This window comes from Apodemus sylvaticus, chromosome 1 (assembly GCF_947179515.1).
Source record: "Apodemus sylvaticus chromosome 1, mApoSyl1.1, whole genome shotgun sequence".
In the NCBI taxonomy this organism is placed as follows: Eukaryota; Metazoa; Chordata; class Mammalia; order Rodentia; family Muridae; genus Apodemus; species Apodemus sylvaticus.
In genome coordinates this window covers 110,997,160-111,141,338 of record NC_067472.1, presented here as the reverse complement: position 1 = coordinate 111,141,338, position 144,179 = coordinate 110,997,160, and positions in this window count along the sequence as shown.

The following is a 144,179-nucleotide window of genomic DNA, read 5'->3' as shown; positions in this document are numbered from 1 at the left end:
GAAATGATCTTTTTTCTTTGAGTTTGTTTATGTAGTGGATTGCATTGATGGATTTTCTTATATTGAACCACCCCTGCATCCCTGTTATAAAGCCTAATTGATCCTGGTGGATGATCGTTTTGATGTGTTCTTGGGTTCGGTGGGCAAGAATTTATTTTAGTATTTTTGCATCGATATTCTTAAGGGAAATTGGCCTGAAATTCTCTTTCTTAGTTGGATCTTTGTGTGCTTTTGGTATCAGGGTAATAGTGGCTTCGTAGAAGGAGTTGGGTAGTGTTCCTTCTGTTTCTATTATTGTGTTAGGTGCAATGTGTGCTTTGAGCTTTAGTAGTTTCTTTTATGAATGACGGTGCCCTTGCATTTGGAGCATAGATGTTCAGGATTGAGAGTTCTTCTTGTTGGATTTTTCCTTTGACCAGCAAGAAGTCACCTTCCATGTCTCTTTTGATGACTTTAGGTTGAAAGTCAATTTTATCTGATAGTAGAACGGCAACTCCAGCTTGTTTCCTGGGACCATTTGCTTGTAGAATTATCTTCCTTTTACTCTAAGGTAGTTTTTGTCTTTGACACTGAGGTGTGTTTCCTGTATACAGCAAAATGTAGGGTCCTGTTTAAGTAACCAGTCTGTTAGTTTATGTCTTTTTATTGGGAAATTGAGTCCATTGATGTTAAGAGATATTAAGGAGTAGTGGTTATTGCTTCCTATCATTTTGATTTTAATTTTATACATGTGTCGTTATCTTCTTTTGGATTTGATGAAAGAAGCTTAATAGCCTGCTTTTTCCAGGGTATAGTTTCCCTTGTTGTAATGGTGTTTTCCCCCTATTATCCTTTGTAGGGCTGGGTTTGTGGAAAGATATTGTGTAAATTTGGTTTTGTCATGGATTATTTTGGTTTCTCCATCTATAATAATTCAGAGTTCGCTGGGTATAGTAGTCTCGGCTGGCATTTGTGTTCTCTTAGAGTCTGCATGAGTTCTGCCCAGGATCTTCTAGCTTTCATGGTCTCTGGTGAGAAGTCTGGTGTAATTCTGATAGGTCTTCCTTTATATGTTACTTGCCCTTTTCTTTCTTTGTTTAGTACATTTGGGGTTTTGATTATTATGTGACAGGAGGTATTATTTCTGTTCTGGTCCAGTCTGTTTGGAATTCTGTAGGCTTCTTGTGTATTCAAGGGCATCTCTCTCTTTAGGTTAGGGAAGTTTTCTTCCATAATTTTATTGAAGATATTTGCTGGCCTTTTAAGTTGTAAATCTTCACTCTCATCAATGCCTATAATCCTTAGATTTGGCTTTCTCATTGTGTCCTGGATTTCCTGGATGTTTTGGGTTACAAGCTTTTTGCATTTTTCATTTTCTTTAACTGTTGAGTCCATGGTTTCTATGGTATCTTCGGCATCTGAGATTCTTTCTTCTATCTCTTGTATTCTGTTTTTGATATTTGCATCTATGGTCCCTGATTCCTTCCCAAGGTTTTCTATCTTCAAAGTTGTCTCCCTTTGTGCTTTCTTGGTTGTTTCTACTTCTGTTTTTAGATCCTGGAAGTTTTTGCTCAGTTCCGTCATTTGCTTGTTTGTGTTTTCCTCTAATTCTTTAAGAGATTTTTGTGTTTCCTCTTTCATGACTTCTGCCTGTTGATCAATTTTCTCCTGCATTTTTTAAGTGATTTTTGCATTTCCTCCTTATTGGCTACTAACTTCTGACCCATATTCTCCTGAATTTTTTTCAATGATTTTTGTGTTTCCCTTGTAAGGGCTTCTAGCTTTTGATCATTTTTCTCCTGAATTTCTTTAAGAGATTTATTTATGTCCTTCATGTGTTCCTCTATCAGCATCCTTACCAGTGCTTTTAAATTCAACTCTTGTTTTTCTGGTGTGTTGGCGTATCCAGGACTTGCTATTGTTGAAGAATTGGCTTCAGATGCTGCCATAATGCCTTGGTTTCTGTTAGTAACGCTCCTACGTTTGCCTTTACCCATCTAGTTCTACCTGATGTTAGATGGTCTTATTGTCACTGACTGGTGCTTCAACCTATTGTGGATCTTTAAGGTTATTTCTGCAACACTGGGTGACTGGGTTTCCTCTGGCACAGATTACTGATATGCTGCCTTTCTCTTTTATGCCTTTGGAGCCCTGCTCAGTCTTGCCTCAAGTAATGTTATTCTTAGGTTGTAAAGGACAACCAGGTGTTCTTTGACTGCTCTGTTATGGAGCAAAGATGGTGTGGTGGGGGTCACTCCCTCTGTTGATTCTCACATAGGACACAGGTCCTGCCAAGGACCAGCTTGCAGATGAACTGCCTATGTGCTCAGTTCCTGAGTGCAGGCAGACCTCTGGAGATTTGCACCCCCAGAGATCTAAAGCTCGGGGTGATCCATACCTAGTGAAGCTTTTTGGTCCTGGCAGGGAGCGACTATGGCCGAGGGGAATCTCTTCCTCTGCTGCTCTCTGGGCAGGACACAGGTCTCATGCCCAGCGGGCTGGCAGACAAACCACTTATGTGCTCAGTTCTTTGGTGCAAGCAGACCCCTGGCAGTTTGCACCACCAGAGATCTAAAGCTCAGGGTGATACAGAACCTAATGACCCTTTTCTGTCCTGGCAGGCAGCAATAAATAAATTTTCTATATCCACATTAAAGATTGTTCTGCACTTGTAGGATATGTTAGCTTTGTAACATTAAACATTAGTGGCAATGTTTTCTCTTCATTGTATGCTTCTTACAAATATGGGTGTTAACTTGTTTTATGCATGGGGTTAAAGAGATGGCTAAGAGGGTAAGAAGCCACCATTGAGAGAACTTCAGCTCGTTACAATCAATCATTCCAGACAGCTCACAACTACATATAACTATAGATCCAAGCCATACATTTCATCAACTTCCACCTTCTGGACTGTGTGAGTACCCACCCTCATATACATAAACACACACACACACACACACACACACACAAACACAGGGAGAGTGAGAGAGAGAGCATTTAAAATAAATTGCTAGAAATAAATACTCCTTTTTAAAATAGATATAATTTGTTTTATTTTCCTTTTTTATTGCCTATATTCTTTGTTTACATTCCAAATGATTTCCCCTTTCCCAGTTCTCCCCTCCCCATATGCCCCATAAGCCTTCTTCTCTCCACCCAATCTACAATCACCTCCCTCCTTTTTCTCTGTTCTGGTACTCCCCTACAATGCTAGATCAAGCCTTTCCAGGATCAGGGCCCTCTCCTTACCTCTTCATAGGAGTCATTTGTTATGCTAATTGTGCCTTGGGTATTCAGAGCTGAGCAGTCTTTAAACAACAAAAACCTGGCGTTATTAAACAAGTTTTCATTAGTTATTCTTTATTTTTGCCAATTAAATTCAAATGAAAGTCACATGATTAGCACCTGATCTCCTAGGACATAATAGATAGGTATAGTTCTATTAATAACAATAAGCGCAATGTGAGGTAAGACCTCAGCATAGGGGAGAGTTCTTAAGAAGAGAAGACACTACATATTATTGCCTTTGATTATAGTTCAAGAGCTCCCAAAATTGCAGTATCTCTGTAAAATCTGTATAATTACCTCTTAGATTATTGTTTACATATTTTAATTTTTGTCAAGTTATTGCCATAGTTACCGCTTAAATAAATAACTTCACCTAATAAACTTTTCTAAGACCGCATTGTAGGCTCTGGTGCCTTCCCCTGTGATAACATGGAAAAAGATTAGTATATTTGTCACAGTTTGAATGATGATGCAACAGCATGTTCAATAGGGGTGATGTGGAAACTGCTGTGGTTTTATGAAGTTGTGAGATCAGAAAAACCAAATTATTTCAAAGCTACTCTAGTGTGATCACAAACTATAAATATCTCCTTTCTTCTTCACCCCAATCTTTTGAATAGACAATGATATTTTCACTAATGTATTTTGTGTGTGATGTATTTGCTCCTCCACATGTCAGTCTTGAAAGTACAAAAAAAGAGATCAGCAGATTTCTGAGATTTTTGTGTGTCTGTCAATTTTTACACTATGCTTCCTTTTATAGCCCCAAAGCCTGAGAATATGAGGACCCATCTGCTTCAACCACTGTGTTTTCTCCTTGAGTATCACCAAAAAAAAAAAAAAAAAAAAAGCACAGATTTCATTCTGACATTTTAGGTCATTCCTTCCTGCCTAGCATGTCTGTATGCCTCTCTGTAGACGTGACGGTATTCTCACCTATTATCTGCCTATATGCTCTTTTCTACCAGGATGCTTTGTCAACTCGGTTCAGTTTATCTCAAATTCCTTCTACCAACCCTACCCTGGTTTTTCCCCCTCTAAGAAAATCATACTGAGACTTTTCAAGGGGGCAGACATGATAATTTCTATGGAAAGTCTCCCCTAATTCTACCCCAAGTTAGTTCATTTTTTCTTAATTTTTTTCTTAGTTTTTGGTCATATGAAAAAGAATCAGACTTATTTATTTTCTTTAAATTATCTAAGTGAACATTAGAATGTAAATAGATCTGGATTTAATTATTTATGGATTTAACTATTTTATCATGAAACATTTCTCCTCATTGATAAGAGTGAGATAGCCATTTATTCAGGTATCTGCTTGCATAAAATGCATATGATGGTGATTTTTGATTGCCTGCAAAATGGATGGATGAAGAAAACCTTAGAGACTAGATGAGTTATACCTTCAGGAATATCTCTGAGGGCGTTTCCGATGGGAGAAGACTTAACGGATGGGAAGAGACCCATTGTTAATGTGGGCAGTGCCATTCTGTAGAATGGAACCTAAACTAAAATAATATGGGACAGAAATCAAAAACTGTAAGGGCCAGATGTATGAAGGATTTCCATCTCTCTGCTTCTTATTCTACTGGTAGGTTGCTCCCTTTTAGTTAAACAACTACTATTATAGAAGCTCTAAAGTCATTGAAAACTGACTTAGGCCATCACTTTCTCTCACTGTTTAATGTTTTTCTTATTCTTAAAACCAAGAGAGTTACCTGTATTGAAAGAAAATATTTTTTTCAGATTGAGGTTTCTTTTTTAACTTAGTGTTATTCAGTAGATAAACTAATAAAGTAGTTGTCATACTCTCCTGCTATCCTGGATTTCCTGTTAGGCTTTATCTACCAAAATGGTCTAAAATCACCCCCAAACTGAGCCAAAATGGATCTCTTGTCTCTTAGCCATGTCAAGTGGCTACTCAAAGCAGTAACAATAGTAAGCATATATTTATACATGTATATTATACATTATATATTTATATATTTTATATTTTAGTTATGTGTTATATAAAATATGTAAGTAAAGTATACATATTTACTATATTTATATTTATATAAACAGTAAATAAATATATACTTATAGGAAAGTAAATATACATAACATACATATGTATGTATATGTATATGTGTATACACACACACACACACACACACACACATATATATATACATATATACAAGAGATATATGTATATCCACGTATATGTATGCAGGAGAGTCATAATTAGCAACAGGAAGACTTTGAATGGGAAAATAAACCTGAAAATGTACCAGAATTATAAGTTCTTTCTAATACTGGAAGACTGGCTTACCCCAATACACGGAGGTGAGGTATCATGACCATCTCTGATTTCATCCACAGCTTGAAAAATGGTTTTCTACTACTTGAGACACTCATAGATCCTACTGAATAACAGAACTGATGATCGAGTATAAAGCTGTAAAAATGTGAAGTGTTCAAAAGATGTTGTTCCCTGTTAGTTAAACAGCTACTATTATAGCAGCACTAAAGTCATTGAAAACCAACTGAGGGCATCACTCTCTCTCTCACTGTTTAGTGCTTTTCTTATTCGTATAACTGAACATAGTTACAACACAGGTATTTCTTTTTTCAGATTGAATTTTCTTTTTTAACTTAGTGTTATGTAGTAGATACGATAATGGGTTTTAAAATTAGAACAAAGTCAAATACCTTTTTGTTCTCATAACATCTTCATGACTTCAGAGATTATATTAAAACCTTTAGAACTTCTCTTATCTCATTAAAATAAAAATAATAATTTCTATACCATATCAAACTATGGCAATTATATAACTCAAAATACACAGTTGAAATCATTTTGGGAAACCATGACATTATATTTTTCTTTCAATATTACTGATACATTTCATTTTTTTATCTGCTCACTCATCAACTAAAACAGAAAGTTTTCATTTTGATGACACTACATTTTTCCCGGATTTTTTTCTTTCTTGAAATTAATTTAATTTTTATTTATCCTTTGAAATAATATACACAAATTCAGTATGTCAGATTATATCTGCCTTTCCTTGAGTAGGTAATCACAGTTGTTTTAATGTCATGTATGCAATAGACATTTCATGTCAATAGAACATTATTTCTCTGCTCACCTCCCTATTGCCCCATATTACTGCCTCTTATATCTTCCCACCCCCTTTTACAGAGTGTTCTCTGAACCTCATAGCATAAGGTTAATGTAAATACCCCATCATCTGTAGTTAAGCACTTACATTTGCTTATTCTCAGAAATTCTAAGAAAAATTTGTCTTTTCATGAACCATTCATTATCCACCGCTATAATAAACTTCTCTGGCTAAGGTAAGGGACTGCATGAACCTGTGGATATAAACATAAATACTTAGAAGATGATTAAATGACAGGAAAGTTAACAAACCAATAAGTTTTCCCTATGAATTTATTAGCTATAGACTTGACTCTACTTACAGTACCAAATATGAAGTCCTTCCTGTGGACCAGACCTCTAATCCAAACAAGAGATCACAATTGGTTATTCCCATAAACATCCTTGCCTGTTGCATCAATGGTCATATTTTTCCTAGTAGATCCATTTTGTTGTATGCAGATTTCAGCACTGGAAAAGACAAATTGATGTCGTCTCTTACTCTCACTAAACACTCCAAATAGCATCTTTCAGAAATAAAGAATTCTAGACAGCTGGGAGGAAACTTCCTTGTCAGAACCAACGTATGTAGTACCATTACAAAATGTGTGCTGTCTTTAACAATAGCTTCTTGCCATCTCATTATAGTAGTTAACCAAAGGCAATGATAAGAACCTCATTGACAAATTATTTGTAGGGAAGTAACCCATGCCTAGCATACCTTCTCGGAGCACCACTTTTCACTAATGTGATGTACTTCTGTTGAAATTTATATATATATATATATATATAAATATATAAGATCTTGTAAAGAATGATATTCATAAGGCTACTTATAAGCTTTGGTTAACCCACCCCATATTCATCTCCACATCATATTCCTGTTCCCACCATCTCTTAAACCTCCACAACCAAAGATTCTCTCCTGTTCTATTATGTCGCATATATTTACTATCCTATCTTACTCTCTATTTTTAAATCACAACAGGCCCATTTTATTATTTTTGAGCTTTCCCTGGTCCCTCAGTTCCCTATCCCCCCACTCAACTACTGGCCAACAGTGGTCCCCAACTATACTTTCATTTCAGCTGGATCCTACCTTGCTAAATTACTGCTTTTCTGACAAGGGCCTGTTTCTAGATTCTAACTACCATATTACTACACATTAAATGGTCTGATATAGGCTTAGTCCAAAATATTGATACTCACAATATGAGTGTTCTAGGAAAGAAGAGGATAGAACATTCAATATGAATGTCAAACAATGTGTTTTTGCCTCTGTTTTTTTCTTTTGTTGTTGTTGTTCTATAAAAAAGAATCCATGGTATCAGAAACCTATTCCTCCCAGGAATTCACTAACTTCTCTGTTGACTCTGGTTCCCTCTTTTCCACACACATTCTGAGACAAACAGTAAAATAATTTTTGTCAGATATCTCGGCATTCATCAGCCAAGAGAAGTGGACATAATATAGAGATCATAGTTACTCTCCTAGGTGATTTAGTCACATTTTCCATCTTCCTGGTCATCTCTACAGTTTTCTATTTCTCCTCTATTTCTGCAATGAACTGTTATTCATCTGTATTGTATCAGACTTGTCACAGTATATTTCATAGTAAGGCCTTTGTGTTTATATCTAATCTCCTTTACTGGGTTCAGAATTCAATAAAACATTGACAGCAATTCCATTCAAGTTTTGTTTCTGGTGTTGTATTGCATGGATTCAAATATGAAAAAGTGATTTGGTAAGTGTAGAACTGAACTGAAAATAAATAAATTGATTGTATTGACCCTTCAACATCAGGAGAAATGTGAAGAAAAAGCATACTGTATGGAAATACATGGATTTTTATTTAGTCACAAAGGAATGCACAAGTGACTGCAACTACTGAACTCTTCTCCTTTACATAAAATGAGGAATTAACCACTGTTTTGTGGATATGTTCTGAAAATTATGACAAGGGCCATATACATAGATTTTAGCTCATGTGTTATGCTTTAATGGAAATGAGTGATAGTTCCAATAACCCTGGCCCTTACTATTATTTGAGAACATGTACACTAAGAACCACAATCTTGCTTACAGTGATGCCAAAATATTTTTTTAGATTTATTTATTTGATTTTATGTGAAGGAATGTTTCTGCATGTAGGTATGTGTGCCAAATAAGTGACTGCTGACCAGAGAGGTCAGAAGACTGTGCTGAGTCCTCTGGAGCTGAAATTACAGATGACTGCAATCCACTTTTTGGGTATTGTGAACCAAGGCCATGTGCCCTGCAAGAGCAGCAATTCCCTTATCATCGAGACATCTCTTTAGCTCACCAGAGACTTCTTTATTAGTAGATTGTGAGCAAAGTGGTGAGAAATGCTGACAAAACAAAGAAGCACCTAACTATAATCTGTGTTGAGTGTTCACTGGAGGAGGCTCAAGAATCTTGCGAAATTCCCCAATCACACTGGAAGGACAGGAAGCCAGGTATAAATTATAGCCGAGGCTGTTAATTAATTTTGCTCTAGCTAGTTGCTTTTGATAAAAAACAGAGGACAAGGTATGGAACATTTGACAAGAAGAACATGAAGGTTAAGAACATATGTTGGGTTCAGATGCCAGTTTGCCTGACAGGTGGCGGCCTTAGAGAAAGCACTGAAATGTGCAGTGGTAACCAGAACAGGAGACAGCATTCGTAGAAAACAGAAAAGGTGCCTAAGGCACCAGGTCTATTTGGCTCTATTCTGTGAAACTGATATTCTTCTTCCTCCCAAATGTCACAGGAAAACAAAGAAACTAGATTTCATTAACAGATATCAATCAGCCACCACTAATATGGAACTAATATATCTGAACAGAGACTCAAATAGGTTTATATTTTATTTTAATGGAGAATATTGTGTGAAAAATAATAAAAGTCAGTTACTAGGGTGACATAGAAATCTTATATTGGTAACTAACATACCTTAATATTCAGATAGAGCATTAAAATGATTCCTATTCTTATATCCCTTATGGTAAAAAAAAAGAAAGATTAATGAATAACTAAAATTTGAGAACAGCCATTCTTCACAGAAGAAAAACCAAATTAAAAACTCTCATTTTGATACAGTGTCTTAGGGCCTTTGTTAAATTTTGCGAGTTAATTCAGTTTTTCCCCTAAAAAATTTTAAACTGTAGTTTACAGAATAGAAACCTAAATAAGACACTTCTGATTTTGCTCCAGAAACAAGATGACAGGAATACAATTTGGTTTAAATCCATACATTGAACTACAGATGTACCATAAACAAAAATTTCTGCTAAACATGCTGCCAGGTAAAACAGAAGTCATCCTGTGAAAATTGGACTTAAGATAAACAATAAATAATTATCTTTATCATACCATAATATAGTTAGTATAGGTTTACACTACAGTATTTGTTCACCTGAAATCTAAATTCAAATTCATTCCTTGTTATTTTCTAATCTTTTATCAGCTAGCCATAGATTGAAATAAAAAGAATTTCATTTTTCCAAGAGTAGAGTGGTAGAATCCACAATTATTGAAATCATGTTGTTTATTTGATGTTCATTTTATCATTTTACATTCTTAACATATATGGCAGAGATAATACAGTGTCATGAATTGTTTCCTTTTTCATTACATTCTTATAGAAAAGGGAATTTTTATACTAAGAAAGTGTTTGTATCTAGGAATGGATTTAGAACACACCTCCTGAGTGCTTTACACTAAATGAGATAATGTACACAGTCTCATACTAGAGCTTTGCATCTAGCAAGTTCTCAGCAAAATGTAATATAGGAAGTGTTAGAGCAATTATATTAGTAATGCATATTAATGTTTTTATTAATGGAGCCACTTATGTAGTTGTTACTGAATTAACAAAGTGATAAAAAGTTAATCCACAAAATAAAAATCCTGAAATAGCCAGAAACTAATATATCTGAAGACCTGTGATGAGCAGTTTGTTAAGGAAAAGTTGGGCTTGAATTTGGCCTCACTCACTCAGAACTTTCTACTGCATAGCATCATAGATTAAACAAATGTCAATACAATGCTTAAATTCATGTATCAACTTGATTCATTCACCTGTGGCTCAGAGTCTGATTCTGCATTAGTAACAAATGTGCATCTGAGGATCTTCTGTATAGGAGCACACTGAGGATCCTACATGAATGAGGCATCAATGATTCCATTGATGGTCTGAATACAGCAAATGAGAGAAGAAATTTGAATTAATTCTGTTTGCATGAACTGAGTCTTCAAAATATATGACAATGTCTTATAAGTCAAATATACATGTATCTCTCTGTTCTGTCACCTCTGTTTCCATAGATAAGTTGGATTAATATACTTGGTATAATCTGAAATTCCAACCTCTCTGAAAATTTAAGTATTGTCTTCAGAATTTCACAAAAAGAGCTAAAGTCAGCATTTGTTTTCACAACAAATACTTGTGTTTCAATTGGTCAATGTGTAATAAAATTTTAGTTAACAAATGAACTGAATAATTCAGTTTTTTAAAAGAAACCTAAATGCTTGTTAGCTATTTCAGTAAGTGTTCAGTAGGCTGAGATATCAGATAAAGTTGTAAATTAAAAGCTCACCACAGTCAGAATGGCTATGATCAAAAAATCAGAAAAAGAAGGCTGGGAAAGATGAAGAGAAAAAGGAACCACTATTTGCTTTGTGGGTGGAGGTGCAAATAAATACAGAAGTTGGGAAAATTAGGTCAGAGGTTTCTCAAAAACAAACAAACAAAAATAAAACACACACATATGCAGATGCACACACACACATACACACACACACACAAAACAAATGTACATGGCTCAGTTATTTTATCCTAGGGCATATACTCAGAGAACTCCTTACCCAACATAAAAATATTTGTATTGCCATGTTTATTGATATTTCATTCGCCTTAACAAAGAGAACTAACATATTTGCCTAGCAACTGATGAAAGAATAATAAAAATTTTTATACATACACAATACACACACACTATATATATATATATATATATATATATATATATATATATAATGCACATGAGTTGTGGAAAAGAATATAAAGTTAATTGTTTTCTTTTTAATTAATCATTTTATTCATTTACATTTCAAATGACATCCCCGTTCCCAGTTACCCCATCCTACCCCCCCTTTGCCTCTATGAGGATGCTCCTCCATCCATCACCCACTTGCACCTCATCATTCCCACATCCCGCTACACTGAGAAGTCAAGCCTCCACAGGACTAAGGGGCTCCCCTTCCATTAATGTCAGATAAAACTATCCTCTGCTACATATGAAGCCATGGGTCCCTTCATTATACTTTTTAGTCTCTGGGAGCTCTAGGGAGTCCTAAGGTTAGTTGATATGGTTCTTCCTTACGTACTTGCAATTCCCTTCAGCTCCATCAGTGTTTCTGAATGAATTTTTGTTTTTGTGCTAGAATAGTATATTAACCCCTATTCCATAGGAAAATATAAAATCCAATGTGATACTTCACACTTTCTAATTGGAATAGCTATTATACCAAAAGAGCAGCTCATTGAGGTACAGTCTTTTGGTACAGTTAATTTCTCTGGTAAATTTTATATATTTTATGTGCATTGATGTTTTGCTTGCATGTTTGTGTGAGGGATATCAGATCTTCTGGCATTGGTGTTATAGACAGTTGTGACCTACCATGTGATTGCTAGAAATTTAAATCTGAGTTCTCTGGAAGAGCAGCCAGTGCTCTTAAGCACTGAGTCATCTTTACAGCTCCTAATATTAAATTTAAAAACAAACAAAGAAAAAACCCACAAATCCAAATATTCCTGAAACAATTCTGGCAGTATTTTGTTAAAATTAAGACAATTCACTTATTTAAAATAATATCTTTGGATAACTGTCTGTGGAATATCAGCATATTTAGAAAAATAACTGATTCAACAGGACAAAAATAATATTTTTTATCATTGGTGGATCCTATATTTTACATGCACACAAAAATTATGTATGTATGTCAATGAGAGAGAGGGAGCAGGAGAAGGACAGGAAATGGGAGAAATGTTACATGAAAAGGATGATTTCTGAGCTGCCTCAAGAAATGGGGGAAGATTATATTAGTACAAATCCCAAAGGAAAAACCTGTAGGCTTCCAGCTTTATATAACTTGAGGAGTTAGTTATACAATATGTTAGTCATACAATCATGGAGCTCAGACATAGGAGAACAACATTGGCTCATATTTCCAATAAATTAATCCCTCGTAATATTCTGAGTGCTCTGGTATCTATTGTAATTTTTATGAATATTTGGTTTTATAAATTTGAGTCTACCCTTTCATTTTATAATTTTTATTTATTCTTCCAAACTTTCATGTTTTATTTTGATCATATTCCTCCGTCTCCCAATTCTACCTAGATCCTCTCCTATGTACTATGCACCCAATATCAAGTTCCTTCTCTCTCTTAAATAAGCAACAACAAAATGCTACCCAATTTGTGTTGGCTGAACCCCCCTGGGAATTTAAACTTACCCAGAGAGTAGTTTATATACCCAAGGAAGCACCACTGAAGAAAGATCTCTTTGTGCTGCTATCAATTGCAAACAGGTTTTTGGCTAGGACTCAAAACTTTGAAACCATACCAGTATAGGTGTTAAGTGCAGGGGAACTCTTACAGAGCTTGTAAAGTGACTCAACTGGCCTAGAATGATATGTGACTGCAGATAGGATTGACCATGTAGGAGAGTATGGGTAGGTGTCTGGAAAACTCCTTAAGAAAATTTTCATACAGAAACTTTGTAATTTTATGAGGTCCCATTTGTCAATTCTTGCTCTTAGAGCATACGCTATTGGTGTTCTGTTCAGAAACTTTCTCCCTGTACCGATGTCCTCAAGGGTCTTCCCCAATTTCTTTTCTATTAGCTTCAGAGTGTCTGGCTTTATGTGGAGGTCCTTGATCCATTTGGATTTGAGCTTAGTACAAGGAGACAAGGATGGATCAATTCGCATTCTTCTGCATGCTGACCTCCAGTTGAACCAGCACCATTTGTTGAAAAGGCTATCTTTTTTCCATTGGATGTTTTCAGCCTCTTTGTCGAGGATCAAGTGGCCATAGGTGTGTGGGTTCATTTCTTGATCTTCAATCCTGTTCCATTGATCCTCCTGCCTGTCACTGTACCAATACCATGCAGTTTTTAACACTATTGCTCTGTAGTATTGCTTGAGGTCAGGGATACTGATTCCCCCAGATTTTCTTTTGTTGCTGAGAATAGTTTTAGCTATCCTGGGTTTTTTGTTGTTCCAGATGAATTTGATAATTGCTCTTTCTAACTCTGTGAAGAATTGAGTTGGGATTTTGATGGGTATTGCATTGAATCTGTATAGTGCTTTAGGCAAAATGGCCATTTTAACTATATTGATTCTACCGATCCAGGAGCATGGGAGGTTTTCCCATTTTTTGAGGTCTTCTTCCATTTCCTTCTTCAGAGTCTTGAAGTTCTTGTCATACAGATCTTTCACATGTTTGGTAAGAGTCACCCCAAGATACTTTATACTGTTTGTGGCTATTGTGAAGGGGGTCATTTCCCTAATTTCTTTCTCAGCCTGCTTATCCTTTGAGTATAGGAAGGCCACTGATTTGCTTGAGTTGATTTTATAACCTGCCACTTTGCTGAAGTTGTTTATCAGCTGTAGGAACTCTCTAGTGGAGTTCTTTGGGTCACTTAGTTTCTGTAAGGCAAAGGACACCATCAAGAGGACAAATCGGCAACCAACAAATTTGGAAAAGATCTTCACCAATCCTACATCAGATAGAGGGCTAATATCCAATATATATAAAGAACTCAAGAAGTTAGACTCCAGAAAACCAAACAACCCTATTAAAAAATGGGGTACAGAGTTAAACAAAGAATTCTCACCTGAAGAACTTCGGATGGCGGAGAAACATCTTAAAAAATGCTCAACTTCATTAGTCATTAGGGAAATGCAAATCAAAACAACCCTAAGATTTCATCTTACACCAGTCAGAATGGCTAAGATTAAAAATTCAGGAGACAGCAGGTGTTGGAGAGGGTGTGGAGAAAGAGGAACACTCCTCCACTGCTGGTGGGGTTGCAAATTGGTACAACCACTCTGGAAATCAGTCTGGCGGTTCCTCCGAAAACTGGGTACCTTACTTCCAGAAGATCCTGCTATACCACTCCTGGGCATATACCCAGAAGACTCCCCACCATGTAATAAGGATACATGTTCTACTATGTTCATAGCAGCCCTATTTGTAATTGCCAGATGCTGGAAAGAACCCAGGTATCCCTCAACAGAAGAGTGGATGCAAAAAATGTGGTATATCTACACAATGGAGTACTATTCAGCCATTAGAAACAATGAATTTATGAAATTCTTAGGCAAATGGATGGAGCTAGAGAATATCATACTAAGTGAGATAACCCAGACTCAAAAGGTGAATCATGGTATGCACTCACTAATAAGTGGATATTAACCTAGAAAACTGGAATACCCAAAACATAATCCACACATCAAATGAGGTACAAGAAGAAAGGAGGAGTGGCCCCTGGTTCTGGAAAGACTCAGTGAAACAGTATTCAGCAAAACCAGAACGGGGAAGTGGGATGGGGTGGGTGGGAGGACAGGGGAAGAGGAGGGGGTTTGCGGGACTTTCGGGGAGTGGGGGGGCTAGAAAAGGGGAAATCATTTGAAATGTAAATAAATTATATCGAATAAAAAAATATTTCAAAAAAAAATAAATAAAAAAAATTATCATTAGAAAAAAAAAAAAGAAAAAGAAAATTTTCATATAGAATTTTAGACTTAGAAATGTGTATAACTTCCATGAGCTAGAGAGGTACCTTACAGGGCTAATAAAAATGATAAGAACCTAAATAGAAAAGAAACGGCCAAATGATATCCCTATGAAATAAATTCAAAACAATCTATATTGTGCAAACAATGACTGCTTTACATATGTCTTTGCTAACTGGATTTAATCTTAATTGAATACAAACACTGATTTTTTTTTTTTTTGGTAACAATGTGATTTTGCAGTCACAGAGTGGGCATATCAGTGCTTTTTGTCACCTATATGTTGGAGTAACTGCTTGATATCAATGGTAGTCCCTTAATGGACATTATACTTTGAGGCTGTAGAGATTGCTCAGTGGTTAGCACTACTTGCTGTTCTTTCAGAGAACCTGGGTTCTGTTTCCATCACCCACACAACAGCTTGTAACTCCAGTTCTAGCACATCCAATGTTGCCTTCTGGCCTCTAAATGTACCATGCATACATGTGCAGCATGGACATACATGCAAGCAACACACTCATACACAAAAATTTAAAAAACAAAAATTACACATTTTAAAGTTATTAATTAAAAAATATATCAGGGTGGAAGGGAATTTTTAAAAAAGTAGCAATTACCAATATGATTTATAAAACTAGACAGAAAAAGTCTGTAAAAAGCTAGATTTGTAATGTTCAGAATACCCAAGTAAGTTCCACTTTAAAGATTTTATTTAATCCTCACAACAACCCTGGCAGAAAGCCCTAATGCTTATAACTACATTACAGAACAAGGAAAGCAAATCTTATTTTGCCTAAGTAACTTGGTCAAAGTCTCATAGCTGGCTTATAAAGTAGTCTTGCTTGAATGGAAGATGGACAGAATGAGGTACAACTATGGCTAGAGACCATGTCTATACATTTACCTGCAATTATCCTATATACACTTTTGTTGGTCATAGACAATTCAGTTGAGTGAGGTTTTTTTTTAGAAGAAATCTATTTCTTAGAATGATATAAAATGTTGAAACTCAGTCATTGTGGAAAAAAAGATAAGAAAAAAAGAAAAGGCAAAACATTTCTTAGTTAACAAGAGATCTAAGAGATCTATATCTCTACCTGCACATATGTGTCAGAATGTGATTGGCTGCTGTGCCCAAGAAGATAACTTTGTATTGTTAAAGTCCACTCAATCTTAAGCACTCACATTTGTATGTTTCACTCTCAGCAATTACACTGAAAAACAGGGTGAGAAGTGCAGCTAAACCCTTTCTGATCTTCCTCCTGAACTCAGTTCTATGAATAGAATTGTCTTTTCCCTAAGCTTTAATCAGTGTCTCACTGAGTAAGTACTGATAATCAGATTTTTAATACTTTAACCCATTATATTTAATTGAGCTCTTTAAGTTACAGGAATAAATAGAAACGGATGAACCTTTAAAGCCTGCAGCACTAAATGTTATTTACCTAACTCACTTCAATGAATCGATATCGTAACTCTTAAAAAAAAAAAGACTTCAATTAAATGTATGGTGGTGGATCATTTCTCGCTGACAATAATTATATGGGAGCATTTGAATCTCATCAGAAGCTCTAATTTGAAGTAATAAACCTTCTCACTAATCTTACACCTAAAGTCAACGGCCCTGCTCTAATGTTGATGGTAATGTAGAGCCTAAAATAACAGGGTGAAGGAAAGCATTGCTCTAAATTACTTCTGTGCATGAGTGTAACCCAGACATATGAGAGAAATACTGTTTTCAGAGTTATGAAAAAGAATTTCTTTCAGTCTCAAATATTGGAAGATATCACTAAAGGCATCAGGCCAACTTTGAACCATGGAGTGGAATTTGAGCTACATTAAATGGCAGAGGTTAAACAGGTCAGGAATGATGGCATTATAGGAAACTGCAAAGGCAAGCCAACAATATGGATCATGTTGAAGGGACTTGTGCTAGCTCTAACATGACAAATATGGTTCTAATATGCATTATCCTTTTCTCCCATTCCCTCTCCTTTGCTTAAAACTCTTTGATTGCATTCCTGATGGTAGCCCTCAAGATCTCTTCCCTTATTTGTTCACTTCCTCTAAGGCTGAGGAGTAAGGTCAAGCTATCAAAGTATTGAAGTCCAACAATCAAAAGCCCCTTTTGATCACCTAAATAGCATGCTCAAATCCTACCACGAGGGTTCCTTCTATACCTTTATAAACCACTGCGCCTATAAGCCATGTCTGTCTCCTCTCTGTCCAGAAACACTTTGTCCTCCTCTCCAGGACAAATATCTGACCCCATCTTCCATGTTACCTTCCCTCTACTCTCTTGTTCTCTACTGTCTTTGTCTTTGATTCCCTGCCCTTTGATCTTTTGTGGCAAATACATTGTTATACAGAGCACTTGGCCTTGGGGTGTCCTGAGCCAATACTGACCTTATACACATGACAATGGGAAGGAGTTCCACCTTATTTAAATATGTGAAGGAAAAAGGATTAAAGAGAAACCGAATACTCTGTATTTATGAAAGCTGCCTGAGATATTTCAAAGATTATCTTGCAGAGCTGAAATGCCTTGGCTATTTCCCCATTTAGTTATAAGAATAATTAAATGTAGGCCAAGTGGAGAATTCCATGACTAGATCTTTGCTTTATACAGAGTCAGTGCTACAATAAGTGGTACTGCAAGCTTCTAAGTTGTTCAAAATTAGGTTACCCTTTTGTTCTATTGACAGTGTCCTTTGCTTTATGGAAGCTTTTCGATTTCAAAGGATCCCATTTATCAATTGTTGGTCTTAGAGCCTGAGCCAGTGGTGTCCTGTTCAGGAATGAGACCATGAAGATAAATCACCATGAAAACCAAGAAGAACAACAAACAAACAAACAATTGCTGATAGACTTTAATGTGACAAGATTTTTCTAAGGTAGAAGCAACCTATGTGTCTCCTTGCCCAAAGTAAGAAGCACATGACAGGTCAAACGATAGATACCACTGATATCCAATTTTGTGAGAATTTGATGAGTCATTGAGTTTGATTGCTGTTACTTACAGAAATATGGGCATGGGACAGCTCACAGGTACAGAAACTATTCAATAAGAGTTGTAACACAAAGGCCTACCTCAGTATGTATGACAGCTCACAATACCTGAGAACCAGAAGCACATGCCAGAGGTGCGGGAATGTTAACAGACTGAAGGGTTTGTTTTTTTTCCAAGCATCTCAGTAAGTCTAAAACACTTCCTAGTAGCTTATTTGTTCACTACCGCGAAGCATCTGTTCTGGTCTTAGAGTCTCCTTTGAGATCACCCCTCAGCTGGTTTTTATTATGTATATAGTCTTGGTAGTATGAGGGGTCTAGAGAATCTGGTCAGTTTCAGAAACTTCCTGAAGCAACTTGAGTTGTTAACCAAATAGTTAAAGGAACTTCCTTAATGGATAGACTGTTTCTATCTGGGAAGAAACTGTTATACAACAGAGCTGTATTAAGAGAAGTAAATTATAAAGCAGTCTGAACTGGGATGTCAGCAGCCCAGGCCTGGGCTTTGTCCTATTTAGGTTTGTTTCTTTATTATCTTCTTTTTTCTTTTTTTTTTTTTAAATGTGTATTTGTTTTCTAAGAATAGAGAAGAAGAAAAAAAAACATGAATTTGGGTGAGCAGGGAGGTGGGGATAACATAAGAAGAGTTCAAAACCTTGGGAACCATAATCAGAATATTTTGTATGAAAGATACCTGTTTTCAATAGAAAAAAGAAGATATATGTGAGTATTGGGATGGTTAGGATATCATTTCAGATATTGATAGTGAATTCAGATTTTTTTTCAGGGTGAATGGCAATGAACTCTGGGAGTGCAAAAGCAGTGTCTTTGAACCATGACATAGATGCAGACTTACAGAATGGACCTGGCTTAAGTTTGTTTCTTTATGTCTCTTGTTTAAGGGTATTGAGATTTGTGCATGAGATAAAGAGAAAAGAAGAACAAATGTGATCTAGCCTGGTTATTAAGTATGTTTTATAGGTTAAGCATTTGTACTGACACATTGATGTCAACTACCCTATTTAATGTTGTCAGTATCCATTGGAGGTTAGCAAGTTATACTGTAGTGATGATCAGAGATGTTAAATTGTTCTCCCAGTATTACATAATTGAGATTCAATGGAGCCATCATTGGTGTTAGATCAAGAATCATTTTATTTTCTTTTTATGCAGCTCAACAAGTTTATGTGTTTTTGTGCTTTATGAGGGCTATTGAAATAAAAAAAAACCCTACTCTCCTCAATATTTACAGTGATGAGAAACAAAGAATGTTAACTGGGAAAGGCTGTGATTTCAATATATGAAGATGAATGATTGACTCGACAGATTCAGACTGAAAATGGGATCAAAACATATCTCTGAAAGTTGATGTTTTCTAAAACGCATCTTTCTGAAAATATCACTTTCAGCTCTGTCATCCCAGAGTCAGAACTTGAAATTCTTGCCCATTTTCCTTCACATTCAATTTCAGAAGTTCTTGGAGGCCTCCCCTACTTGCCCTCCCTTGGCTCTTGCATGCCTCTGTGACTGGGCCTTTGTAAGACTCTATCCTGAAGTCCAAAATGCTGCCACACTTCATACAAGTCTGGCCAGTTCCGCCCATGCCATCCGTCTTGGATTCTCATATCTTCTGAGACCCTCCCTGATACTTTTAGGCAAATGCAAACCAATGCCCGATGAATTCATGTTAAGAATGCTCCCGTGATGGAGTGCTTATGATTTTAATCTCACACACAGAATCCAGAAGGCAGAAAGCAGGCATTGTATCTTTGTATCACAGTTCAGGGCATGTGCGGAGCTCTCTGTGTGGTAATGACTGGGCATGCTGATAAAGGTGCATATCTTTTTAATATCTTTGAAAGTGCAAATCTTTGCTGGGTAGCATTGTGGGAATGTTTTCCATGTGTCAGGAGCACATTTGTTTTGCATTTAGCCCATTACCATAATAATAGCTCTCCATTTGCAGCTTATGCATTTGAAAATAAATTGCCTTGCCTAGAAAATAGCAGAAAAAAATACTATTAAGTGACCATAATTGTTATTGCTTTAATATTCACCTGTATATTATGAAATCTGAAAAGAAAAATATTCTCTTAAAGAATTGAAATACTTAGTCTATTATTTAGTATGCTTTCTGGTGGAATGATATTTTTATAGGAAATATTTTTCTATTCTACTAAACTCTTTTTTTATTTAATGAGAATCTGAATATATCCTAAGGTGGGCTTTATAATGTAGCAAGACAAGCCAAATGCCAAAAATTATCTCAGCTCTGGAGCTAAACCACAAAAAGACTGAATGACAGTTTTGGGGACAAGGATTGGATGTGGCTATATTTCTTGCTTGCCCAAATAAATTCATAAAAATGGTCCTAAATGTCAAGAATTTTTCCTTTTCTGCAAAATCTTGACTAATCCATATTCTACCTAGTCATTAAGACACACTAATTTTGTGCACATTCTTCCATAATCTCTCCTACAAATCTTGCATTTTACCATCTATCTCCTTTTACTGCTATTACTGTGGGTCCATAGTTTATACTGACTGATGAGCCTCTCAGAGTCAGGGACAGAGTCTAATCCATCCTGCATCCTTCAATGCCTGGTACATCGCCAATTCCACGGAAGTTCTACATGAGTTGTAAAAGATAGATCCCAACTGCAGTTCTAATGACTGGAATTAACTGAACAGTCATAAAGGTTTGACCTTAAACTAGGTTGTAGGTTTGAAAAAGCTGAAAAATATAAATGTATATTCCTAGGGAATGAGGACCATACAATATTCAGAACTATGCTGTCATTACAAAATATTGTAGAAAAAAAGAAATTTAACTATATGAAATCTAAAATTATCATCACTGCTGCACAAGAATTTTTTTCTTCTCATTTACTGAAACTCCTACATCTGTGTTTTAACAGTTAGGTGGATTGTACTCTCCTCATACAAACCTGCAGAGATAGGAATCTCCATGTTTCATAACTTCTTCTTAGTATTTACATATGAAAATATTAAAAGTACTTTTCCCATTCAAAAATTTTTGACAGTTTCATATATATATATATATAATAAATGATTTTTAGTTATGCTCATCAATCTGTCTCATCTCTCATCCCCTTCATTCCACCCACTCTCTCATGGGCACACTTCTCAAAAAGTTCCCTGATTTCTATGCTTTTGGCACATGTGTGCTTGTGTGTATTACTGTGTGTGCGTGCACCTGTGCATGTGTGCATGTTTGTTTGTGTGTGTGTTATGTGTGTGTGTGTCCCACTGAGTTTAGTTCAAAAGTTACCTGAATATGATTTGGAAGTTATTCTATGGGGAAAGGGACAGGGTAACTTCCCTGTGGTTATGCCATTAAAGAAATGGCACTTCAGCTCCAAGGTTCTAGTTTCCTTTGTGTGGATGCTATGAAATTTTGTGATCCAAATCAACTTAGTGGATTGAAGGTTTGCTTTAGCTTAGAATTCCAAGTATTAGTCAGTCATCAAGGAGATTCAAGGCAGGACCTAGAATAAATGCTGAAGGTAGACCTGCTTGCTAATTATAATCAAACATGGCCTCAACTATATTTTACACAGCTCAGGACCATCTGCCATGAAAATGCTGCTATCCAGAATGGGCTAGGGACTCCTACTTAAGTTCACAACCAAGATTGGTTTACAGAGACATGCTTACAGGCCAATCGTATCTCAGCAGAACCTCAGTCTTATCTAGACTCTCTTCTTAGATGACTCTGCATTATGTTGAATTGAAAGTTAAAGCTAATTAGAATACCCAAGATGTATTAACTGCTGAGAACTCTGGAATGGGTAGGGGAGAGGCCTCATGGGCCTGTCCCTTATCTATAATGAAGTGTTGAGAGTACTAATTTGTATATGTCTTATCAGATAACTGCAGCCACAGGAAGTCCATGAGAACAGTAGTTACATTACATACAGAAGGCATCTTTTTTCGGACTAGTCCTTGGTTCCTTTAATACTACCCACCATATTCACTGAGACATGAATCATGTGTGGTATCTATGTTAATTATTTCTTATATGATGGAGACTTTGCCTATAGAAGAAAAAAAGTTTGGAGGTATTGTATTCACACTGGTAAAAAGGCATTATGACAAAAAAGTAAACTTAGATTGCATAGAGATTTTAAACCACTGAATAAAGATGGAAGTATTGACTTCTACTTTGATGGCAATAAGAAGATATTGAACTATTTTAAGCAGAAACATAAATGACCTTGTGTTTTATAATAAAAACTACAATAGAAGAAACTCAAGTGAAGAAGAAGAAACACCAGAGTTGTTTTTGTTGCTGTTACTATTGTTAATAGTAACAGGATAAGGTTTTTAACAGCCTTGATATATAGGCTGCTCATCGTCAAATTTTCCCAAATGTTACACTAAAACTGGTTGGAAGTCTGAACACCATTTAACAGTAAGGCTACCAGGCACACACCATTGCAGTAGGGTTCAGTTTTACTATATCTCTATGGTGTTTCTCTGTCAAATCTATAGATAATATCTAACTATAAAAAATAGCAGAAATACTCAAATTAAAAAAAAACACCTGTAAAATAACAGTATGGTGTAAAACATGGAAATCATCAAAACAAGAGGGAACAAATATAAAATATTTTCAATGCTAAGTAGAATTAAGGAAATATAGCAACTACATATTATGTGATTTCCTTGCCATATTTTTGGCACTGAAAAAGATCATTAGATAGAAATATAAGAAATATGGTATATAATATAGAGAGCACCATTAATTTAATGTAGATATCTTGGTTCATTCACTGTACTAAATGTACCATTCTAATGTAGTGGAACCTGAAAATAGGGTATATGTGAATTTCTGTATTTTTATTTCAACATTTCTATAAATCTGAAACTATTGTAAAATGACTTTTAACTTTTACAGGAGTCTTTAATCTGGGGTTTCCTTTGTGTTAATGTCTTTTTTAGTGGGATAATAGTTAAGATGGATTCAGATACATCTCAATGATTCAATTACTTTTCAGAATCCCATGTCTAAAAACAGATATGTTCTCAGGTACTAGTAGTTGAAAGGTAAAACTGTAAATTTAGGAGATCAAAGTTTACCCTCAATTTTTCCTCTGAATGATTATTTTCTAATGGTGTCTTGAGGCTCTCCTGGAGTGACCAGTGATAGAAATATCCATACTCATCAGCTATTGCCATATATTGCTATGCTTGAGTATACAATCTGCCTGTGTTCCAATATTTCCAAATAGCCTAGTGACAGTTGAAAATTATTGTGTCAGGCAAAAACCTGGTGGTCTAGTCATAAGTGGCAGCCCGTTTGCTATGAATTTTCCACTGTAGAGTGCTGCAGTGCATTTAGGATTCTCAAAAAGTATACAGTATCTCCAGCTCCCCTCTTCATAATGATGCCCATCATGTAGTATTGCAATGGTCTACTTATGTGTATGTTTTCCCAATTCAGCCTGAAATTTAAATAGAACTGTGTCATAATAATTATGGAATTCTTGGTATAAAGATGAGCACCTAATAGGTGCAGTGCCGAACAGGTTATAGGTACTTGCTCACTTCTCCAACAAGCTCACATTGATAACTGACTCATAGCTCGACATCAATGAAGAAGAAAAGGGCTGTTGTATTTACCCAGACTCAGGTGTATTAAACTCAGTTAAAACACCCAATAACGTAGAATAGGAGTTTTGGTTTTGGTTTCCTGTTACTGGCAATCCAACCCCTGAATTTATACCTTTTAGGCAAACTAGTCCCTAGTGAGGTAAATCCCAAGCCCTATATTTTTCCTTTTTAACATTCCTATTTTCTTACAGAGTTATAGTGTCAGTACTGTCATCAAGTTTGAGTGATGAAGTGGACCATTCTAGGAAATTAGGACCTTAATATTGATTAGCTATTGAAGTTCAAAGCTAATCTTTGAAAATTCCAATCTCTCCATTCAACTAAGGTAGCTTTTGAGTTTGGTATTCTGTATCACATAGCAAATTTAGATAGTATTGTGAAATGAAGTTCATGAGCTATTTCATCTGTATCTTCTGGCCGAGGGCCTGAATGCTAAACACTAAACTGCACAGCAATTCTTATAATAGACTATTGCCTCAGCAGGAGCACAAAGGCTTTGTTATTTTTTTAAATTGAAGTCATTTCACAAGTTTAGTTCAGTCATTTCTTTCATGCCTGAGTGATTTATAATAACTCTTTTTGGTATTCCCAAAATGGGAGCAATAAAAGAAAAATAAAGAATCTTTCTGGGCCTATCTTCTAGAACAATCCACTTTGAGAATATACTAAAAGGAATTAGGTTACAGTCATATATTTTACTCTATATTGTTAATAAAGCACATTTTTTAGATTTATAAAGATAGAAGAATGTAAACTAAGTTCAAAGCTCACTTTCTTCAGATCCCATGGGTCTGGCTCCGTGTTTTTCAGACATTAGATATTCAGTTTATAGAGTCTAGATTACTGTTGTGAACCAGTAAGATACCTGCCTTGCATTTTCCAGTTTTCATAATATGCAAAACAATTTGAAGTCAGCCAGAGTATAAGTTAGGATGGGATAACAAGAGTTCAAAGCTAAAATCAGAGATATTCTGGAAATCATTTTCTGATTCAGCTAAGGTGGTTTCTAACTATTCTGTGCTGTATCTCATAACAAATTTAGATAGCATTTTGATATGAAGTTCATGAGCTGCAGAGATACTCAGGGGTTAAGTGCATGTGTCGGTACTACATGCATGCAATGCTCTTAAGATACATGTAGGCAAGAAAGAAAACCACTCATACACATAAGGACAAAAATATTTAAAGTGTTTAAATTTCTTAGCTCAATTAGCAAAGTGTTTATGAACTTAAGACATGGATTTAAATTATTCAGAAATATGCTTTTTTTAAAAAAATAGTAGGTCAGATATGATGGCATGTCCTTACAGTCAATGCACAGAGGAGACAGTTTCAGGCATGTACCAGGCTATTTAGAAGGTTCCAAGCCAGTGAGAGAACTTGTTTCATAAATTAAGGCAGACAACACCTAAGGAGCAATAACAGCTGAGGTTGTTCATTGGCCTTCATATCCTTTCATGGGACACACACACACACACACACACACACACACACATACACACTCGTGCACAGCCTGCAAGGGACAGAGACAGAATGAACTAGGAATCTGGCAATCCTCTTTTCCCCACTTTATCCTGATCTCACACTTCTATCCAATTAGTTGACTATGGATCAAGCCACTCTTGAGGTCTGTCCACCTGATGGTCCATGAGGGCAGTGGGAGCATGGATGATGAGCAATGGTTCAGAAGCCCTGTAGTATGTACAGTGAATGGCAATACTTGGACCAGATATCAGGAGGCAGATCAAATTATGTCAGGCTTATAAAGTACAGGGAACTGAGAGTAGGAACAAGCAGGATGTGTAAAAGTCATTGGCTGAGGGCTTAGGGTACCCAAATGCCCCCTTAGCATAGAAAACATTTCAGGAATCTTGAGAAAGGTTTTTTTCTTGTTTATTTGTTTATTTCGAGACAGGGTTTTTCTGCATAGCCCTGGATGTCCTGGAACTCGCTCTGTAGACAAGGCTGGCCTAGAACTCAGAAATCCACCTGCCTCTGTCTCTTGAGTACTAGGATTAAAGGTGTGCACCACCACTGTCTGGCTTCGGGATAGATTCTTATCAAGAGTAAAAAAAAAATGATACTGTAATCTGACTAAGGCTATGAGACATTGCTCAGGTAGAGGCACATGGGAATGCTTAACATTCCCCAAAATCAAAGAAGGAAAAGTCCCTTAAATGAAGGGAATGTCCCATATCATGCTGAGTCCAGAGGCTATCTGATCATGGTGGACTTTGATTTAAATTAGCAGGGTATTCCCACAGTTCATATTTTAAATTATTTCTCATTGTGTTACAAAGAAGATTTTTATATTGTTCATAACTTATTTATTTCAATTGTAGGAAATATATATGAGAAAAAGGGGAAAAAACAATACCCTTTACCCAGCTTTATCTACTATTATTATTTCATAATATTTATATATTTTCTGTGTTCTTTTTTAGATAGTTAAGGATAAATTATAACAAATCAAAGAGGTTCAAACCTAATAACATCAATGCATATTTTCTAAGAGCAGAATTTTTTCCTAACATAAGTATAAAACAACTAGCAATTTCAATAAAATTAATACATTGACAATATTTAAAATTATTTACTATACAGACTTTATTTCAATTTTCTCAAATAACTCAAATGCTGAAGGCCATGCTGTAGGAACAGCAAATGGCTTTAGATCTCCTGGAATGTCGCCCACAGCTTACCATAGTCACATGGCTGTGCCTCAGATTGGCAAGGCCCTGAGGACTATGTGTCCTGAAGACTTTATGCTGTTAAAGTCTGCCCTGCTTGCTGCACTCACATCCCTCTGAATCTAAGAATTTTATGAAAACTGTAAGGGGATCTCCATTCCATCTCTGGGCAGTATCTCTGGCACTCAAAATCATACTGTTTGATCTCTTTCATGCATTACTGCTGAATCAGATCAATGATTCGATCATCACCCTAGGACAGAATGTAGAAATGTATAGGGCAAAACCAGAACAGGGAAGTGGGAAGGGTTGGGTGGGAAAACAGGGGGAGGGAAGTGGGCTGATGGGACTTTTGGGGAGTGGGGGTCCAGAAAAGGGGAAATCATTTGAAATGTAGATAAAAAATATATCAAAAAAAGAAATGTACATTGTAGATAATGAAAACTTTCATCTCCATTAGAAAACTTTCAGAAAAATAAAATTGTTAGTTAAACTAGATTGAGGCATTTTTACTACTGTCTCTGATGTATAAAATCTTAGGAAACAATATGAAGTTCAGAAAGGCACACTCATTAGTCAAGCTAGGGACCTTTTATGGTCAGGAAGCAAGAACAATGGCAGGACTGGCTGACATGACTCTCACTGATGCTAGACTGGTGATGATTGATCTCTTACACCCCTTTTACACTCATCTTTCTGATATGATTTATTAAGTATTTGCTCATGAGTAGATATGCATTTTGAGAATTTAAGGTAGATATGACTGATTTTTCTATAAATGTTTTATGTGTTAGTCAAGTTCAGTAGCACAATTGCTACTTCCTTTCTTTGTAGACAGAGAATTGATGGAATGATCTCTATAGATTTTTCTCAATAGTATACAACACATCAGAATGGAATAGATTTAACATCCTTGAAAATTCATGTCTCATTTAGGTAGCCCCCACCCATCATTGGTGTGTGATGCTGTTTTTGAAACACTATTCCTTATGTGAGGTTCAATCTTGTATAGTAAATTAAAGGGACCTCCTCTTCCCTACACATAGACCTTTATGTATCTCGATATCTCTAGCTCTGCAGATATGAACGTGTTATCAGAAACTTCCACTTATTTCTTTCAGATTTGACTATTTTCTTAGTCAGGCAGGGTTTTAGTGCTGTGAACAGACACCATGACCAATGCAAGTTTTATAAAAGACAACATTTAATTGGGGATGGCTTACAGGTTCAGAGGTTCAGTTCATTGTCAAGGCAGAAGATTCATGACAGCATCCAGGCAGGCATGGTGTAGGAGGAGCTGAGGGCTCTACATCTTTATCCAATGGAAGCCAGGGACAGACTGGTCATGCTCAGGCATCTAGGAGTAATATCTCTAAGCCCATCCCCAGTGACACACTTCCTCCAACAAGGCTACTTCTTTTAATAATGCCACTCCCTGGGACAAGCATGTACAAACCATCACATCTATGTTTGATTTCGATGGGCAGTTACTCTGTGTAGGGTGAAGAGAATCTTGTCCTTTAGAGGCTCTTCAGCATGCCTCATTGCCTTGCTCCAGGTGTTACATGAAAAGCTTTCAAGCTCTTCCCATTGTTTTTAGCTGTGCTTTTATCTTCAGTGGCCTTTATTGTGCCATAAATTCTTCTTCTGCCTAATTTGATAATTTTTTAATCACGAAAGAATGTTGAACGTTGTCAAATAATTTTTCTCTAACTCAAACAATTTCAAATAAATGCTATGTCCCTTTAAGTGTCATATGATAGTCTTTTTGGACTTAGTTTTCAAAGAGAAAAGAGCTTTTTTTTTCCTCTAAAGGAAGTGAGCTAGTCCGCACACCAATCCACTCGCTAATTAGGAAGTTATGAGCTTAGTTAATGTATCCTGTGTCAGAAAGAGGCTGCTGAGGAGTGTGCTCTCAAGGAGCTCACATTACAGGGAAGACATAAGAAGCCTATTTGAGAGAAGAACTTACTATTATCCTGTCATTTTCCTAAAGATCAATTAAAATCTATGACCTTTAGACAGTGATGGCTGGCTTAATATGAAAATATTGATATTTCAATATGAGTTGAAGCTCTTGCCCATAATCTCAGTAGATAAATAGTGAAATTACAATCAAACCCATCCTTCTCTCAAGTGATTTATGGTTGGTATTAAAAGGTTAAAATTAAAACCATATAAAGAGCAGGATTTCACATTTATAATTGCAGCATTTCCTATTTGAATACTTCTTTCCCTAGACTAATGTGAACAGGGAACTAAAGAAGAAATCAAGTTCATTGATGAAATTCTTTAAGTCTTTTAAAACATACTCAGGAAAAATAAATGTCCAGACTCAGAAGCATGAATAGTGAAATGGAGATGACTCAAATTTTTTACACAAATATACCATATCTATCTTTAGAGTTTGTGTGGAAGTGTTGTAAGACAGTATCTTCAGAGACAAATTGTTACCACCTTCCTGAAGCCAGTTGGGTCTCTTTTTGAAAGTCCATGGAAATGGGAGCTGTGGGATGTTGGCATTACATCCTAGAAGGAGGGAAAGGGAGAGAGAGGGTCATTGGCCTCTCATCTGAATCTCTGGCTACTTCTCTAGACATTTGTATTCAATTCTGTTGTAATCACACATCATGCTGAGGTCTTAGGGAGAAATTAGTGTACATAGTCTGAGAAATGCTTGGGGAAGTGATGTCAACCTATATAAGTATGGGAGAGATATTTTCCATATGTCTGCTTTAGGGATACCCTTGTATGTACCTTTTTACTAACGCTTCACCCATGCTCTATAAGTAATCGCAATAAACTCATTAGTTTCCCAAGGAGAACTTTGGTGAACTAGTACCTTGGTTTATCATTGGAAGCACATTAGAAGAGGATTGTCATCTTTTGTGTCTGCCCAATAGAGAATTGTTGTGACAAATGAGAATTTTCTTTGTGCAAGAAGTTTATGAGCTAAAAATTGGGCACCTGCATTGTGCAGGCACTATTTGTGGATGACTAAAACTTTAAGTGCCTAATCATTTGTAGCTCAAGCCTGTGTTGCCTCTTCCACCTGCCAGAAATGATCTCTGAACTTAGAACCTGGATATAATAGCTTTGTGTCTAGAAAATAAGAGATAAAAGTAGCATGTTATGATGACAAACCATTGTTGTCATCTGAAAATTCCTAGAAGGCTGGAAACAGAGTTGCGACATCAATTGACCATTGATCGTGGATGACAGGCAGTTTTACTAATTGATGCAGGGGAGTCATGTCCACTGTGACCTACCTGTGACATTCGTAGGCACTTAGGCCTAAATATGTATAAGAATGCGAACCTAGGAGAAATCTACTAAGCAGCATTTATCCATGGTTTCTGCTTCAGTTCCTGTTTGGTTCTACCTCGAGTTTGTTCAGTGATGAACTAATACCTAAAAATGTAAATTTAAATTAGACTTTTTTCCTTCTAAATTGCTTTTGGTTGTAATATCTATCATAGCAATGAAAAAGCAAATTGGAACACATATACTGAATTTTTCTTATGTACCAGGCTTCATTGAAGGGTCTTATACAAATATGTGTAGATATTCATATGGCCACATGGTTGTAGGGTCTGAGATCAAGAAACAGAAGTGACTTGTAAAAGGAATACAAGCCTATTTACTTAGCTGTGTCAGGGTCCATTTTCCGGTTTTTCTTTCTTTCTTCTTTTTTTTTTCTATAGAGGGATTTAGTATCTGGTGTATAAGTCCAGGGTAACCATTAGTGAACCCCTTTGCAAATGAATTGCTAAAGCTCCAAGGTTATCATCAGAGAACAGCCTGTATCCTGTTGGATATTGTCAGGAGGCATTTGTACAATCTCAGAGCAAGGTCCGGTCTGAGGCTTAAATATAGTAAGAGAGTAGAATATGAATTATGTTGTTCAAACTGTTCATGTATCCATTATCTAATTTGATCAGAAATGGATTTCATTAAAAAGAAAATCTTTTTTTACTAAATAATTAATTTGATTTGCTTTCATTAAGCTAATGGACAGGAGACAGGCACGAGGATAACATCAAACTCCAGCAGAATAAAGCCCTGGCTGGTTAATTTACTCTGTTGCTTTTGAACTTCTTTTCAAGCTCCCACAAAGCGATCATATTAAGCTGTACTGTGGATGAAGGCTTGAGTACCTCTACCCTGCCGTCACCCAAGGGCTGCCTGCCACTTGGTAATTGGGCCAAGGTTTGCATGTGGGCCTTGACAGCTCCATCCTCATAGTGGGATGACACTTAATTTCAAAGGAAATGCAGGCTGGCAACCAGTTTAGACATATAAGAGCTGATGTCCTTTGGTGGCAACTGTGTGATGGAGCTGTGAAGAAGAAGACAGCATTGGCATTTTGGAGCACAGTCCCCTTCTGGGGAAAAATTTGTATTTTCTTCAATTGTATCTGTAACATGGATCCTAAAAGATCCAAGAGCTAACAGGATACACTTACAGTTTATGCAGATGTCTGTGTTTGACAAACGTTTTTCTTATGTTTTGTGAAAAGACAAGAAAAAAAGATAGTAAAGAGAAAAATAAATGAAAAAAATAACATGCACACCTTTTGTCATTAGATTGTTATTTTGTAGGAATTACATATCTTCTATGTGTCTATTTGAACATGCCCACTTGTTATCTACTTGGTTTTGATGTCGTTAATTTTTAAACCAACAACATCACATCTGATAACAGATGGACTCAATATGGGCAGACTAAAGGGGTGTGACATAGCAATGGAGTGATTCCTAGGTTGTATCAAGGTTCCAGAAACTTGGTCAGGATATCCAACCTTGACAAATGATAGATAAGTTTAAATCACACTAATCACAATTATTTTAGTTCATCTGAATAATTGATGTCACTACTTGGGCCACACTATACAGAGTTCCCAGGGTTTTTTTTGTTTTGTTTTGTTTTGTTTTGATTGTTTGTTTTTTATGCCAGCCATTCAGATCAAGGAAAGTTATTTCGAAAAAGCATTAGGGATGCAGCAGTTCACTTGTGAGCTTTCTTTGCTGCATGATCATCAGTGGACTTGCTTTCAGTAGTTTCACAGAATTGTTGCATTTATTTCTAATGTCATCACTATAAGAGTGTTGTGTCTACTCCTTGTGCAGTAAGAAAGTCTTAATTCTAGCATCTTCTTTCTTGGTAAATGGTGGTTTGACTCTAAACAAATTATGTAAACTACCTGAACATCAGTTGTTGTAGTATAGAGAGGCTAATGGCATATTGTCTTTACTTTGAAAGGCTTTGCAGAAAATATGTGTCCAGTAGGCATTCTGGGGTCCAAAATGCAGGAGTTTTTCCATAAATGATGTCTAGTCTCATGCCCTCATACTCACCTTCACTTGGAAAATTTTACTATAATTTTGTATGTATCTTTATTAGAGTTTCAGGGTCTTCTTTCCTCTTTGAGTGTGAGACATTCACGTTATTCCCTAATGGAACCATCACTAATCTGAAACACAATGTATAGGAATTATAAATCTAATTCTTAGAGGGACATCCATTGACAGCCTTCAAGTAATTATGGAGAACACTCACATACACTCATGTGGGGCCAGAGAGGCATGGGATGGGGTAAGAGGTGCACAGCCATGGTGTGCAGAGTGTGGACAAGGCATGTTCAAACCACAAAAATCCCATCCTGAGATTGGCAGGAGTAGGATCGCCCCCCACACTTTGCCCCTGGTCTGTCTGTCCTGGTACACTATAGCCCTATGTCTCCTTCTTTGTCCATTAGAGGAGGTCAGATAGCCTAGTGACCAGGTTAAACTTCCTCTCCTCTTATAAGATCATGTCCTGCACTCCGTGGAATTTCTCCTTATGTAAATGGGGTATCCCCAGTGCCCTGGCCCTGGTCAATGATACACAACAGCCCAATAGCCCCTATTCACCACTGAAAGGTTTAAGTAGCCTTTGTATCACCCTATTAAGATGACCTGTCTCACTGAAGCTGCCTCCAGAGAGTCAGTTCTCGAAGTTCATCAGTACTTGCAATCTCCTTTGCATCTGGAAGTTCACCCTGACAAGATCCACAAGTTGTGATTGCAAGGCAGTCATACAATTACAGGCAGGGAAGCAGATCCTGAATTCATACCCATGGTTGGTGAGAGACTCCACAATAAGCTTTGATTGTTGATGATATTTTCATGGGATCATATTTGACCATGCCTTCCCATTTACTTTGGAGATGGAGCAGCTGCTATATATACACACCCTGCCTTTTCTGTATGTACCACATTTTAATCTTCACAGGCTCTCTGACATTTAGTAATTACAGTTTTACAAGTTAAAATAGAGTTAAAGGAAGTTAATTAAATTGTCTTACTTCACACAGAAAGTATTTGATCTAGGACTTAAATCCTAGGGCAGCTGAATTGCAATGCCCTTCTGGATATGACAATGTCCTAGTCAGAAAGCACAAACTATTAACCTTTGAGGTATAGTTAATGTTGCCACGGACTGACCCAGCCAGGGAGTCACGACCGAGGGAAAATCAGGGCTTTGGATTCAGGAAGGCACAGGTTTGGCGAGATGACAGACAGACACACCAGAGAGCGGTTTGAATCTGCTGCAACTTTACTTTTTTAGTCAGGCATATTTATAATACATTGAGGAACAGATCGAGGTTGGCACACCTCCAGAAACACTCAAACAATTGCTAAACCAGGTACATTTCCATCTTAATTAGAACAGCAAGTAGAAATGACATGATGCCCACAGGAACTCTTACTCTATGAACCGTGATCAAAAGCAAACTATGATCATGAACCTCAGACATATAGTGTTCGATTCTAACTTGTGGTTACTTATTAAAGTTGTGTTAATAATCAACAGGAGAACTTGGGCCTTCAGACCAATTTGCATGCTTAAAGCCTTCTTCTGTCATCAAAAGTCAAAATGCTTTAAAAATGAGCACATATACATTACAAGAGCCTTCTCTACTGCCTTGGACAGCAAACCCCACGGTGGTCTGGCTCAAGCTAATCTATGTCCATAATCTCAAGAAAATGATAGGACCTTCTAACCTTCAATGTTTTTATCCATCTATTACCTTCTTATCATAAGTACCTGTATAAAGCAATAACTCATCAGTAGTCCTATTTCATATTGTTTTTCTTCTTGTTGCAGACTATTTATCATTACCTTTACTAAGGCTAATAATAAAGGCAGACCCTGTTAAAAGAGCATTCCAAGACTTTCTTTCACTAAGGTTCAACACGAGTTCATTGAGTTCAGGACTGGAAGTGGTAGGCGTAATCGCCACATCCTCTTTTTCCTTCCACCGGAATACCAAGTTCTCCTTTATCAATTAACCAGCTTGTAGGCTGGGATCGAGCTGTATAAAGAATTAAGAGTAGGAAGAAGAAAGACAAAGTGCAAAACCCATAACCCAGGAAGCGCAATATCCTTAGAGATCATCAAGGCCTTTTCTTAGGCCAGAGGTGGGCACAGTGCCAGGGACCTCCAGGGAGCCTAGCCCCGAGGGGCATTTTTCTCCCGTCTGCCTTAATGACGTACTGTCATGTCACAGAGACGACACTGGAGTTGGTGTGGCATAATGTATTTTTTAATTTTTCTTATCCTGCAGTTTAAAGATGCTTTCCTTCTGATTGATACCAAGCCATGCTTAAGTACTATATATGTGACGTTTTACTTCAATGAGAGATGGAGCCTATTTCAGTAGTATCCAGGAGGTAGAGATGAGTTGAGAAAGATTTTTAAACTTAAGTTTTACTGAAATACTGTGCAAATTAATAGCCTTATTTTTCCCAACTTATCACTAAGAAGCCAATGGAAATAGACATGCAATGTATGTATTCACTATTAATAATAATTCAACTTGATTTAATTGCTTAATTTGCTCTAAAGATTCATAATTTAACAGTGTTTCCTTTGTCTCATTTTGAGATTTTTCCATGCTGAAGAATAAGAATCATGATGGATTCTTTGGCTTTCTTTTGGAAGGACCAACTAGTAATGTTTCACAAATTGAAGTTTCCTACCCAGTTCCTTAAATAAAAGAGAGTTGTATACCAGTTTAATGATATTAGAAAACTCCTAGATGAATGGTGTGTTCCTCACACAGAATAGTTTGTGAAGTTACTGATTGTAAGATCTAAATGGCATATGATTTCCCCCTCGGGAGCAACTAAATCATGACATAGCTTTGATTGAAACAGGAATGAGCTGAGAAAATCATGTCTAGACCACTATTACATAAAATCATTTATTCTTTTGTTATGCAAGATAAGCAGGACATCCATCATATTACCAAAATGCAATCCCTTATATTATAGAAGTTTCCAAGCTGAGGTAGTAGAAGTTAATTATAGACTATACAATAATTGATTTGACTAAATTTATAACTGCAGTAGAAGAGCATAGGGCAAAATAATGAATTTTGGAGTGAGATATATTTCTTTTGAATTTCTTTTGAAATTTTCGGGTATAGTAAATAAGGAGAACTCATTAGAAAACAGAGGAGTTAGCATACTTTTCACTAAGACTGAGTGAAGGAGTTATTTATATTAACTAGACAGTATTATTTTGTAATAAATGACTTGATTGGAGTAGCATCTACTGCTGGTTGAGAATTTAGTTTGAATGTAGAACTGTGTCAAGGGCTTTTTGAACAAGATCATCTTTTATCAGCCCTCTGGAGTGGATAATTTTTTCACTGGATGTGCAAGGGCTAAGTGATTAGTAGTATTATATTTCAAAGGAGAAGAGGTGATAGGATATAGAACCATGATTATTTAAGTTAAAGTCTACACTTTAAGTTATTTATTTCAATTAAAACCTCCAGGTAGTCACGATACAGTTGTCTGTAGTGGTTCAGGGGATGGACTAATCAATTTCAGGTAGGCAGTTACAGTTATCTGTAATGATTCTGAAAGGATGGGGCAACTAACTCAGGGCTTAAGGTTGCTGTGGGTTTCCTACAGACACTGCTTTGTAAAACATGAGTCAAAATATCTACCCTATTCCTTGCACAGGTGTAGGTGATTTATAAATGTTTGTTTCCTTCTGCACCAAATTTCTTTTCCAAAAAATAATCCAAAAAGTGGGAGACTGTGGTCTGCTTCTGTGTGACAGGGATTTGAGCATAGTTTATCAAATCTAGAAGGGATAGAAATCACTTGGAGTAAGGCTTTTAAGTGTAGATTCTGACTGAGCATCTTGGGGGGTGAGAGCAGGGCTGAGATTTTGCTGTGCTAACAAGATCCCAGGAGAGGTACACTGCTCTTATACAAATTACATTTTTATCAGCAAGATTTGTATTGTTTGAAATTTTGTCCCTTTGTGTTGGGTTAAGTAGTTCCAGGCCCAAGTCAGGTTCTTCCAGCTTTGCTTTTACACCAAATAGAGAGCAGGTGTTTCCATTGTCACAGGTGTGTCTGTTGTGCCAGCTTGGACTCTATCCCAGAACATTTGGTGCTTTTATTCAGAATAACAATTGAGCAAGAGAAAAACCTTTAGAAACTACTCAATTATATTAGAGAACATCCATAAACTAAGAGACAACTTAGTTCATTTTATAGAATATTACCCAAATCCATTCTGTTGTCAAATACTTTCTATTTGAAAGTCTAGTAGGTCTTAAGCAATAGGGACTAGAACAGATGGATATATACTCAGAACACACAGATTACGTGGAAAGAAAAGCAGGAAGTAATACTGCATGTTGATATTGTGTTGATCAACTCATATTGTGGGGAAGAAGTTCAAAGCTCATAAAAGTTATATTGTTTTTTCCAAATAATTTGATTAAAATTTAAAAAACAAGGTTGAATAAAACTTTCTAATTCTACATTCTAAATTTACCAGAACCATATTTTGTCCCATCCCAAAATACACTGTGATTTCTAATGTGAAAATACCTTGAGATTGAAATCCCTTAACTTAAAATTTCAAGCAACAAGCATCACATACAAAAAATTATATTCCCCAAACTGATATTCTTATGGAAGACCATTATACAGGAGCAGTAGACTTTTGGGTTGTAGTGATGAATTAGTCACATGATATAGAAACAACTAAAGTTTAGTTAGCTTTGGAATTCTGTGCACTTGGCAATATCCTAGACACTTAGAACAAACAAAAGTCATACCTGCTTGAAGGAACATGTGAAGTGACTGACTGGTTTGAAAGTAACTATGTATAGAGTTGGATTAAAAGGCCGCTAATGGTGTTGCTTGACCAGTTATTGCCTTCTCTAAACTCACCATCTGTATGAGTCGAGTACATACAAGAGGGATTTCTGTATGTATGACACAGAGAAATAAGAGAATTCCATAGGGGACATCTCAGGGAGGAAACACAAAAGAAAAAACAGCATAGAGAAAATGAATGTGAGTATATTTAACACTATGGCCCAAGAGATGAGGAGGTGGCTATTTCATTTGTGACTCAAAACTTTAATCTGTAGCAATTTATACTAAAGTTGCCAGCCCTTTTGGGGCTGCTTCTTCCTATTTATGCTTAAGTTATACTTGTATATTACCCACATGCCAAATGTTCCTTTTAGATTTTATGTTTTATAAGTGAAGGTGTAAGAAAAGGGAAGGGTGTTTTGTACCTGTGCAACCAAAGACATCATTGCCATAATGCACATTGTAGAGGTAAATTTGCAAGACACTGAGGAGCCAAACTTCAACTATGAAAGTCCTTTTGGCATCTGTAGTTCTGGTGCTGGAATTGATGTAAAAATGGAATGCTTAGGATTCTATTTAGGATCAACTAGTAAAAGATGATCATCATAGATTGAAATAATAAGAAAAATTGGAAAAGAAAAGATTAGGGATATTCAAAGAAAGTTCTAAAGTTTGTATAATTTCCAGAGTTACATTTTGAACTTTTTCAATATTTTAGGATATTATATATTAAAATTTTTGAGATTTTATGGTGTTAATATTTTGGGATTTTAATATTTAAGATTTTTTTCTTGTTTATTTTTGTATTCATGTAATAATTTAAGAGTTTTTTGTTTACTCTTTAAGGGCTTCTGCCTGTTGACCCATGTTCTCCTGTATTTCTTTGAATGATTATTGTGTTTCCTCTTAAAGGGCTTGTACCTGTTGACACATGTTCTCCTGTATTTTTTTAAGCGATTTTTGTTTTTCCTCTTTAAGGACTTCTACCTCTTTGGTGCTAATCCTTGAGATTTGGATGGTGTGAAAGGTGGCACTGTGGTTTCCTTTGGTATTTCACTTTCCCTGTCAATTAATCTCTAAACACTGGAAAACATTGGTCTTTCCAAAGATTTTTGTACACTTCAAAAGAAGCTTTTTGGACTAAGGTTCCTAGCAATCTATATGTATAAACATAAACATGGAAGGAAATGTTACACCATCACCATGAGCAAAATTATGGTAGGCTCTATCCTATAACCTTTGAACTTCCTATCCACAAGCCTTTAACTACAATTTCAGTACCAGACATTAAAATGCCTCATGTTAATCAGGACTCAAACCCACTATGAGAGAGTGTATGTTTACCTCATAATAGTTCTGTAACCACAGCAACAGTGGAGAAGCTCTTGACTGTAAAGGCAATGTCATAGCATGCTGTTTCCATCAATATTTAAGATTTTTATGCTTCAGATTACATCTTTTAAAAATAGGCATTGAACCTGATATTTTGCACCTTGAAGACAAAACTAACAAAGATCAATAAAATATCTTCACACCTTCTACCCATGGCCTGCATGGACATGCCAGGAAAACATCTCCTAGTTATAGTCTTCAACCTACAGGAATCTAAAAATTATTTTCTCTTGATCCATTTAAAATTATTAAGTTATTAAGAACATATCCTCATTTTTATAATTGAATATCCTTTTCCTTTAAACTTTATTTTATCCTACATTTTTATTTGAAAATAAGTTTTCTTTGAATATTGTCACTCCAAGTTCATATACATTTGACTTTTTTCCACATTGAGATTGCTGTGGAAGGAGCTCTTTAAAATATTGTCAATCTATAGTCTCCTTTCTGACTAGCTTACTGGTTGACCCTAGGGATTCCTGAAACTGAGTTAGCAAAAACATAACAAATTCAAACTTGATAATAGTCTAGACTATGTAGCCAGATCCTATAAGTGGGTAAATACATGTATACATATATATATATATATATATATATATATATATATATATATATATATATATATATACACATATACATATACACATACTACATACATCCATATATATATATATATATATTACATGCTGGTATAAATATTTATTTTTAGGCACTGAAAATTTACCTCTCCTTTCTATTGTTGTATCTGTTGCAATCTCTCTCTCTCTCTCTCTCTCTCTCTCTCTCTCTCTCTTTCTCTTTCAGCTTTTCTGTTTATTCTAATTCTATTATACATTTCACTTTCAGGTTTTTTAATTCTTTCTCCCCTTGCTTTTTTATTTTCTTTACCTGACATTGCTTGCCTCCCTCTCTCTTTCTCCCTTCCTCCTTTCTTTCCCCTTTCCTGTCCTCCCTCCCTCTCTCCCTCTCTCTCTCTCTCTCTCTCTATCTCTCTCTCTATCTCTCTCTCTCATATTTGAGATGTGAACAGTTTACTACTAAAGTATTACAATGGACTTCTGAAATAACAACCATACTCTATCCTATGAAGAACTGATACAGTCAAATAGAACAAGAGGATATGCAATAGATAACATTTCATACTGTTGATAGAGTTATCTTCAGCAAATCATGTTTTTCATAGTTAAAATTGTGTATCCATAAAATTGAAACAATAACACAGATTTCAAACTACAAATACAAGCCTAGTATTTCCAGAAACTGGTCATACACACAAGTAATCTCCCTTCCATTAAGGAAGACAATACTTGGAAACTGGACCCAGCATGAATTCATGCATTCTTTTAAGGCTGTGCCTCAATAAATTGGTATGGCACTATCTAGCATTAGATTATAAAATAGATGATTGTATATGATTATTTTTATTCTTATTTATTTCCAAAATGCCTTTGGCTTCACTTCAATGGTTAGATGCTTGGCATATAGTATATTTTTGGAGTGGAGCCAAGAATGGAACTAGATCAACAAAAGATTTGGACTTCCCTGTGAGATGGGCACAGCCTTTCTCACGGCTCCCCATATTTTCTGAAACAAGGGACGTATCCAGGCTCGAGGCTCTGCAGATGAGACAGTGTTGGCAGCATTTCCCTCTAAGCTGGAAACTAGAAGAAAAGACTGCTGGACTAGCTGCCATTCACAACTTAGAAACCTTGACTATTTAAGCAATTAGAGGTTTCCCATGGTGTACCCAAAGCTCTTTTCAAGTGTAACACTTAAAAAAGAATCAGGCAAACAAAAGGCTCATAAAAATAACTCATTGCTGCATCTCCACCTCACAAAAAGAAAAAAGAAAATGAAACAACAAAGAAAGAAGAAAAGAAAAGGAAAAGATCAGCAGAAGAACATGCCTGTATATATTTTACTCCAGAAACTTCCATGATACTTTGGAACCACTGCTATTGGCAATTCCTGATGATGTGATGATTTTAAGGACACGTGCATTGTACCCAGATGTCTGCTGAGTCTACAAAACTGTCCTTGTAAAATTTACCCTTTCCTGAGGCTATCCATGTTGTTCTAATTCTGTCCTGATTATTCTAGGCTGTCTTGCAAATCCATCACTTTTGAAATGCCTTATGAATCTCTATCAAGTACTGATGTTTATTACAGAAATGGAATTTGCATTTCTCATCTCAACTCAACATCTTTCTATATATGCTCCCTCAGTGAAATACACTTACAGCCACATAATCTTTCCAGCAGGAAGGTAAACAGATATAACCTTCTTTAAAATAAGGGAGAACCAAAGAATCCACACTTGGTCTTCCTTCTACTTGAGCTTCATGTGGTCTGTAAATTGTATCTTGGGTATTCCAAGCTTTTGGGCTACTATCCACTTATCAGTGAGTGCATACAATGTGTGTTCTTTTGTGATTGGGTGACCTCACTCAGGATAATATTTTCTAGTTCCATCCATTTACTTAAGAATTTCATGAATCCATTGTTTTTTTTTTTAATATTTTATTTATTCGATATAATTTTTTATTTACATTTCAAATGATTTCCCCTTTTCTTGCCCCCCACTCCCCGAAAGTCCCATAGGCCCCCTTCTCTTCCTCTGTCCTCCCACCCACCCCTTCCCACTTCCCCGTTCTGGTTTTGCTGAATACTGCTTCACTGAGTCTTTCCAGAACAAGGGGCCACTCCTCCTTTCTTCTTGTACCTCATTTGATGTGTGGATTATGTTTTGGGTATTCCAATTTTCTAGGTTAATATCCACTTATTAGTGAGTGCATACCATGATTCACCTTTTGAGTCTGGGTTACCTCACTTAGTATGATGTTCTCTAGCTCCATCCATTTGCCTAAGAATTTCATGAATTCATTGTTTCTAATGGCTGAATAGTACTCCATTGTGTAAATATACCACATTTTTTTGCATCCACTCTTCTGTTGAGGGATACCTGGAGTAAGACTCCATTGTGTTAGAAGGGGGATCAAAATACCTACATTTTGGGAATGGGAAAAGCATAGGGTCTCCAGTGGAGGAGCTAGAGAAAGGACCCAAGGAGCTAAAGAGGTTTGCTGCCCCATAGGAGGAACAATGATATGTATCAACTAGTACCCTCCAGGGCTCCCAGGGACTAAGCGACCAACCAAAGAGTACACATGGAGGGACCCATGGCTCCAGCTACTTATGTAGCGGTGGATGGTCTTTTCATACATCAATGAGAGGAGAGTCCTTTGGTCCTGTGAAAGATTGATGCCCCAGTGTAAAGGAATGCTAGGTCAGGAAACTGGAAGGGGGAGTGGTAAGCCCAGGGAGGGGGGATTCTATAGGGGGTTTTCAGAGGGGTAATGAGGAAAGGGATTAGCATTTGAAATGTAAATAAATCAAATATTGAATATAAAACAAATATAAGGGAGAACATAAAAATGCGAGAAATTTATTTGGTTATAAATCTGAAAGGCTAGCCTGTAAATATATTATATCTGCTTATCTTTTCCCAGTCCTGCTCCCAAAGGGCAACTCTAAGACTAATTATTTATTAATAAATGCCTAGGCCAAAAGTTTTGGGTCATTCCTTGCCTTTAATTTTATTGTATTTAACCTACTTAAACTATTTTATGTGTACCACATGGTTAGTTATCTCTCCTTCAGTCCCTGCCACTTCTTCCTTTGCACCTCCTCACAGTATCTCCCTGAGTTCATCTACCTGCTGGTTGCATTAGTCCTGTCTGTCTAGAATCTAGGTTCTTCCTTCATCTACTTTTATTCTCACACTATTTCCCAGAATCCTCTCTCTTCCTGTCAACATCCCACCTCCTATTTCCTTCTTCAGCTCATTGGATATAGGGTATTTGAATGACAGGGGATGCTTATAAGAAATTGTCTCCAAACTAGCCTTCAGCTATCCTAGTCAATAGCATCTTCTCTCCTGATAGTATCTATCAGTAGAGAAAGAGCACAGGAAGTGCAGTGTTAGTGTGGACTCATCAATGCTGTCCATTTAAAAGACAGCTGTCTAAATGTCACCCATATGAGCTCATCTTCGCCTTTCTGAAGCCATCCACTCTGCTTAGTAAAATCTACGAATCAAATAACTTAATGGACCTGAAATTAGCTGAATTAATTTCTTTCCACTAAATTACATGATGATACTATTAGAGAATTATATGTGTAGATAATTTCCACCTATTTCTGGAAAAATGTCTTTACAGATTTAATAAATAAATAAAGAAATGTGCCAAATTAGACATGTACTCTAGAATAACTACTTATTATAAAAGTTTCTGTGATCAAAAAATGAAATGTATTATTTCTACTCAAGACACAGCTATAATATCTAGGAGAATTCGCTGTTTATAAAAAAAGCAAGCTATCTTAAAAGACACACAACACTCCCCTTACCTTCTTTTTGTCATTGGCTCATCCAAGAGTCATATTGAGGCAGTATATTCTAGGATATGAGTGATGTGAGAATATATACATATTTGTGTGTGTGTGTGTGTGTGTCTGTGTGTGTACACATGCATATTATGTTAAGAGGATTTTTGGGGCTTTCTTTATTTCCACTGTAACTTTGTATGATAGTATTTTGTCCTGTGAAAGTCTTGAGAAATGTCCCTGTCATCCAGGATGACATTTAAAAATTTAAAATTTTTAATTTAAAAATACATTTAAAGGAAGCAGATATGCATATGTCTTAAAGGCCCAAATTGACTTTATGAAGCACATAAAATAATGTTGGTTGATATTTGTGATGTGTACATTTGATAGGTAAAATGATGCCTGTTAAGGGAAGAAGAGACATGAAAAATTCAAAGGTTCTTTCCACATAAAAGGAAACTAGTGGGTCTCCAGAACTAGAACATTTCCTGAAACTTTAATGCTCAAAACACAGATCACTGGCAAGTGAAAGGGATTATACACCAGGTAGATTGATGTTTACATTCTAGTCTATACAGTTTCCTAACTGGCAGCTGTGGGGAGATATAATAGTCTCTACATCTTATTTTCTACATAATTAAAAAACATCCTAGAGTTCTATTGTTGATAGCTGAGTTATAGATACCCACTGTTTCTGCTAAGACACTGTTGCAGTTTCTACAATATGTAGAAAATGTAGATAAAAACCTCAGCTAGATGAATCCACTTCATTTCATTTTGTCAAATTCCTATGGGCTATGTTTTAGAGATTAATGTACATAGATATCAAGCTATCAAACGAGGGCTTCTCCTATTTCTATAATAAAATGAATTTACTTTTAAGCAAAAGAGTTTCTTTCCAATACACTGTTATAATAGATGCCTAGGTGGCAAATATATAAGATAGTGTACACAAAAACAAAATGCTAGGCATTGATATGCAACAGCTATGTACTTTGCTAGTTAGAAATTATATTTATATAAATTTTGAGAAATGGAGAACTATATTGACAGAAATAATATCAATAGCAAAGGCCAAACCTGCATGAAGGAGAAACATGAGGAAGTTTTAGAATGTTTGAAAAAGATGTAAATGTGTTACATTTGTATTGCCATGACCCACTGTATGCATCCTGTGACCCTAAACCTAGGAGAATGGAAACAAAGGCCTACTTCATCCAGATAAGGAAACTACAACAGCCCAAGGTACAGAGACTAACAAAGTCCACCTTCCTAAGTCAGTGGGTTTTATTGGGGTATTACTTGATGGCAAACAGGTGAGGAAAACTTACAATATAGGAAATCATTCAAACACTACTGTTTCAACAAAGCTCTCCCCACTGTGAATGGAAGTTCACAAAAGCTGGAAATGCAGATGGCATGAATAGCCCAACCTAAAGGCAGTTTAACAGTTAGGAGAATATCCTGCCCCCCCACCCCACCTCCGAGGTTACTCAGTTGATTTGAATCTTTTCCAGGTAGCATTCCTGGACTCTGTTTTGCTATAAAGATTGACTAATCTCTAGTATTTTCAGGATAAACACCTATCTGAGAAGAACTCTCAGGAATTCTTATATCTTTTATATGCTTTACTAAGGAGAGGTCTAGTGAATCTATTCAGTTTTAGGAACTTCCTAAACTCTAATTGTTAAGTTCTTGGTTTATTATTAAACTGAGGCATTTAAGACTTTATTATCTAAAGGAGCAGATGAATTCAATATTTTCAAAGTGGACCACTTCAAAGAACAAGCTTCTCTGTAGAAGGATGAAACACAACATTGGGATTGGGCTGCAGAAGCCCACTATATCTGGAGACGATATGCCCATTATGCACATGACGCAGCTTCAACGTACCTCTCCTTGGGCACTGCGGAGATGGGAATTTCCATATTGGATTTCTCTTTGTGCATTTTTAAGAGCTATCAGTCTAACTCTGTACCCGGGGAGTGGGGGGGCTAGAAAAGGGGAAATCATTTGAAATGTAAATAAATTATATCGAATAATAAAAAAAAAAAAAAAGAGCTATCAGTCGTTACTGGGCTCCACTTTTCTTTTAATATGGTTTTTTTTTTTTTTTTTTTTTTTTGTTAGTCTCCGCTCATACCAGTTGAGTCAAATCTTGTTCTGGCCTGAGAATTATATATTTTCCTTAAAGAGATTAGATTGTTTATATTTCTGATACCACCTGTTATGTGCCGATTTTATCTGTAAATTATTCAGATCTCTGGAAACACAAGTATTATTTAGCCAGTGATTGATTCTATGCCTCCTGTTTGTTTTCACATGAACATTTGTGTGTGTGTGTGTGTGTGTGTGTGTATGACAAAACAGCAATTTAACAAATAAAATTACTTCATTTAGACTCTGTCATAGATAATCACTTAAATGATTTTTACATGTTCTTTGTTAAAAAGAGTAGTATATAAAGAAATGGGTTAAATTCAGATACTTTCTATAATAACTACTAGATACATGATTCTTACACTAATGTATTTAAGCTATTTAACCTGTGACATAAGCCCATCTTTTCCACTTGGAGGATGGTATTGGATGTGTTAACTGTACCTGCTTTGTGTTCCCTAATTTCAACAGAGGAATCACAGAATATGTGAGGATACTGCATTTTATGCTATAGATATTTATAGCTGTAGCATAATTTTTCTTATTTCCTCTTTTTTATTTTAATAAAATACAGTATAAGGATGAAATATGGTATTTAAAAAGTTGTTTTGTTTACCCTCCTTCCTCCTAGGTTTCTCTATCACGCTTTTATGTCCACCTACCCTTCCACATAGTTTCATAGCCACTCCAATGTCATATATGTTCTATTCACACCCTCCTTCCTCAGTCTTTTCTCAACACCCTTTTCTGCTTTCAATGTCTCATAGTTTATACATACTCCTACCCCTATTCATATATAAATGTGAGAGGGGCAGGGTCCACAATGTAGATTTTCTAGAGTGTCCTCAAGTGAAAAGACTTGCTAGGATTACTTGCAAACTTGAAGCCCTGACAGGATTTTGATAAATTCTTGTCAAATATGTTAAATATGAGAGAGCCCTGCAGGGCTGAATTTGCCAGAGTATTCAATTATGAATTATATTGTAATATCTGTCAACCACTGTAGAGCCAGTGGGTAGAAAATACAATATATTGCCCTGTGGTTCATGTTCAACAATACAGATAAAAATGATTACTTCTTTGTGATATTTTATATTGGAGTGCTTTAATTCTTGTTGTAGAATTAAAGGCTGTTTGCAGAGAGAAATGAGTCTTTGAGAAAATATTTAAATCTTATAAATATCTTAGCATTTAAATAATAATTAAGAGTTTATCAACAGGAGGAGAGTAGGGAGGAAGTATGGAGATGTAAAAGAGGGAAGAAGAGAGAAAGGGATAGGAAAAGGAATGATTATATTAGGATTTTGGAAAAGCTGTATAGAGGACTACTATTTTATAAACTTCATGTGAATATAAAAGGTTCATTTGGAGTTATTCTACATGAAAGTTCATGCTCCTTTTGGAAGCCATGGGTTGCCAAGTTAAAAGACCAGAGCCATATATGAAGTACTACACTTGAGTTGTTAGACAGGGTTATTCTGAAGATAATCCAAATAATTCAGTCTGCATTAGAGTATTAGTCAGGGTTCTCCAGAGAAATCGAGTTTACTGGAATGAATTCACACACACACACACACACACACACAAACATATGAATGGCTTATAGGCTGTGGTCTCACTAATCCTATAATGGCTTTCTAGTAATGGAAGGTGTAAGAATCCAGTAATTTTTCAAACAAGTGTTGATGTCTCTGCTGAACTTCAATATCTTCAGTATATTCTAGGATCACAAAGAAGTAGGTATTAATGCTGGTGAAGGAATGGAATTGCTAGATAGAATGAGAGGAAGCAGGTAAAGAGTCAATTTTTCATCTTCCATGTCCTTTATATTGACATCCAGCAAAAAGTGTGGCCCAGATTAAAGGTGTTTCAAAGCATAAAAAGATTTACCTTCCCATCTCAAAGATTTGAAATAGTAGTAAGTCTTCCCACTTAAAATATCTTGCAATTTAAAATATATGATCAACTTTTAAAATTTCAATTTACAGGGGAGTTACAGTTAAGAGATGCCATAAGTCTCAGAAGAGACTTTGAACTTAGGACACTTGGTACTGGACTGTGATGAGACTATTAGGACTTTTGAATTTGGACTGAATACGTTTTTTGCTTTATGATATGGCTCCAAGCCTGTGGAGATCAGGGAGTAGAATGTGATGAATCTGATTGAAAATGGAGCCCAGAGGTTTACAAGATGTGGCATTATTAGGATGTATGGATTTGTTTGAGTAGGTGTGGCCTTGTTAGAGGAACTGCTGTTTGGCTCTAAGATTTCAGTGCTCAAGGTAGGCTCAGTTTCTTTCTCTTCCTGCTGACTGCAGATTGTGATGTAGAAATCTCAGTTACTGTCCAATACCATAACTGACTGCATGTCAGTCATGGTTCCCACCATGATGTCAGTGGACTAAACCTCTGAATTGTTTGCAAGAAAATAGTTTCTGTGGACATTGAGTCTCTACAAAGGTATAAAACTTTAAGTAAGATACCAGTCATTTGGGTTTTCGCTAATTTCAGATGTAGTCAAATTAACAAAGAAGAATAATGACCACACACTCTATTGTTATTGTTCTTGGTTTCCCACCAGAACTTGGTAGTAAATTCCTCTACGTTGCTAAGGACACCAAACACTTTACTGATAGCACATGAGTAATGAGTGATTATCTCACATTCCAAGAGTATATGGACAACACAAATTGGAAGAGCTGGGTTATAAAAAGAATATAGTGTAAATGAGGTTATGAAATTGTAAGAAGGTAGAATTAGTTCTGAAAGAAGTTATGCAAGGAGAGTATGGGTTAAACATTATCAAAGTACATTGTATAAAGATCTCATTGTATATATATATATATATATATATATATATATGCTACTATTTTCCATTCTAGGCATATATAAGGAGAAGATAGAGAATCATATCTGAAGATGAAAATGGATACATAGTAGTTAGCTGATAGACTATCACCTTGAGATGATTTTGTACTGGCACTCTGTAATCCTATAAAAATCACAATCATGAAACTTTAACTTATAGTTTTATTATCAATGTCAAACTTAAACTCTGTAACAAATAACTTCTTTTGTGAAAAAGAAATATTTATAAGCTATTTAAACAATGAGTTACTCATAATAGGCAATAAAATATGAGAGAGTAATTACTACCTATTCATTATATATTCACACAAGTATAGGTTTTCCATTATAAGTGCCAGGATTGTTTCGGCTATCATTCCTTTCAATTCTTCATTTGTAACTCTGAGTAAGAGTCATTCTTGTAAAGAGCCATTCAGTCACAGAGGGAAAATCATGTGTTCCTCCAAAATTAGTGTCTTTTGTTATTAACCAATATAGATTAACTATATATGAGTTGACTTCAAGAAAGGACACACACACACACAGACACACAGCACAAATGAAAGCTAGGCCTCTGTAACCACAATTCTCTAGAGCTATTTAATCCTCTAATTATCAGGAGAATCATGTGAGGTCATTATTGATTAGCTTTTGAAAAGACTCATAATTGCATCATATTTCCTCTTTGGCAGCTATTTGGTCACTCCCTTTCTCTTAAAGATTAGCATGTAGCACACATGTGTGTAATAGCCAGTTCAGGCTATACTCAACTGAGCTATTTTGTAATATTAGACTTTGAAGTATATATGTTTTGTTTGTTAATGGTAATATTTTTGTCAGTGTTTGAGGGTATTCTAATACCTTGTTTCCTAGGTGTCATAGTGTTTGTTTCTTTATCTGTAGTTGATATTCAGGATTTTCTGCACAGTTCTACTGAAGCCTTAGGCGATGGTCTCATGAACACATTAAGAGGAAAACAATTTTATTTTCAATGGCATTTAATGTATGTAAGACAATTTATTCAAGTCAGACTCGGTTTGAATCTAAACCCTTAATGCAGTAATTAACAAAATTAAAAAAACACCACTTTATCAGTGGGCATTTTACAGAAAAAAATTAAATACACCCAGGCTAAAAAGTTTAAATTCAGTTAAGGACATCATTGCATATGTCCATGGCTTATTTCTGGATAGTATTATTTAATTTCACAAGGGAAAACTCAAACGGCATACCAAACATAAATAAGTAAATAATTGTAAAAATTAAGTATTTTTGGAAGCTAAATAATTATATAAAATATTTTAAATATGGCATCATTCCAACAGAAGATTTTTTTCCCACTGTATCAAAGGAAGAATTGAGAGATGGGGGAAGGGAGAAAAGTTCTTGAAAGAGAAAGATAATTGCGCTAGCTTAACAGTGATATCTTTGTGTGTCAGGCTGACAAAGGGTCAATTGTGCTGACTAGATTTATGTCAACTTGGCAGAAGCTACAGAAATCAGAGAGGAGGGAGACCCAAATGAGGAAATGCCTACATACCATTAGGTTATAGCCAATCCTGTAGAGTATTTTCTTCACTAGTTATTAATATATGGGGGAGGGAACATCCCATTGTGGCGCTATCCTTGAGCTGGGGCTCCTGTGTTCCATAAGAAAGCAGACTGAGCAAGCTTTATCAAGCCAGTAATCAGAACTCCTTCGCTGCATCAGTTCCTTCCCTATTTGAGTTCCTGTCCTGACTTCCTTCAATGGTAGATAGTGATGAAGCAAAAGTCAAATAAACCCTTTCCTCCATTACTTGCTTTGGTCAAGATGTTGCATAAAGCTGAATATTCCCCTCATCAATGAAGGGAAAGAAGACACGAATCCATGTACATTTATCCTTACCTTTCTATCTTGCCTAATAGATATATTAAACAAACAGCTTTCTGGGTGGTTACTCTGCCTCATTGTCTTGAGTAATAAATACATGATAGACCTCTGTGTATTCATCAGTTTTTCACTGTACATCCATCCTTTATTGACCCATGATCATCTATCCTGTCATCAAGTACTTACTAAGATTCTAATGTATGTTAAACATTGCAAGCAATAAGGACACAGGAGTAAAGAAAAGATAGAATCTATAACAGCTAGCTTATAGAGTCACTCCAACACCTGCCCAGGCCCAACTCCCAATCTGTGACTCTCAGTGAATTCTATACAGTTATAATTGCCATTCTGAAGTAATGCGGGTTCACATAGCACTCTCACCTACACTATGAAGATATTTATATTAATTAATCATACAAACATGCATATAACAAAAGAGTTGAAACTAGATAGAAATAGCTTTACATTATGTTTTATGACATTCCATCACCTAATATTCCTCCTGGATCATCTTGCTAAATGTTATAATATGTATATATCTACACTTATGCATATTTTCCCTTATGTGCAGATTTCAGCTAATAATTTATATATACATAAATAAGTATTTGTATGGCTTATGTGTTGTTTTCCAACAACCAAATTTCTAATATAAGATATGACATAACTGCCAAATGCTTTGAAAGTGCCAATGATAGAAAGAGCTGGCCATAGACAGGGTATTAAAATACTTAGGCCCATTTCTGGATCTTCAATCCTGTTCCATTCATCCTCCTGCCTGTCACTGTACCAATACCATGCAGTTTTTAACACTATTGCTCTGTAGTATTGCTTGAGGTCAGGGATACTGATTCCCCCAGATTTTCTTTTGTTGCTGAGAATAGTTTTAGCTATCCTGGGTTTTTTGTTGTTCCAGATGAATTTGATAATTGCTCTTTCTAACTCTGTGAAGAATTGAGTTGGGATTTTGATGGGTATTGCATTGAATCTGTATAGTGCTTTAGGCAAAATGGCCATTTTAACTATATTGATTCTACCGATCCATGAGCATGGGAGGTTTTCCCATTTTTTGAGGTCTTCTTCCATTTCCTTCTTCAGAGTCTTGAAGTTCTTGTCATACAGATCTTTCACATGTTTGGTAAGAGTCACCCCAAGATACTTTATACTGTTTGTGGCTATTGTGAAGGGGGTCATTTCCCTAATTTCTTTCTCAGCCTGCTTATCCTTTGAGTATAGGAAGGCCACTGATTTGCTGGAGTTGATTTTATAACCTGCCACTTTGCTGAAGTTGTTTATCAGCTGTAGGAGCTCTCTAGTGGAGTTCTTTGGGTCACTTAGGTAGACGATCATGTCGTCTGCAAATAATGATAGTTTGACTTCTTCCTTTCCAATTTGTATCCCTTTGACCTCCTTATGTTGTCGAATTGCCCGAGCTAGTACCTCAAGTACAATATTGAAAAGATAAGGAGAAAGGGGGCAGCCTTGTCTGGTCCCTGATTTCAGTGGGATTGCTTCAAGTTTCTCTCCATTTCGTTTGATGCTGGCTACCGGTTTGCTGTATATTGCTTTTACTATGTTTAGGTATGGGCCTTGAATTCCTGTTCTCTCCAAGACTTTAAGCATGAAGGGATGCTGAATTTTGTCAAATGCTTTTTCAGCATCCAATGAAATGACCATGTGGTTTTGTTCTTTGAGTTTGTTTATGTAGTGGATTGTATTGATGGATTTCCGCATATTGAACCAACCCTGCATTCCCGGGATAAAGCCTACTTGATCGTGGTGGATGATCGTTTTGATGTGTTCTTGGATTTGGTTGGCAAGAATTTTATTGAGTATTTTTGCATCGATGTTCATAAGGGAAATTGGTCTGAAGTTCTCTTTCTTTGTTGGATCTTTTTGTGGCTTTGGTATCAGCGTAATTGTGGCTTCGTAGAAGGAATTGGGTAGTGTTCCTTCTGTTTCTATTTTGTGGAATAGTTTGAAGAGTATTGGTGTTAACTCTTCTTTGAAGGTCTGGTAGAATTCTGCACTGAAGCCATCTGGTCCTGTGCTTTTTGGCCACTTGATCCTCGACAAAGAGGCTGAAAACATCCAATGGAAAAAAGATAGCCTTTTCAACAAATGGTGCTGGTTCAACTGGAGGTCAGCATGCAGAAGAATGCGAATTGATCCATCCTTGTCTCCTTGTACTAAGCTCAAATCCAAATGGATCAAGGACCTCCACATAAAGCCAGACACTCTGAAGCTAATAGAAAAGAAACTGGGAAAGCCCCTTGAGGACATCGGTACAGGGAGAAAGTTTCTGAACAGAACACCAATAGCGTACGCTCTAAGAGCAAGAATTGACAAATGGGACCTCATAAAATTACAAAGTTTCTGTAAGGCAAAGGATACCATCAAGAGGACAAATCGGCAACTAACAAATTGGGAAAAGATCTTCACCAATCCTACATCAGATAGAGGGCTAATATCCAATATATATAAAGAACTCAAGAAGTTAGACTCCAGAAAACCAAACAACCCTATTAAAAATGGGGTACAGAGTTAAACAAAGAATTCACACCTGAAGAACTTCGGATGGTGGAGAAGCATCTTAAAAAATGCTCAACTTCATTAGTCATTAGGGAAATGCAAATCAAAACAACCCTAAGATTTCATCTTACACCAGTCAGAATGGCTAAGATTAAAAATTCAGGAGACAGCAGGTGTTGGGGAGGTTGTGGAGAAAGAGGAACACTCCTCTACTGCTGGTGGGGTTGCAAATTGGTACAACCACTCTGGAAATCAGTCTGGCGGTTCCTCCGAAAACTGGGCACCTCACTTCCAGAAGATCCTGCTATACCACTCCTGGGCATATACCCAGAAGACTCCCCACCATGTAATAAGGATACATGTTCTACTATGTTCATAGCAGCCCTATTTATAATTGCCAGATGCTGGAAAGAACCCAGGTATCCCTCAACAAAAGAGTGGATGCAAAAAAATGTGGTATATATACACAATGGAGTACTATTCAGCCATTAGAAACAATGAATTCATGAAATTCTTAGGCAAATGGATGGAGCTAGAGAATATCATACTAAGTGAGGTAACCCAGACTCAAAAGGTGAATCATGGTATGCACTCACTAATAAGTGGATATTAACCTAGAAAACTGGAATACCCAAAACATAATCCACACATCAAATGAGGTACAAGAAGAAAGGAGGAGTGGCCCCTGGTTCTGGAAAGACTCAGTGAAACAGTATTCAGCAAAACCAGAACGGGGAAGTGGGAAGGGGTGGGTGGGAGGACAGGGGAAGAGAAGGGGGCTTATGGGTCTTTCGGGGAGTGGGGGGGGGCTAGAAAAGGGGAAATCATTTGAAATGTAAATAAATTATATCGAATAAAAAAAAGAAAAGAAAATAAAACTTAGGCCCAACAGATTCAAGGTTTTTTATACAGCCCAAGTTTATAAGTTTACAAGTTTATAAGTTTAAAGCAGTAGAATATATAACATTTCCAAATTTACTGGAAGATGGTACATGATTTCTTTCAAAGTATCTGTTTGGTTGTCTTGGGGAAGTGGATGGTAATTCTAAAACCAAGAGCATGGACTACTGTGTAACTATGCAGAGAAGTTCCAGTTAAAGAATGCCCCAGTTACTGTTTGGACATTCCTGACATTGTGGTCTTCAGTGGCTATAGGCATGGTAGACTCCTCCCCTCCTTTCATGTCCGAAAGGATGGGAAAGGCTAATATATTGTTTAACTATTTGCTGAGAGACATCAAGTATAATGAAAAGTCCTTCTTTGAGTTTTGAAACATTTTACATCTATGACTTCTCGTTCTCCTAAAATTTTTCTTATGAGACCACCTCAGGAATATTTTATGCATACTATAAACTTCAGGGAAGAATCAAAAGTAATAAAAAAATGTCTATTGGCAAAGACTCCTTAGAGGGCTGTTTATTCAGTGACAAGTAAGACCCATTTTAAAACATCATATTTTGTGATGAACTCAGATTTCAAACAACTGCTTTATGTGAGCTATAAAGATAAAACTTTCCCCTTTCCTTTCAGCTGGGGAATGTGGTAACTCAGCCTCAGAATGTACCATGAATATACATCTTTTACGTTGGTATTCTGCACTTTTATTTTCCAGTGGCTGCATGTGTCTGAGCTTTGCTGAGGTGAGGGAGAAAGAATGAGTGGGTAGTGCATGGCCCGGCTGCAGAGCATAGGTCTGGGGTGAGAGCATTTCCAGCTGGTCTGTATCTTTTTGTAGTCATAGAATCAGGTTCATCTCTATCCTGGGCTGACTAGTAGTTTGATCTCAGGAAAGTTACTTCGCTTCTCTAAATCTCACGTCTTTTATTTATAAAATAAGATGTTCGACCAAAATGTTTCTTTCTACTTTTGCATTTATATGGTTTTCATTTGTTCTTTTTTTTCACTCCATGTTTTCTATAATTATTCATGTAATTGATTTAGAAGAAGCATCCTAAATACTAAATGGTTCACTATCATTTCTAATTTGGTGGATAAGGCCTTACTTTCATAGAATATAGCCTTTCCCACAATAGTAAGACTATTAACCCACATTTAGTCACATTAAAATGTGAAATTTTGTTTCAATTTTATTCAATTTTAGGAATAAAGACTCAGGAGTCAGTTACTGGGGTTAAAGCTTGCTAGCTCAAAGAGGCAGAGAAAGTACCCTACTGATATTTCTCCTCAGCCAGTGTCCCAAAGTGAAGTTCTCCTCCATGACTCCTCAAAAACCCTTCAAACTCAATGTCCCTCCCTTCTACCTCCTGTGTGTCTCAGTATTCCTCCACTTGACTTCCTTTCAATCTATTTTTCCCTGTGTTCACTCCCTATCAACTGGTTGCTTCCTGTGCCTATTGACCTATGGCTGACTTTACTTAATCCTGTCTACAATAAACAGAAAGCTCTTGGATTAAAATCTTGTACTAGAGCTGAGCCACACCACAGCTAGAAACCTAGAAACATTTTTTTCCCAGAAAATAGCACAAACTTCTAGTTCACAGTGTGATCAACAGCTTGGTACTTATATCTTTCAAATCAGAGGAATCATGCTTGAGAAGAATTCATGATCACTAATGATGAGCGTCCACATTTGTCATCTGGCAGATTTTACTTCAAATCATTCAAGTAAAATTGTTCTCATCATAAGGCCAGCAAATAACTACTAAGTTCAGATAGAGGAATAAAGCAAAATGACATTCAAGATGAGGGTAGGGGTACAAAATGTCAATTTTAAAATGTGGTTTGTATTTAACTAGAAAATTATAAAAAGCAGCATGAGACTCATGGGACAGGAGAAAGCGGCTGGTCCTACCCCAAAATCTCTGGACAACTTAGTAATTAATGAATCAGCTGGCTACTAGAATGGCCACTGTCATGCATTTTATGAAGTGAGATCTAGTTTTCTGAAATAGTATATATTATAGAGAATATTATTCTCATGTCATTTATATATATTTTTTCGAGACAGGGTTTCTCTGTATAGTCCTGGCTGTCCTGGAACTCACTCCGTAGACCAGGCTGGCATCGAACTCTGAAATCCACCTGCCTCTGCCTCCCAGAGTGCTGGGACTAAAGGCGTGTGCCACCACCGCTTGGCTCATTTATATCTTACACATGTATAAGGAAGAAGCAGGGTATGAGAGTAAGTCAGTCCTAACTCTAGGATAAGACATTCAAAATAAGAACCAATATTAAAATTAAATTTGAAAGAGAGTTTATCTCTACTATCTCAGGATTTTTCTTTTTTTTAAATTCAGCTTTTATTGTGTGAGTGGTCTTTGGATTAAAAACATTTATTTGATATTAAATGAAATTTTTGGTGATGCTTTCATAAGAAGTATTTAGCCAAAATGTATCAAATATGTAAATCCACAAGCACTGTTTTACAGATGTGGCCATGCCCCAAGAGGAGGTTTTATTAAAATTGTTTTACTCCGAGTTTCCATTTGAATTGGTTCCTAAGTTTATATGATTATCCATTTGTATTTGACTTTTTATTGGTTATTAATCACTGGAGGAGGGATCTCTTGCTGACCTGCTCTTGTGTTTCTGAGGTTAGCCTCAATGCTTACAAGAGACCAGTAAGTACCTATATTGTCTGTGCAATGAAAGTGTGACGTTACCATCCCTTCCACCTGTGTTTTATCTTTTCTTGGCTGCATGGAACATAGATATTTCCCTTGTGTTGGTGGTCCAAAAGTATCAACTGATGATTAACCCTCTGACAACAAAAGGGGAAAGGAACCAAATGCATAATTCAAACTGCCAGTTTTAATACTCTAGACGTTACCACCAAAACTGTCTTGTGAGTTGAGCAGGTTACTCTTCACATGTTTGAAGTCCTAGTAGATCTTCCATAGTTTCTATAATGGAGTCAAAATATAATAAGAATAAAATCCCTCTAGGGATTGTTTATAGCCTAAACTTATAACATATATAGTTTCTAGGACAAGATAAATAACAAATGGGTATATTAGGGATGTGACTAAATCCAGAAATAGATATATATTCTTTATAGAGACATATGATAGACCTCAATGATTAGTCTCAATCTAGTGATTATCTTGTCCTCTTACCCTGTGTCCTGCAGGAATAGATACAATGGTTATACACTCTGGCCATTGGCTGTTTATTTATGTGTTGGAGGGAGATTCTATGGAGATGAAATAAAATTAATCAATTATTTAATCCTCTTAAACACATTATATTCTCAACCACATTTTGCAATAAATGCTAATGTTTTTCCATTTTGCAAATAGGAATCTTTAAAATGTTTGGATTTCCCATTGTGTGAAAAGCAGAATTTGAAGACATTAACCTTGCCATGCTTTACAGGATTGGAAACAAAGCCCAGGTTTAAGTTGCATGGTGCCAGTGCTCTTCTCCATAATCACTTAAAATTATGGATCTGCAAAGTTTTGGGTCTGTTAAATAGATAATAATATTGTAGAAAGTCTCTTGTTCTCAAGCAGATCACTATTAATAGTCTGCCCAGATTTTTTTGCAAGGAGTACATTATAACAAGCAGAAATGTCTGGCTATTATTGGTCTTCCTGTTGTACCTCGGCTAGTTGTTATTATAGCGTGTTCACTCATATTCAGTCTTCCCAGGGAGAAGGTTACCTTTAGTTCTGTTTCACAGAACAGGCCAATAAATCGGAGGTAACATTATTCAGAGAAAATCACTAGGAGTTTCAAGTGCAAGGCTGGGTCTGAAATATTCCCTTCAATGATCTTGCTTAAGTCACACTCCATTCTGCCAGATAAGTATGTGCTATTGCTTCTTCTATAATAATGAGATTATGGTCATATAGTTTTGGAGAGCTGTTAAATTTTTCTATATGATTTTTAGTATAATATTCATTTTTTACTTCTTACTTCTTTAGAGTCTTCTTTGAGGGAAAAGTTAGTATTTGTGAACAATTATTTGTTATTTAATCATTCTCTCATGCTATTATTTAGAAATTTTACAAAGCTTAATAATACTTCAAAGCATTACCTTAAGTTAACATTTATACTCAAAGCATTTGCTAAGGCTCTACTATACTGCAGATACAAATATGAAAATCCATTCTTATATCTTCAGGAGTTAAATTATAGTGTATCAAGTGATAACCTGTCACCAATGTGTAATGGATCCTTTAGCCTTTGGTGAAACAGAATCCCAAGACTATGTATGACCTTGAGAGGCAATGACATGATCAATTAATAATGCCTGCAATGGGAAAATGAGAAAAAAATAAATGAGTATTATGTGCATGTGTGCTTGTGGACATGTGTGTGTGTGTGTGTAAAAACATGTGTGGTACAGTGGGTGATTACTTTGGATGTGTTTCAATTTGTCACTATCCACAGTGAAAATATATGAATGATCTAATATTTAAGTAAAGATACACTTACTCATTGGACAAAATTATAAAACTATGTTGAGAATTTTTGTAGCAAAATAGAGGCATCTTTTTCATACACTGAAAGGCTACCTAACACTCATCTTCTTGTTCTTATTCTTTTACAGAGTACTATATGCCTATACAATTATTTAGTGGTTAGTAGACCATATATTCCCCAAAACGCCACAAGCTATTGCCAAAGCCATTATCCACAACTGGATGGAAAGTTGCTAGTACTAAGGAGAATACTTACTTATGTCATTAAACATAGCAAACTCAAGCTGGTATGTAACCAGAAGCTTCACCCCTACTGACTAGCACTCAAAACACTGAAAGGAACTGAAAAACAACAAAGATACTCATCAATTCATCAGAATTACACAGCTACAAACTCTCTGACCTACAGTAGTGTCCTACATGCATGATACACTGGTCCAATAGCGGCAAAAGTGTTATGGGAATGAGTAAACACTTTCTGATTGCATTTAAATCCTATTCTATACAATGGAATCCACAAATGGCATTGCTAAATTGGCCAAGAACATGAGGATAAATTGGTTAAGGGCCTAGGGAAGAACCCATTAATATTACTAACCTAAAACATACCAATCAAATAACTTCTAGTAATATATTGCTGTACCTATATATCAGTGCCTTACTCGACCCTAATCAGAGAAGATTGTTCTGGTAGAAGATAAAAATCAACACAGGAAACGCGACTGGACAATGAGCAAAAGAGAGGACAGAAAAATTTTAAGAACTGGAGGTTGTGGATGATGCCAAGTAAACAGCGTCTTCAAGACACAATAGGAATGAAGTGCACATTAATTCACAGTGACTTTATCAAAACACAATGGACTTGCACAGGTTTAAGCCAGACAATCTCAACATCGAGAGTGGGAAACGGATGCAAGTCCTTCCATTAACAAAAATTCTTTTTGCAATGGTATAAACTGGCACAGGGCACATCTGTTTTATTTAATGGAGTATGACTGGGTATATCAACCAAACTCTAGGAGCGGTCACATGTATGCTAAACATTATTTGAATACAAAACAAACTCCATAATTTCTCTTTTTTATTCTTTATATTTTGCTTAGTTTGTGGAATTCTTGTTCATTTAGTTTTAACTTTTTTCCTCTTTTTGTGTTTTTTGTTTATTTAGTTGTTAGTTTTTTGATTGTTTTTGACAGAGAGATAGAACATGAAATAGTGTGGGTAGGGAGTTGAGGAGGAGTAGGAAAGAGTCAAAATATATTGTACTAAAAGTTAATAAGATAATTGTAGAAAATCCAGTGTTAAATTTAACTTTGAATTCAACAAACCAATTTAGCAAATAAAGATTTATATTTAGATTTGTGATTTCTTGTAGTTAGTACCCCTGTATTTGAGAAGAGTAACTATCTTTTTTTCAAAAAAAAAAAAAAGTACCCCCTGCACTTACTTAGCCCAAGAGTATGCCCAAAAATTATCAAAGGAAAGAAGAAAAGATTCTGCCAAAGAGGCTTTATATTTCAGTCACTCAAGATCACTCTCATGATAATATAATTTTAAAGGCTACTTATGCCTATGTACCAGAGGAGGCAAAAGTTAAGCCTTGTGTGTGTTATTACCTGAATTATGTCTATTATGATTGATTACCTTTGCTTGATAACATTACATATCCTTTAAAGTTCCTTATCCTTACATCTGAGACTCACATTTTGATGACTCACTGTTTTCCCCTGTGCTTTTTATGGTAAATGGAAAATTTAAGGATGAAGGAAATTTTACTGACCAGCACTTGGTACCATGGAAACAACCATAGCCCCATTGACAAGAGGGATCCAGGCTCTAGGTTTCTCTTAATTATTTCTGAATTAAAAGGTAAATATTCTGGTCTAGAATTTGGATTACCAACTCTGAAGACACTAAATTTTATCAGTGGCCTGCTGACTTTTAACCACATGGCTGAATAAGACTGACACAAAGAATCCTTGGGAAACTGCAATAATGTCACTTCTTTATAATGTATGAATAATGGAAAAAGTCACAGATATTTAATATAATTCTATCCATTACTTGTAAGTCATATGAAGTGCTATAAATTCTTCCCAGATAAGCAGAGCCCTTTTATCAAATTTTCAAGGGCATGCTAACAGTGTATACATTTAGTACTGATAGATATTCTTATTGTGCATTAGACATGAAGTGTTTAATATTGTGTGGGGATTAAAACCCTAATATATACCAGGCTAGTAGTTTAAAGACAAACTACTGCCTTGTCAAAAGATAAACCTTAGGATACAGCAGTAACTTATGTTTGTCCTTGGAAATGGGAAATTCTTTCTGAGTAGTTGATTTAAGAGTCTTAAGATACACTTATGCCTATGAGTAGTATAAGATGGTTTTTATTATATTGTATTTTATTTGAAGGATAACAAAATGTTCAACTCTGTAAAGAACATAACACTGGAACAAGCTGTCTGTGTCCAATGCAATGTGAACCTAAGGATAAGCAAATGTGCTGCATATTTTTAACCTACACACAGAAAAATAATAAAGCATTCAGAATTTTCTTTCTTCTGTATCTAGATATTGACATTTTCAAGATTATTTTTAGAGGAAAACCAAATATTATATGTACAAATATTATATTCTTGTACAAGTTAAGTACTCATCACTCTGTCACCTCTATTTCTCAGACATTAAACTAGATATGGCTACATAAATAATCCTGCTTTTTGGTCAAATCAAATATAGAGGATTTGATTCACATAGGGCCAAAGAAGTCATCTTTTGCTTCAAGTAAGTCTTTGTGTAGTTAGAATGGGAAGTCATTCTTATCTCACTCAGATCCCAATCCTGCATCATCCCTTAGACTGCTGCCCGCAAAGTCCTCATTGCTACATCAGAGGCTTCTGATAGTAAGGCTCACTCATCTACAAATGTTGAATCCTTCTCTGAACAAATACAATTTCCAACATTTTATTTTTTCCTTAAAAGTAGGAGTTAAATAACAATAATACAACTAGAATTATTTCTATTATCCTAAGTTTTCCTGTGTCAAAAACCCTGGATAACTTGGGGAAATTTCACCATAATTGTCCCATGTGCCTTTGTAGAAATCAAAATACATATCTATTTCTACAAACATTTTTGGAAGCTGGTATTAGAGGAACAATCTCTCTAGACAGAATGGATGAATAACTCTGTTAGGGTATAAAACATTTTTAAATAAATTTTAAGAATAATATCCAAAATTCACATTTTTTAAATTCATAAAATTCAGTAACAGAATTAATTGAAAAAGTGGAATAACTTCATTTGTGGAATACTAGGGATATTATCTTACTCCACTAGATAGGTGAGATTTAAAGTGTGATAATCTGTTTTATGGTGTACATTCTGATATGCATTTTCTCAATTTTGTATCTAAGAAAATGATGCCATGAAAACTTAAATGTGTCTCTCAAGGAATTACATAATACATGACAAAATCTGGATCAGAATTCAGGTTTTTTTATTTTGAAAGATTTGTTTACAGTACAGCAGACTTGCAGTTATTTTATTTCTGCATCCCTAAATCTTAACTTCATAAATACAGTCCAACATGACCAGCTGAAGATGTAAGACTTCACTGTAGTTGACTTAATAGTCTCATAAATCCTTCTCTTTGAATTGATTACATGTTCAGTATTCTCAGGCTATCTTGCTAGAGTATTGTTAAAGCCTGATGTGTGGTCATAGGTAGCAATTTTGTAATACATAATTTTAGTCGAATGATCTATTGTCAAGAGCTGATGATGTTTCATTGTGATAAAAACTTGGGTGCAAGAAGGGAACAGAAGCATCTTTCTTTTTCTTTTTCTTTTTTTAATTAGTTATATTCTTTATTTATATTTCAAATGTTGCCCTCTTTCCTGGTTTCCCCCTCCCCCAAAAATCCCATAAGCCATCTCCCCTTCCCCAATCAACCCTCTCCTGCTTCCCAATCCTGGTATTCCCCTACACTGCTGCTTCGAGCCTTTCCAGGACCAGGGGCCTCTCCTTCCTTTGATGTCCAACAAGGCCATCCTCTGCTGCCTATGTGTCTGAAGCCATGGGTAACAACATGTGTACTATCTGCTTGATGTTTTTGTCCCTGGGAGCTCTAGTAGTACTGGGTGGCTCATATCTTTGTTCCTGCTATGACGCTGCAAACCCCTTCTGCTCCTTGAGTCCTTTCTCTAGCTCCCCTATTGGGGACCCTGTGCTCAGTTCAATAGATGGCTAAGGGTGTCCCCCTCTTTTTTTGTTATGTACTAGCAGAGACTCCCGGGTGACAGCTATATCCAGCTCCTGTCAGCAAGTACTTGTGGGCATCGATAATAGTATCTGGGTTTTGTAACTGTATATGGGATGGATCACTAGGCAGGGTAGTCTCTGGATGGTCTTTCCCTCAGTCTCTGATCCACACTTTGTCTCTGCATCTCCTTCTGTGGGTATTTTGTTCCCTCTTCTAAGAAGGACCGGAGTATCCATACTTTGTTCTTCCTTCTTTTTGGGCATCATTTGATATAGCATCTTTGAAATAGTTTGCATTTCAGTGCAGAATTTCCCAGGAATGTATTTTCAGTTTTGTTACCCTACCACTTAACTACATGTATATACACATTTTATTTCTCTTTGTTAATGTGATAGTCATTGATAATTAACTAAAGAGAAGTCATAGTTATTATGCTGTCAGAGACAAAGTTATTACAAGTTTATAATCTTTTGATATCCATGGAATCCCAGAGTTGGAGGTACAACAGAAAACATTGTCTAGCCCACACATTTGACAGGCCAAAGATGTCCAGCAGATGCCCGTCCACTCAGATTGAGTTGTTGTGAGGAAATTGCATGGAGCTTAAAAACTCAGACAACAAAAATTCATCTTATAGTTTGGGGCTTAAGAAATTTTAAGCAACCTTCTGATAGGGATTTTCTTTAACTTGCAGTTACCCACTGTGCTGCATAGTCTTACATCAACTTGACATAACCTAAAGTCATCTGAGAAGAGATACCTTCACAACAACCATAAGATTGGTTGTAGGCATGCCTATAATATATTTTGTTAATTAATGACTGATGACAGAAGTCCCAGGTGTTTATGGATGAGGTCCCCGTTGGCCTGGTGGTCCTGGGTACGATAAGAAAGCAGGCCGAGCAAGCCATGGGGAACAAGCTAGCTTGCACTATGATTCCTTGAACTCTATATCAGTTCCTGCCTCCAGATTCCTGGCCTATTTAAGTTTCTGTCTGACGTTCTTCAAGTACAGCTGTAAGATCTAATAAATAAAGTAACATAACAAAATGAGCAAGAAGAAGCCTCTGAGATGAAATACAATCTGGAGTCAAGGGTTAAAAGAAAGTAGTTGTATAATGTACAGTTACTCCCAGACAGAGGCAACTGAAGATGTAAGCAAAACCAATCTCAGAAAAACAACCTAAAAGAAATCATTGTGATAAAGAGGCCTAGTTGTAAAGAGGAGTGTGAATGTCCTTGCTTCTAATATTTAAGACTGAATTATCTTAGGAGAGGTAAAACTATTTTTAGGATATTTTTTCTTTCAAAACATATTTCATATTCCTTCAGACTGTTTGCCAAGGAATGAAATTTGGCACCTCTTCTATCCATTTTTTCTCTCCTTCCTTATTCCTTTCCTCACTCTTCTTCCTCTCACCTAATTCTCTGTTATCTCATTTCTTTTTTATATCCTATATACCATATTTTTCTTTTTCTCTCAGACAAAAATTGAAAAATGAAGTCCTGACTTCCCAGTGTCCTCATAATCTGAAGAAAGCTTCCTCAAAGCTAGGAAAACAATCAAACAAAAGACAAAATCAATATCAATACCCAATGGATTAGTAGATTAAATTAGATATCTCAAGTCAGAAGATATGCACACTTGTACAAGGTTCTATAGTCTTAAGGATATTGTGATCCTTGCATCAAAGTCATATAAAGAATGGGGATAGTAATATATAAGGGTGGAACATGGAGGAGAAGGGGTGGCTGTGATCAGAATGTAAAGTAAATAAAATAAATTATTGAGAGAAAAGAAAAGAAAAAAAAGAAAAGAAAAGGCAAACCCTAGAATGATGATTTCAAGAGAAGAATATTCTTATGGATGTGGTTGAGTCATCATGGTAAAGTTATCAGGTAAAGCAATGTTACCTTTGTAAAAGACAAACAAGAAAATTACATAGTCTTTTCTAAGTAAGTGGTGACTCACTGGTGATTGACAATCTGTAGCTTGGAAGAGGAGCCTCAACAGAACCTAGTCAAGCTTGCAGCTTAATCTTGGATTTCTTCCTCTCCCAATTTGTGAAAAATAAATTAAATAAATTTGTGCAGTATAGAAAGAAGTTCCTTGGCCCAAGATTTAATTTTATTGTTCTACTCTAGTCGCATTGTGAATGATACTAAGGTACATCAAAGCATGACATTACAAGTATATGCTGCACATGAAGTATATTCTACACAAACCACTAACATACTATTGTAGTTCCATCTTCTCTTCTATTGGTTGTTTCTGGTCTCCTATGCAGTAAAATAAATTGTGAAATCTGCCTTAATAGCAAAAGGTGTCTTTGCTTCATTTGTTTGCTATGAGGAGATTTATTCTCCTCTTTTCAATTCATTGTGAAGTTTATCTTGCATTAGCTTCATCCAATTCATCAAGGTTTTTTGTCATTACTTCCAGATGAGGAAAGTAGATTTTGGAGCATCCCGTTCTCCAGAATTGTATAGTTAGTAAGTGGCAGGGTTAAATTTCCACCAAACTCCTTCAAAGCCTTAGCCCATACTCTTTCCAAGCCTCTGTTTTGTATTATCTCCCTTATAAATTTCATTAAATGGCTAACAGCAGCATTGCTTTTACTCTTGCCATGTTATTGTACTACTATAGAGATAAAAAGACCAATCGTAAGCCAGAGTGGGTCTAAAGGTATCCATTGTTTTTCCTCTGCTCTAGTCTTCTACCTTAGCCTCTAATCTGACACAAGCATTGTTGATAACAGTAACTAAATGATCAAATGGCTGACTGCCAAGAGTTCTCCTATGATAGTTTTCTCCTCAGTGAGGGCCTAGAGGAAGATTCAATTATTTCTCAGCCTAAATAGTTATTGTGGATAAATTTAATATCATTACATTTCACCAGATTACACATTTACACAAAATAAATGCCTGCATTTTCATAAAGAGAATAGTTTGAAAAGGATTCCATTCACTGATTTCAAAGACCCTGTGAAGTACACATAATAGGGCCTAATTTTTACATGAGCAAACAGTACTTCTTAGAGATATTTGCATCCAAATATTGCCTCTTAATATCCTGCTGGTAGATTGCCTCCTCTTTTAGGAACCCCATATTGATCATTAATCTCAGCTCTAAACTTTAAATGATCTGGCTTCACTCAGGAACTGGCTGCTGGACATGCTTGGAGAGGCACTATCTTAATTAGGTTAGTTTAAATGTGAAGTTCTGCCCACCGTATGTAACACCATTCCCTAGGTTTGGACAGTAGACATTATGAAAAAGAGAAAAGGAGCTGAGTCCCGCCATTCACTTTCTTCTTTACTTTAAATGTAATGTACTCAGCTGGTTCAACCTATGATGCCTAGCCCTGCCCACCACAATAGACTCTATCTTGAATTGGGAGAGAAATTATCTATTCCATCCTAAAGTTGGTTTGGTCACGGTAAACAATCACAACAAGCAAAAAAGAAATCAAGCATTCTTTTACCATTGAGCACCTACAGGAAGGCCTAGATTAATTAAAGAAGCCAGGAAATCATGAGAATATCAGGCACATCTGATAGTCATCAGGCATTCTTATTAAATTGGTAATAGATTAGTGAGATAGACAGATGGACAGAGTGGTGCGTGCATACTGAGGCTATAAGCTTGAAAGCACAAATCTCCAAAATAAGCTATTTACTTAATAAATAAATTAATAAATAACAACTATAAATGAAAGGTAGAATTCAGGACTTAATTAACAGTGGTTAGTAAAACATTTCTTCTTCAAAACTAGAGAGAAGCCAGGTGGTGGTGGCACACACCATTAATACCACTCCTGGGCATATACGCAGATGAGTCCCCTGAATGCAATAAGGACACATGTTCCACTATGTTCATTGCAGCCTTATTTATAATAGACAGAAGCTGGAAAGAACTCAGATGTCCCTCAATGGAGGAATGGATACAGAAAATGTGGTATATTTACACAATGGAATACTACTCAGCAATTAAAAACAACGAATTCATGAAATTTTAAGCAAATGTGTGGAACTGAAAAATGTCATCCCAAGTGAGGAAACTCAATCACAAAAGAATCACATGGAATGCATTCACTGATAAGTGGATATTAATTAGCCCAGAAGCCCAGAATACCCAAGACACAGTTAGCATATCAAATGACTTCCATGAAGAAGGAAGGAGAGGGCTCTGATCCTGGATAGGCTTGATCCAGTATTGTAGGGGAGTACCAGGACAGAGAAATGGGAGGGGGATGATTGAAGAATAGGTGGAGAGAAGAGGCCTATGGGACATATGAGGAGGGGGGAACCAGGAAAGGGGAAAGCATTTGGAATGTAAACAAAGAATTTAGATAAGATTGAAATTATTCTATGTTTCTTCCAAGGGCAAAACATACCCAACTTTTATGTTACTGGATCATGAGTTGTACAGATGTTAACTAGAGATGAGGTATTTTACTGTCTCAAAGTTAGACTCATGTTAAAGCTTTAAAACTCAAATGTCAATCCATGAATGTAATATACATTTATTAATGAAATTAATAAAAAAATCACTATTGTGGTCGTCTTATTTATTTTCCATCGTCTAGGCTACATCTCGTTGAATGCATTCAGTAAAGACTATTGGACAAAGACTGGTGTCAGTTCTAAATGTTTTTCACTTTACTGTTGATTACACACTATCTCATCTAACTCACTATCTCTCACTGAGCCAAACAGTGTCACAAAAAGTTCTGAGGGAGAGACGGTAACATTGTGTTTAGTGCAGAGAGAGCAGAAGCTACTGCTACTAAGGGTACTGATTCACCGTACTGTTAAAGGTCTTGCTTTGCAGCAAGGAATTACAACAACACACACACACACACATGATTAATAAAAACATCTTAAAGATCTCTTTTATTAATGCATAATTTATGATCTATATCAGAACCAAGAAAGGGTTCTTCCTTAGTTTATCTATTTTTCCATTTAAAAAATATACTTCAGTGCTTAGAATTGTGCCTGCCTACCTTTTAGTATGTATTTGAAGAAAAATAAAATATTGCATAAATCATCATTATTATATCTACTCTTCTTGGGACAATAAATGATATATATATATCATCTATTGTAAAGCATATTTGTATGGTATATAATATTCTTATTTAAAAATAAACTCCTCAGAGTAGAGATGATCTTTTCTACTTTTTAAATTTTGCTTCATATTCCTAAAACTAACTCATACTTGGAATTTTTCCAAAAACTTCAGGAACTGAGAAAGGAGGCCCTACTGACTTCCTGGAAGCTGATTTTCTGCTTATTAACTGTTACAAAGAGTAGCTGCTATGCTTAAAGGATATAATTTGTATAGCACTCATAACATTTTTAGCAAAACATGAACTTACTAGCATATAAATATTGTCCCTTTAAACTTTTATATAACACTGTGTTTTCACTATACATATTCAGGTTTAAAGGATATTGTTGTGGTGTCACACCAGACCTTTCCAATAAGGACTATTAAAAACAATAATTGGGCTCAGATTTCTATTTGAATTCATTTTTATTTACAAAGTTCTTGATTGTTTAACATTAAACTTTTTCTCCTTCTAAATACTTATGCAGAGCATAAATGTTACAGGGCAATGTAATTCTAGCACCCTACAAAGATTCTGTCAGTGAGTTGAGTAAATGTTTTTTCTATTTGTATTTGTCCACACATGCTCTTAAGGAAGATTTATTTCCATAAAGCTTAATATTTTGTTTGAAATAAGAAGTTATTGTTCCTTCTTTCCACCAAGTAGTGATCAACAAGGAAGATCATGGAACTCAGGGTAGTTTTTGAATGAATTAAATTTCAGCTCTTTACCAAAAATATAGCTGTGTATTTTACATACATGCATAACTATTATCATTGCTTTCAGTAGGCTATGTGAAATATTTTCCTAAGTACTAAATATAAAGCAATCTGAATGGGCAACAAGCATGCTAAGTATATTCAACATAATTAGAAATGAGACAAATTCATTTTAGTGTGACCTTGAAATGACATGGTAACTTATCTACCTTATTTGAAAAGATTAAAATATCCCAGTCGTCACTGGACTGTAGCTACAGATAAGCTGATATTACCATTGTGGAGAACATCACTGCATTATTAAGAAAAAGGAAACTCATGGTGTTTGCGAGATGATTTTTGATGAATTTTTTTTATCAAAGATTGTGGTAAGCCCAGTGTGAATGCCTGCCAGCCATCAGGCCAGACTGGGGCAAGGATGGAATAGATATCCTTTAAACTCACAAACATCTATAAGGATTTACTCTTTAAACACTCTTGCAGTAGGCTGGGGAGAAAATCAATCAGTAACTTGCTTGTGAAGAAAGCCTGAAAACTTGAGTTGCATTCCCAGAACCCATGCAAAGCTGAGCATGGTATGGTGACACACACTTATAATCCCAGTACTGAGGAGGCAGAGACAGTCAAGTCTCTGGTACTCACCAGTCAATCAGCGTAGCCTAAAAGACAATGCATAGGCCAGTGTGAGACTCTTTCTCACCATTAAGATAGCAGATCTGATAAATGACACTGGAATATGGCTTGTGGTCACACACACACACACACACACACACACACACACGCAAATGTACACATATACCCCACAATACATGTACACCTTTGGAGACTTGATACCCCAGAGAAGGGGGATGCTAGAGAGTTGAGGTAGTAGTACATAGGTAGGTGGATGGGTGGGTGGGTGGGTGGGTGGGGGAGCATCCTTATTGAGGAAAAGCAGATGGGGAATGGTATGGGGAAATCATTGATGGTAGACTGGGATGAGGTACAACATATGAAATGTAAATAAATAAAATAGTTGATAAAAAAGATGCATCTACACCTGCATACATGCACAAATATACACATAAACATGACTGTGCACACCTATACACATACAAAAGAAATCTTGTGAATGTATCACAAATACCATGAGACTTAGATAGGAAAATCCAATAGAAGCATTGCCTGTGGTAGTAAAACAACATATTGAGGAAAGAGCTTCAAAATAACTATATTGGTAATCTGGTAGATTGATTTACTAGAATACAACAGAATATTATACAATATGGAAAATCACTGACATTCTCTTGAATGTATCTACAGGAATCTGATGAATAAAATTGGGTATAAAAAGTAATTTATAGAAAACTACCTTCTGTATGACTACATGTAAGGAAATTTAAAAATATGATCTTGTTCAAGGGTACCTAGATATAGGGAAAATACAATAGTACTGTCAGGGAGGAGCTACTGTAAGAATTCATAAGATTGATGAAGAATGGAAGAAAGAGGTTGGGCCTAAAGAAATACCTAGTCTCTAACCATCCCAGCCAGCCACTTTTTACCTAAGAATACATTAATTTTTTTCTTTTTTGAACCTATTGTATATCTTTTGTTTTGTTAATACCTCTTAAATAGAAGCTATTTCCAGTGAGGCCCACTCTAAATGGTGACATAATCTATAACAGTTTATTCATGAAGGGTTCCATCCAGGACTAGTAATTCCAGGATGGGGCTTCTCCATTTAATTGTTGGTTTTGGTCAAGGGAAAAAATGCTCCTTGTGCAGTGTTCAAGAAGAAATGATCAGTTCTGATAACCAACAGAAGTAAATAAAGCAAGTATCTTCTTTCTTTAAATTAACTGCTGGAAAGCACATTTGAATGTTAAAATTTTAACTATAGAAATTAACTTATCATAAATCTTAGTCCTTGCATTTTCTTCCAGTAATGAGTTATATAATATATATTATACATTGTATACATATGTATTTTTACATTGTAAGCAATTTAATTTTTCTTTTGAGTAGTAAATTATGTACATACCTAAGAAAGTCCATATTTAGTATGCTATTACATTTGAAGACATAAATTATTTCCAGTAAGACAGAATAGAATACCCTAAATTTCTATTTCTCCTCTCTCTCCCCTTCTGATCCTTCAAATTTAGTATAGTTATTTTTTTATTGAATATAATCTTCATTTACATTTTAAATGCTAAAACATTTCCTGGTTTCCCCCCTTCCTGAAAACCCCCAACCCCTCCTCCCACTACCTGCCTCCAAGTATATGCCCCTCTACCCGACCCACTCTCGCTTCCCCTGTCTCAATTTCTCTTTGTTGGGGCATCTATTGAGTCTTCATAGAACCGAGGCCCTCTTCTCCCACTGATGCCCGACAAGGCTTTCCTCTGCTACATTTTTAGCTGGAAAGATGTGTACCCCTTGATTGATGGTTTAGTTCTGGGAGTCCCGAGGCATCTAGGTGGGTGACGTTGTTCTTCCCAAGGGGTTGTAAACGCCTTCAGCTCATCCAGTCCACCTTGAACTCCTCCTTTGGGGACCCCATGCCCAGTCCAATGGTTGGCTGTTAGCATCTGTCTCTGTATGTGTAAGGCTGTGGCAGGGCCTCTCCTTAGACAACCATAACAGGCCCCTTTCGGTATGCACTTCTTGTCCATAATAGTGTCTGGGTTTGGTGACTGTTTTATAGGATGAATCCCCAAGTAGGGAAGCCTCTGCATGGTCTTTTCTTCAATCTCTGCACCACACTTTGTCTCCATAATTGCTCCTGTGAGTATTTTGTTCCCTTTCTCAGAGGAATCAAAGCACTCCACATCATTCTTACTTCTTGAGCTTCCTGTGGTCTGTGAATTGTAACTTATTTATTTTGAGCTTTTGGGCTAACATCCTCTTATCAGTGAGTGCTTACCATGTGTGTTCTTTTGTGATTGGGATACCTCGCTCAGGACAACACTTTCTAGTTCTATCCATTTACCTAAGAATTTCATGAACTCATTGTTTTTAATAGCTGAATAGTACTCCATTGTTTATATATACCACACTTTCTGTATCTATTCCTCTGTTGAAGGACATCTGGGTTCTTTCCAGCTTCTGGCTATTATAAATAAGGCAGCTATGATCATAGTGGAACATGTGTCGTTATTACACACTGGAGCATCTTCTGGGCATATGCCCAAGAGTGGTATAACTTGATCCTCAGGTAGTACTATGCTATGTCTAATTTTCTGAGGAGTTGCTAAACTGATTTCCAGAGTGGTTTTTTTCCAGCTTGCAATCCCACCAACAATGAAGTGTTCCTCTTTCCCCACATCCTCTCCAGCATCTGCTGTCCCCTGAGTTTTTTATCTTAGCCATTCTGATCAGTGTGAGGTGGAATCTCAGTGTTGTTTTAACTTGAATTTCCCTGACAACTAAGGAAGCTGAACATTTCTTTAGGTGCTTCAGATCTAAAATTAGTGACTTCTTACTTTGAGACAGAGCAGATGTATAGTTTGTCCTAGTAATATGCACAAATGCTAGCTACTGGTTTACCTTTGTTGATAATGACAAGATGCTAACCACAAGAAAGCATCTCAAAAATGAATCACCCATTGAAAAACATATGATTATCTTTCTATGTATAGAGAGTGAGGTAGGAGGCAAAAACCAGATGATTGATTACACTGAGTTATTTAGGGGAAACACTGGGCTTTATTCAACACAGCTCCTTACAAAGCAATTGAGACCAATTTAATGAAGAGAATTATATATAATTGAGGATTCTGATATTCTCATAATTATAAGTGTATTTTCAAAATGAAGACTGCAAACTCTATTAATATGTATGACACTATTAATATGTTAACACTAGTATCATCAGAAAACTGGAGAAAATGGACATTTCTAGTTTAAGCAGGATAAAACAAAGGCCTGTCTTTCAAATGCATTATAAAACTCACATCATAAAGAATGCAGCAGACTGTGAGGAGTTAAAATGCACTCAGTCTGTCTTCCTGATCTCTCTGATTTGACAATTGACAAATCCTGTGCATACAAACCCCACTACGTTTTTGGCATGGAGAGCATAATGACAGCCTGTTTCCATAAAGATTTAACTAGCTAGATGCCAAATGACTTTGGGCTATCTCCTAGACTATCTACAAGAATGACTTAGTTTTCTATAATAATAAAGGTTAGAAAAATTCTGAATTTTGAGTCATGAAGATCAAGATTTGGATTATAGCTACTCCACATAGTACATTTAAATAGGTTACCTATCCTTTCCATGATTTATCAATTAGCATAGGATCATAATGGAATCATAGTTTTCAGATTGGTTGGAGAGATGAAATGAGATAAAAACACAGGGTACTTGAGTCAAAACATAGTATGTTATCATGATGTTGAATTATAATGGGCAAAGAACAACTAACTTGCCTTTGCTATGGGAATGTTTGTTAGCCATTATTTCCAGGAGGGTGTTCTATGACTATGTCTTAAAAGCATGTAGGTTCCTCGGGGGAAGTAACCCAACACATATAAGGATAAGGTCAGTAGTAGATTATAAAGAATTTTCAAAGGGACTGTGATGTTTAAATTCATGCATGTCAATTTCTATTTTCATTTTGACCCTTTCTCTTTAAATGTTATTTGTGGGAGAGCAAGTGAGGGAAACAATAATGTAAAGTAAGAGAAAGAAGACAGGAACCTAAAAAGTGGGGAAAAGGGGGATGAGGGAGATGAGAAGATTATCTGTCTTATCCAGGTATTCTGTACCAGATCTTCTCCTAAAACTAGAAGGTTGAACTCTGACTTACACATATCAATGGCCATTATCATTAAAGGTAAATAAAATTTTATTTTAAGAAGTGAATACCGTGATTTTATAAATGGAATAAGATTTGTTAGGCTTAATTAGAAATTTTATTAGGTTTATATTCTTTTTAATATTTAATGTCCAAGGTCTTCAGCACATTTTTGAAATGTGAGATAAAATGTATGGTGTATGGAATTTAGTGAACTGCAAAAAGTGGGAGGAAAAATGATCTTTAAGCAGTTGTCTCTTCTCTGTGAGATATTGGGTTAAATATGTTGTATTTAAACACAGAGAATATATCATTTGATATTAGAAAAGTGCTCCTTTGATGGATCATAAAAATATATTTAAAGTGTAGATAAGAAGAAGGAATGACATTAAACACTAGTAAGTTCCTTGAGAGCCATATGTAATCCTGAATATTTACCGTGAAATCTCTACCATAAAGCAGTGAAGTCTATAAATATTCACTGAGGGCTTAACTGTTCTGTTAAATTAAGATTTTAGAGGGCGAGAATACATTTTGATTTTATAGTAACTGGAATTGTAGTAGAGGTTTATGAAGTTATATTTTAACAATTTCAAGGTTTCTTACTTCTGAGAATTTTAAAAGTAGTTCATGTTCCCAGTGTCCAATATGAAATACAGCTTGGGTTATCCCTTAGATAATATCATGCTTAATACTTCTTGTGATTTCCTGATGATTTTTATATATGATCACATTTTGCAAATACTTTAGTTTCTTATAGGCTTCACAAACCATATGATATCCAATATAATTGTTTACAAATGAATGCAGAGGTCCTTCTTACTGTGGGATGATATAAAGTAGTAAAAAAAAAAATACAGCCTCTTGGTGGGTATCTAGAAAGTGCTACAGGAGGCCAAGGTAAAATATCTGGTCATTAGACAGATGCATTCCCTGTAATTGTAAAGCACACACACACACACACACACACATATATATATATGTGTGTGTGTGTATGTGTGTGTGTGTGTGTATACACATACATACATACACATACATACACATACATCACCTCAGGTTGAATTAAGTGAAAAGAATAAGCATTAAAAAATTGAAATTCCGTTGTGCCATCAAGGTCATTGTGGAACTACAAGCTATTCAATGAGATTCAGCAATTATTGCCAAAGAAAACATCAAACATCATCTGTATGCTACAGACATAATACAGGAGTGGAATGTTCATCGTACCATGAAGTGATGGTTTAACTGTAGTATTGTTATACCTCCAGCAAAGCAGCTGATAGAAGGATTGGCCCACAGTTCCAGGGTACAGTATTATATCATAGTAGGAAAGGGATGGTCACATGAGTTTTAGCTAAACGAAAACATTACTTTTGCAGTCAGAGGATTAAGAAAATTGACCTTTATTTACAGCTTTTTTTTAACTTGTAGAAAAAGGCCCAAGCTGAAGGGTTGATGCTGTACTGTTTTAGAGGAAGTCTTCTCATTGCAGTTTACATAATCAGATCTTGGTAGATTTTCCATATATTCTGAAAAATTTGCAATCCATTCTGTGTACTGTATGACCTTTGCCAAAGAATAAAGTCCTAGACAAAAAATATCAGATGCTTATTTAAGTAGAGTTTGACAAATAAGCTCAAATAATGGAAGCATGTAAAGTAGAAGAATGGAAAATATAGTTGTTCAATGGACTTAATATACTTTGTTACTGTGCATGCATGCATAGACTTGCCATCGCTGGAATTTCAGGTTATAATGCAGACAGTATTAGAGATGCAAAACTTGTCTCAAAAAAATTATTTCAATGGTTACTTTATTTTTTAAGCCCAGTAATTCCAGTGGTTCCCTTAGGACAATAATGAAGTCTTTTACTTATTAACTTATAAGAGGTCATTTTAATTCAAATTAGTATTTGTGCATGCCATAAAATACTATTCACGTCATTGATCCATCTGGGTTTTTTTCTTAAGTCATATGAGTATTATTCCTAGACTTGGTCTTCTCTTTCTCTGCAAATCTTTTATGGAGAGTCACACCACCAATATTTTCAGGTTGAGCTATCAATTTCAAAGTGTTATATATTGATATGATCTTCTCACTAACCAGTACATTTAGGGTATAGTCCTCAGCTCAACATTCTTCAAAGTATTTCAGTGAGATATATCTACCTCCTGATTTTCAAAGCTGTTGGAAGAGCTGTAGATCATATGTTCCCTGGGTAGACGTGATACAGCAATATATTATCTTTTCTTTCAGGAACACTTTGAACACAACAGACAAGATGTTTTAAATTCTAGCTGTTTCAGTAAATGTACAATGTATTCCTTATTATTAACTATTTTTAACTTGAACCAAGTGATTTAATAATCAGGATGAGTACATGAAGAGAGCTATGATTAAGGTTCTCATGCCTTGTCATATGGACAGATGTCACTCATATCCCATCAAAAAATTTTTATAGTAAATGTCTACCATTTAAAAAAAGAGAGAAATAAAATGTAATTGTATATAATACAAATATAAATAAATATTCAATCTGATACAAAATTTTTAAACACATTAAACTAGAGAACATATTATTCCTAACGTCATTGTGTTAAGAATTAGATATAGCAAAGAACACCATACCTAGGGAATTACTTTAGAAGTTTTTTGTTTAAGGTTCTTTCAAAATGTGAAATGTCTGCACATGCACTTACATGTGTACTTGTTTGAATAATTAAATGCCTACTCTTAATCATTCTCATTCCTCAGAAAAAGACACTTTAACTTGAGCATTTATTCTTGTTTACTTCTGATGTTAATTAATTCTATATCACCAAACAAATTAAGTATACTAATTTTTAACTTGTGAATCTTAGGTATGCTTCATTAACTTGTAGCAGGAAAGGTGAGGATCTTCCATACTTATTTTGGAAAGCCTTTTTTAGAGCAAGATTCATAGACCTATTAGATGATTTTCTGATCCTTCTTCACATTGTCAGCTTGCTGTATGAATTCCCATTTAAGACATTCAATTATTCTGTCTTCAGGCTTCTCAAAATTTAAGGCTAAAAGTTTATGATGTTTTGTTTCCCAACATTTCAATGTTCTGATACTTTTAGATCCAGGGGAGGTTAAACATAGTCTTTCCAAACCTGAATCTTCTAATTTTCATGCTAACCCATCAAAGACTAACTATTGGCTGAAAACTAAATGTTCTTGCAAGTTTCTGCTACACAGTTTACTGTTGCAACATTCAGCTTGTCAGTAGCTAAGGAAGCAATGCAGAGTAAAATCAGAGAAACAGGCCATGTACAGTGCTGCTTCCTTATACTTGATTCTCCACCTCCTTGGTTCTTTCCTGAATATGACATTGAATCTATGGAATTTCCATCTTAAAATTCTCAAAAACATATCCTTTCTGGAACCAATGAAAGTGAAGTGGCTTTGACAAGGACCAAACTTATCAAGCAAAATCAAGTGATAAGGAAGGTAATATTTACCATATTATAGTTAGTGTAAGGCTATGATTTCTCTAACTCTGTTTTAATAAAGACCTGAGTTCCAGGACATGAAGCAATACTACTATTCTATGAAGACATGAACACAGATTTGTGACAGAATATTGAAGCCAATTTCAGGTCAGTTCTAAACTTTTAGCCTCATGTGATAAGTGTATAATCTATGTTCTCTGTTTCATTGAGAACACTGAAGCATCTTCAACCTCATGTGTTATTATGAAACATGACAGTGAATTTGATAACATCTTCAGTAAGTCAATATTATCTGTTGAATATCATCCAATCACCCCCTTAGAACTGAGCTGATTCCCTGTGGGGAAAATACATGAGAATTTGCCTTGTTTACATCTCAACATTTCAAAGGATTGTCTGAATAAATCTCTCCAGAGAAAACTCTAATGATAGAACAGAATTTTAAATGGTGGCTAGGGAATTCCTGTTGTTACTGACCAGATCTTATGATGATCTTTAAGTCTTTCACTGGGTATCCATCAGTGCCTTTGTGTCTGGGTCAGCCTTTGCTGATTAAAAATGGTCTATACTGTTGGAAAGTCCCTTGTGTGTTAGCAATGCTTTTCAGTTACAATGAACTTCTTTCCATAAGTATATCTGTTGCCTGAGTCTTCTCTAGCAACAGCCACTGAAAGAAACCTCAGAGATGGCTCCAACTAGCCCTCATTTAAAAAATGTATCCATACTGCCTTCTCAAATAGGGTACCAAAGTAATCTCATCTAATTTTTCCTCATATTTGATATATTTTTACTCTGTATTGATTACTGATAGCATGTTGGTGAAGAGAATATCTGCTTAGCACTATTATACACTTTATATAGATTGTATATAATCATTATAACAAATATTCCTCTTACATACAAAGAAATTGAAACTCATAAGGGTATACTACCACATTAGTAAGTTGTAACATTATCCTTTAAGAATGGAAATACCTGGACCACCAGATTCTTTTTCTACTCTATCACATAGACTATTCAAACCTCCCTTGTAATTCACATTGATTAAGGAAAAAGATGAGACAAGAGAATTTTAGTATTCTCTAAAAGTAAGTAATAATGTATAGTTTGGAAAAGCTTCTTATTGCAATTATTAATTCTGAGAGATCATATGTATCATGAATCATACTTGGGGTTGAGAAGACAAATATTGATCCAGTCATGGCCTTTCCCTTAAGAGCTCATAGTGTCGAGAGAGGAAAGGAAGATGGCATGCCTACTGAAGCATCTGTAATAGGCTAGGCTAACTGCTATGAAATAACTCTTCAACCTCAATCACTTAATAAAAAGTACATCACAACAAATAGTTCAAGCTTGATGCTAGATGAGACACAGCAGCTTTAATCTGTCACTTTGGGGCTCAGACATCTTCTATCTTGTGAAGCTAGAATTATTTCATTTTCCAGGGAGTTAAAAAAATAGAAAAACTAATAAAAGAACAGAAAGGTTGTGTGTCAGTACAGTTCTAGAAGAGGTAGAATCCCTGTTTTTCATGTTATACTGCCATCCATAGACAGAACACAATTTTATCACCATGGCATGGAACTGCAACAGAGGTTTGAAAATGTAGTACACTAATTAGTCCTGGAAAAAGATGACATGTGTATTGGTTTATGTGTTGCTTCTTTCATGTCCCTCTGTACTGTTTACACTGAGTGTTAGAAGATAGATATTGCTTGACCAATATGAAGAAATAAAATTAACTATTTATGGGGAGGATTTATTTATTTCTTACTCAGAAATTTTGAAACAATCACTTCTACGTAATTTTATAATTGTCATATTGGAAAAGAAGATGCTTGGTTTTTTCACTCTACCAAATCACTCAAGACAAAATTCAAACACACTCCAACCAATTTTCCAGCATATCCAAATGTGTACCCTATAGTTCAATTGAACTGACACTATTTACCTTAAGAACAAAATATAAGGGGTATGGCAGTTTGAGGGGTGCATCCCCCAAGATGGTCCTACACTTCAGATGACAAGCAACATCTGAAACTGTATATGAAACTGAGTATACTGAAACTGTATGTGCTGAGACTATGTACTGAGACTGTGTGTTCTGAGACCATATGTAATGAGACTGGATGCAGAGACTATCCTGAGGCTGTGTGGGGAACTTCAGAAGAAGAATGCAGAACTGGGCTCTCTGTGTCTGCTTTCCCTGTCTGGTATAACATTCCAAATTCTCAGTGGGAGCAATCTAATGTATCAGTAGACTTTGAACTCAGTGATTGGTTTTTATTTCTCATTTCAGCTATAGAATCCAAATGCTTCAGAAGTTATTTCTTTGTTGCATTTGTACAGCATTAAAGTGAAGACATTATCTATCTTTTAAATGTTTTGGATGCCACTATTGCTATGTTTTATATAACTCTGAAAAAGTTTTAGCCTATTTAAAAGGGATCTGATAGCCTTAAAGGAAGGAAAAGTATGATAAAATTTTTCAGTTAAATTATTATTGCAACTCAGATTTCAGCCAAACTTCAGAGTTAGTGAAATAGAGTGTCAGTGAGTATTTTACTAGGGAAGGGGAAGAATTAGTGTGTACCAATAAAAGCAATGGAAGAAGAGTCTGTTACCAGGATTCTAGAATCAATTACATAGGGCTATTCTCTACATTTTTTCACTCATTTGTGTATTCATTATTTCACAACTTTAGTATATATTCATGTACATGTATTCATTGAGATCAAGCACAGAAAACCAGTGGGCAAAGCATAGAGATTCTCTCTATAATATTAACTTTATTGCCATTGATAAAAAATTAAATCCAGTTATCTATTCATTCCTTTCTATATTTTAACTGATATTGCATAATTAACAACTGTGGCTCTAACACTGGGAAGACAGTTGTATCCAAATGGACTTACTGCTTTTTCTAACATATGTCCTACACTCACAAGGAAGTGATAGTTGTGATATGTAGATAGCCTTTGAATAGATAGTCATCAAATGTTTTAAGTAAATCCAGTAGGCCACTGTTTTGGATAAAAAAGTTAGGAACAAGTTTCTTTGGCCCCTTCTGCCTCATGTCCTTTCTGCTTGGTCATATTCTTGGCTGCTCTGCTCCACTGAAGACACCATCTTCTGATCCATCCTAGAGAATCTGCTGCACTCAGAGCAGTTGGTAAGAATGCCTTCCCACCTCTGGAGTCGCAGAACAGCTGCTGGGGGCCCGGCAGACACACTACCCATCAACCATCAACCCACCCCACCCCCCACGCCGCTCTCCCATATACCATTCCTTTTTCATTCCTTCCACCCATTCCACCACCACTGGTCCCTCCAAAGGTCTTCAGAGAGGCCTTAGAGCACAGATAGGACCACCCCTGCTGCTCAGTGGAACAGGTAGGAGAACAGAACCCTCAGTTAGGAGCCTTCTGGTATCTGTCTACAGTTGGAGACCATCCTCTGCCACAGTGTACCATATCCAGGTGGCACAGGGAGATAGCTAACCTCCTAGGACTATGGAAAGGCCATTGAGAACAGAGCTGATCCGGGGCCACAGAGCTACATACACAAATACTACCACAAGAGAGCTAATCTCCCAGGAATACATACATGCCTTTGTGCACAGAGGGAACGGGAATGTCAGGAGTACAGATACAGAGGCTAGCATGACAGATAAGCCATAGTAAGGGACAGCAAGAGCAGCTAACACCAGAGACAACCATATGACAAAAGGCAAATGCAGATTATTACCAACAGAAACCAAGGCAACATGGCACCATCCAAACAAAGATTTCTCACAATTGCAAGTTCTAGATACCTTGTCATACCAGAAAAGCAAGATATGAATTTAAAATCACATCTTATGATGCTGATAGAGGACATCAAGAAGAGAATAAATGATTCCCTTGAAAAATACAGGAGAAGATAGGTCAACAGGTAGAAGCACTTAAAGAGGAAATACAAAAATCACTTAAAGAAATACAGGAGATCATTGGTCAACACAAAAATACATTAAAGAATTAAACGAAAACACAAACAAACAAGTGAAGGAACTGAAAAAAATCCAGGATCTAAAAATGGAAGAAGAAGCAATAAAGAAATCACAAAGGGAGACAACTCTGGAGATAGAAAACCTTGGGGAAAAAAATCAGGTGTCATAGATACAAGCATCAGCAACAGAATACAAGAGATAGAAGAAAGAATCTTAGGTGCTCAAGATACCATAGAAAACATTCAATCAACAGTCAAAGAAAATTCAAGATGCTAAAAGCTTGTAACCCAAAACATCCAGGAAATCCAGTATACAACGAGAGGACAAAACCTAAGTATTATAGGTGTAGAGAGAGCACAGATTTACAAATTAAAGGGCCAGTAAATATCTTCAGCAAAATTACAGAAGAAAATATTCCTAACGTAAAGAAAGAAATGCCCATGAACATACAAGAAGCCTACAGAACTCCAAACAAGATGGACCAGAACAGAAATTCCTTCCATCACATAATAATCAAAATACCAAATGCACTAAACAAAAAAAGAATATTAAAAGCAGTAAGGAAAAAAGGTCAAGTAACATGTAAAGGCAGACCTATCAGAATTACACCAGACTTCTCACCAAAAACTATGAAAGCTAGAAGAAAACAAGTTATTCCATGACAAACCAAATTTACACTATATTTTTCCATAAACCCAGCTCTAAAAGGTGTATTAGTCTGGGTTCTCTAGAGTCACAGAGCGTATGGTCAGTCTCTATATAGTTAGGGAATTTGTTGATGACTTACAGTCTGTATTCCAACTCCCCAATAATTGTTAGACGCAGTTGTGGATGGAAATCCAAGTATCTAGCAGTTGCTCCATCCCATGAGGCAAGCAGGCAAGGAAGAGTAAGCCTTCCTTCTTCCAATGTCCTTATATCTCCAGCAGAGGGTGTAGCCCAGATTAAATGGTCCCAAGAAATAAGCTGAAGTGGCCATTCTTATATCAGATAAAATTGACTTTCAACCAAGAGTTGTCAAAAACATTAAGGAGGAACACTTCATACTGGTCTAAGGATAAATCTACCAAGATGAAGTCTCCTTTTTTATTATTAGATGTATTCTTTATTTACATTTCAAATGTCCCCTTTCCCCTTTCCTGGACTTCCCCACAAAAATCCCATAAGCTATCTCCCCTCCCCCTGTTCTCCAATCAACATTCTCTGGCTTCCCTGTCCTGTTATTTCCCTATACTATAGCATCAAGTCTTTCTAGGACCAAGGGCCTCTTCTCCCTTTGATGTCTAACAAGGACATCCTCTGATGCATATGCATCTGGAACCATGGGTAACTCCAGGTATACTCTTGGTTGAAAGATGAACTTTCAATTCTGGACATCTATGCTCCAAATGCAAGGGCACACACATTCATAAAAGAAACTTTACTAAAGCTCAAAGCACACACTGTGCACCAAACAATAATAGTAGGAGACTTCAACACTGCATTCTCAGCAATGGACAAATCATGGAAACAGAACCTAAACAGAGACACAGTGAAACTAACAGAAGTTATGAACCAAATAGATCTAACAGATATTTATAGAACATTTCATGCTAAATCAAAAGATTTACCTTCTTCTCAGCACATCATAGTACTTTCTAAAAATTATTCATATAATTAGTCACAAAACAGACCTCAACAGATACAGGGATATTGAAATAACTCATTCACCCTATCAGACCTTCAAAGAAGACCCAATACCAATACTCTTCAAACTATTTCACTAACTAGAAACTCAAGGAACACTACCCAACTCATTCTATGAAGCCACAGTAACACTTACACCTAAACCAAACAAAGTACAAACAAGGAAAGAGAACTTCAGGATAATTCCCCTTATAAACATTGATTCAAAAATACTCAATAAAATTCTTGCCAGCCAAGTCCAAGAATACATCAAAATGATAATTCACCAATATCAAGTAGGCTTCATCTCAGGGATGCAGGAATGGTACAATATATGGAAATCCATCACTGTAATCTAGTACATAAACAAACTCAAAGAAAAAAAGCACATGATCATTTCATTAGATGCTAAAAAAAACATTTGACAAAATTCAGCATCCCTTAATGTTAAAAGTCGTGGAGAGATCTGTAATTCAAGGCCCATAACCTAACATAGTACCTAACATACCTAAACATAGTATAAGAAATATACAGCAAACCAGTAGCCAACATCACACTGAATGAAGAAAAACTTGAAGCAATCCCACTAAAATCGGGGATCTGACAAGGCTGCCCACTTTCTCCTTATCTATTCAATATAGAACTTGAAGTTCTGGCTAGAGCAATGAGACAACAAAAGGAGGTCAAAGATATAAAAATTGTAAAGGAAGAACTCTAAATATCACTATTTGCAGATAATATGATCTTATATAAGTGACACCAAAAATTTCACCAGAGAACTCCTAAAGCTGATAAACCACTTCAGCAAAGTGGCTGGATAAAAATTAACTCAAACAAATCAGTAGCCTTCCTCTACTCAAAGGATAAAAAGAAAGATATTAGGGAAATGACACCTTTCACAATAGTCACAAATAATATTACATACCTTACTGTGACTCTAACCAAGCAAGTGTAAGATCTGTATGATAAGAACGTAAAATCTCTGAAGAAAGAAATTGAAGAAAATATCAGAACATGGAAAGATATCCCATGCTCATGGATCGGAAGGATTAATATAGTAAAAATGACTGTCTTGATGAAAAATATCTACACATTCAATGCAACCCCTATCAAAATTACAACTCAGTTCTTTATAGAGGTAGAAACAGCAATCTGCAAATTCACTTGGAACAACACAAAACCTCCGATAGCAAAAACTATTATTCACAATAAAAGAACTTCTGGAGTAATCACAAACACTGACCTCAAGCTCTACTACAGAGAAATAGTGATAAAAATTGTTTGGTATTGGTACAAAGACAGGCAGGATGATCAATGGAATAGAATTGAAAACCCAGAAATGAACCCACACAGCTATGGTCACCTGATATTTGACAAAGGAGCTAAAAACATTCAGTGGAATAAAAGACCACATTTTAAACAAATTTTGCTGGATCAATTGGAGGTCAGCATGCAGAAAAAAGCAAATCAACCCATTCTTATCTCCTTATACAAAGTTCAAGTCCAAGTTCATCAAGGACCTCCATATAAAACCAGATACACTGAAGCTTATAGACGAGAAAGTGGGGAAGAGCCTTAAACACATAGATACAGGGAAATTTTTACTGAATAGAACACCAATGGTTTATACTCTAAGAGCAAGAATCACAAATGAGACCACATAAAACTACAAAGCTTCTTTAAGGCAAAGGACACTGTCAATAGAACAAAACGGCAGCCAACAGAGTGGGAAAAGATCTTTACCAATCCTACATCTGATAGAGGACTAATATCCAACATATACAAAGAACTCAAGAAGTTAGACTCCAGAAAGTCAAATAACCCTATTAAAAATGGGGTACAAAGCTAAACAGAGAATTCTCAACTGAGGAAACTCGAGTGGCTCTGAAGCACCTAAAGAAATGTTCAACATCATTAGTTATCAGGAAAATGCATCAAAAAAAAAAAAAAAACCCGAATTCCACCTCACACCAGTCAAAATGACTAAGATGAAAAACTCAGGGAACAGCAGATGCTGGCAAGGATGTGGAGAAAGAGGAATGCTTCTCCATTGCTTGTGGGATTGCAAGCTTGTATAACCACTCTGGAAATCAGTTTGGCAGTTCCACAGAAAATTAGACAATACTACTTGAGGACCCAGCTATTCCACTCTAGGGAATATACCTAGAAGATGCTCCAACATGTAATAAGGACACATGCTCCACTATGTTCATAGCAGCCTTATTTATAATAGGCAGAAGCTGAAAAGAACCCAGATGTCCCTCAACAGAATAATGGATGGAGAAAATGTGGTATATTTACATAATGGAGTACTACTCAAGCTATTAAAAAATGAATTCATGAAATTCTTAGGCAAATGGATGGAACTGGAAAGTGTCATCCTGAGTGAGGAGGTAACACAATCACAAAAGAGCACACATGGTATGCACTCATTGATAAGTGGATATTAGCTCAAAAGCTCAGAATAAACAATATACAATTCATAGACCACATGAATCTCAAGAAGTAGGAAGACCAAAGTGTGGGTGCTTTCGTGTTTTCTGAGAAAGAGAACAAAATATTCACAGGAACAATTATGGAGGCCAAGTGTGGGGCACAGATTGAAGGAAAGTTCATCCAAAGACTGCCCTACCTGGAGATTCATCCTGTAAGCAGTCACCAATCCCTGACACTATTGTGGATGCCTAGAAGTGCTTGCTGAAAGGAGCCTGTTATGGCTGTCTTCTGAGTGTTCTGCCAGAGCCTTACAAATACAGAGGCAGATGCTAGCAGCTGACCATTGGACTGAGCAAGGGGTCCCCAATGGAGGAGTTGGATAAAGGACTGGAGGAGCTGAAGGGCTTTGCAGCCTCATGGGAAGAATTATGATGTTGGCCAACCAGAACCCCCCCAGGACTTCCAGGGACTAAGTTATCAACCAAGGGGTACACATAGTTCCAGCTGCAATTGTGGCAGAGGAATGCCTTGTCAGGCATAGGTGGCAGGAGAGGTCCTCTATCCTATGAAGGCTAGATAGATGCCCCTGCATGGACAAATTGAGGAGTGGTAGGTGGGAGTGAGTTGGGTGGAGGGGCATCTTCTTGGAAGCAGGGAAGGAGGATGGTTTGGGGTTTTTGGGGAGGGTGGATACGTGGAAAGGGTATAACATTTGAAATGTAAATGAAGAATATATTCAATAAAAAAAAGAAGTAAGGGATAAAACCTAAATGAAATTTAGAAATAAGCCCAAGGACACTAAAGGAAAATAGTGACCAAGGAGGATAAAAGTGTGGCAAGTACACAATAACAGCAAGGATGTCAGTGTGACAAGAACAGAATTAGCAATGGCAGCCATGATTGGAGCAGTGTGTGGCCAGTTCCTTAAAAGTTATTTGCATGGTCCTGAACTTAGATCTTATTTTAGGTTGAATAGTCAGGCATGGGAAAGGTTTTAATAACTCACTTTCAAATGACCCAGAGAAGGATGAACAAACAAGTACGGGCATATGTGTAAAAGGATGGGAAGAATAAAGAATGAAGATGGGACAGAAAAGAAAGCCAAAATCCCAGAGAAAACAATGAAATAGAAACCTTCTTAGGAGTTGAGTTTAGAAACGCACGGGGACTCTGAATTACACTCCTGTATTGTGTATACAATTGCAATACATCAAAACAAATTAAAAAAAATCATCTTATAATGTGCTTGATGAGAATATCCCTGCCTTTAGAGTCTGTAGGAATGCAGGTCAGGTGCCTCTTGCAAACTGGTGACTCTAGGCTAGACTATTGACTTCCCAGCATGTTCTATTGTTTTTTATTCTTTTACTAAGGAATTATATACTGTGGTAGAGTTGTTTTAGTAAAGATTCAATAATAACTCCTCTTAATATAAGTATATGCTTACATATGATTTGTTTAGTATCTACTATAGTCAGAAAAATCTATATAGGAGGAAATAATAAGCAATGATGTCTCTTACAATGGAAAGTAATATGTTCAAATTAGAGAAGAATTTTGAAGTTCTTTTTCTTTCAGATACTTTATCATTTTTAGGTAGCAAATAAATAATAAAAGTGTTTCTTGCTATAGTTCAATTTCAGGCATATGAGTAGTGACAAAAAGGCATATTTACATGTTTAATTCAAACCAATAAGAACCTATTAAATATTGTGTTGCTTACACTGTGCTTGGCATAGAGAGTCGAAGACAAACTACAGTCTTAATACAGAAAGAGTTTCCAGCCTAGTGAGTAAAAGAAGAATTCGGTTAATCATTTCTGTAGCATGAAATAAGGTATGACAGCTATAAACACAAGATACTATCAAAGCAATTCTGACGGTCTCCATGTATATTGATAATGTTGACAACGTAAAGGAATGAAGTTAATATAATAGGAAAGCATGGAATTTTGTAAAAGGTATTATATCTAAATTTGTGTAGAATTTTAGATACACCAAAATATATTTTCCATATTCATTATTCATATTCATTATTTAATATTCCCAATAATAAAAATGTGAGTTATTTTCCTGCTTGAATTTTTGTTTTTCTCATAACTTCATCTGACAAGAGGAACATGGTAAATAGAGAGAGCCCCATGTTCTCTATTCAGTAGCAACTAGAGGTTAAGGTCTTGAAAGTGTTACAGATCCATTTTTCAACTTTTATGCCTAACGTGTGCTCCCCACCTTGCTGTCTTTTAAGAACATTATTTAAAATACCTTCAAATGCCAACTCCTCAACCTGGTACATTCTTCCTGTGCTGATTGTTCTATTCCTCTATCCAGCCATTCAAGGACTCACTCACCTGTCTGCCTGTGACCTTTCTTGTCTTAGAACGGTTTGTACAAATCATATTATGTTAAATCCTTGCCTTTCAGAATCTTACAAGAAAGGATTAGAAAGCAGTGCTGATTAAAAAAGAAATGTATCCTGTCTGTAGATCCTCCAGAATAGTCAGCTGAGGAGACATTGTGACTAACAAGGCTGCCAGGTTTCAGGGCTGGTTTTGTACTCTATTAGATGTTGTCATGTATGTTTCTTTAGTTTCTATCCATAACAAGAAGCAGTGACTCAATTAGCTCTCCTTAAAGTCACAGTCCTGCAATTTTCTCTAGCAAAAATGACTACTAGAAAGGAATGCAACAGCCATGGGGTTGACCTTCTCCATTGCTTTTTGACAGCTTTGCTGTCATTTGCATAGGAGTTAAATAATTTTTTTTCTTTCTTTTCTTTTTTTTATTCGATATATTTTTTATTTACATTTCAAATGATTTCCCCTTTTCTAGCCCCCCACTCCCCGAAAGTCCCATAAGCCCCCTTCTCTCCCCCTGTCCTCCCACCCACCCCTTCCCACTTCCCCGTTCTGGTTTTGCCCTATACTGCTTCATTAAGTCTTTCCAGAACAAGGGGCCACTCCTCCTTTCATCTTGTACCTCATTTGATGTATGGATTATGTTTGGGGTATTCCCGTTTTCTAGGTTAATATTCACTTATTAGTGAGTGCATACCATGAGTCACCTTTTGAGTCTGGGTTACTTCACTTAGTATGATGTTCTCTAGCTCCATCCATTTGCCTAAGAATTTCATGAATTCATTGTTTCTAATGGCTGAATAGTACTCCATTGTGTAGATATACCACCTTTTTTGCATCCACTCTTCTGTTGAGGGATACCTGGATTCTTTCCAGCATCTGGCAATTATAAATAAGGCTGCTATGAACATAGTAGAACATGTATCCTTATTATATGGTGGGGAATCCTCTGGGTATATGCCCAGGAGTGGTATAGCAGGATCTTCTGGAAGTGAGGTGCCCAGTTTTCGGAGGAACCGCCAGACTGATTTCCAGAGTGGTTGTACCAATTTGCAACCCCACCAGCAGTGGAGGAGTGTTCCTTTTTCTCCACACCCTCTCCAACACCTGCTGTCTCCTGAATTTTTAATCTTAGCTATTCTGACTGGTGTAAGATGAAATCTCAGGGTTGTTTTGATTTGCATTTCCCTAATGACTAATGAAGTTGAGCATTTTTTAGGATGCTTCTCTGCCATCCGAAGTTCTTCAGGTGAGAATTCTTTGTTTAACTCTGTACCCCATTTTTTAATAGGGTTGTTTGGTTTTCTGGAGTCTAACTTCTTGAGTTCTTTATATATATTGGATATCAGCCCTCTATCTGATGTAGGATTGGTGAAGATCTTTTCTCAATTTGTTGGTTGCTGATTTGTCCTTTTGATGGTGTCCTTTGCCTTACAGAAATTTTGTAATTTTATGAGGTCCTATTTGTCAATTCTTCATCTTAGAGCACACACTATTGGTGTTCTGTTCAGAAATTTTCTCCCTGTACCGATGTCCTCAAGGGTCTTCCCCAGTTTCTTTTCTATTAGCTTCAGAGTGTCTGGCTTTATGTGGAGGTCCTTGATCCATTTGGATTTGAGCTTAGTACAAGGAGACAAGGATGGATCAATTCGCATTCTTCTGCATGCTGACCTCCAGTTGAACCAGCACCATTTGTTGAAAAGGCTATCTAGTGGCCTTCCTATACTCAAAGGATAAGCAGGCTGAGAAAGAAATTAGGGAAATGACCCCCTTCACAATAGCCACAAACAGTATAAAGTATCTTGGGGTGACTCTTACCAAACATGTGAAAAATTTTTATGACGAGAACTTCAAGACTCTGAAGAAGGAAATGGAAGAAGACCTCAAAAAAAGGGAAAACCTCCCATGCTCATGGATCGGCAGAATCAATATAGTTAAAATGGCCATGTTACTAAAAGCAATATACAGATTCAATGCAATACCGATCAAAATCCCAACTCAATTCTTCTCAGAGTTAGAAAGAGCAATTAACAAATTCATCTGGAATAACAAAAAACCCAGGATAGCTAAAACTATTCTCAGCAACAAAAGAAATTCTGGGGGAATCAGTATCCCTGACCTTAAGCAATACTGCAGAGCAATAGTGTTAAAAACTGCATGGTATTGGTATAATGACAGGCAGGCGGATCAATGGAACAGGATTGAAGATCCAGAAATGAACCCACACACCTATGGCCACTTGATCCTCGACAAAGTGGCTGAAATAATTTTTTTTTTAAACACAAGACATGACATAGGCATTCCTTCACACTGTGTTGATCGTAGTGGTGCACATCTTGTCTGCATTTGCAAGTTGAGCCATAAATATTCTGTGTAGCCTCTGTCCTAGTCTTCCCCACACAACTGTATATAATTTCTCTCCAAGGACAGACATCCTAGTGGATGTCAGCTTCTACAGAGGCAAGCAACCATATCAATCCTCCCTATTCACCTAACATTCCAAGTTTCTTATAAAACTTAACTGAATAAAATAAGTTGATTCTTAATCAGTATCATCAGTACTAAAAAAATATGCTTATTCAAGTATATCCTAGAATCAAATTCTAAACAAAATGAGAGATATTTGTAAGGCCAGGAGTTTCTTAGAGTCCCAAGCAATTAGGAAAAAAAGAGTTCATAATTTTTCAAAACATCCAGAGGGTATGTGAAAGAGTTTAAAGGGAGAAAAGTAAGGAGGATAGGCTGTAATTATATCATAATCTCAAAAGAGAAAAAGTAAAAATTAAAACAAGTAATGTAAACTTGGTTTTATATGGATGACTAAAGTTGAAAATCCCAGGTGCTTAAAAGGCTGAAGCAGATGGATCACAAGTTCCAGATGCATTGTAAGTTACTACTTAGGGAGCCCTATCACACATTAATGAGTTTAAGCAAAAAGGAAGAGGACTATGAATATTGCTTAATGGCAGAGCACCTACCTGGCTCATAGAAAGTTCTAGGTTCAGTCCCTAGTAGCATAGAATTAATTAATTTTGTAATTAAATCATTTTTTAAATTAGTATTTTTCACATGATAATTTTATAAATTCTTTCTGAAAATTTTACATTGTGTTTTGAGCAAATTCAATCCCTCCCACCCCACTCTAACTTTCCTGCCTTCCTATATATAAATTTTTCTATTTCAACTTCTTCTGTTCATTGGCATACAAAATTTTCTTTCATCACAGTTTAAATACATGTTTTCATTGAAATGTGTATAAGACTGATGTGAAGATCTTTTCCCAATTTGTTGGTTGCCGATTTGTCCTTTTGATGGTGTCCTTTGCCATACAGAAACTTTGTAATTTTATGAGGTCCCATTTGTCAATTCTTGATCTTAGAGCATACGCTATTGGTGTTCTGTTCAGAAATTTTCTCCCTGTACCAATGTCCTCAAGGGTCTTCCCCAGTTTCTTTTCTATTAGCTTCAGAGTGTCTGACTTTATGTGGAGGTCCTTGATCCATTTGGAGTTGAGCTTAGTACAAGGAGACAAGGATGGATCAATTCGCATTCTTCTGCATGCTGACCTCCAGTTGAACCAGCACCATTTGTTGAAAAGGCTATCTTTTTTCCATTGGATGTTTTCAGCCCCTTTGTCGAGGATCAAGTGGCCATAGGTGTGTGGGTTCATTTCTAGATCTTCAATCCTGTTCCATTGATCCTCCTGCCTGTCACTGTACCAATACCATGCAGTTTTTAACACTATTGCTCTGTAGTATTGCTTGAGGTCAGGGATACTGATTCCCCCAGAATTTCTTTTGTTGCTGAGAATAGTTTTAGCTATCCTGGCTTTTTTGTTATTCCAGATGAATTTGTTAATTGCTTTTTCTAACTCTGTGAAGAATTGAGTTGGGATTTTGATGGGTATTGCATTGAATCTGTATATTGCTTTTGGCAAAATGGCCATTTTAACTATATTGATTCTGGTGATCCATGAGCATGGGAGGTTTTCCCATTTTTTGAGGTCTTCTTCCATTTCCTTCTTCAGAGTCTTGAAGTTCTTGTCGTAAAGATCTTTCACATGTTTGGTAAGAGTCACCCCAAGATACTTTATACTGTTTGTGGCTATTGTGAAGGGGGTCATTTCCCTAATTTCTTTCTCAGCCTGCTTATCCTTTGAGTATAGGAAGGCCACTGATTTGCTTGAGTTTATTTTATAACCTGCCACTTTGCTGAAGTTGTTTATCAGCTGTAGGAGTTCTACTGGGAAAAGATCTTCACCAATCCTACATCAGATAGAGGGCTAATATCCAATATATATAAAGAACTCAAGAAGTTAGACTCCAGAAAACCAAACAACCCTATTAAAAAATGGGGTACAGAGTTAAACAGGGAATTCTCACCTGAAGAACTTCGGATGGCGGAGAAGCATCTTAAAAAATGCTCAACTTCATTAGTCATTAGGGAAATGTAAATCAAAACAACCCTGAGATTTCACCTTACACCAGTCAGAATGGCTAAGATTAAAAATTCAGGAGACAGCAGGTGTTGGAGAGGATGTGGAGAAAGAGGAACACTCCTCCACTGCTGGTGGGGTTGCAAATTGGTACAACCACTCTGGAAATCAGTCTGGTGGTTCCTCCAAAAACTAGGCACCTCACTTCCAGAAGATCCTGCTATACTACTCCTGGGCATATACCCAGAGGATTCCCCACCATGTAATAAGGATACATGTTCTACTATGTTCATAGCAGCCCTATTTATAATTGCCAGATGCTGTAAAGAACCCAGGTATCCCTCAACAGAAGAGTGGATGCCAAAAATGTGGTATATCTACACAATGGAGTACTATTCAGCCATTAGAAACAATGAATTCATGAAATTCTTAGGCAAATGGATGGAGCTAGAAAATATCATACTAAGTGAGGTAACCCAGACTCAAAAGGTGACTCATGGTATACACTCACTAATAAGTGGATATTAACCTAGAAAACTGGAATACCCCAAACATATTCCATACATCAAATGAGGTACAAGAAGAAAGGAGGAGTGGCCCCTTGTTCTAGAAAGACTCAGTGAAGAAGTATAGGGCAAAACCAGAACGGGCAAGTGGGAAGGGGTGGGTGGGAGGACAGGGGGAGAAAAGGGGGCTTATGTGACTTTCGGGGAGTGGGGGGCTAGAAAAGGGGAAATCATTTGAAATGTAAATAAAAAATATATCGAATAAAAAAAAGACAAAATAAATAAATAAATAAAAATGAAATTACAAATAAAAAGAAAAAGAAAAAAAAGACTGATGTGAAAATTACCAGTGAATAGCTTGATGCATTTGCACTATCTATAAAATTGTAATATCATATAGATGATGAACAAGTCTTTGCCAATTATGAGAATGATGCTTTATTCTATACATGTGACAGACTCCAGCCCTTCTAAAATTAACCTGCTTACATGACAAAGTTCTTAGTATCCTTTTCATCTTATAAAAAAACTGAATTTTAGTAATTAGTTCATTTCATGGATTTCATTCTCAATATTACTTTTGTTAGATTCCTAGGCATACCCTTAATTTAATTTTCACTGCATTTCAACATGAAGAATTTGATGATCCTAAATCCCAAGTCTCCAAGATTTTATGTGGGGAGAACAATATTAAGAGCAATATCATTATTTCTTCAATAATTTCATGTATTTATAAAACATATTTTGATCTTTTAGAATTCTCCACTCCTCTCCACACACTCTCAACTTCATGACCTCTTACTTAATTTTTATGTACTACTCAGTCCAATTTTTGCTTCATGCATATGTAAGTGTGTGGGACCATCCACTGTAGAAGAATTGATCTACCAGACATCACATCCTCAAAGAGAATTGAAGCTCCCTCTTCTAGAAACCAGCAGTGAGGCATAGGCATAGAAGCTTGAGAGGCTTTATTCACTCCATATTGGAATGTTGACTGGTGAGGCCTTGTGCCGGTGTTATGTAACTACTGTAAATTCATGATTTCAGTGATCCTGTCATGTCTAAAAGGCTCTGTTTAGTTCATTCGTCCCTAATCCCTGACTCTTAAAATATTCCTGGCATCTCTTCAATAATGATTCCTGATCAATATAGGTAGAGGAGTTGTCCTATTAATATCCCACTTTGTGCCTAAGCACTCTGCAGACATATGATCTCTAAACGTTGACCAGTTATGTCTTTCTGCATATGATTCTCTGTTCACTACACAGAGAAACTTCTGTCCTGAGGTCTAAAGGTTACACTAGTCTATAGGGATAGTTACAAATAGAGCGAAATGATGCCATGTCCACTTAGTAAAATAATAATCTGGGGTTAACTACTGTTGTTTATAAGCTTGTGAGCTCCTCAACCATGCCTAGAATTGCTAGGAGCATCCTGGTTTGGAGAGGCAGTGGCAGGGCACAAAGTAGGACTCTGGTGATGGCTTTAAAGTCTGCGGGTTTCTGGACACTGCTCTCTAATTGTACTGAAATGATGATGATAACTTCTAAAAACTACTAAAATTTTTCTTACTATTTCTGAGACAAGAAACTGCAGTTTCTGGCACTTAGTGCCTCTTCCTAAAAACAGCAAAGGATTGCCTACATAGCCTTTGCACTCTCTCAGCAGGAATTGCACAGATCTAACTTTCAGAGTCACAGGAGGAAAAAGGGACACTTAGAAAAGTGATTACAGCACTTATTCCTAAATTGTAAAATGTTTCCCATGAAAGTCATCTAATGGGAAAAATGGAAGGATTCTAAGCAGGGAAAGGGAAAAATTATTTAAAGTAGTGAAAGGGAAAAAATTCTAGTAAGGGAAAAATTCTTTAAGGGAAAAATACTTCACTGCTTCTCATCGCTTTGTCCTCACTACTCTTTCAGAATACATGATCACATGTTTAAAAGTTCATCACAACTTAGCATAAAAATATCAAATCATAAATTGAAATAGAAGTTTGCAACAGAGAATGTTTATATGCATATGCATTAGGAGTAATTATCTGGCTAAACATCCATCACCTGTCCCAGTTCCATAGGTGCACTGAAGGTTTAATACCATAACTAAGTTATTAGTGAAGTTTTGTATAGATAAATCCAGTCAATATTTTATCTTCTGTCCTAGAACTTATAATAAATCACTAGTTCCCTTTTTATGACCTTTGGTTAATTTTTTCAAGCTCTTGGAATGGGCTCTGAGTAGGAGAAAGTCTGGTTACTATCTAAGAACAATTAACTGGAGAAACTCAGGAGACTGGCAGAGTTCTGATTGCAGTCTTGATAATTAGAAAAGGACCTAATAGCAGTCCCACTAAAAAAGAGCATAGTAATCACAGATATAACTTTAGGAATTCTTATAGGATCATCATTAAGACCTAAGAAGTTATCTATTTGTCTACACAGTATCACTGCAAGACAGTATATCTTCGTGGATCTACAGAGATCTACTCCAAAGAGGCATGTTATTACTTAGTGATTATTATATATGTTTAATAATGACAGTAGACACATATTCATAGCAGGAATCCTTCCTAAAATAAATTCTCTTATGGCCTTGCTAAATAAGGGCGAACCTGTTGCATGTTACGCAATAATCTGAAGTTGGTCATCTCAGGAAGATCACCTGCTAGATAGTATTTGTCCAATTATGGCTCCTGGCACAGCATTACAGACCAAAGATGTTTTTACTTTTTGGAGGAAACATTAAATATAACCAAATGGCAGTTGTCTACATTCACAACATTTTTTCCACCTTTTATCCAAGTACAACTTTTCATCACTGAAGTACAATGAGTTCACAGCAAATTAAGACTGTTGTTGATTCCCCCAATGCCCCAGCAGTCTACATAGCACCTTCCAGTACTTTGAAACCTAGCCAGTGTGGTGGATGCTTCATAGTCAGTATCAATTTGATTTCCATATGCTTTGTAACCAGAATGTGTTATCTTCAGTAATAGGGTGTTAACATCAAGTTCTGATGGGAAGCCATCACCAATGACAATAGGCTGTATTGTTTTGTTGCCTCTGAGACTCTTTGGGTCATGTTGGTAATAGATAGGGGAACTATCTCATACCTGGCACTGGGCTTTCATTTGGCAACCTTTGACTTCTGGGAAGAGGCATCATTACATGCTGTATAGGGTAAGTCTAATGAAACTTGGGTGTGTGTACATATGCTCAATAAGGATACAGAGTATCCTTATTGTATGCTCATAAGGATACAGAGTATATAAAATGTTTCAGTTATCAGTTTAGTCAATAATTAAAAAGGTTAATGTTCCACATGTTTTTAAAAGCTTAGACTTTAGCACAGCTTAAAATTGAAATGCAAAATGTCAAATGAATAAATAGACAAATTGATTGCTACCCATGATGAATTCCAGGTTGAAAATTAAAACAGGGTATTATGATTTTGGATGACTGATGCGGATATTACCCTGGGTGCTGCAATCACAGAATATCATTTGAATAACCTACATTCTGATTGAGAAATAGACAGGCTATGTGAATATCTTGAGACCATGCATTATAGGCAGGAAAGATATTGATACAGAAGCTATAAAGGAAAAGGGTTTTGAGAATGTTCAAAAGAGAGCAGAAGCCAGTATGTATGGAGAGTTGTGAGTAATAGGCCTGAGTCTGTATTGAAATAATTGTGTGTCTTGAAAGCTTGGAATAAAGCTGTAACTGTGAACATAGATGAGAAGTTCCACTAAAAATAGATTTCAGCCACTCCTCACTTGATGAAAAGTTTGTTCTCCTACTTGTGTTATTTATCTTTCAGGTTTATCACAGTTCATGTCAAGCTTTCAGTGAAATTCAGCAAAACTCTTGTCCTTTCAATAGCTAATTTGTGTCTGCTGTTGGCCATACTACGCCTCCATACTTTCTCTTCAAAACATCTGTTCCTTAGTTATAGCCAAAATTATGTCCATTGTTCTCTGATTCTATAGGCAGAAAGAATCACTGACTTCCATTTGGCAGTTTTCTTTAATAAGAAGCTGAATATCTTTACCATGTTTTAATCTTCCTCTTGCTGAAGAATTTCATAAGGGGGAAATTCTCTAACCATCTTCGTAATGTAGCTCTGGGCTTCCAGTTTGGAATGTGAATTGCACTATAAATTAACTAAACACTACGGGGAAGGAATGCATATTCTCCTAATGTCTATTCAGTTCCACTTTGTTCTTAGATTTTGATTTCTTTGCTTTTGCCATACAAATTACTAAATCCACTGTTTTCATTATCACTAGATCTTTCATGCAAGCATATTACATTAGTATTCTCTTACCACTGTAGCAAATTACCTTGATCTTACAACCTTAAAGGGGCTAATATATGATATGTTTACACTTGTGTACATAAAAAGTACAAAAGAAAATGTATAGAGTTAAAGTGAGGTTTCAGTATGATGGGTACATTCTTTGGGCTGAGGGGATGGGGGAGGTGAGGGAGAAAGCTCTAAGGTGTGCACTTTTTATTCACCTTTTAGGCTCTTGGCATCACATCACATGGCTTCTTTGTTTTCTCTTATTCTCTCATTTTGCTGACTTGGTCACCTTTGTTTGAATTTAAATTTAGACAATGGTTCACCACAAGAAATACAGGACCCTCTTTCTGTCCTCCATCAATCAATCTACGTATGGAAAGTCTTTGTGTTGTACATCCTTGAAGGTTGTAGGAAGTTGGTTGTGGCCATCTTTGAATGGGCTTTTTTGAACCTCTGACATGTGGTATATCATCAATCTTTGCTCTCACACTGAAATATTTAGGTAGAAACCATCACTCTGGAGAGGGAGAGGAAGTGTTCTGCTCAAGTTTGTGAAGCAACCTGATTCTAGTTAATAGGTTGTCTCTTCCCAATACCTAGTGAATTATTTCTCTTTTCCAATGTGATAAAGTTTAATCCTTATCAACTTTTCCAAGTCACTTGTTATATAAAGAGAACTATTAAAAGCATCTAACAATTAGTAATGCTACTAATAGTTAAATCTTATTCTGCATTTAATGAGATCCTGTCACTATTCTAAATGTCATGTTTATATGTTTATATGTATATATATATATATGTATATATGTATATATGTGTGTGTCTGTTTATGTGTGTATATACATGTTCATACATATATGCTTTTAATCTCTGCAGTGATATAAAGAATTGGAATCTACTGAATAACAGAAGAGAGAGATTGTATAATTTGCCCAAGTCAGAATTAATAAGCTATAATACAGATTTCAACACTGGAATCTGTACTACAAACCAGAGATAAAATTGTACAGTGTTCAGGATTTGTCTTTGCTTACCATTTAAATTAAAATTACTTGGCAATAATTATCAAAAATATTTAAAATATTTAGTCTTTACTGTACTCTGTGCCATGTTCTGTGGTAGGAGCTACAATAAAACTTCATATCATTTCCACAATTATCTAACAAGGTCTTTTATACAACTTGATACCTAAGGATTGTAAATGTAGGCATTTGAAGCAACTTGTCATTCTATGAACAATATTAAATCTCTGTATTTTTCACTTATACCTAAAACCACCTGTATAAGCTACATGTATAAACAAAAACTACATATATAAAAGGGCTACATATATAAAAGTAGGCTTAACTGCCTTGTTCCCATTTTTCTTGAAGTTGTTTTAGACAGTTCATGTTCATATTGATTTTTGTTTCTGTATGATGCAAACTTCCATCATTCAGATGAGTCATTCTCTCCAAGCAGTGGTGCTGCTGTAAGAACAGACTCCCCTGCTTCCAGGCCTAAGGGCTACTAACTAATGAAGGCCCTGGTTAGGCCATGCCTGCATTCTCTAATATACTGCTATTGTTATCTACAACCTGATCTTATTTTACCTTAAAATGCCATTCTTCTATTTGTTCCTGTTTATTTTTCTCAAGCTTAATTACCATTGTTTCTGTTCCTAGATTAGAAATAATATTATTTATTTTCTCTCTAGTTCCTTTTCTTGTCCAGCTGAATTGCACTTAGATTTGATCATCACTTGTTAAGGTTCTTGACCCACCTTTCCTCTTTTTTGATTTAATCCTGCCTGCTCCATGACCTGGATCCTTGCTACTGTCCCGTAGATCTTGAGTCCCTCGGACCCTGGTTATATCATCTGTTGTTGTCTTGATCAGGTTTTGTACTCAAATGGTGGTGCCAACAGTGATCATGCTGGAGAGAGTGCTAGCAGCTAATTTCCTTGGAGCACAATGCTACATACACATCATAAAGGATCCAACTCTTTTTGGTTGTAACTACTCTATTAGACTCAAACCTGAAGGCAGGTTTAGTTAATTGCCTGAGGTTTAAAAACTACATAGCTATCTTGCAGAGTTTTGCTGACTGTAATTCTGCAGTTCTTTTAGTTAACAATTATATGATGCCTCCCTCTATAGTCTGTTAGCCAGGTGTTATTTGAGAGGTTATCTATTCAGTATGGCCAGAGGCACTTCAATTAATGGCAGAAATTCTCAGTGACAGAGAATGAAGTAAAATTTATTACCAGGCAAGCAGCAGCAGACATTAGGTCTGTGGATCAATAAGAAGAAGAATGGCTTAGCACTTCTACAATTTTTATTTGGTGCAAGCATCATCCCAACATGTAATAAAACAATACATTATGATGTTTTCATTCATAAGAAAACTATGGAATACATATTATTGTTATTTTTATCTTATAGATAAAGAAACCCAGGCACAACAAGGTGAAATAATTTTCCCAAGTGTGTAATTGCAAGCAACCAGGTCTATAGTCCACAGAAGTGATCTCAATATATTCTTGTCATAGTCAGGCTCCTGTCAGATCATGACTAAAGAAGCACACAAGACAACTGCAATGAAACACCTGTAATTTGGGGTTCCAAATTATTAACAAAATCACAGAAAGTAGCTTTTAGAACTGTGAATATTATTGGGAATTGGGAGTCTGGTTTTAGCTGATAATTTTTCTGAGATATGTAAAAAAACTCTATACACTCTAAGGATCCTTTAAAATATGGAAGAATTTAGTTATCTGACCACCTTTCAAGTCTTATGAAGTTCATAAAGCTGTATTAGCTTCCCTTTAGTCATCATTATAACCTGTTTCTCTGGGATCAACATGTAATCTCTCCTTGTGGCAGCAAGAAAAAATGAGAGTAGTGTACATTCCTTAGCACACTCATGAAAGGGCACAAAACAAGAAGTGTACAATCTGGGAGATGGTAATCCTAAACAAGGGTGTTACCCTGAAAGTTAAATTTTCTCAACAATCTGAAGTGCATCACATTGGCAGGCAAAGTATTCCATTCTGCATCACTAATAATCTTGTTTCAAAAATGTCATCAGGCATGTCAGTGAAAAACTATTACAATTTTACCTATCATGTTTACTAACTCTAATCAGTACACAAATAATATCAGGAAAAAAAGGAATTAATAAGGACCTAGGAAACCAAAAGTGGGCAAACCTGGAACGAATGAAGGAAACCTTGACTTCCTGCGAGATTGAGAATCTGGTGTCTGTTGAGAGTCTAACACTATATTTTTGACATTATATTATTTAATAACACAACTGAACATTTACTGGAACAAGGCTGCAATTTATAGACCAAAATTTCCAAAAACATGTCACCAAAGAAAACATGTAAGTTATTAATTAAACCATGAAAAGGTTTCAGGGAAAAAACAATAAAATGTATGCTATTTATCAAGAAAATAAAGTATTTAAACTAGAGCATGAAAGAACATAAAATTGTGTCAAGCGAAGAAAGCTAGATATATGGAACCATATACTACATAAAGCTATAATTAATTCTGTAGTGTGTGTGTGTGTGTGTGTGTGTGTGTGTGTGAGAGAGAGAGAGAGAGAGAGAGAGAGAGAGAGAGGGAGAGGGAGAGACAGAGAGACAGAGACAGAGAGACAGAGACAGAGAGACAGAGAGACAGAGAGACAGAGAGAGAGTTTGTGTTGGTGTGAAAATATGTACACATGACTGAACGTAAAATCAGAGGCCATGAGAGGGCATCAGATCCCCTAGAGCTACAGTTACAGGTAGTTGTGAACCACAGACATGGGTGCTGGGCACTGGAGTCTGGATCTATGGAAGACTAATAAGTATTTTTACTACTTAACCAGCCACCTCTCCAGCCCATACATTTAAAGTAATGTTAGTACATGTTAACTATTAAAGTTTCAAAGTAGATTAATGATAGACACATGAGAACGATAAGAATGTCTGCAACTTGAAGAAAGAATATACATAGGAGAAGAAAGTTCTAAAATAGATTCTTATAAGTAGGGGTTGAGGCACAGTGAGGCCTTGTCTGAGGCTCTCTGATACAAATTCACAGACAGAGAAAACTGACCATCGTATGTGTATATAATCGTGTGTATACATATAAACATGTATAATATATATTTAAGCAAACATAAAGTGATATGTCTTGTTTGTTTTTTTTTTCAATTATCTTTCCTTATATAACTGAGTCTACAGAGAAGTGTGTTTACAGACCAAGGTAGGATTCTAAATTTCTACTCTTCAGAACAATTGTAAAAAGTGGGTAACTGTGAAGTAAGGGGGTGGATATATCAATGACTTTTAAAAAATTCTTTTATATCTCCACCATAGAAATAGGAAAAGATCACAAAACCTTACTCTGTCCAAAGCTGCCTCTACAACTCCTCTTCTTAGACTCAGAATGACGGTCACAGGGAAGTTCAAGGCTACCTCTTGTCCCTTCTCCTCCATTCAAAAACAGCCAGAGGATCATCAAAGTGTAAAAAGTTCATACTTATCAAAGAACATTAGTTACACTCACTGAAAGATGATTTTTTTCCTAGAAATTAAAACAAAATGGCTTTTTCTCTCTTTATATCCCAACTGACAATCAAAGATGACAGTTACCCATGTCAAAAAATATTTATAAGCAGAAAGAAACTGATAAAGAGGGAATTTTGCTCCTTTTTTCTCTATTTACAGTTATGAAAGAAAAATGATTTATGATTACTATAATTATAGTTCTCCTTAGGAGAGCTGTACTAATTACATAATGCCTTAGCCATTTTTCACATTACCAGCTATTAGTTAATCTAAATTGAAATATATTTAGCAATTTCTACACAGCTGCTTTCCAGACCTCTGTGTGGGTCATGAATTGAATGGTTTAGGATCACTTAGCACATCTAATGTGTTCACGATTTGGATATAAAGCTGCTAGGGCTACATATCTACAGTTGAGCTACAGTAGCTGCCCTGAATAGAGAGCATCTTAAAAGATGGTTTAAGGGAGATGGTACAAAATGAGTTTTGAGTGAAATGTTTTTAATCTGTAGTTACAGTGTAAGGGAAATGAACCCCAGGAGTCAGGTAGGAATGCATTCCCTGAGTTTACCTGCCAGATACCCATGGCTTTTGTGACTTTTTGTCAAACTTACAAGTGTAGCTTTCTCTCTAGTCCTTTTATGTAGTCATCTCTCACTAAGCCCTTCCTACTTTCATTTTTCTGTAAGCTACTCTACTGTAGAAATTAAAGGTGGCCAGAGAGATAAAGGGGTGTTATTTCAAATCTAACATTTTCTTGAAGTGAAATCTCTGTTGTTTGCTCTAAGCATTATGTTTGAAAGTTCTGATTTTCTAACCATAGCTTTGTTTAGACAGCATCATAGCAGTTACAACATGAAATTATTAAGTTTTCAGTGAAATAGATAATTCTAAGTTAGGAAACATACCTCTAGCCTCCTCATTCCCACACCTCCAAGGATAAATGATTTTTATTAGAAAAATTGAATTCATATTTTCTTTTTTTTTAAAATACTGTCTTTTCCTTTGTCTCTAAGTAATTTTACATTTTGAAATAAGCAGGCACTGTCTTTGCTGTCTCTTGTCATTTCCAGCTGGGAAGCGAGAATGGTTCTTTTCATTTTGCATAAGAACCAAATAGGGCAGTGATGTAACTTAGATTATAGAATAGTTAACCTGCATGCCCAAAGATCCAGATAGGATCTCTAGCATCAGCTTAATGTGTGGGACACAAAGCTAAAATCTCAGCACTAGAATGTGGAGGTAGAATGAGGGATGAACTTCTCTGGGCCAAGTTACTCCTAAGTTGAAGAAACTTTTCAGTCAAAAATTTCTCATTTGTTACATCCCTAAATACCTCCTTTTATGTCTCCTGAAATTCCCAAATATTTTGTTTCTATATGGACTTACAATTAGAAAGCTAAATACAGAGACGTGAATTACAGGTCAATGAGAAACAGATTACATGTTGAGAATCCCCTTTTCCAATAATTTATAGACCCTTTAGCTAAGTATAACTGAAGTGAGGTGTGTCCATGTGAACTTCTAATTTAAAAATATTTTGACATAGACTTGACAGAGAACTTTCTTCTGTCCACAGACTGAAGTTTTTTATCTAAGTTAAAGATGGCTAAAAGGACTAAGGTAGCAAAGTACAGAATTTGTCCGGAGTCAATTGTTCAGTTTGCTCAAGGAAAATGAAAAACAGAAGTGGTTAAGATCTACAGCTATGTCTGAACATTGTCAAATTGAAAAATAACAGATAAAAGAGGGTTGTGTCCTCATGGTGTATAAGGCAAATTATCATGTCACCTTGACTGATTCATTTAAAATTAACAAAATTCAATGCTTATGAATATATTCATTTCTGTGAATTAAGTCTAGAAATTATTAAGTTCAACACAGTGTATCACAGTAACTGTGACAGTATCACTAGGTTTGTCTTTTCCTAGATTTCAGAGTACCCGCATTGGTTGAAGCCATGTACCTCAACAAATGAATGAAATGAAATAAAATGAAATGAAATGATATTGTACGTTTTTATTTAGGGTCTGCAGGTATGATCTGACCCAGTGAGAAATTTTAGGTATATCTGATATCACAAAGCAAGAGATCTATACAAAGTAGTGACATCCTGTCTTTGTTTTATTAGAACTCAACAGAAAGCAATTTATTTAGGACTGATTTTCCTAATGTTGCAGTATGAGAAAGAATATATTTGATGTACATATACAGAAAAAAAAGAAATAACCTGTATTGAATTCCAAAACTTTAGAAACAATATCCCACATACATACTCAATTATTATAAAAGAAAATGTTGGCAAGGAGAAGATGCACTATAAATTCCTATGAAGCAAGTTTCCAAAGCGTTATTACACATGTAAATAAATGGCTCCCAGAAAGAAATGAAGAGAAAAGGAAATAAGTACAAGCTGGCAGACCCATGGTAGTTATCACAGTGCTGCTTACAGTCTATCAAGACAACAGTACCATAACCCTAATGGATAGATAGAAGATTGTATCCACAGCCAAATATAGTCTTCAGACTTATTTCCATGATTCTCATGACATATTGTCACTCAACAATAAGAATAACAAATATAACAATATCTTTTCTGCTTTTTACATTATTTTTAAGTAGGTATATTCTTTATTTACACTTCAAATGTTGTCCCCTTTCCTGGTTCCCCCTCCCCTGAAAATCCTGTAAGCCATCTCCCCTTCTCCAATCAAATCACACCTGCTTCTCTATCCTGGAATTCCTCTAAACTATAGTATCCAGTTTTTCCAGGACCAAGGGCCTCTCCCCCATTTGGTGTCCAACAAGATAGTCCTATGCTGCTGATGTGTCTGGGGCAATGGGTAGCTCCAAGTGTACTCTTTGATTCATGGTTTTGTCCCTGGGTGCTCTGGGAGTACTTGGTGACTCATATTGTTGTTCCTCCTATGGTTCTACAAACCCCTTCAGCTTCTTTGGTCCTTTCTTTAAACCCCTTCAGCTTCTTTGGTCCTTTCTTTATCTCATCCATTGGGGACCCTGTGCTCAGTACAATGGCTGGTGGAAAGTTTCCCCCTCTGTATTTGTCATTCACCAGCAGAGCCTCCCAGGTTTCAGCTATATCTGGCCCCTGTCAGCAAGCACTTGTGGGCATCCACAATAGTGTCTGGGTTTTTTAATTGTATATGGGATGGATTCCTATGTGGGGTAGTCTCTGGATGGTCTTTCCCTCAGACTCTATTCCATACTTTGTCTTGCAATGGAGAAATGGATACAGAAAATGTGGTATATATATACACATTGGAGTACTATTCAGTCATAAAAAACAATAAATTGATGAAATTCTTAGACAAATGGATGGAACTGGAGAATATTATCCTGAGTGAGGTAACCCAATCACCAAAGGACACTTATGATATGCACTCACTGATAAGTGGATATTAGCCTAGAAGCTTGGAATACCCAAGACACAATTCACATATCAAATGTTGTACAAAAAGGAGGAAGAACAAAGTATGGATACTCTAGTCCTTCTTAGAAGGAGGAACAAAATTCCCACAGAAGGAGATACAAAGTGTGGAGCACAGTCTGCTTTTTACATTTAATAAGGCAATATTGAGTTATGTAGATCCAATATGACTTGTCTGGGTATTCAACAAAACCACAGATAGATAAATATTACATATAACGCACCTTAATAAATGTTCAACATCATTAATCATTAGGGAAATGCAAATCAAAACAACCCTGAGATTCTACCTCACACCAGTCAGAATGGCTAAAGTCAAAAACTCAGGAGACAGCAGGTTCTGGCAAGGATGTGGAGAAAGAGGAACACTCCTCCACTGCTGGTGGGATTGTAAGATGGTACAACCACTTTGGAAATCAGTCTGGTGGCTCCTCAGAAAACTGAGTATGTCACTTCCGGAGGACCCTGCTATGTCACTCCTGGGCATATACCTAGAGGATTCCCCAGCATGTAATAAGGACACATGCTCCACTATGTTCATAGCAGCCCTATTTGTAGTAGCCAGAAGCTGGAAACAACCCAGGTGTCCCTCAGCAGAGGAATGGATGCAAAAAATGTGGTATATTTACAGAATGGAGTACTATTCCGCCATTAGAAACAACGAATTCATGAAATTCGTAGACAAATGCATGGAGCTGTAGAACATCATACTAAGTGAGGTAACCCAGTCTCAAAAGATCAATCATGGTATGCGCTCACTGATAAGTAGATAATAACCTAGAAGCTTGGAATACCCAAGACATAATCCGCAAATTAAATGATGTCAAAAAAGAACAGAGGAGTGGCCCCTGGTTCTGAAAAGACTCAATGCAACAGTATAGGGCAATACCAGAGCAGGGAAGTGGGAAGGAGTTGATGGAGGAACAGGGGGAGGGAAGAGGCCTTATGGGACATGCGGGGAGTGGGAACCCAGAAAATGGGAAATAATAATAATAATAATAATAATAATAAACTTTCATTTTTGGCCTGTAATCCCAGCACTCTGGGAGGCAGAGGCTTTTTACATTTAATAAGGGAATATTGAGTTATGTAGATCCAATATGACTTTTCTGTGTATTCATCAAAACCACAGATAGATAAATATTACATATAAAACCTTCATTTTTGGCTGGGTGGTGGTGGCTCACACCTGTAATCCCAGCACTCTGGGAGGCAAAGGCAGAGGCAGGAAGATTTCTGAGTTCGAGGCCAGCCTGGTCTACAGAGTGAGCTCTAAGACAGCCAGGGCTATACAGAGAAACCCTGTCTCGAAAAAAACCAAACCTAAATAAATAAATAAATAAATAACCCCCCCCAATAAACAAAACCAAACAAACAAAAAACCAAACAAACAAACAAAAAAAAAAACCCAAAAAACCAAAACCTTCATTTTTACTGTTAAATATTATCCCCTTTACATTTCAAATGTTATCCCCTTTCCCAGTACCCCCCCAGAAGCCCCTGTAACATCCTCCCTCCCCCAGCATCTGTAAGGGAATTCCCTACCCACCAACCCACTCCTGCCTCCCCACCCATACATTCCCAAACACTGGAGCAATGAGCCTTAACAGGACCAAGGGTCTCTCCTCCCATTGATGCCCAAGAAGGCCATTCTCTGCTACATAAGCAGCTGGAGCAATAGGTTCCAACATGTGTACTCTTTGGTTGGTGGTTTACTCTGGGAGTAGCTGGGAGCTCTGGGAGGTCCAGATGGTTGATATTTTTCTCATTCCTATGGGGTTGCAAACCTCTTCAGATCCTGTAGTCTTTTCTCTAACTTCTCCATTGGGGACACAGTGCTCATGTGAGCATCCACCTCTGTATTTGTCAATCTCTGGCAGAGTGTCTCAGGAGACAGCTATATCAGTCTCCATTCAACATGTTCTCCTTGGAAATAGTATCTGTGTTTGGTGACTGTATATGGGATGGAACTCCAGATGGGGCAGTCTCTGGTTGGCCTTACCTTCTGTCTCTGCTCTATACTTTGTCTCCTTATTTCTGCCCATATTTTGTTCACCCTTCTATGAAGGACCTAAGTATCCACACTTAAGTCTTCCTTCTTGAGCTTCATGTGGTTGTGAATTGTATCTTGGATATTCTGAGCTTTTCGGTTAATATCCACTTAACAGTGAGTACATACTATGTGTGTTCTTTTATGGCTGAGTTACCTCACTCAGGCTGATATTTTCTAGTTCCATCCATTTGCCTGAAAATTTCACAAAGTCATTGCTTTTAATAGCTGAGGAGTATTCCATTGTGTAAATGTACCCCATTTTTAATAGGGTTATTTGATTCTCAGGAATCTAAATTCTTGAGCTCTTTGTATGTATTGGATATTAGCCTGCTATCAGATGTAGGAGTTATAAAGATCTTTTCCATGTCTATTGGTTGCTGTTTTGTCCTATTGACAGTGCCCTTTGCATTATAGAAACTTTGCAATATTATGAGGTCCCCTTTGTCAATTCTTGATCTTAGAACATAAGCCATTAATGTTCTGTTCAGGAAAATTTCCCCTGTGCCCATGTGTTGGAAACTCTTCCCACTTTCTCTTCTATTAGTTTCAGTGTGACTGGTTTTATGTGTAGGTCCTTGATCCAATTGGATTTGAGCTATGTATGAAGATATGTGAATGGATCAATTTTCATTCTTCTACATGCTGAGTGTCAGTTAAACCAGCACCATTTGTTGAAAATGCTGTGTTTTTTCCACTGGATAGTTTTAGCTCCTTTGCCAAAGATCAAGTGACCATAAGCGTCTGGGTTAATTTCTGGGTCTTCACTTCTATTCCATTGATCTTCCTGCCTGTCTCTGTACCAATACCATAGAGTTTTTTGTTTTTGTTTGTTTTGTTTTTGTTTGGTTCTGTTTTGTTTTGTTTTGGTTTGTTTTTATCACTATTGCTCTGTAGTCAAGCTTGAGGCCAGAGATCGTGAGTCCCCCAGAAGTTTTTTATCTGTTGATAATAGTTTTCACTATCCTGGGTTTTTTGTTATTCCAATGAATTTTCAAATTGCTCTTTTTACCTCTCTGAAGAATTGATTTGGAATTTTGATGGGGATTGCATTGAATCAAAAGATTGCTTTCAGCAAGATGGTCATTTTTACTATATTAATCCTGCCAATCCATGAGCATGGGAGATCTTTACAGCTTCTGAGATCTTCTTAAATTTCTTACTTCAGAGATTTGAAGTTCTTATCATACACATCTTTTACTTGCTTGGTTAGATTCACACAGAGGTATTTTACATTATTTGTGACTATTGTGAATGGTGTCATTTCCCTAATTTCTTTTTCAGCATGTTTATCCTTTGAGTAGAGAAAGGCTCCTGATTTGTTTGAGTTAATTTTTTATCCATCCACTTTGCTAACATTCTTTATCAGGTTTAGGAGTTCTTTGGTAGAATTTTGGGTATGAGTTAAGTATACTATTATATCATCTGCAAATAGTGATATTTTGATTTCTTCCTTTCCAATATTTATCCCTTTGATCTCTTTTTATTGTCTAATTGCTCTGTCTAGGACTTTGAATACTATATTGAGTAGGTATGAGAGCTTGTGTAGCCTTCTCTAGTCCCTGAGTTTAGTGATATTGCTTCTAGCTTCTTTCCATTTAGTTTGATGTTGGCTACTGGTTTGCTGTATATTGCTTTTATTATGTTTAGGTATGGGCTTTGAATTCCTGATCTTTCCAAGACTTTTTCCATGAAGGTTTGTTGAATTTTCTCAAATGCTTCCTCAGCAACTAAAGAGATGATATGTTTTTTTCCTTTGAATTTGTTTATATACTGGATTGCAATGATGGATTTTCATATATTGAAGCACCTCTGAATCCCTGGAATGAAGCCCTACCTGATCATGATGGTTTTGATATGTTCTTGGATTCAGTTTGCAAGAATTTTATTGAATATTTTTGAATCGATATTCATAAAGGAAATTGGTCTGAGGCTCTCTTTTTCTGTTGGGTCTCTGTGTGGTTTAGGTATGAGCATAATTGCAGTTTCATAGAATGAAATGGGTAGTTTCATTCCTTTTGTTTCTGTTTTGTGGAATAGTTTGAAGAGTATTGGTATTAATTCTTTTTTGAAAGTCTGATAGAATTCTGCACTAAAACCATGTAGTCCAGGGCATGTTTTGGATGAGAGACTTCTGATAACTGCTTCTATTGCTTTATTGGTTATGTGACTGTTTAGATCATTTATCTGATTCTGATTGAACCTTGGCACCTGGTATCTGGCTAGAAAATGCTCCATTTCATCCAGATTTTCCAATTTTGTTGAGTATAGGCTTTTATAGTAAGATTTGATGGTTTTTTATTTTTGCCATTTCCGTTGTTATGTCTCCCTTTTCATTTCTTATTTTCTTAATTTGGGTACTGTCTCTGTACCCTCTATTTAGTCTGACTAAAGGTTTATCTATCTTATTGATTTTCTCAAAGAAATAGTTCCTGGTTTGTTGATTCTTTTTATACTTCTTTTTGTTTCTATTTGGTTGATTTCAGTACTGAGTTTGATTATTTCCTGAAGTCTACTGCTCTTGGGTGTATTAGCTGCTAGTGCATGCTCTTGCCTGTTCCTTTTTGTTGGCCATTAGAGCAATGAGTTTCCTCTTAGCACTGCTTTCATTGTGTCCCATAAGTTTTGGTATAATATGCCTTCATTTCATTAAATTCTAAAAGGGTTTTTAACTTCTTTGTTTATTTCTTCCTTGACCAAGCTATCATTTTGTAGAGTGCTGTTTAGTTTCCATGTGTATGTGGGCTTTCCATTGTTTTCATTGTTATTGAAGACCAGCTTTATTCAGTGGTGATCTGATAGGATGCATGGGATAATTTCAGTCTTCTTGTTTCTGTTGAGGCCTGTTTTGTAACCAATTATATGGTCAATTTTGGAGAAGGTACCACAAGGTGCTGAGAAGAAGGTATATTTTTTTGTTTTAGGATAAAATGTTCTATAGACATCTGTTAAATACATTTGGTTTCTAATTTCTGTTAGTTTCACTGTGTCTCTGTTTAGTTTGTGTCCATGATCTGTCCATTGCTAAGAGTGGTATGTTTAAGTCTCCCACTTTTATTTTGTGAGGTGCAATATGTGCTTAGCTTTAGCAAAGTTTCTTTTATGAATGTGGATACCCTTGCATTTGGAGCATAGATGTTCAGAATTGAGAGTCCTTCTTGGTAGAGTTTTCCTTTGATGAGTATGAAGTGTCCTTCCTTATTTTTTTTAATAGGTTTTGGTTGAAATTTGATTTCATTCAATATTAGAGTTGCTATTCCAACTTGTTTCTTGGGACCATTTGCTTGGAATATTTTCCCAGCCTTTCACTCTGATGTAATGTCTGTCTTTGTCACTGAGGTATGTTTCCTCTATGTAGCAAAATGTTGGGTCCTGTTTATGTATCCAGTATGTTAGTCTATATCTTTTTATTGTGGAATTGAGTCCATTGATATTAAGAGATATTAAGGAAAAGTGACTGGTACTTCCTGTTATTTTTGTTATTAGAGGCAGAATTATGTTTCTGTGGCTATATTCTTTTGGAAGATACTTGAAGATAATTGAAAAAAGATTGCTTTCTTGCTTTTTCTAGGGTTCAGTTTCCATCCTTGTGTTTTCCATCTTACTATCCTTGAGTTTTCCATCTACTATCCTTTGTAGGGTTTGATTTGTGGAAAGATATCATGTCAATTTTATTTTGTCATGGAATACCTTGGTTTCCCCATCTATAATAATTGAGAGTTTTGCTGGGCTCGCATTTTTGTACTCTCAGGGACTTTATAACATCTGCCGAAGATCTTCTGGCTTTTAGAGTCTCTAGTGAGGAGTCTGGTATATTTTTGATTAGTCCGCATTAATATATTACTTCACCTTTTCCCCTTACTGCTTTTAATAGTCTTTATTTTGTGCGTTTGGATTTTTGATTTTTATGTGTGGGAGGAATTTCTTTTCTGGTCCATTCTATTTGGTGTTCTGTAGGCTTCCTGTATGCTTACGGGCATCTCTTTCTTGAAGTCAGGGAAGTTTTCTTCTCTAATTTTGTTGAAGATATTTACTGGCCCATTAAGTTTGGAATCCTCGTTCTCTTCTATACCTATTATCCTTGGGTTTGATCTTCTCATTGTGTCCTGGATTTCCTGGATGTTTTGGGCTAGGAGCTTTTTGCATTTTCTTTGACTGTTGCTATCAATGTTTTCTATGGTATCTTCTGTACCTGAGATCCTCTCTGTTGGTGATATTTGCATCTATGACTCCTGATCTCTTTCCTAGGTTTTCTATTCTCAGAGTTGTATTTCTTTGTGATTTCTTTATTGTTTCTATTACAATTTTTACATCCTGCATGGTTTTGTTCAAATCCTTCTTTTTTTTGGTTGTGTTTTCCTGTAATTCTTTAAGGGATTTTTGTGTTTCCTCTTTAATGGCTTCTACATGTTTACCTGTGTTTTCTTGTATTTCTTTAAGGGAATTTTATATGTCCTTCTTAAAGTCCTCTATCATCATCATGAGAAGTGATTTTAAATCTGAATCTTGCTTTTCTGGTGTGATGGGGATATCCAGGACTTGCTATGGTAGGAGAACAGGGTTCTGATGATGCCAAGTAACCTTGGCTTTTGTTGCTTATGTTTTACACTTGCCTCTCGCCCTCTGGTTATCTCTACTGCTGCCTGTCCTTGCTGTCTCTGATTGAAGGGTATCTCTCCTGTGATACTGATTGTGTCAGAACTCCTTAGAGTCCACCTGTTTCTGTGATCCTGGGATTATGGGATCCTGTGATCCTGAGATCCTGGGTGTGTTTAGAACACCTTGGGGTCGAGCTTCCTCTCAGTGTTGTGGGACTTGGTAAGAAGATAGGGCCCAAGTTCTGCCCAGGGTGGAGGCTCAGACAGGAAGGAACTCATGCCACTGGCCAGGTTGGAGTTCCAGAGTCTCTGGATCCTGCATGTCCCAATTACTCCCAGTGTTGGGGCAGCTGCTGTGGCCTCCTCACCTATGATCCTGGATATGTTAGAGCACCTGAGAGGCCAGCTTCTTCTGGGTGTTGTGGTACTGGATGCTAGTACCCCAAGGTCTTATATAAACCCCTTTTACTCTAAAGCATATAAAATGGTGGATAAGAAGTCAACACATATAGAATATTCATGAAGTCAGAACCTATCTGCTCATGTAGATGTCTCTCATCTATATTCTCTTCCTTGTCTTATCAAGCAAGATACTCAAATAACTTGAATAACTAAGTTAAAATAGTGAATTTCTTTAACCAGGAATACTAATTAGGAAACATTGGAAGTGAAATAATGAAACAAAATGATTGCTACTGAATATGTGTATACAATTACAGTGATGACTTAGCAACATTGGTACTACATATCATACTTCAGTGATGCTGTGTGGGGAAATGCTTTACAGATACATTAAAATAGATGATGTCTTCATGCAGCTGATATCTACTCAGACACTTTCCTATTCCCCATTCTTATTTCAAAAGGATGTGGGTCCTTTTCAGGAATTAGGAACTTTGCAGATGTAATTAACTTACTGTAGTGGGTAATAATTATATAAAGTACCACCCCACCAGGCCTCTGTAAATGGTGGGAGTTCCATGCTTCTGCCCAGCACCCACTCCTTCCAAGTATCTGATAAAGCATGACTCTTAAACTCGAATAGTTAACCAAATATATTTGTGTATATCAAACTCCCAATTACATAATACCACTTTACAATGATAAAGTCTTATCTCAATATTTCTAACTTCTCCAAAACACCAGAAATATTTCTGAAGCCATCTAAATATCTGCTTCTCCCTCTCTCTCTCTGCTAGAATCATCCTGCAGCCTCTCTCTCTCCTCCCCTCACTTCTCTTAGCTCCTCCTCCTCTTTCCCCTCCAACCAGTGGCCTCAATGTGAATGGATAGGAAATATCTTGTATCAATTTTCAAGATGCTATACTGGGTTGGATGAACCTGCAATGTGTTCTATGTTGTCCTAACATAAAGATAAGGTCTGAGGAGATTGATTATTTGTGGTAAGTGCTTTCCTTGCAAACAGGAGGATCTGAGTTTAATCCCAAGAATCCATGTTAAAAATACTAGGTGTGATGGTATAATCCTATAATCTCCTGCTGGAGAAGAAGAGATAGGAATTCCCTAGGGCTGACTGATCTCAAAGAACCTAACCTACTGGGTGACTTCCAGGCCAGTGAAAGATCTTGCACATGAATAATTAATGAAGACTGTGGACAGTTAGACTAGGGAGATAGACCAGTGGGTAAGAGAGTAAAAACCTGAGTTTGTTTCTCAGATAGCATTAAAAAAATCTCAATGTGGCTATTCGAGTACTTATACCTTCTGCTTGCTTGGGGATAGAGACAGGAAGAATGCTAAGGCTTGCTGGCATCCAAATAAAAGTTTCAGTGAGAGGTGCTGATTCAAAGAGGAGAGACCTCCCTGTTACAAAAGGGTGTAATCAACTGCACATATATGTTCACAAAGAACACACAGCATGCATAATATGGTGGACAGTAACTAAGGAATTTTCAGCCTCTTGTGCACTGTCTCCCACACTTTACACAGATATATATGCATACACATACATACTCATACCCATAAACACCCCCCCACATACACACACACACACACAGAGAGAGAGAGAGAGAGAGGGGGGGTTCATAGTGACACATGGGGAAGCCTCTGAGAGCAACAAGGGCCCAGAAAGTGGCAAATGAGGGAGGATTCAGGATTCTGTCCTAGAACTATCAGAGTGACACCCTGATGTTGAACTTCAAGCTGCTAGAGCCCTGAGAGAATAAAAGTGTGCTGTTCTCAGCCACTCTACCTTTGTTCTTTTCTTTGGAGGCTTATGCAAAAGAAAAGTGAATCGCCCTGCCCCCACAACACTCCAATCAAAGTGTTTTTCTCAAGAAAAAGTTGGAGAGGAGGAGGAGGTGCCTGTGTAGAAGTGGGGAGAGAGGCTGTCAGGGAGGGGGATTTTATATGTATATATCAGGCGACTCAGTTCAATGCTGTAATCTCTGTGTCTGCTGCTCACCTGGGTTTCTCTTCTTAATTCTCACTACAGTCTTTGTGATATGATAACGATGACAGAGCAGTTTAAATTGAAGCTCGGAAAGCCCAGGTATCTGGCTCATAATCACAGAGAAACAAATGATAAAACCAAGAGCCAAATCCACACTTCCTGATTCCTGGTGGGTGTTCTTTCTCCTTAAGCTTGAAATTAAATACTACTACTAATAAAATGCAGGAAATATTTTAACACTGGAGAGTTTAACACTAACCAGGGTACAGTAAGAAAGAAGTCTCAGGAGAAATGTTCTTCTCTGGGTGGAGTGATGAAATTGGATATCACACTATGTCTTTTCCAAGTGTAATTATGCTCTTACTTGAGGATGGCACTGGCTAAATGCAAGTTCATTACCATTTTATTCTATGTTAACTGGAAAACAAGATTGATTGACATTTTGGACGTATTCAACATTTATATGCAAGAAATTTAGAAGACTTCAAACAGATTCAAAAAGCTTTCTTAAGCTAGCTTGTGTGACATTTTATACTGATTTTACATTTCAAATTTATTGCAAACAGGTTCTTCCTAAAACCTGTAGTCCTATGCCCTATACCCCTTCCAATGTTTGTGACCTTGCCTTACTCAGAGCCCTGGGTAAATGGCCAATGTTCAAAACCTGAAAGAAGAATCGCAGTGTGTTCTTAACTAACTTCCTGTGTGTTCACAATGTCTTGCACATTCTTTTTGTGTTTCTGATGATTGCAACCTCAGCTCACAATGAATGGAAGAGATACTATACATTGAAATTTTAGTATATCTTCATGCACTCTGTGTCACCAGGTGTGAGTAGTGCTTATATTTCAATATAGGAAGCATTCAATAATAGCACAAAGAAGAATTGGTCTTAGAGGTGACTTCACAGCTTTATAATATTATTTCTGACACCCAGATAAATTTCTCCAATTTTAATTAGGAAAAAATTTCTATTCATGTTGTGTTTCTATTCAAAACAAAGCAAATGGAAATTTGCTAAAACAATTTTCCTGATTTCATTTTTGTTGCTATAATAAAATATCCAGACAGAAAACAACTTGTAGCAGGAAGCGCTAATTTTAGCTCAAAATTCCAAGTTATTGACTACTATTGTGCGGAAGTTACAGAAAAAGGTGTCTGAGACATCTGGTCTTATTCACAGTTGAGAGCAGAGGGTGGGGGAGAGAGAGAGAATCCATGAATCCTGACCTACATGCTAATAATTAATATTTATTTCTCCATTTATATAAAGTTCAAACATCCTGCCTAGAGAATAGTATTGCCCACATTGGATTGAATCTTCCCACATCAATTATCTTAAGATAATCTCCCAATCCAGTATAAGTAATTCCTCACTAAAATTCTATTTCCAGGTGATTCTATACTGTGTCAAGTTGACAATTAAAGCTAATCCTCATAGGTATGAAATCTGGAGAATGTGTATCTTATTTACCATATTATTGCTTAAATACATTCTAAGTATGTAGAGTGTCAATGGGGTGGAAATAACTAATGTTTTTATTTCTTGAATAATACATGAACTGAGCTTTTCTTCTTGTGACTTTTAAAAGAAATGGGGCATTTAATGAACATTAGTTAATTCATTAATTTGAAAAATTATAAGCAATTATAAAATTTATATCTTAAGACCTAGAAACATGTGCTTATTATTTAAAATGTTACCTAATATAGGAATAGTTTTTAATAAAACCATCAGCCAAGACATTTTCCAGTGATTACTTATTCCTCCTCAATTCTTCCACAGATTTAGAAACAAATCAAAAATCCTCAGGAGATGATGTGATGTATTAGAATAGCCAAAGCTATTTTAAATAGATATTGCTATACACTTAGTTCTCATTTCTCCACTTTGACAATCATGTTATCACCAAAATATGATTGAGAAGTCAAAACACTTGATGTTAAAACATGTCTGAATGTTTGGAATGACGAAACTGTTTCTAAATTTCTGAGGCTATCAAATAGTAGTCAGAACAATTCATCCTAAGGATTCTAGAAATGTTTGCCCTGTATTACTTGAAGAGTTTTGTGTTCATTACAATTTCTGTGCAACTCATTCCTATTAATGTATATTACTTGATCTCCCACAAAGATCTTAGGAATCTTACGGGACCACTAAGGTCTGAAAGAACAGTGTAGTCTATGGCTTAAACTCTGGCTTCCAGACTAATCTTTGGACCAATGAGGAAGAAACTGCATAAGCAAACAAACAAACAAAAAATGTTGCTGCCTTAATGAAACTCTGAATTTTAGCAAAACTTTTGCATTATTTATTTCATTTATTTAACATTCATTCAAACAGGAGACTAGGAGATAGTGGCCCGCCTTGGATAGGGACAAGATAAGCCTTCAAGTGATAGATACACTTTGGGTTAAACACACATCTTATTACAATTATTGGGTTTATTCATCTAATTGATAAGTATTTCCTCAGTAAATAGTAGAAACTGGGCTCTAAGTTTAGATAATATTGTATACTAAAGGGATTTTTGTGCTCTCAATGGTAAAATGGCAAAATAATGAACAATGATATTACAATGATATGTCTACTGATAATTAATAAAATCTGGGGCATATATTCCTGATCCACATTCTGTCTAAGACAGCAACTCTGGATGACCCACCCCTTTGGCAGTTGACCATAGGTTTATATCACTATAGAAAGCAGAGTGAAATATAAAAAGGTACAAACAGAGAACAACTTTTAAGAGTACTGATATACTGCCATCTCTAGTTCCTAAACATCTACTTAGCATATAAGAACAGTATGGATAGAGAACATTACAACATCTTTACAATTGAGGCCATAGGAACTAAAGCTGCCTAGGGAGAATTACTGAGAGCAAGGCAGGACCTCTGTCTTATAGAAGTAGGTTATGAACACAATATAGATGATTCTCAAATATGATTGAATATTAATATCTTCATGAAGATTTTTTAAAATATAAGTGCAAATTATATTTCAAAAATGGCGGCTCTTTATTTGTTCTGTGAGCACAAATCCAGATCTGAATAAATAAGTCCACTGTACTCCATGTTTGGCATTATCCTCTTATATTTTTTACACCAAACTGTAGTATTATATTATGGAACTACAAAATCTGAATCCAATCCATATCACTAGAGAAATCTTTTATCACAGAGCTGCTGCAGGATGCCACTTGCCCATGTTTAAGTTATCCAGTGATTTTAAACACATTCCTCTAGCTCTTCAGAATTCTGGAATTCTCAACTCTGGATTTTCCTTTCTAGACAAAACCCACTTTGCTTTTGTGAGAAGTTCCAGACTTGTTGAGATAGCATTTGTTACATTTATCTCTATACTTCCACAAAATTCTATTTCTCTTTTTTTCTATAGTTTATAAATTAGTATCTGGAATGGGTTGGTAATAGATCCAACAGAGGTTTTACTCAAATGCCAGATGATCAGTAGAACCATCTCCAGATTAATTTTCACATTGCCTCCATAATAAATGCTCTAGTTATTTGCATAAAATGTAGATATGTCAGAAAGAAAGACATTTGAAGAGGCAGAGCTGGAGGCAGGTATTCTGAAGCCACAGTCAGGTCCTCATGTAAAACTGAACTCATTAATGGACTAGTAGATGTCTTAATACCAGTATTTTTGACTCATTCTATTATCAGTCTCAGTATCTATTGCCCCAGAGTAAATGCATCCTTCTCCTGAAATTCTTTCTCTTTTCATGAACTTTTAAGTAATACACACCATTACAAACCTGTATAGACTAGCTTCTTTCATGAGCTAGCCATGACCAATGTAAATTCAAAGCGCCATTTAAAAAAAGAGAAATTGAAAACTGGACTCAAGGAAGTCCACATCTGAATGGTAATTTTAGCTCTGTGTACCAAATATATAGAAATGTGGCTGATAGCCTAGAAATTGGACATCTTGTCTCCAAACTCTCTCTATATAAATATTTACATTATAGCATAAACACTTGCTGTCTCTAGGTCTTATCTAACTGCATTTTGAAACTGAACTCACACAGATAGGAAAAACCCACTTTTACTGACAGCTCTTAAACTCAAATGGTTCCATTAAGAATGAAACTGAATCAATTAAATAAAATACCTTGCATTTGACTCAGTAATAACTGAAAAATACAGTTACATGAATTCTCAAATATCAATTAGTGTGTATTAAAGAAAAGTTTCCCAATCTCAAATGCATTGTGAAGTAAATTGAAAGCTTGAAGTTGTTCCAAAGAAACAAAAGGAGTCAAAGTTTCTCTTATAACAGAAGTGCAAATGAGGGTTTTTATTCTATTCAGGCCATTGTCTGCTGAAAGGGATTAAATGGTCACAGAAGCTTGATGTGGTCATGTGACAGATCCTGTGAGCATAGGTTACTATTTTGTTATATTCTAATAATTCTAGAAAAATATTGGTATTAAACAGCACTGGTGGAGCAATGGGTTTTAAAATTAAAATTGATGTGGGTAATAAATCAATTGTTACTGAAGTAAAAATGCCACCAATAACTGCATTGGTCAGATTATTTAAAGCACTCTAAAAGTACTCAGGAGTATGTTTACTCTTTTGTTCTTTTTACAATGCACAGACATGCTAAATTCCAACTTTTTGATAAATATACACGTTGAGTTATTTCTGTTTGTCTTAGTGGTGCTTATGTAAGTCAGTACTAAATCTTTACCTGGTTGTAAGCTTTATTGAAGTAGGAAAGAGATTCTGAGATGTTATCTGTGTACTATTGTGGGGTAAATCTCTATTGAGACCCTGTGAGGTGAGCATGAAGACCAGCCTATTCTGTTCCAGATTTTCTTAGCATAAACTCCCCAAACTGCCATGAAAACCTATAATTAAATTTTGCTCTTTTTCCCAATAATTAAAAGAGTGAAACAAAATGGATTATAGATGTTATTAAATATTTCAGATTTATATTCAATAGTTTAAATCTGTTAGAAAGATAGGGTTTGGTTCAAACACCATTTTCCTGTAATAGTAACTTGCATGCAGAATTTTCTCTAAAATAGTTTTATATTTAATACTCTGATCCCAGTTCTCTGAGATTTCTCCTCCAGACATTGGGTCAATTAATATAATCTTTGTTTAACATCATACCTGTATCTACAAGTATAAAGGTTTTTATTTGAAAATTAAAATAGCTTAGATTAACTAATCCTGGTAGTGGAGTATCAGGCAATCATTTTATAAGGGCAATGGCCTCTATAAGACCCAAGCTAATTTTGCTTTAAATATCAAGGTGCCACTTAAAACTTGTGTATACTCTGTAAAGATTATCGTAGTTCATCAGTGCTTTCTTCACTGAAACTCTACTGGGAAGTTAAAAAAACATTACATATTAAGTGCTGACTGCCTGCTTTTCCTAGTTTCTTAGATGAGATTTTTCTAAGCAAAATTACATACTGTGAAACATCATTGTCCTGGATGACCCTAGAGCTGCTCAGTGACCAGATTTGGGTATTCAGATACCTGAAGAGAACTGTAAGCAGAGCCCAGAGTAGCTAAAGAGAAACTGCTCTTCTGCGGCAGGTAGAGAATGAAGGAAGAAAAGAAGGAAGGATAGATAGAAAGAATTGAATGGAGAAAGGAAGAGATGAAAGAAGAAGAGAGAGTGAGGGGGGAGAAAGAAAAAGAGGAAAGGAGGGAAAGGGAGAGAGGGAAGAAAAAAGAAAGAAACTCCAAAGGAAGTTCATATCCTGAGAGGATGGTAATCAGTGCAGTGGGTTGCTGAACTGAGGCCAGACAGGAGAGCAGAAACCATACTGATGGAAAGGAACACAGATTTCATTTTCACAACAGTGGAGAACAAAAACAAAACAAAACAAAACAAAGCATTTCTTTCTACTCCCCTTTTGATTATTGATTTAGGTGCATCTGTGCCAATGACTCCATACTCAGTTTCATCATCAAAAAAGGTGGTAAGAACCTAACAACTTAGGAAGCTAGATGATAGTGAGAATCTCAGACTATATGTATACAGAAGACTATGCATCATGTGTACAGTCAAATGAAACTCACAAAAGTACTGGGGGCGATCTGCTGCAGGATGCTGTAAAATGCTGTAATCTACTGCAGGATGCTGTAAGATGCTGTAATCTGATGCAGGGTGCTGTAAAATGCTGTAATCTGCAGCAGGATGCTGTAGGCTGGAGTAGGAAATGGACCCTGCTTACTTTCTGTTTTATTCATCTGACTTTTTCTTAATAGTTTATAGTTTGTATGAACTTGAAACAAGTTACTGGCACAAGCATGTAATTTCTAGTCCTAGGCAAAACAGACTATTTCTACCTAAACCATAGAAATAACAGTGCAGGCACTGGACACTGTCAAGTGGAAAGCTTGGCAGCATTACAGATTCTCTAAAAATGACAAAAAAAAAAGGCTCCATTTGCTGCTACCACTTGGAAATAAGACAAAAGAGAGATACTCCAGTCCTTCAATTTCTGTGGCAGCTTTTTTTTCTATATTCTTTGTTTCCATTCCAAATGAATCCCCCTTTCCTGGTTCGCCCCTCCCCATAAGTCCCTTAAGACCTTTTCCTTCTGCCCATTCCCCAATCACCCCTCCCACTTCTCTGCTCTGATAATCCCCTACATCTCTGCATAAAGCCTTTCCATGGCAACTTTTATCCATTAGCTCTTGATTTCTTTACTTGGGCCTTTGTTCAGTGTACAAACTTGGTTGAATATATATAGTTGATACCTCAGCCATTCTGCTTTTTTTCATCTGTAATAAAGTAACTAATAATATCTGGTGCCCTCTACACATTTGTTGATGTATATTCCAGACATTGTACTTAAAGTCATATTATCATTTCATTTATTCTTCACAGTGTCTTTTGATGTCAGTTGGTGAGTATTTTTGTTGTTGATAAACGTTTTGTTGGTTTTTTGTTATTTATATATTTATTTATTGCTTTGTTTTGGTTTTTATATGAAAGACTGACATCAGGCATCAACCTTGCTCACTCATCTGGTGTCAGTATGTGCTTAAACAGGGCTCCATTAAACGTGAGTGCTAGAGCTCTGAACCACTACAGGAAACTGTTTTCTGATGAGAAATGAGAGTACATGCCTAATCTTTCAGTTGTGTGATAGCCCGCTCTCCATCTTAATGGAATGGTCCATTTTCATTCTCACTTTTCTTGTTTCTCACTTCAAGGCCAAAACCACCTTATCTTACCAGTTATTTCCCCCATGGTATAAGACCATTCAATAGCAAACTACAAATGGACATATTTGAAAAAATAAATCCCACAATATTGCATGAGCTTACTCTAAACTCACGAGGGGAATGCAGCATAGTAGTGTCTAACAGGCTTTACCTATGACTTCTTTATGACCTTTCTTAAATTATCTGTGCCCAGGAATACTAAAAACCATTATGAAAATTTACTGTGTTTAGAATTAATTCAGTATACCCAGGAGAGTGACTGATACACAGAGAGCACTTAGTTAAAGTCCACTGTCAACAAAAATAGTGTTTGCATGCTACTATTTCTCTTTCAACAAGAAGCAGGCTTAAGTTTAAAATTGAAATCAATGTCTAGCTTATTTACAATTTTTCTTTTCATTAATTTAAATAATGAAAATTTAAACAAAGTAGAAACCTTCACTCTTGAACTGCCTGGATGTGTGTTTATTGTCCTGTGTTGATGAGTATTGACCATAATACCAGGGTGTGACAGATGCTAAGAATATAGAAGATGGACAGGCGCTTTTTAGAGATATGGTGCTCTGTGACTGATGGGTGAGTTCTTTGTCAAGCAAGCTTTATAAGAGGAGGATTCTAACACTGAATGAATGGCAGTTAAAGAAGTTGACCTTCAGACTCCAAAAGGCAGAGTCCCCTGATTCATTCCGCATCTCAAGTTGATACAGTATGTCACGGCTATAATAAAATAAAGCTTTTCTTAGTGCCCTGGAAAGGCAGCTTGGGAAGAGATGAGCTTTGATATAAAGATTGAGAAGTTTTGTTCTGGTTTTGCCATTTAGACGTTATGACTATGGACTAGCTGCTTAACTTCTAAGCCTATATCTTGACAAAGGACAGATTTATAAAATGGACAGACTAATGTGAATTTTGTGAGGATAAGTCACAATCTATGCAAGGCACTTAGCAAGGCCCCTGGCTCAGGGCAGAAGCTCAGCCACAGCCAGCTGGAGGTAGCGGCTGCAAATACTAAGGCAAGTGCTGGTGATGTCACAGAGAGGAAGGGGCCATGCTTGCAGCAGATGTGGCAGAGATTTTCACTTTGTTTGTTCAGATGCTCTCTTTATAATGGTAATGGAGTATTCTAAATTCAAAGTCCATTCTACAGATAAAGAGAAATGATAGTGGGTTTCCCCATAATTAAGCTTATTTTTTTTTTAGCATTTTAGTCAGATTATAAATAGAATATAAGATGCCTCCTGTGGTGAATAACACGTCTTCCTAGTTTTCTAGATTTATGAATTTAGTCCATATGAAATTAATTGTTGTAGTTGTATTACATGGATGTGAGACATCTGGAATAATAGGATTTTATTGTTAATAGACCTCTCAGGATCTCATGACAAACATCCTTATAATAGCAACATATGCTGCTAGTTTAATGAAAACCATCATTGACAATTAATGGTTCTATGCTTTCAGTAAATTACACATTTTGAATTTTTTTATATCCTTCATATTCATTCTCATGAATTTAGATTGTGACTTGCTTGAAATTTTAACTAGAGCTTGCTACACAAGGAGAAAATCTCTCTGCAGTATGCATTCTGTGTCATGCCTGTGCCATTTACTTAGTTGATATAAATTACTACAGATGAGCACCATTACTTTGGAGCACCCAAAGCAAACCCACAAGCATTTCTTTATTTACAAAATATGATATTGTGATATAGAGAAAAGAACAACTTACCCATATGCGTACCCATGCTATTCTGACAGAATATCTTTATCTATTATTTCATTCATCAGATGAAAAAATAGAATATTAGAAAGAACTTTTCTACAAGAAGAAAGGTTTTCTCCTTTCTTACTTCATTGGACTCTTCAACAGCGTATTCACAATCCTTCTAATAATGTTTGGCATTTATTGAGCTTAAACTGGTATGAGGAAGAAGTAGATATAGAGTCCTGAGAATGAAAATTTTGACATTTTATAACATGGCTTATAATACAAGGTCATGAATCCTGCAACTATATGAGAACTGAATACTCTGTGTTATATCTGGGCTCAGTGCTAAGAAATTGAAGTTTCTTGAACACTCACTATGCAAAGTTCTTGAGAAAGAAAAACTAACCTAGACCACAAATCTCTCCAGTTAATATTTAAACGTGTTTCTTATGCTGAGTCTTAAATATATCACTCATAAAAGTAAATGTCTCGTAGTAATTTTGGTAAGTTCTATGGAATTTTCTAAGTAGGTAAAGCAGAAACATGATTAGAGAAAGAAGCCATACGGCAAATGTAAAAGGCAGAATCGGTTGTCTTCATATTTCTTCCATTTGTATTTGGTCATGTTCCCCTTCAACATGAGGAAGAATGTCATCTTCTGTTGCCCCCACAGCACTCCAGTTATTTGATACTGCCCTGCTAAACTACTTAGATGGAGGTTAGTACTTCCTCCTCTCACAATCATGAATATTGCCAGAGAGGAGGTTCTGGTTCCTGACTTAATTTCTGTTCGAAGGTCAATGCAGGTGTGTGGACTGCATTCAAGAAGTAGTTACTGAGTAAATGACTAAGTGATTATTTCCCTTCCTTTCAACACTGGGTATATTTCAGTTTATATCATGTATACATTCACTAGTCCTGCAGCAGAAGCAGGATGTGTTCTTGAATAGAAATATTAACAAAGTAAATCCATATATATTTACCAATAAGAAGGCAAAAAGACTAATAAATGGAGTAGAAAGTTCAAAATAGTGGTTCAGCTTCACTTTAGTCACAGAAAGTTCCACAACCTTTCATTTAACACAACACTGATACACAGACAAGATATCACCTCCGATATTCCTCAGTGGATATGAGTAGCCCTGCTTCTAACCTATCTTAACCTTGAGTTCCTGCATATCAATTATTACAAAAAGTAAGTGACTCTCCTTAAAGTATCACATGTAGATGTGGTATTCAGAGTTTCTTCCCTGGGCAGGTTTATCAGTAAAGTGGGATAATTCTAGGATTATACAGGGAAGTCTTTCATCCACTATGAGATGTTACCAACACACATAAATATTTACTAATTGTTTCAGAAACCTGTTTGTCAGCATCTAGTTCTCCTTCTAATTCACACTGAGTGGGGACACTGGTCTACTATGGCTCTGTCGTGGTATCAGGTCTTAGCAAATTCTTTGCTTGGGCCTTGCACTTGACTTTTCAGGTATTGGTTCATGGCCCTCAGGTCCTACAGCTTGGCAAAAGTTCAGATGTTATCAGTAGTCATCATCTGATACCTTTTATATGATGCCTAAAGATTATTCCTCAATTCTTCTGAATTTTATGAAATAAAGTATACTGTTGCGATTCTAGAGATATTTCAGAGAATCTCAGTCTTATCATACTCCTCTCAATGGCAGCTGAGCAAACAGAAAAGGAAACAAAAAGCCTCAATATTTTGTTAGGCTTTGAATGCACTCTAAGAAGATCGAATGTATGTCATTGAATACTCCTATATTTTCTTGAGATATGAGGACTTAAAAGTTGATAGCAGTCTCCACTAATTATAAAACACAATATATGCTCTCATCTCAACAATGACCAAGCACAAATCAGCTGTAAACAATACCTTTCTCAAGCAATGCAAATTTCTACATGTAAGCTTTAGCTTCAAATATTATTATGATCAAATGGGAGCCCATATTAAAGTTGCTGCATGTTCTACATTAACAAACCCAGTGGCTACTAGTACATAGCAAGATGGTAAAGACATCTCATAGAATATAAAATTGTTAAAACTGCCACAAGGCTGCTTCCCCCAAACAAATAAAATAATGCTACTAGAATGGAAATAAAACAAAGTACATTCATCTTGAGAGACTAACTCTTTGATGTGGCTGTGTAGCTAGCACTACATCCTAGCTGACACATGCTAAATGCTCAGTGGATGTTGGCTCAATGAAATAATGTCATCCACTGACCTTTCCTCCTGAGTCACAGGAACAAAGAACAATCAAGGTCAGATTTAATAAGACTTCTCAAGCTCATGGCCACAAGTGAAGTGTTTTAGGAATGAGTTATGTGTAGCCCATTGGGGAAAGTTTCTCTTCAGTGTCACAGATCCCTGTTGTTACTTTATGAATAGATATAATAGATACATTGATGATAAGGAGCACTCTAGGATAAAGATGGAAAGTATGGTCTGGGTTAAGTACTGTCAGAAGGCAGTGCTTCACATAGTTTGAATAACAGAGTCTATCCTCACAGTCTTCAAAAGCTCTGGAAGGCACCAAGGACATTAAAGATTTATTTTTGCTTTTCTGTCCCACTTTTGTAATTCTGTCACTGTGTAGAAGAGAAAGAAGATTCATTAAAATATAGCACACTGTATTTGTAGATATCCTTTCCTTGTGTTTCTTTTCTTTAATAGTAAAACAAATTATGGAAAGATTCTGAGATGCCTTTTTATTTTCATAAAAATATTTGTAGTACATTTTGAAATGTTATGCAGATCTTATTCATCTCCCTTTGGGAATACATGATGCACAACAGTTTTCTTTTCTCTGAAAAAAGGAAGAAGAGAAAAGTCAATACACATTTCAAACTAAAGAGACTTTTCCTTTTGTACTTTTTTCTGGTCCTTTTAATATGTAAGCTATACTGTGTAAATGTCATAAATCATACCATGTATATGACATCGACCTTCCACTTTAAAGGAAACTAAAAGGAGGCAGTAGCTTTTATCTACCTACTTTTTTTTCCAACATCATGATAAATATTTGATAGTGCTATCCTATTTAATAGCCATATATCTACAAAGCAGGTACATGTTGCTGTTTGAAAGATAACTGCATTGAGAGTTGGCAAGAGAGGTCAATGAGTGAAGACTTTTATCAGCAAACATGAATACCTAAATTTATTCCTGGAGCCTACATGATGAGAGGAAAGAATAGACTTCTTAAAGTTATCCTAAGACCTTCACACAATATTGTAATATCCATGGCCCCGACCATAATACATAAAGAGTACAAACAAAACTAAGCCTTAAAAATATATTTTAAAAATGCAGGAAGTTGAAGAGTCTTGACATTTGGTTGTATCTTCCTTAGCTCTCATCAGAAGCACCCTGGGCCTTCTAACAGGCCCCTTAACTGCCACTTAATCGACAGTTAGCTCTTCTATCCCTGTTTGTTGTCCATGACTTATATGTTATCTCTGTTTGAACAAATTTTATTTCTCTGTTTGTAGAATATATGTAACTAGATAGTCAAGGTTTTAGTTTTCCCTCTCTTTGTTCTTTGTATCAATCTTAGAGATGTTTAGTTTTAAAAGTAAATGTTACCCTAGGGCAAGAAGTCAAGAATTTAACTTAACATCTTTTGGATTCTGAAAGCTCACGTGTTTTTCATTATATGCCAAAACTTGAAGACAGAAAGATTAACACAATTATATTTTTAAATAATGCACTTAAGTAATACAATTATGCTCAATTTACATACCTAATATAAATATGCCAGAGTTAAGGAACAAATAGGAAATGTAGAGGTGAAGCTAATGTGAAAATTCATAGCCAGGAAAGAGTGGAACATTTATTTAATATATTAGAGAGTATTCCTAGGACTCACTATTTTTAAATGTCATTGTTGTACAAATTCTTCCCACAGGACCTGTGTGAGATAGAAAGGTAGGACTATAGAAATCCACTGCTCAGAATTTTTTGAAAAACTTTGTGTGAAGAAATGCTTGGAGCCATGGTGGATTTTCTGGTGTTTTATCTACTTAGATGTTTCTTCATTGTGTCTAAACTTTGTGCATTTAATATCCCTGTCAATCATCATGGCATCTGAATCTTGTGTTAGAGAGTTTGATGCCTAACATGTATGAAGGTTAATCAACACTCTGCTGAAGTTTACAAGTGTAAATGTATATTAGTTACTGACAAGTGATTTAATGCCTCTTGTTTTGGGAAAATTTATTAATTTTTTGATAATTATATACAATGTATTTTGATTATATCCATCTTCTTCCCGTCTCCTAGGACAACCCTCTTGTCCTTACCCACTAAAATTTGTTTTCTCTTTACATTAATCCACTAAGTTCAATTTGTGCTGCCTATCTCTTCTTACATATTTAGTCTTTCACTGCAATATGATCATCTTAGCAGAGTCTTCATATATACAGGGAATTGATTCTCCATCTCCCAGCCACTCTTACTTGCCAGTAGCTTTTTGTTTCAGGTTGAGACTTCATGTCTACTTCCCTTTTCTGTGCTGGCTTAGCCACAATGAATACAAAGATCTCGGTGGAAACAACTGAATGCACCATGGCCCCTGCACATCCCTTCACACAATATTTCCTGAAAAGAACTTAGCAATGATTTCCAATTGTTTTCCCTTTCCACCTCCCACAGGCCCTATCAGGAAGAATTTGTCCACTAATGGCTTTGAAAGTTAATGAATCGTAGTAATACTTTCCGATTTATGATATAAACATTCTGGTCCTCCCAAGCTACACATTTTTACATTACCATTACCTCTGTATTGCATATCTGTATCTTAATGTTGCTGTATTTATATTAAGTATGTAAATTAAATATAATTGCATTACTTAAATTCGTTATTTAATAATATAATTGTGTTACTCTTTCTTCCTGTCCTCAAATTTTAGTCTGACGTTAGCATGCATGGTCCTTGTTCATGTTATTACAACACAGTGTGCTTGTAGGTAAAGCTGCCCTACTGTTTGGTTAACACTGATTCCTTATATTCTGACTCTTGCCGTCTTTCTACCAACTCTTCCACATGATCCTTGAGCCATGGGTGGATGATATATGATATAGATGTCTCATTTAAAACTGAAGATTCTATTGTATCTTATTCCTTCACCTAGGTCAGTCCTAGGTCTTTGTATTAGGCAGCATCTATTGCAAGTACAAGCGAAAGTTTCTCTGATAAGGACCAGAGAGAAGCAGCCATCTATAAGGATAACAGCAAGTTACTAGGGGCCATTTTAGTAGTGTGTCTATTTATCAGAATAAGAGTAATAAGTTCTCCACTAGAGACTAGGACATGGCTAATCACATGTTCTTAGACAGAAACTGGTACCAAGAGGAATAAATAACACCAAGAGATCTTGTAATTAGAAGCTTAAATTATTTTTAAGACTTATTTTTATTGCATGTGTTTGGATATTTTGCCTGCATGCATGTATGTGAGTACATTAATGCATTTTCTAAAAAGATTGGAAGAGGATATCAAATCTTATTAAAATGGCTACAGATTGTTCTTAGCGTCTATGTGTGGCTGGGAACAGAACCCAGTTCCTTAGTTAACAGCTACAGGCGCTCTTCACCACCGAGCTATGCAGGGGTTAATTTAAGTCTCTAGTATGTAATTAGAATTTGTTATCAGAAGTATAATATTTCAAGTGACATATTTCAGTTTGTACAACTAGTGGTTTGCTCCTGGTCTCTCTGTGTTGGGATTTGATAATGCTAAATATCTCTGATACACAGAATGATGGCCCATGACAAAGAATTAAAGAGTCATGTGAGTCTAAATGTTAGGAGATAGATGTGGATGAACAGGGATGCCAAGTAAATCTCCTAATTATCACACACAGCAGGTTGAGTTCAATGAGAGCACCTAGGTGGGAGAGGAGTGATTCTGGCTTCCATTATTAAGAAGCTATTACAACAAAAATTACATTGGATTTGAGATGGAGCCAGGGAAAGGCAAATGGATGGATGGATGGATAGATAGATAGATAGATAGATAGATAGATAGATAGATAGATAGATAGATAGACACAGAGACACAGAGACACAGAAAGAAAAAGAGATAATATGTTAAGGTTAGATGTGTGGATAAACATGAAATGAGAATTATGACATTGGAGATAAGGCATATCCAAGATATATAACAATAACATACAACGTACATTTCAGTAATTTGTTGTTTAAAAACCACTAAAGTATATCAAGTTCTTTAGGCATAACAGAGACCATCTAGGTATTAAAAATAAAAATAAATAATGCACAGTTCTCAAATTCACAATGTTTTATGGTGCTCCCAAAGTGTTTTCTGATGAGCTGTATACAAGAAAGAGATTAAATCAGATATATGTAAAGAAATAGGAAATTAACCATGATTAACTATCCTCTTCCTAAAAGACATTGCAGAGAATGAAATGCATATGTGCACCTGTGAATCCTAATACATGTGTGTGATACATATGCATATGTATGCATGTATATATATACATATACACAAACTTACACATACACATACACATGCACATACACATATACATATAAAAAATCTCAAAAGTATGCCTGTGAAACAATTTTTTTTCAGGAATATCTTCCAGAGACAATATTCAGTCAAACATAATGTGGAAAACATGATTATTAATTCAGGTCTCCAGCATGTCATCTAGTGACAAAACCTAAGCTTACCTGAAAGATAGGGAGCTTCCTAAGAGCTACATAGCTGTGTCTGGAGTAGTCATTACTTGGGACTTTCAGTAGTTTGTTTTAAATTTGCTTTAATAATCAAGGAATTTAAGTAAGGCTTAAGGTTACCTTATAAGATGTGTTTGGTACAATATTACATTTGTTGGAGTATACTTGTTGAGAATAAAGCTGAATAACAGATCCATTGAACAGTGCCAAAAGAGAGGAGGAAAAGAGGAAAACATGCGAGCTGTCACTCTAAAAATATATATTGAATAAAATGAGTGGTATATGTAGCAAAGGCTATTTAGAACACAGTATAATGAGATATGTCCATGAAAATGCAATAAGAAAGATAAATCACTCTTAATGTCCTCTTAATATTAATAATGAGTGAATAAGAATTTATGTTCAATATTAAGATACATTGTGAATTAATTAGTTCCTAAGATTACATAAAACACCACTGTGAAATCATAATAAAAAAAATAAATGCATCAGTCCAAAGACCTGAAATGCAACAGCCAATGTAAGTACTTGAGTTTCAGTGAATCTCTTATGGCCTTTAAACATTCAGGTACTCACATAGTAACTCAGTTGTCTATGCTTCCTCTAAGTATAGTTTAATAAATATAAAAATGTGTGTATATATACCTATAATATATAACAAAAACATTACTGCTATTGCTCATATTCTAAACCAATGTCCAGATTCATAACAAATTTCAGAATTATGCATTTAAAATTTGTTTTTGAAAGTATTAATGTTAGCATTTATAATTTTCGTTTTTATTATAATTTTTTATTTTCTATATTCTTTGTTTACATTTCAAATGACTTTCCCTTTGCCAGTTCCCCTCTCCCCATAAGTTCCCTAAGCCCTCTTCCCTCCATCCATACTCGTATCAACCCCCTCCTACTTCTCTGTACTGGTATTCCCCTACGATGCTGGAACAAGCCTTTTCAGGATCAGGTACCTCTCCTTTCTTCTTGTAAGTCATTTGATATGTGAATTGTGTCTTGGGTATTCAGAGTTTCTGAGCTAATACACACTTATCAGTGACTGTATTCCATGTGTGTTCTTTTGTGATTGGGTTACATCACTTAGGGTGATATTTTCCAGATCAAACCATTGCATTTCCACCAGCAGTGGAGGAATGTTCCTCTTTCTCCACATCTTTGCCAACACCTACCATCTCCTGAGTTTTTAATCTTAGCCATTCTAACTGGTGTAAGGTGAAATCTCAGGGTTGTTTTAATTTGCATTTCCCTAATGACTAATGATGTTGAACATGTCTTAAGGTGCTTCTCAGCCATCAGAAGTTCTTCAGGTGAAAATTCTTTGTTTAGCTCTGTACCCCATTTTTAATATGGTTATTTGGTTTTCTGGGGTCTAACTTCTTGAGTTCTTTGTATATATTGAATATTAGCCCTCTGTCAGATGTAGGGCTGGTGAAGATCTTTTCCCAATTTCTTGGTTGCTGATTTATCCTTTTGAAGGTGTCCTTGGCCTTACAGAAACTTTGTAATTTTATGAGGTCCCATTTGTCAATTCTTGATCATAGAGCCTAAGCTATTGGTGTTCTGTTCAGGAACTTTCCCCCTCTGCCAATGTCCTCAAGGGTCTTCCCCAGTTTCTTTTCTATTAGTTTCAGTGTGTCTGGCTTTATGTGAAGGTCCTTGATTCACTTGGAGTTGAGCTTAGTACAAGGAGATAAGAATGGATCAATTCACATTCGTCTGCATGCTGATCTCCAATTGAACCAGCACCATTTGTTGAAAAGACTATCTTTTTTCGACTGAATGGTTTTGCTTCCTTTGTCGAAGATCAAGTGACCATAGGTGTGTGGGTTCATTTCTGGGTCTTCAATCCTATTCCATTGATCCACCTTCCTGTCACTGTACAAATACCATGCAGTTTTTAACACTACTGCTCTGTAGTATTGCTTAAGGTCTGGGATACTGAATCCCTCAGAAGTTCTTTTACTATTGAGAATAGTTTTATCTGTCCTGGGTTTTTTGTTATTCCAAATGAATTTGAGAATTGTTCTTTCTAACTCTATGAAGAACTGGGTTGGGATTTTGATGGGGATTGCATTGTATCTGTATATTGCTTTTGGCAAGATGGCCATTTTAACTATATTAATCCTGCCAATTCATGAGCATGGAAGTTTTTTTTTTCCCATTTTCTGAGGTCTTCTTCAATTTCCTTCTTCAGAGACCTGAAGTTCTTGTCATACAGATTTTTCACTTGTTTGGTTAGAGTCACACCAAGATACTTTATATCGTTTGTGGCTATTGTGAGGAGTGTAATTTCCCTAATTTCTTTCTCAGCCTGCTTATCCTTTGAGTATAGGAAGGCTACTGATTTGCTTAAGTTGATTTTATAATCAGCCACTTTGCTGAAGTTGTTTATCAGCTGTAGGTGTTCTCTGGTGGAGGTTTTCGGGTCACTTAAGTAGACTATCATATCATCTGCAAATAGTGATAGTTTGACTTCTTCCTTTCCAATTTGTATCCCTTTGACCTCTTTATGTTGTCTAATTGCTCTAGCTAGTACCTTAAGTACTATATTGAAAAGATATGGAGAGAGAGGGCAGCCTTGTCTAGTCCCTGATTTTAGTGGGATTGCTTCAAGTTTCTCTCCATTTAGTTTGATGTTGGCAACTGGTTTGCTGTATATTGCTTTTTACTATGTTTAGGTATGGGCCTTGAACTCCTGTTCTTTACAAGACTTAGCATGAAAGGATGCTGAATTTTTTTCAAATGATTTTCAGCATCTATTTTCTAAACAGATACCACATACCAAAATTAAGTCAGGATTAAATAGATCATCTAAACACTCCCATAACCCCTAAAGAAATAGAAGGGGTCATAGAAAGTCTTCCAACCAAAAAATGCACAGGACCAGATGATTTTAGTGCAGAATTTTATCAGACCTTCATAGAAGACCTAATACCAATACTCTGCAAACTATTCCACAAAATAAAAACAAAAGGAACACTACCCAACTCATTCTATGAAGCCACAATTACGCTGATACCAAAACCACACAAAGATCCAACAAAGAAACAGAACTTCAGACCAATTTCCATTATAAACATCAATGAAAAAATACTAAATAAAATTCTTGCCAACCTAATCCAAGAACACATCAAAATGATCATTCACCATGATCAAGTAGGTTTCATCACCTTGATGCAGGGATGGTTCAATATGCAGAAATCCATCAATGCAATCCACTACATAAACAAACTCAAAGAAAAAGCCAGATGGCCATTTCATTAGATGCTGAAAAAGCATCTGACCAAATTTAGCCTAAACTTGTAAAACTCTGGAAAATAATCTTGATTCCTAGTCTGCATTCCTCTAAAATTGATGTGTCCTTGCAACATTTCTAATTTTTTTAAATGCTAAATGAGGACATATTAAAACTCTCTTAAGACTACCCTTTGTCAATTGGTGTAATACCAGGAGAGCAGCATACATATGATACTACAGAGCAGTCAATGTTATCAATTTTGAAAGGATGTATGGGTTGGAGTGTCACAGACAGCAAATACTATTCTACTTGGGGCAGAGAGAAAAAGTTAGAGGTTGATTGGTCTACATGTGGGAAAATAACAAAACTTACCATACCTGAGCTGTAAAAGTGTGGACAATAAAGCAATCCAACACTCACTGAGGACCCAGAATGTGTAAGGGAAATTGCTGGGTAAATGTGTTTCCTCTTCATTTCTAAATGAGGAAGCTGAGGTCTTAAGATTGAGGTCTTGCTTATTGTCCTTTCATGATGCAGAGATTCAAAAGTCCAGCTCCCAAGGTGTCCATGCTTCCCCAGAAACTCAACAATGAAATATTAGTTGAAACCTCCTGAGTTTTATGCTTTTTGGAAGAATTTAAGAAACACTGAACATTTCATGGTAGCTGTGGGAAGAAATTCTTGTACTGGGGAGGTTTTGCTAGAGATTGTTCTTGTGACCCCTCTGATACAGTGTGTGGCTCTAGCCATCTGTGAGTAATTTGTAAATGTATCATATGTGACTTGCTTCCAAGGAGAAGTACTCTGCACTATTGCTGCTGCTTCTGAACAGGGAGGGAGCCACTCATTGGGAATGAGTGCCTGAACACAGAGGTTCATCCTCACAGCTGGCCTGGTATCCTTCTTCAGAGCTCATGACATTGGCTACAGCACACATTATTGTTAGAAAAAAAGCAAGAGGCCTATATGCTTTACAAATGGATTGGAAGCATTTTATCTCCATGCTCTTAGTGATACTAGAGTAGCAAAGCTCTAAACAGGACTGTAACAAGGTTAGACATAGTGAAGAATGTCTGTTTATCAAAGTACATCACATAGAACAATATTAGGCTATGAAGGAGACTGAAATCAGGAGCCAAATCAAAATAGAAAATGTCAAATAGCCTACCATCCAAGAGGTGATCTTGAATCAGAATGGATGTGAATTAATAAGATCAACTCAGTTTAACAAATAGATATTGCCTTCGCTTGATCTTAGCAAGCACTATATTACATGCTAGGAAAATGTCAAAGATTATAAACAGAAGTTTAAAATGAATTTGTTCCTAGAAAATGTGTAGCCCAGAAGGAAAGCTATACATGTAAAAAGTAATTAAAATGTACTACAATAAAAATGGTACCATGGTATATGTTCTGCTACTAATTGCTTTTTTATTCAACATTATGTTTCTAGCATTCATCAATGGTATTATGTGTAATTGAAATTTTTCATTTTCGCTGCTGAATAATTGTATGTGATGTGATTACATTACAATTTCAAATCTCAAAAATAAAGCCAAGTAAATAATGCATTGCTTAAGAATAAAATCACACATTCTTAAAGCAAAAACAAAAGGATGGGGATTATAAACAAAAAGTTCAGGATAGTGCATACTTCCTGGAGGACTAAACAGACTATGTCTATCTGCAAGGATAGAAATTTAAAACGTGGTAATCTTGCATCTGTTACAGCTGGTATTTAGTGCCTGGTTCATATTTACTTCTTTATTTATTTTCCTCATTTTATTTTGAGACAGGTCTCACTATGTAGCTTTAGTTAGTCTGAGACCTCTGTGTAGACTAGTGTGAGCTTGAACTCATAGAGATCTCATTTTCTCTGTCTCTCAATTGCTAGGATCAAAGGACTATGTCACTACATCTAACCACTGTTATTTAATGTTTTTGCCTAAATATGTAAATCTAGCTTTACATATGTATATATGTATATATTTGAAATATATCCATATAGCTACAATACATATTATCTTATATGGATCATATATTTCCTAAAAAAATTTACAATATTTAAAAATCCAATATATAACTTAATATATAGTAAGGAAAGAAGATACTTTTGAAATTTGACTTATAGAGCATATCTGCCTAGAATGTGTCCATTATAAAGTGTGTTGTATCTGAATTGGAACTTTGAGGGACAAATAAATGTTTGCCTTAGTCAGACAGAAACTTCTTTCTCAGAAAAGGAAGTGTGTGTACTACTGGAAGACCTTTTGTATTTCTGTTTTTTTGTTTATTATTCCCTTTTTCTCCATCAGCAGAATGCAATATGTAACAACATATGATTATTAAATATGTGAATAAATAAATATTCAGGAATTTGATAGAACAGTGTGTAGATATGTGTATGCCTGTGAAGATGTACTATATAAAACCTATAAAGGTGAGCTAATTTTGATAATCCTATAAGCAATTTAAGGAAAATTTATGACATTTTAAATAGAGGAATGATGTATTTGAATTTGAATACTAGAAAAGTCTGGCCATAGTGAAAAGAAGACCTAGAAATTTCATAGTAGTGGTGAGGGGAGAATTTAATATGGACACAAGGATGTCAAAATTCCATAAGTCCTTAAGAATTCATGTCCCTCTTTTGCTAGCCTATGTTTCTGATTCTCTATCATCTCGCTAACTCAGGGCATAACATAGTTCTGAAGATGTGAAATGGGTAGAAAGATAAAATTGAGCAGAAGTGGAATGAAAGGCCTCTGTAAACCAGAGGAAGGGGGTAGGTGGAGGGGAGGACAAGAGGGAAGGAAAAGGGGAGAGAGAGGGAGAGAGAGGGAGAGAGAGAGAGAGAGAGAGAGAGAGAGAGAGAGAAAATTTGGGGAGATATTGGGGAATTTAGTGTCTTTTTGTCCACAGACCTGGCACAAGCCTACTCACACCTGACAGAGGATTTAGTTTGCCTTGAAGTTTATCTTTGAGAATATTGATTTCCTTTTCAAATTTCTCAGCACTTCCACTGACATCTTGGCTGAGGAAAGTCTCTGTTTCTATTGAAACATTTTCCCCTTTCTGTATGTAAGCCCAAGATAGTGGAGATTGCACACTTCATCGCTTCAAAGTGTAACAGTCATTTTTGTAGTGAATACACTCAAATAAATTTTCAGCTAAGAATGCTGTTTGTTGATTAACTTGTCCTTAAATGTGGGACTTGGCAGTGCAATTAGGATGGATCACATTTTTGCCCACAAACAGTCTCATTTGGAACTTAAATGAAAATACATTGGCTTGACAGTAAAAAATTGAAAAATATTTGAAATTGACCTTCCACACTACCTGACATATATATATATATATATATATATATATATATATATATATATATATATATATATACATCCTTGTGCAATCATTCAGTTGCCACAGAAAGCATATAAAGGTCATAGAACAGCTTGCAGACTTCAGTGGCTTTCTCCTTCTGCTATATGGGACCTGGGGTTCAAATGCCATGTATTCAAGATTGGGAACAAGCACCCTCCCTGGCTATGCCTACTCACCACCATCCATTAATATTTAAAGAAATCAAAAAATAAAAATAACTGAGAAATTTCCAACTTCATCTTTTATTTAAATCCTTTACAATGTGAAATGTCTAAACATACCTAAGCCCATACAATAGCGATTTTCAGCCTAGAGGCAAAGGACGTGTGTGTGTGTGTGTGTGTGTGTGTGTGTGTATGTGTGTGTGTGTGTGCGCGTGTGTGTGTGTGCATGTTTGTAGATATGTATGTTTGGATGTGTACGTGTGTGTATGTGTGTGTGTGTGTGTAATTGTGTATATGTGTGTGTGTCTCTCTGTGATTAGTAATTTATTCATATACAAATACAATGATGTTTGTGTGAGTTTTAGTATCTTACTTCCAACATTGGCTACTATGTTGATCTCTTCTTATTTACTTACTGAGGAATTTAGAAACAAGCAGAGCCAAAGCCTTTACAGAATTTCACAGTTTAGGGAAACTTGGGAGAGAATAAGATAGGAAAAGTCAGCCAATTAGCATGCAATAAGTTCTAAGAGAGCTAGCTAGCAATTCTGGAAGTGTCAGAAAAGATTTCCTTTTAAAGTTAGAAATCCAGATGAGAGGGATTTAAGTCTGTCCAAAATCCTGAATATGAGCAAGAACATAATAGATACTGGAAGCTAAAGCAAGCTTAAGATATTTAGAACAAATTAAAGCTTATCTAGAAAAAGTATAATATGCCCAGTGAAGTAAAAAATGGTAAAATATCTTTTATACTCATTCATCCTTAAACCTAGAGCATGTCATAGCTGAGAAATGTGGATCATTGCCTTATAAATGAATGAATGATTAATTAATTTGTTATGATGCTTTTGTACCTTGCCTTGAGTTAAATGTCTGAGTAAGTTTTGACAAATGGTGAGAGAAACAAATCCACTTCACAGACTGACTTTAGAAGATATTCAACTGAGAGACAAAGACAACATTCCTGAGGGGGAGGAGCTAGTGTCCATCCCTTAATTGCCTAAATGTAGGAATTCACTGACCCATTAAATGCCAAGTATTCTGACTCTAGCTCCTGAGAATAGGTCAGTGAACAAGGCATCCCACTTGAATGTACCAGGGAGATCAATAGGCAACATGCATGTTTGCTATTTAGGAAGGCAGATAAAAAAGCAGGTAATAACTCAAAATCATCTCTGAAGACACCACTGAAAATTTGCGATTCCCACCCACTTTTGACTAATGCTTAATAATTCTGCTTATCTATGGTAATGAAAATAATAATTGGATATTTTATTTGCTTTCTTAGAATGTGACAATATTGCTACCTAACTTTCATTTTCACAAGGAAATAAATGTGTGTGTATGCCAATGTATTAATGTGCACTACTACTGCATGTGGAAGACTTAGCTTTTCAGCTACATTATGGGAAAGTATGGCATATAATCTCTAATTATAGAATCATAGTTTTCTTTCCCTAGGCCACCATGACATTAACAGGCTTAGAATGAAATGAAAGATTCATATTTAATATGAAAACCATCAAGTTTTAGTTCATGGTGCCACAAAAAGGTTAATTTTAACCACAAATTTGAAAAGTTTTAAAGTTAATAGGCAGGAAAAATATTTGATTAAATGCCATGAAATGCACAGAGCAAGGTTCAACTTTTAAGTTTCAAGAGATGAGCTGTATAGGGAAAAATTCTAAAGTTAGAATCAAGATTATTTTTAGTCATTCTAAACTGAGGAGGTACTGGAAGAAAAGTGAGGGGGGAGTCACCGGGGTTTCCAGTAGAGAAAGCATCCTGTGTCACTGTGTCACTTAAAAATACTGAGTATCTATGTGTATATATACAATACAGTTTTTATATATTCTAAAAGTTATATATATATATATCTGTATCAGATCTGTGGAACAGAGCTGACAACTGACAGGATTGTTATTCTCTAGGGAAATAAATCCATAATCCCTTCCATTGTGTTCTTATTACCACTAGGACCAAGATATCATTTTATTTCAATAAAATTTTATGCGTGTTTCTCTTTAATCAATTATTCAATAATTGAACACTCATTACATGGAATGAAAATGTTGTTTGTACATTTAAATTGAATACTGCAAATTAAATAGCATTATTATTTCCTATTTCCAATCAGGAAATGATAGCATGGGACAGTCAATGTAAAATAATCATTTCTGGATGGGGCAAAAAGTTGACTCATAATAATCTGCTCACAGGGAACAAACTAAAGAAAATCTCTCTCTCTCTCTCTCTCTTTCTTCTCTCTATGAGTGTGTTTTGTATATATATATATATATATATGAATATGTATTAAAATTCAAATATGTTGGAATTAATATATTATGTACTATATATATATTTAATTAGCATTTACTGAAGACAGAATAACCATCTTGTTTGAAGATGGTGTTTGCTGCAGTATTTCTTGGAGGACGATGGGCTAAGTAGTTGATGTATAGAACACAGGTGTTATATATTTTTAATCATTTATTATTTATATGTATATGTGTATATCCATACATGAGTTTACATGCATATCTATACTCATTTGTATAAAATACCAGGGAGGTCAGGAAAGGCCATTGAATATTCTGGAACTAGAGTTAAGCAATTGTGAATTGTCATATAGTTTTTCTATAAACTTAGCTCCTGAGCCACATCTCCAGCCTTGCTGTATGATTTTATTTTTTTAAAGAAAGATTCCCCTCCAAGGCTCTCTGATCTATAGAGATTTGCATTCTCTGAACTTCAGATGTTTGCATTAAATATGGGGTATTCAAAATAGCAAGCCAAATTTCCCAAATTAGCTGTTTAAAAATAGTGTAACTAAACCAGAGAAGTGTGCTTATGTGTATGAAATAGTTAGAAGCATATAGGTGTGTGTGTGTGTATTTGCACATTCTTTTATGTGTATATGTGGGTGTGTATGTCAGTATACATGTGTGTGGTGTACAGGCATGCATACACATGTGTGTGTACATGTGTCTATCTATATATGTATAGTTTGACTTCCTCAGACAGAACTAGAATTAGTTTTCTTTCTTGTCCCCAGCATCTGCTTTTCTTCATTTTTGCAGGTGATTACATTTATCATTATAATGGTTGTGTTTACCACAACCAGCAATTCCTCTGCTGTTAGACAATTCAGTAAAATTGTATAAGCATCAGAAATGGACACCCAAATTCTTGGATGTAGCCTAAACCCACCAGATGTAATGTGAATGTTTTTGGCTTCTCTTTTCATATATAAATTATGGATGTCTCAAACACTGATATTAATATCTTCTTGAGCATACTGAGAGTAAGAGTCTAAGGCTCAGAATAGCATTCTATAAATCTCTACTACTAAATATGAAATTCATTTGGGATTAATTTTTCTTCAACAGGGAAATAGTCTAACTAATTTTAAATGTCTTGATCCTACTTATTGGAAGGCTTTGTGACCACCACCCCATTGTTAGCTAAGGTAAGCTACTTTTGTCTGCATTTTAGAATGAAGAGAAGCAAACATTAGACAATATATAGAATCATTTTTCCATCATGTCTTTTTCCAGCCCCACCATCGTTGTTTTAGTAGAGATGTCACATGATACATTTTGTCTCAGCACCTTTCCACCATGGCTGAGGAAAATCCAGAACTGACCCAAATCCCACAGTTACTCCACAATGGAAAAATTCTCACTTAGTGCCTGCTAAAAACCCAAACGGAGCTGAATGTGACTGTAAGTGGGCACTGAGGAATGTTACCAGCTCCTGAAGAAGGGTGCTTTGGGTTCTCTTTTTGAAATGCTTCAGTTGTTTTGATGTTTTTCTAAACCTCTCTAAAAAATAGATCAAAACAGACTCTGAGAAGCAAATGCACTACTGCAGAAACAGTAAGAGTGGTCCCACCTCATATAAGTTAACAGACTTTCATCAATTAAACTCTGACCTCTGCATATGCACTGTAGCACAAATTTGTGAATTCATACTCATATTATTTGAAAATTCTCTCTCTCTCTTTCTCTCTCTCTCTGTCTCTCTTTCTCTCTCTCACACACACAAACACACACATACACACACACACGTACTTGCTCTCCTGCAGTAATAAATATACAAGTAACAAAAAAATTACGTAAAATGTATCTAGAAAATTAGGAAAAACATTGGAATTCTGCTTCTTCCTCTGTTCTCTCTCTGAAAAAAAATAAAAGATGGGCATCGATACCTTTCAGGAAAGCTTTCTAAGTTTTGGAAGTAATGATGTAATGGTACATGGTCTTTAAAAAAAAAAAAGTGTTTCCTTCTTTAATCTTAGAAATTAGAAGTCAGTTTTCCTGTCTGGCTAGATCCTGGTAAGGCCTCGCATCCTGTCTTGTAGATGGCTGCTTTCTTGATAGGCCATGATGAGAAAAGAAGAGAAAAATCGAGGAAGCGATAGAAGAAGGCACATTCTGTTTTCTTAGCAGGATAGTGATCTCCCAAGACTTTATGATGCACAGTGGCGTCAACACTCCTGCTTCTATCCTAATGGCTTCACTGAGACAATGTCACCATGAACATGCCTACTTCTAGCATAATGACTTCAGTGAAACAAGGTCACCATAAGCATGTCCAAGTTCTAACATTATCTTTATGGCAAAAAGGTGTCATGCAATTGACTTAATAGATGGTTATCATGCCATCAAAGTATTTGAGAAAACTGGATATATATTTTAATGATCATCAGACATCAAAAATCATAAACGAGTATATTTGGAATAGAAAAGTCAATCTGAAGGAAAGGAAGTAAACTAGAGCTAATATAAGGCTCTACTAAAGCTCAGATTCCCTTTTTTTTTAATTACAGTTATTATATATTTAAAATCTTTTAGCTAACTGTCACAGATTCAATGGTTAGCATCTTCAGTGACAGGAGTCATTTACATGTTTACCCTAAGATAGAAAGGGATAATATTTGTCTGTTGCTTTATCAAATTCTAAGACAACAATCAACTCTCTAAACAACTTACATGCTATCTCTCCGTGTCTCTCTATTGGTGTGTGTATATGAAAGAGGGGGGAGGGAGGGAGGGAGAGAGAGAGAGAGAGAGAGAGAGAGAGAGAGAGAGAGAGAGAGAGAGAGAGAGAGAGAGAATTATTCAGGAGATGGAAATAAAGGCATTGCTTAAGTTTTAAGCTGGTAAGGGCTAATGTGATTAAAATCCCCCTAAGGTCTAACCAGTAATTGCTGCTAGTTATATTTGGTATTTAGCTCAGTTTAACAAGCATTGATTAAAGTTCTAGTACATGTTAGACATTGAACCAGATGCTGAAGCAATTAAGACCAAAATTAATGAAAAGAAAAATGCAGCCTTTTTCTTAAGGAGTTCCAGCATGTTAGAAAAACAGAAGTGACCAAATAATTGGACTCTTTTGAGGTAATTATTTTTGAGGCCACAATCTCAAATTTGAATAAAATTTCTTTTAAAGATTATTGTGGGATAGTTGAGGTTGTTCCATACCATCAATCTGTATACTATCTAGTCCCTTCCCTGAATTATTACAGGGAGCTAATAATCTGAATTTAACATGGTAGCTTTCAAATGTTCTCTAATCATCAAGGATTCAGTTCTATTTCTATGTTGTAGGTATATGCATATATATGAATATTTTCTTTATACTTTTACTTTTCAGCTCTATCCAACATGCCTTTTTAAGTTTATTCAATTTGATAAAATAGTTATAGTATATCATTTTCTCATAAAATGACCAATATAATTTTAATAGTCTATTACATTTCTTTATATGCCGGACACCTAAAAGGGCATATTTATAGTAACAAGACCCTCCTAGACACACTGCCTAGAAGCACTGCCTGGAATTCTATAATCATTGTCTACTGTAATTTCGGTAATGTCAAATGTTCTCTGTGAGGGACCAGACAATGTAGATGTCTATATTGTTTGATTTTATGACAGCTATTCAAGTCTGCCATCATGATTCACAAAGCCAACAGTCAGAGACAATATATAGTCATTGATCTTTTACAATAAATATGTATTCACAAAAATAGGTAGCAAGCACAATTTGTCCTGAAGTCTACAAATCCCAGTAACAATACTATCAAAAATCTTTCAGCGCTGTTTTGATTATATATTGGTAGATACAGTGATCTGCTATAGTAAAAGATAAAACTTGAATAATCTCTTAACTTCATGTCTTGAAGAAAATAATAGAGATACTATCAATAAAGATGTACATGACAGAACAACTTCTCTATAAAATGATGCTAAGTGACATACTGTGTTCTTGTCAATGATGATAAAGGGAAATTTCCTGTATTTATTTAATATCCAGATTAATAGTGAAGCATTCACTTTACTCTCAGAGGTCCAGTTGCCTCATGAGTGTTTTATCTTGAATAACAGATATGTGATAACCCATTTGAAATTTCAACACTGAAATGGCAAATGAAAATGAAAATGGTATAAGCTGATTCTAAGCTATAGATTTTAAGAGTCAGTTATCACAACTGGTAATGAATATCACTATAACAGGACTGATGTTAGTGAAGAAACAAAGTTACACAAGTATATTCATTCAGTTCACAAGTTCTGACTTTGACAATTCTCACAGGAGGGACTGGAACTCTAATATGCAAGAAAGTCTTTAGAAGGTTAACCTGCTACTGAGCATGGTGATGAGAGAGATGGATTATATGACCTCCTTTGTGACTGATACTACAGATAATGGTCTAAGAAGTATGCATGATGGCTATTGTGAACTGTCATCTTAGGAGGATGCCCAATGTCTCACAGACAGTCATGCTCTTAAAATGTATGTCCCTTGTCATGCCTCCTAGAACTGCATTTTGTCCTCTACAGTCCATATGTGTCCCATGGAAGCACAGTTGACCCTGGAACCTGACTTTGAGTCACCAGCTGAAAGGAATAACTTTCATCTATTGTCCCTGGGAGATGGCCCGTTTCCTGGTTGTTTCCTCACCATAAGGCTGTGGTGATATCTGGTTTTCAACCTACTTAAGATTCTGAGTATTCAAAAATGAAGCCAAAGTAAATCATACAAATTATATTTACAACAAAGCATTAACCATGTAAATTGTCAATCAATTATTTTCATTATAAGCACAGAGAAACAAGATAGGTCCTTTGGTATCCAAATTAACATAAAATGAAAAAAGCAAAACAAAACAATACAACAAAACCTAAGACAATAGACAATATGTGACTTTTATAAAGATTCACAAATAAAGCCTGAAGCCAAATTCTGAACATTTAATTAGATCAAACTATAGTTTAGCACAAATATATATACACAGTTTTCTTAATTCTAGAAAATAAAATATAAGACTATACTTTTTATAGCTGAATAAATCATTTAGACATTGATAAATATCTAAGTGTTATATAAAAATAAATTTAAGAGCTTTATTATCTAGGTATGCTTTTACTTCTTAAAGGAAATTACCTTTTAGTGAGTAATGAATGAATGCTTACCATATTAGGCCATTCCTCATAATCAGAAGAAATATTATGGTCACAATTGGACAAAGGTGGTTTTTAAAAGTTTAATTTATCAAGAGTCAGAGAAACAACTGATTGGTCCCTTCGATGTTCTTACATCATGGTTCTTTTCACTCTTAGTCCAGAGTAACATTTCTGTACATTTTAAAGGACCATTAAAAACTCCCAAACAAAATGTAACTTTCAGTGCTTAACAGAATTAACCACAGGTATACAAACATGCACACCCATATGCCCACACACACCCTCACTGAAATGCACATAATGGAACTAGGAAAAGGGATTCTTCGTAAATATCAAAACAGTGTTTGTCTTTGTAACTCTGTGCAGTTGTCCTTTATTACAGGTCAGCAATGGAGCAATGAAAGATTGGCACAGTCATGCATCCAAGTTTAGAGCATAACTCAGAAACAAAGGGCTGCTTCCCAATCCTGGTTGATGTCTCTGAGAAGCCAGCATCCTTCTAAACTTAAGTTGTTTACTTTCATTTTGTCCCGAGGTCAGGAACCTCACCAGATAAGTGCTTCAGATCTATTGCAAACATTAATTTGGGGAAGGCAGTTTGTTCTCTAGTGGTAAAAGGGAAGATAATGTGGCCTGTGTAAACAAGCCATCTGCTGGTAACTAAAACAGGTTCCTATCGCCTCACATTTTACTCTTCCTTCTCCAAAAATAGTCTCCCAAAGAAAGTTAAATTCCAGAAAATTCCCTAAACGTTCTATATCAGTCATGTTTTAAAGGAATAAATCTAGACAATAGAGAGGGAGCTGGCAAAATTGAGCATGGGAATTCTGTGTCTCTAACTGAGGCAATAAAGGAGAGGGCTAAGCAGACTGAATGAGCATGTGAACACCAGGGCTCAGGCCCAGCCATTTGCTCCTTCTATGACTTTGAAAAATCAGTTTCCCTTTTCAAATTCCAAAAAAGTATGTTAAAGGGGAGTTATATTTTTCATTGTAAGTGGATTCTATAAAGTTTTACTAAGAACACAAAAATTCAAACAAATGAAAAATATTATTATACCCTGTAACAAGTGGATAATTTCATAGGCTGGCATTGGAGGGTAAACATTAAGACTATTCTTTCTGGACATGTTTCAGTGACAAAGCACTTGCAGTGTAAGTATGAGGATCAGAGTTCAAATCTCCAACACTCACTTAAAGCAAGATGGACATGATGGCTGATCTGTAACTCCTGCATGGTTAAGGTCAATATATTAAATAAGATCTTAATCACATCCTTTTGAAATATTTATTATTTTTAATTATTTAGCCTATTTATTTAGTTGTAGTACTGGATTTTAGGTTTAAAGAATAGCATATATCCTAAACATTCTTCTAGATCCATATCTACCCTCTTCTACCTCTTTTCTTTTTCTCTGTTTTTCTTCCCCAGGTTCTCTTTTTCTTCAGTATCATGTAACCTCAGAGACTTTACTGTTCACCTCTCACCTGTGTTATTTGCTCCTCTTTTGCCTCCTTAGGAATTTTCTATATATCCATGTTAACTTTTTGCATATATTTTAAATGGGGTGTGAGTGGGTGTGTGTGTGAGAGAGAGAGAGATGTGTACACGTGTATTTACATGTATGAGGGCTGCTGAATAACATAGGGAGTTGTGTGTGTGTGTGTGTGTGTGTGTGTGTGTGTGTATACTTTTATCTAAAGAACAAAAAATAGAGCACTTAGCAACAGGAAACTTTCTGGGTCTGATGGTGTCAAAACTTAAATCCTGAACTGGCAGCAAGGCTAGGCAGTGGCAGTTGGATTATGGTATTATTTATAAAGCTGC